Genomic DNA, 144,179 nt, shown 5'->3' on the forward strand with positions numbered 1-144,179 from the left:
TACATATATTAAGTTCTTTCATCTCCCATTGTGTATTATTGCAATGGACCCAGCCACTCTCAGGAAGGTCTATGGGGTAACGGCCTTTGATATTGTTTGTCAATGCTGATAAGTGATTATCTAAATATTTTCATTACTTGTAGTCCCCATCACCATATTTTTACAAGGAGGCACAGCTTCCATGGATATAGAGGACAGAGTTAAAAAGAATCATCAAATCATCTTAGAGAAAAGTTCACTCCAACTCTGATTCCAACAGAATCCTTGTGATACATGCAAATGCTTTAAGTCAGGCCATGGAATCTATGCTATTGTAATGACAGACTGAAAATTTTGCACCAATTTGTATTTCTTTCCTTCTTGCCAATTAAATCCTATAAAGCAAAACTCTGACTTATGAGTGTGGAATTTCTTTTTTTTTTTTTTTTTTTTTTTTTTTTTTTTGAGGCGGAGTCTCGCTCTGTCGCCCGGACTGGAGTGCAGTGGCCAGATCTCAGCTCACTGCAAGCTCCGCCTCCTGGGTTTCCGCCATTCTCCTGCCTCAGCCTCCCAAGTAGCTGGGACTACAGGCGCCCGCCACCTCGCCCGGCTAGTTTTTGTATTTTTAGTAGAGACGGGGTTTCACCGGGTCAGCCAGGATGGTCTCGATCTCCTGACCTCGTGATCCGCCCGTCTCGGCCTCCCAAAGTGCTGGGATTACAGGCTTGAGCCACCGCGCCCGGCCGAGTGTGGAATTTCTAATGCTAAAACTCATACACGTATATGTATCTGGTACCAATATATCTATATAGATATTTGTATTCACTTCTAAAAAGTCGACTTTACATTATGGTGCACAAAGAGAACTTGTTTTGCTATTAGTTACACCAGCACAAGGCTAAGATGAGAAAAATTAGTATCAACAACTTTTGCAGAAACTAGAACTCACTTTATGTTTTCAAATATAAGAATAATATAGGTACATTATAAAATATAGAAAATATGGAAAAGTAGAAAGAAGAAAAAAGTGTATTTATCCACTCATGAACAGCAACTGATGTCATTATGATTCATTTCCTTCTATGTTTTTCCTCCCTGCACCTTTGACCTGGTTGTGATCATTTTGCAATCTGCTAATTTCATTTGCTATTTTATCATGATACTCTCTCCATTTTACCAAGGTGCTTCAAAACATAATTACATAGTTTATTGTGTTAATATAACATAGTTGAATTTACCATTTGTCTTCCTTTGAGCATTTAGCCTGTTTCAAACTTTTTATTGCTATAAGTAAAACTATGACGAATATCTTTATTCATAAGGCTTCTATTTTTTCTGATTATTTTCCTATGCTGGATACCATGAAAAATTCTTGCAGGTCAAAGAGAATGATCAACTTAAGAGTGTACATTGCCAGCTTTCCCCCTAAAGAGTTACATCAAATAACATATTTGCCAACAGCACATCCTTTTTGTTTCTATTATTGATTGAACCCTGACAACCCAACCTTAGCAAGCTCCTGTCTAGAATCCTTATACAGGAAATTGGTTACACTCTCCTCACTGTCCAGGCTCACCTAACAAAGAAACTAGATGGAGGAAAAAAATGGAGGAAAAATAAAGGAGAGAAGAAAAAAGAGGAAGCAAAAGCAGAGAGAAAGGAGTGAGGGAGAAAGGCATGCAGGAAGGCAGGAAGAATGGGCTTTTATAAAGGAAACTGAATCTGCAAGTTTTCCCCATGAAGATAGAGTTTACACAAGGTAGTTCTTCTCAACCTTTTCTGCCAGTTCAGGACCAGGGATTTATCTGTCAAAAAAAGAGGTTTCAAATCCTCTTCTTCCTAAATAGCACTGTGCCCTCCTTAACCTAAGTTTATAAAAACAGAAACACTTAAAATCAGCCCTTTTTCTCCTTTTGCCAGGGTACATGAGTTTTCATTGCGTTATCTCATTTGATTCTCCAGCTATTATGAGGTAGATATGACTACCCCAAATCTACACATGAATAAACAAACTCAGAGAAAGTTAAGTGGGTTCTCCTGTGTCCATTTGTAAATAGTAGGACCAGGTCTCACATCCAGGTTCTGTAACTTTAATTTTACTCTGCTCCAAAAGTTCTATGGCTTCCTGGTTTCTATTCACTTATCTGATTTCTCATGCTGGTATTGCCCTGGCATTCTTGGATTTTTGCCTGAGCTTTGTTTTTCTAGTCTGGGCTTCTTGCCTATTTCCAACTAGTTCACATTGCTACTGCCTACATCTCAACCTGCCAATTTGCCAACTTTGTATTATTGAAGAGTGTGTTCATTTAAGAAAATTCCTTTCAGTATATTTTAGACATTGAAAAAACTTTATTAGAATTTCAAATATTTCCCCCTAAATGTAAGCACTGGCTTCCTGTTCACTTGTAGGTCTCACCTATTCCTCTACCAAGAGTCTCTAGTGTACCTCCACCACCATGTTGGGTACAGAAGAGTGGTTCTTCCTTGATGCCCTGTAAATTCTCCACACTGACCCAGTTGCTATACCATTGTAGAAAAAACTGCTAATTGCTTTCCAGATGTCCTGTTCTTCATGGACACACAGTTAGATTACATTTCCCATATAACTGAGTTCTGGCTGTTGGGATGTGAGTGAAAGTCATAAGTACCACTTCCAGGCCTGGAAAAGTGTTGCATGTGCAATCTATTCTTCATATTTGTTTTCTTTTCACTGGCTTGAAGCAGACCTTTGAAGCCAAATGTTGAAAACGACAGAGCCACAGATGAAACGATATGAATTCCTGCTGAAAAGAGAGCCAGCTGTCAATGAGAAAAACCCATTTTAGACCTTATACGAGTAAGAAATTGCCCTCTTTTTTTGTTTCATTATATACTTGGGGGTTTATATGTTTCACCAATTAGCCTACCCTAGCTAGCATAGCCATTAATATCTCTGTATAAGAATGTTGCAGCCGGGCGCGGTGGCTCAAGCCTGTAATCCCAGCACTTTGGGAGGCCGAGACAGGCGGATCACGAGGTCAGGAGAGCGAGACCATCCTGGCTAACACTGTGAAACCCCGTCTCTACTAAAAAATACAAAAAAAAAAACTAGCTGGGAGAGGTGGCGGGCGCCTGTAGTCCCAGCTACTCGGGAGGCTGAGGCAGGAGAATGGCGTAAACCCGGAAGGCGGAGCTTGCAGTGAGCTGAGATCTGGCCACTGCACTCCAGCCCCGGCGACAGAGCGAGACTCCGTCTCAAAAAAAAAAAAAAAAAAGAATGTTGCTAATTAAAGGGTGCCTCTTTGGTGTTGTGATTTCACTATAAAGCAGAATTAAATACACTCACACATGAGAATTTTCAAAAAAGTTTGCATGTGTAAATGTGCACATTTGTGTGTGTGCATATGTGTGTGTGGTTTTTAAAAATCAATGCCATACAGTTCCTGTAAGCTTTTTATCTATAAAGCGGAGCCCTATATTCCTGCTTTGCCTTTTAAAAATGGCATGTAGTTGCACTGCACTTAATAGAATCTTATCCCAGGGTTGGAGGGGTGTGGAGTCTTGGAAGATTAGAGTCTCATCACCCAATCCACAGAAGCACCCCTAAGGCAATCCCAACCACCTGCAAGAAAACCCACAGAGTCACCCACCAGGTAGGATGGCTAAGGAAGAATGGCCCCACAACCCCTCCCACTGCTGCTCCTCCAGCAGCAAAGTGTCATGAGCCTGACAAAACATTCTTCAGGCTGCTGGAGATGTGATGAAGGATTAATCGAGAGGCTTCTGATGACTTATGAGATGTCTGCAGGACTTAGGAGAGTGTGAGAAACACACAGTGATTTCCAGTGTCTATGTCCAGCAAACTAGAATACTGGGCTGGGGCCGGGGAGGGGTCATTGACAGAAATAAAGAAGTCGGAAGGCAGAGGCATTTGTTCCGAGAGGAAGACAATGTGTTCCACTTTGGTGCTGTTGATCTTGGGGTCAGCAGCCACTCCTGTTTCAGGCAGACAGTACGTGTCCTCTTCTTTTCTCTCCTCTCTTTAGGCCATCCATCCTCTGTTATCTGTCCTTGGCCAAAATCCCTTATCTCTGCTTTTGACAAGTGTTTAGTACATCACTGAGTGATCCTGCACGCATTTCTAAGTATGGATATCTTTTGGCGATGCTTTGCCAGTAACCGAAACTTAAAAAAAAAAAAAAAAAAAAAAAAAAAAAGCAAAGGGAAAGCAGCCAAGTATAATATATCCATATCTTATTTAATCCTATCCTGTTTAAAAAAATTTTTTTATAGATTCAATCAAATATCTGCCTGGTTCTTAGGCTGAAGCATCGTCTATACCATTTGTTCTCTCATGGTTAGGCTGTGATACATTTTCGGATTTATTTGTTTTATGAGTTAGCCTGCCTTATGTAGGACAATCAAGAACATTTCTGCATAGCAACATTGCTATTAAAGAACACCTAACAGGTCTAAGTTGATAATTGAGATATTCACTAAAGTAATCGCATCATCATTTCAGCTGAGTTGTGAGAAGAAAAAAACCCTCCTGACTCTAGATAAGTAAAAAATTTCACTTAAAAAGTAATTTTTGTTTCTTAAGTTATAGCTCTAAATATTCTTGAAACCTCTCAACTCTGAGTTTTTCTCCAGCAGCCTTTGCCTTGATCCACTCCCAGGTTCCTACCCTAAGGAATCATCACCTGAAACAGCTTCAATATCCTGCTATGATCACAGTCCTTATCCTTCCAAAAATCTCACTCCATTGCTCCTGACATATTTTATCTTTGAATTCATGAAAGTTTCCAATGTGCGGTGATCACAGGTCATCCTCCATTCCCCTACACCAGCCTGGGCCACCTCTCTCTCCAAGTTTCTTCTGATACAGCCTAGACTTGATGGCACATTATTTCAGCACATTTCTTCTCAGAATCAATGCCTCTGCTCCAGCCCTGCTAATTGAGGACCCTTTTCAGATCTATGCTCCTATGCCCAGTCTCTATGCTCCTATGGCCAGACTCTTGCAAACTAATGCAGAAAATCATGCTAAAAATATACTGTCTCTCACCTCAGCTGAGCTCCCTGGGCCACTGGGCCACCCTTTGGTTAGCTGTCTTTCCCATTCCCTTCAGTGGCTGTTCCTAACCTCCATCACTCTCCCTAGACACTATACCCCATCCTGAAACTCTTCTGCCTCAGCAGATGATATTTCTCATATTTCATAGGGAAAAAATGGTGTCTTTCCAGAGAGGACTTTCTCACACTCCTTTCCCCACAGAGACAGATGTGTCTATAACTGCGCCATTTTTTCCTTATGTCCTGCAGAAAGAAACTACTACCTAAGACTGGTCCCTCCATCTATTCTTCTCCCAGTTACTCAAGGTCTCTCCATTGTCATTATCTCTTCTCTTGCCTACATCATCAATTTTCTCTCAACTGGATCCTCCCTTCAGCTTCATTTTCAAGTTTCTCCCATAAAAAAGAAGCTACCCTTGATATGTTCTTACTCTTTCCCCTCTCAGTCGCCCATCCTGTAAAAGTTGTTTGTGCTTTCTATCTCCACATTCTGCTGTTAATCCCTCAGTCTTTTGCAATTTGCATCTACTTTAACTATCCTATTGAAATTACTATTGTTAAGATAATTTCAATAATCTCCAAGTTTCTCAATTTAAAGATCAGTTTCTCATTCTCTTCCTTGACCTCCCTGCAGTAGCAGAGGCTCCTGACCACTCTCACCCTCTTCAAATGATATCTCCTGGAGTCTAGAATAATAATCTCCTTTGCTTCTCCTCTTAGCTCTCTGACCAGTCTTTTTGAGCCTGCTTCCTGGACTCTTCTTTCTACCCATGTTAAAAAAAATGTTTTAAAACCAAACAATACCAACAACGAGAAGAATTCTACATTTGGTCCCCTTCTCCTCTCCCTCTTTGCACTCTTAACTGTCACTTGGTCACAGATCTGACTTCCACTGCCAATGCTCCAGCTCAGGGGCTGTGAATATACTGTTGGATGGGGAACTGGTCACCCTTATAGAATAAAATCCTTACTCCTCAATATGATTCCAAGCTCCTTAATGACCTGGCATCTGAGGACCTCTCCACCATCCTCTGACCTCTCCCCTCTTTATGTCACAAGTACCAGGAAAAAGAAAAGATGAACAGAAGTAGCTGCTGTTTACTGAACATTTATCGTGTATAGTACAGATGAGTGGCTAAGAGCTAACTTAGAAGCCAGGAAACCTAAGTTCAGATCCTGGGTCTGGCAGTTTGTAGCTACGGGACCATGAGCTCATTAAAAAGATCCCGTTGTGCTCTGCTTCCTCATTTGCAAAACAGAAATGATAATAGTAGCTACCTCATAGAGCACTATGAATATCTGTAAAATGATTATAATTGTAGCTGGCATGTAGCATGTATATCAAACAAAAGTTAATGGCTATGTCAGGTAATTTGCAAACAATGGTTTATCCCCAGGATTGAGTGACATTATGAGTACCACGTTCCCAAGGTAGATGCCACAAACTCGTTTTGCCTTACCTGTCTTGCAGATAGGCATGTGATAAAGACATAGTGCAAGACTTTGATTCTAAAGAGAGCAAAGTGAAGATGCAGGCATCGTGTAGAATCCATTTTTTGATGAGAATGGAGAGTGGAGATTCTGGTGGTTAATGCCCAGTGTTAGCCATACACAGCATGGCGTCTGTGCCCAGAGGTGGTAATGGTGCTTTTGCTGAAGCAGCCCTGGGGTATAGTCCAGGCATTTTATCTGGCTGGGTACCCTCATAGCCCGACTCCCCAGACTCTGTGATCTCTGTGGATTATCCAGCATATCCTTTAATGACTGACTTTCCTGCTTAAATATGGTGGGACCTAGGTTGGCAACTAATAACCCTGGCTGTTCTCTTATTATTGAGTAGTAAGTTCATCGATATATGTTTATTTTTAAATGGTTTATGTTGTTTCTAAAACAAACAAAGTGCTATAACAGAAAGTTGCCTGTTGGCTCCAATGTTCTCTGCATTACTGGGGGCTGGAGTTCTGCCACCTCTATTGCTCAGATTCCCTTGTCAGGTGTCTGCAGAATAGTCTTGTCAATGGGAGGCAATGGCAGGAGATGTAAGGTGGCATAAAGGGATAAGCCACTTTTACTTTCCTTCTCTGTTTCTGACCTTGTTCTAGGCAGTAACAACAGCAGTAGGTATATGTGAGGTCCAGGCTTCTTGCTCTAGAAGCATGGTTTCAGAGGTGACGGAGGCAGTGCAAACTCTGGCAGCCTTGGATCTGGCTCCAAAAACAGCTGTGGTGGGCGCAGGTAACTATGAGTTTCTTGACTCCTAGCTTTCTGCAAGGTAGCAGCTGCTGTGGTCCCAAATGCCCCGCAGCATGGGTGGATACTCCAGTAACCCTAGTTACAGTGAGTGTGGGCTCTGAGTAACAGCATTCTCCCCTTTACTCTCAGGCTTATGTGGTAGTGACTTCATATTGTCATCAATCCCTGGGTAACTGCACCACCTTCTTTTCTGCATCTCTAGCCTTTCCAACATTTTGTAACCAATTTGCTGTATTAAGTAACTTCTGTTTAAAATACCTAGAGGGACTTCTGTCTCCATGACTGACACAAGAACCAAAGAACATACTTTTTTTTTTCTGAATTCTCAGGAACATTGTTATTTGTGATTATACTTCCTCAAGGGAAAATTGTTTTTAAAGTAATACTTGAATAATCATTCACTGAACTGGAATGCTAGCTCTATACTATGTAAATAATTCATATATGATTTATGAAGCTTAAAAGCTTTGATTTCATCAGATAATGATGGTTGAAGACAGACTGCCTGGGTTCAAAACTTGGCTTTAGCACTTGCTTGTTGTGTGAACTTGACTAAGTCATCAAATTTCTCTCTACATCTTCATCTATAATATGGAGCTAACTTTAATGTCTAGTTGCATAATTGCTCTGACAATGAAATGTGTCAATATATGTAAAGTTCTCAGGAAAGTCCCTGGCATATTGCAATCACTCAGTAAATGTTAGGTGTGCTGTTACTATTGTTATTGCTGTGGTTTAGATATACTGTGTTCCTATCAAAACTCATGTTGAAATTTGATCCCCAAAGTGGCAGTGTCGGGAGGTGGGGCATAGGGGGAGGTTGTTTTAGTCTTGGTTTCATAAATGGCTTGGTGCCATTCTTGCAGCAGTGAGTGAGTTCTTGTTCTGGCAAGACTGGATTAGGTCTCATGGGACTGGATTAGTTCCTATAAGACTAGGCTTTTAGAAAGCCAGGATGCCCCGTGGGTTTTGTCTCCCCAAATGTGTCGGTTTCCCCTGTGACCTTCACCATGTTGCGACGCATGTAGAAAGCCCTCACCAGATGTCAGGGCCATGCTCTTGAACTTCTCAGCCTGCAGAACTGTGAACTAAAGAAATCTTTTTTCTTTATACATTACCCAGTATCAGGTATTCTGCTACAACAAATCAAAATAAACTAAGACTGTTATTATGCTGATTTTTCCTGAAGCAAAAAGAAACAAGTCAAAATCTTTTAAAAATCCAAACAAACAATGTATAAATCATCTTAAATCTAAAGTAAAAATAGTCAAATGATAAGTGGTTGTCAGTGGTTGGGAGAAGGAATCTACAGGCAGAACTCAGAGGATTTTTAGGACAATGCAGGTATTCTGTATGATACACAATGGTGGATCCATGTCACTTAAAGATGAGGAAACTAAGACACAGAGAGTTAAGTAGCTCACCCAAGGTGATAAAGACACACTAGAAAAAGGTGGAGCAGGGACTTGAACCCAGTGTAGTATGATTCCAGGTCCTGCTATCAGCCTTTCCCTATACTCTCATTTATGTCTCTTTCACAAGACAATTTGCTGCTGTCTCTTCTTATACGCCAAATGCAAGAGGTTTCTTTTCCATTTTCCTAATCCTAAGACAAATATTCAAAACTATAACCTGCTTCTCTGTCTCATATTAAGTAATGATAGTTCTGGCATTCTGGACATTGATTTAGATGTCTCCTTTTATCTCTATGTTCTTTGGAAGTGTCTATAATATAATGCTTATACACTCAGACAAATATGAGACATGGTTAGCAAGAGAGAGATCAATTTTCTCCTGGTCTCGATTATATTTTAATAGTGTTAAGAATAACGCAGAGGACAGATGATGAAGCAAGGCAAGGAATTTGGGGAGGAAACTTCTTTGATGATTTTTGGCTGAATCACCAGACAATAACTCAGATCTTGACTATCCTGGCCTAGATTTCTGAATCTTGGAGCAAAAAGAGAAGTAATGGTTAACACTGAGGTGCAACAGTACAGTAGTCCCTTCTTATCTTCAGTTTCATTTTCTGCTCAGTTACCCATGGTCAACCTTGGCCTGAAAATATTAAATGGAAAATTCCAAAAATAAACAATTCATAAGTTTTAAATTGCATCTTATTCTGAGTAGCCTGATGAAATCTTGTGCCATCTTGCTCCATCCTGTGAATCATCCTTTTGTTCAGTGCATTTACATTGTATACACTACCTGTCCATTAGTCACTTAATAGCCACATCAGTTATAAGATCCACTGTTGTGGTACGGTAGTGCTTACATGCTTGTGTTCAAGTTTCCTTTATTTTACTTAATAATGGCACAAACATGCAAGAGTAGTGATGCTGGCATTTTGTAATAATTGTTCTAGTTATTGCTGTTACTCTATTATGGTGCCTAATTAATAAACATTATCATAGGTATGCATATATAGGAAAAAAATATTATATATAGGGTTTGGTACTATCTGAGGTTTCAGGCATCCCCTGGGGGTCTTGGAATGTATTCCCAGTAGATAAGGGGATACTACTGTGTAAAGCATGCAATATACATCTAATCCACGCAGTGTCACAGATTGGTAATGGACAACTGTGTTGAATTATTAAAGTGTTTGAATTAGGTTTTCTTGCATTTCCAATAATAACTGTCCTTGGATAAGATATGCAATGAGTCTGCCTTATAATAATTCCACAATATAGAACAATTAGAAGCACTGTTAGAACAATAAACTAAGTTGTTTACATATTAGATACTATTAGCATAAATTATTACTGAAACAAAAATGCCTGCATAAAGATACTAGAAACATATTAAGATAAGTTGATGAGGTAAACTCTAATTCTATGTTCTTGTTTTCACATTCTTTGGGGTATGAGTGCCTTCCTTTACTAACTTACTTGCAAATAATTTAATTAGACAATTTTAGTTACATTGGGTTCTGTTTTCTTCAAGTTGGGAGTGTAATGGAGGTATGTCCACCTCCACATTCAGGCTTTTTCCTTATGGGAGATCTCTAGGAGAGTAAGTAATGGCCATTTGTCACTCTCACTTATCACTGTTTGTCAGGCTTCAAGTCAGCAGGAAGAGAGGTAAGACAAGTGACAAAACCATCTTTCGAGAACTTCTGAGACTGTTCATTGCTAGTGGCAATGTGTGAAAGAGCTGCCAGTGCCTTGGGGAAAAGCAGGGAGCTTCCCATTTAGAAACAACTAGTGGATCACCCAAAGGCCATTCTCTCTGTGGTTTCCAAGAAGAGCATGGACAAGAAGTAAGGAAATCTGTTTAAATTTGATGTTTGTTCCAAATGTCATTTTTGATTATATAATTTGGAAGGAAGAAATTTCATTGATGGAAGTTAGAACACTTAGAAGACAGGAGAGCATAAAAGAAATGCAAAAATTTACATTACCAAGGTATCTCCAACATTCCAAATTTAAAGTACTTTTCAGTCTTGAAATGAGTGCAGTTCCTATTGACCAAACAAAGAGACAAGACTTGGTTCTGGACCGAATGGTTCTGAACTCTTTTATTTTAATCATACTAAGAAAGATGCACAGTACCTGTTTTAAATATATATATACACACACATATATATAATCTCTAATATTTATTTGTGAATACCATAATATTGGAACAGAAATTTCTCAGAAACCTTATATGGCTTGAAAAACATTTTTAAAAATTAACTTGAATTAACAATATACTTAAAATGAGACTTTCAAAAAGATCTTTCACTTTTAAATCCATTTTTCTTCTCCTTACAAGGTGCCTTAATTATAATTAAAATCTTTTATGGATATTTAATTTAATATCTTTTTCTCCTACAACATTTGCACTGGTCTTTTTTGTATAATAGTGTATAATAATATCACATTATATTAATCTTCAAAGTGATTGCAAAGAACTTCATGATGGAGATTAGCTTGTTCTATGTTGATTTCTATTTGTTGCTGATATCTGACTAAAAGCATCATACTAAAACAAAAGTAGCAAGTTATTCATTATGAATAAAAGATTCACCTTAGACACTGTTTATTGAACATCTCTCCCTTCTGTCTCATCTCTGTATTGAGACATTGGTCCTAACAGTATTGAGTTCTTGAAAATCATTTGTAATCTTTGTAGTTTTATGTTCTTCACCCAACACTGTATTTTACGACTCAATATGATAACTTCTTTTTTTTTTTTTTTTGAGATGGAGTCTCGCTCTGTCGCCCAGGTTGGAGTGCAGTGGCCGGATCTCAGCTCACTGCAAGCTCTGCCTCCCGGGTTCATGCCATTCTCCTGCCTCAGCCTCCCGAGTGGCTGGGACTACAGGCGCCCGCCACCACGCCCAGCTAGTTTTTTGTATTTTTTAGTAGAGACGGGGTTTCACCGGGTCAGCCAGGATGGTCTCGATCTCCTGACCTCGTGATCCGCCCGTCTCGGCCTCCCAAAGTGCTGGGATTACAGGCTTGAGCCACCGCGCCCGGCAATATGATAACTTCTATACTACATTGAGAATGCTGACAATATCAGTCCTACTTGAAAAGTCTCGATAACAGTAATATGTAGTATATATATATGTATATATACTTCTATTTTTCCTGTTCATGCTTATTTTTAGCTAAGCTTTCTAATTACTAAAAATCTAAAGCCAGTTTACCTCTGAAATCAGAGTAACACAGTTATAATTACCCACTGTTCAGATATTGTAATTTTAAAAATCCATAGCCATATTCACAGCTAAAAAATAGTGTCTTAAAAGGCACAGGGCCCATTGCTGTATCTCGCCATGTGTGACATGATCATCTCTGGTGTTCTAACATGACTTATATGGAAATTAGAGGGCAAGATATATTAGAGCAAACAAAAGCAAGAATCCTGCAAGCCAGGAATCTGGGTTCTAATTTTGATTTGTCACTTAATAGCACTATGACTCTTGGAAAATTCTGTTTTTACATCTGTAAAACTGGAATAATACTTCTTATTTCACAAAGTTTTTTGAGGCTTATATGAGTTATGACATTTGTACAACGTCCTGCATGGCTTCAAATAAGTGGTCAATACATGTTAATTTCCTTTCTTCCTTTTGAGCTCCAGTTTCCTCATCTGTATATCTGCTATAATATCTCTACAGCCCAGTAGTTTACTGAAGCTGGCTTGTACCAGCTCATGGGAACCGACTGTTAAATTTTAGGAACTTGGCAAGCCTTTTTCAAAACACAGCCAACAATTAAAATTAAATTATATAAACCTACAATTAAGCAAATTACATTAAAAACGATGGCTACAAATATTCAAAATTCATTACTTCCTAATTATTTTACTACGTATTTCTATTATCTAGACTTGCCAAGTTTATTTACACATATCTGTGTGGTAGAAATACTACAAAAACAATGCCACATTCCGTGAAGTGATGTTGGAAGCCTGAAATGGTGGGAATATTTACACCACAAAGATTGTCAAAAGTTTTAAATCGGAGCTTTTTTTTCCCCTAGAGAACCAGTTACTAAACATTTATATGAGTGTTCCATATACCTAACTGATTTTGAAATGGAAAAGCACTCCATACATATAATTTTAGAAGTTCTTTCCAAGTTTAAAATTCTAATGTTCCTATAATCATGTTGAAATACTGTACAATAAGAGAAATGGATGCTATTAGTGATCATGGAAACAACAGTAGTTAATAGCATGCTGACTGTAGCTTGGGACAGGTGGTCCTGAAGACTAGGTATAAAAAGTGATTGGCCCCTTGGATTTAAGTAAATATTTAAAATGTGACCATAAGCATTTGGCAGCCATGTATTTCAAGAAGCCCTGCACATGGCCCAAACTTCATTTAGTCCCTCATTCTAATTATAATCTGTAATATAGCTCTACTTTTAGAGCGGACATTACAATACTTGCATGTCTATCTTTATGGTGTCATAATGTGCATTTATAAGGTGCCTTACTGATAAATAATTGTATCTGAGCACCCACAGCCTTAAAACCTAATTCCGTAAGACATAAATTCTCAAATGAAGTAAAAGGTTTTTACCCTAAAAATACTTTTTAATTATTTAAGACCATGTTACCCACAAAGAACGGGTTGTTTACTCCAAAGTTCCAAGGGAAAAAAAGAACTAAATGTAGACTATAAAATACATGCTAGTCATTATTTGTAGTATTCCTTCTTGTTAGTGCTGTTAAGAAAGCTCTTAAATCTCATAAACCTCTACTTTGAAGTAGCTGTTTACAACTAAGCCCTTTTTCATCTTGAAGTTAACAAAAGGTTGAATCTGCTAAAAAAGTAATCTCAGCAGGCCGAATTTAAAATAATAAAAAATCATAAATTATGATGTTTAGAGGAAGTACTATAAGTCATTTCAAAAATAGAATCTGGAAAATATGAAGAATAAAAAGCAGGTTAACATTTGATTAATATTTCCAGCAATGATTTTATCTCTCTCATACTAAAATTCATTTTATTTATGCAAGAGAACAGTCTTTATTACAAATTACTATGAGGAAAGCTAACTTGATTATATGATTTGAGAGTATATCATGAGAAAATAATATTTTATTGATAAATTGTATTCCTAAATTTTATATTTTGCTTTTAAATTATTAAATCATTTTTCTATCCACATTTTTTCTTGTATTAGTGCATAGTGTTCTTTTTATCATTATAATTATGAGACTGGGTATGGTCTCTATTACTTACTGATCATGAATAAATTAATACAATTCTTCTGATTAGTTTCTTGCACTCATAAAAATGAAGAATAACAAAACCCAAGAAGCAGTTCTAGAAAGGTTTTTATCAAGCAAAAGTTGATTTCCACAGATGTTCCTATTTAAGATGATATTATATTTCTTTTCATATGAGAAAGTATGGATGGTAAACTTATATTATACAGAGGTTCCAAATGCCATAAAGAGAACGGTCCTTGTTGACACTATTAACGTTTCACTAAAACACAGAACATGGAAACAAATGAGCACTCACAACACTTAACATTGAGATCAGACTGTGGAAATAATCTATTCAAATTGCAAGGAATCATGAGCTGGATTGAGGAAAATTTAAGCAAGCCTCAACTCTCACATGAAATGAACATTTAGAAAATACACGGTTTTAAAAACTCCCTCAACTGCACCCCATTTGTCACTGGCCACAAAGAAAGAGGAGAACCAGACAGTCAGTTCTTTACACACCACCCCAGCCTTCACGCACACACATCCTGTATCCCAATAAAGATAGGAGACAACAAAGAGACCTCCCCTCCACTTGTCCTTGGGAGGAGAGATAATTCTACAGTACCTACATTCCTCCCAACGTCCCCAGTGGAATCAAGTCCCAGTGGTCCATAGTTGGCAATAAGCTCAATCTACTTTGACTTTGTCTTTCTTTCTCTGTCTCACACTCTCTCACTCCAGCTTCTGGGGCTCACGCTGTAAATTAATTACCTGCCTCTAAGTCCTTATTGCAGGCTCTGCATTCAGGGAAACCCAAACTGAGACAAATTCTCTATTACCTCCCTCTTTGGCTTCTTCACACTTGTACTCACCCTTTGCAATTTAGCTCAGTGTCACCCCCTTGAAACAGCTTTACCTGACTGCCCTGACTCAGATACCTCTTTCATTAAAACATTATCATTATTGATTAACTAGAGTCTCTCTCACCATTAGATTGTAGTCTCCTGAGTATCAGGACATGTTGGCATTGCATTTTTACACCAGTGCCTGGTACATTGTAGGCTCTGATAAATGTGTGTCAAATAGGTAGCTGAATAAATGGAAGAAAAAAAAAAGAATAAAAGGAGAGGAAAGGAAGAAAAACAAAGATGGCCTTCTCTTGCTAACATAAAATAAATTAGGAATTTGTCCTTGATCATTCCAAATGTAGCTCCCCATAACCAAACTATATTTCCTATTTTCAGCTTATATACTCATCCCATAAAAATAACCCTGGAAAGAGCTTCCATATCTTAATTCCCAAATGAAATCTAAAGGACTTGCTAAGATGACGGTATGTGAGATTATTTCAGCAGCAGGAGGAAAATAAAACTCTTTTTAGCTAAATCCAACACAAAATCATTCAGAAATCCCCTTGATCAATAATTTCAGCAGGAAAAAAGAAGTCACAAGCTTACACTTGAAAAATGATTCATGGTAGCAAACTCTGGAACAGTGGGACAAACCCTAGGCCAAATGCTAAATAAATTTTGTGCTGTGCCAGGTAGGAGATGCTCATTCAGATTTGGGCCCTGCAGCCTGTCCCACAGAGCTGAAGGGGAAAGAGCTCGCTACACAGAGCTGCCATAAATCTTATCGGTGGAGTGGTGGGACTAATGGAACTCACTAGTTAAATGACACTTTCAAAAACCCTTTCAAGGGAAAAAACTTCATCCTTTTCTTTGTGGGAAGAGAAGATAAGGAGTAAATCCAGCCTTGCCTAGAATAATCAGGTGAGCTAACTGAGGTATACAGGAATGACAGCTGACTTTCTGTCTCACTAATGTGCAAACTCTTAAATCAGGAAAAAAGAAGGCATGTGGTACAAATATAACCTTTCTAAATCAGTATTTTATAAACTGCAAATTGTGACCCACTAGTGGGGAATAAAATCAATTTATGAAACTTGACCATTAGTTTTAAAAAGTACGATGCAATGGAACAGAGTTGGAAAATACCAGAAAGTTCACATTTTTGTGGGCATAGGTATATGAATGGTGGGTCACAACACAAAATGTTTTCTTAACTCTAGGTTGTGGTTAAAAGTGTTTGAAAGTCCCTGCTCTTGGCTGGTGCTTCTCTTAAATGTGGTCTAGCGTTTCCCACATCAAAATCATAGTTCAGATAAAAATGTAGCTTCTTGGCCAGGTGTGGTGGCTCACACCTGTAATCCCAGCACTTTGGGAGGCCAAGTTGGGTGGATCACCTCAGGAGTCAGTTGTTGGCCAGCATGGCCAACATGGTGAAATCCCATCTCTACTAAAAATACAAAAACATTAGCCGGGTGTGGTGGTATACACCTGTAATCTCAGGTACCTGGGAGGCTGAGGCAGGAGAATTGCTTGAACCTGGGAGATGGAGGTTGCAGTGAGCCGAGATCACGCCACTGCACTCCAGCCTGGGCAACAGAGTGAGACTCCGTCTCAAAAAATAAAAACAAAACAAAACAAAACAAAATAAAAATGTGGCTTTGTGGCACTACCCCTAGAGATTCTGACTGAATAGGTCTAGGGACAGGGCCCAGGAATATGCATTTCAGAACTGCAGATGATCCTGCTGTAAACTAAATTTGAGACACAGATAATAGCATCTCTAGAGTTGAAATGAATAGATATAAAGAATTATCTGTCATTTCACTGTCTGGCATTGCAGAAGGCTTCTCCATGATTAGCATTTCAGGGAAGACCTTAATTCTGGATAAAAAGTAGTGTAGCATAGTGGTTAAGAGGGTTTCTGTGAAGTGAGATAGATCCAAGTTGGAATCTCAGTTTGCCGTTTATTAGCTATGACATCTCAGAAAATCTCAATTACTTTGTATAAGTGGAATCAATAACTGTACCTACTACATAGAATTAAAAGAATTATATCAGATGAAGCAGCTGGTACATAGTAAGATAGGAAATATTAGCTATTATTATATTTAAGAATCCACCAACATTTTGAGAAAAATTCTATTCAACTTAATTTGACAGATATTGAGTGTGCAAAGAACTATGCTAAGTGCTTATGTAAATGCAAAGACAAAAAACAGCTCCTAATTTCACGGCTTTTACAATGTTATAGTCATAGATTTTTTTTTTTTTTTTTTTTTTTTTTTGAGACAGAGTCTATCTCTGTTGCCCAGGCTGGAGTGCAGTAGTACAATCTCGGCTCATTGCAACCTCTACCTCCCGGGTTCAAGCGATTCTCCTGTCTCAGCCTCCTGGGTAGCTGGGATTACAGGCGCACACCTGGCTAATTTTTGTATTTTTAGTAGAGATGGGGTTTCACCATGTTGTTCAAGCTGGTCTCAAACCCCTGACCTCGTGACTACCTGCCTTGTCCTCCCAACGTGCTGGGATTACAGGAGTGAGCCACCAGGCCTGGCTGGTCATAGATTTTAATAGCAGAAAATCTTACAGACTACTCAATCTGGCTCTCATTTAACAGATGAGGAAACTAACACTTGAGTCTAACTAAGCAAGTTGCCCAGAGTGGTCCAGATAGTTAAGTGGAGGAGTCAGAAATAGAACCTGGGAACCGGAACCCACGCCACCTGGGATCCTTCCACCAGAGTGGATCTCAGTTCCTGGATGAAAGCCCAATCCTGACAGTGGTGTGCTGGTAAATATTAACAACCAGCTCTTTGTTGGGAATATGTGTGTATGTATGTGTATATATATTGTATATAGAATATACTATATTATATATGTTACATATGTAAGTTTATTCTAAACTTTACTAATATAAAGGATATGTAGCACACAGCTTACTAATGATAATAAATATACAATATACTTTATTATAAATTCCAGCTGATTCTCACAGAATGCTTTAGTTGATTTTTGCTGAATTTCTATATCCATAGCCAATCTATGATTGCAATTAACTATAATTTGACAATCAGAGTTGTATCTCAATCCACTAACTCTTTTTTAAAAATTGCGGTAAAATAGGCGTAACAGGCTGCACGCTATGGCTCATGCCTGTAATCCCAACACTTTGGGAGGCCGACATGGGGGGATCATGAGGTCAGGAGATCAAGACCAGCCTGGCCAACATGGTGAAACCCCATCTCTACTAAAAATACAAAAATTAGCGAGGCGCAGTGGCAGGCACCTGTAATCCCAGTTTCTCGGGAGGCTGAGGCAGGAGAATCCCTTGAACCCAGGAGGCAGAGGTTGCAGTGAGCCGAGATCGCACCACTGCACTCCAGCCTGGGTGACAGAGTGACACTCTGACTCACAAAAAAAAAAAAAAAAAAAAACGACATAAAACCTGCCATCTTAACACCTCTTAAATGTATAGTTCAGTAGTAGTATTAAGTGTATTCACACTGCTGTGTACCCAATCTGTAGAATCTTTCATCTTACAAAACTAAACTCTACACCCATTAAATGACAATTTACTCTCTTCTCCCCTCAGCCCCTGGCAATCATCACTTTACTTTCTGTTTCTATGAATCTGACTACTCTAGACACTTCATATAAGTGAAAAAGAGTATTTGTCCTTTTGCGACTGGCTTGTTTCACTTAGCATAATGTCCTCAAGATCATCCAAGTTGTAGCATGTCACAAGACTTCCTTCCTTTTTAAGGCTGGATAATATTCCATGATGTGTAAATACCACATTTGTTTATCCATTCATCTGTCGAAAGATACTTGGCTTGGTTTGCTTCTACCTCTTGGCTATCATGAATAATGCTGGTATGAACATGGGTGCACAAATATCTCCTCAAGACTCTGTTTTCAATCCTTTGGATATTTACCCAAAAGAGGGATTGCTGGATCATACAGTAGTTATATTTTTAAGTTTTTTGAAATTATGGAATTACCACACTGTTTTCCATAGTAGCTACACCATTTCCCATTCCCACCGACAGTGCACAAGAGTTCCAACTTTTCCATGTCCTCATATCCTTGGAAACACCTATTTTCTGCCCGTTTTTTTTGTTTTTGTTTTGAGATAGGGTCTCATTCTGTCACCCAGGCTGGAGTACAGTGGCACAATCATGGCTCACTGCAGCTTCCACCTCCTGGAATCAAGCGATCCTCCTATCTCCCCCCACAACTTCCCCCCTCCCACGAGTAGCTGGGACTACAGGCATGCACCACCATGCCTGGCTAATCTTTTTATTTTGTCTGTTATTAATCTATCTTCCATCCTCATACAGATTATATTCATTAAATTAAAACCCTTTTTTGGTTCAGCATACTTAAGTTCAAACATGATAGTCAATACTGTGAGTGATTACTGAATCAGATAACAGTTTTCCAATATTGAAAAAAAGTATTTCCTCAGTTTTGTGTGCTATTCACAATGTAATAGCTACTAATAAAACATGCTTTTAAGTTTAATTTGCATTTTTAACACTTTACTCATCACTTTTTAAAGTCTAGATGAAGGGTATGGAAATGTTTTCTTTTTTTTTTTTTTTTTTCTTTTTGAGACGGAGTCTCGCTCTGTCGCCCAGGCTGGAGTGCAGTGGCCGGATCTCAGCTCACTGCAAGCTCCACCTCCCGGGTTTACGCCATTCTCCCGCCTCAGCCTCCCGAGTAGCTGGGACTACAGGCGCCCGCCACCTCGCCCGGCTAGTTTTTTGTATTTTTTTTAGTAGAGACGGGGTTTCACCATGTTAGCCAGGATGGTCTCGATCTCCTGACCTCGTGATCCGCCCATCTCGGCCTCCCAAAGTGCTGGGATTACAGGCTTGAGCCACCGCGCCCGGCCGGAAATGTTTTCTATAATGGGTTAAACAGTGAATATTTTAGGCTTTCTGGGTCTAACATCTCTGTCAAAACTACTCTGCCATGGTAGCATAAAACTAGTCACAAACAGTACATAAGTAAATGGACGTGGCTGTGTTCCAGGGAAACTACTTACAACAACAGATAGCAAGCATGCCCTCATTTACTGAATCCTGATTTAGATAATCAACAAAACAATAAATCAAGCTGTGCTGCTTGCCAATTTCCCTCATGTAAATACTCCCACCATTATCAAATGTAAGTTTCAACATGAAGTTACCAAAAGTAGAGTTAGAAAGAACCGCATAGTTGCATGCCATTTTTAGCATTCCTACCATTAATACAAATAGACATAAATAACCTCAATGGCACAGATAATAGTAAAAAAATGTAGTTAAATAATTAGGGAGTGATAAATCTTGAGCATTTATTACTTTGTGAAAAACACAATTTTAGGTTGGGCACCCTGGCTCACACCTGTAATCCCAGTATAATAACTGGCTCTCCCAAGCCCATGTGGATGAGCTCCAGCACCCCAGTGGTTCCATACTCTAGTCTCCTGCCAATCCCCTCAGTGATCTGAGAACCAATCCAACCCTTGCCCCTTGCACCCTTTCACAAACCTTAAGAAAATATTCAACACCAAAAGCAACAGCAGCAAAAGCCACAATTGACAAATGGGATCTAATTAAACTAAAGAGCTTCTGCATAGCAAAAGAAACTACCATCAGAGTGAACAGGCAACCTACAGAATGGGAGAAAATTTTTGCAATCTACTCATCTGACAAAGGGCTAATATCCAGAATCTACAAAGAACTCAAACAAATTTACAAGAAAAAAACAAACAACCCCGTCAAAAAGTGGGCAAAGGATATGAACAGACATTTCTCAAAAGAAGACATTCATACAGCCAACAGACACATGAAAAAATGCTCATCATCACTCGCCATCAGAGAAATGCAAATCAAAACCACAATGAGATACCATCTCACACCAGGTTAGAATGGCAATCATTAAAAAGTCAGGAAACAACAGGTGCTGGAGAGGATGTGGAGAAATAGGAACACTTTTATACTGTTGGTGGGATTGTAAACTAGTTCAACCATTAATGGAAAAGAGTATGGCAATTCCTCAAGGATCTAGAACTAGATGTACCATATGACCCAGCCATCCCATTACTGGGTATATACCCAAAGGATTATAAATCATGCTGCTATAAAGACACATGCACACGTATGTTTATTGTGGCACTATTCACAATAGCAAAGACTTGGAATCAACCCAAATGTCCATCTGTGACAGACTGGATTAAGAAAATGTGGCACATATACACCATGGAATACTATGCAGCCATAAAAAAGGATGAGTTTGCATCCTTTGTAGGGACATGGATGCAGCTGGAAACCATCATTCTTAGCAAACTTATCACAAGAACAGAAAACCAAACACCGCATGTTCTCACTCATAAGTGGGAACTGAACAATGAGATCACTTGGACTCCGGAAGGGTAACATCACACACCGGGGCCTATCATGTGGAGGGGGGAGGGGGGAGGGATTGCATTGGGAGTTATACCTGATATAAATGACGAATTGATGGGTGCTGACGAGTTGATGGGTGCAGCACACCAACATGGCACAAGTATACATATGTAACAAACCTGCATGTTATGCACATGTACCCTAGAACTTAAAGTATAATAATAAAAAAAAAGAAAATATTCTCCTCTGAAAGGCAGAAACCTGCTTTCTGGATATATATCTTACTCTCCCATAACTTAATTTATATAAAAACATCTTCTCTTCCAGTTTTTATTTTACTGTTATTGTAGTCTGGCCCTAAGGTAATTACATTTCTGCACTCTCTTAGAATTTACAGAAGTAAACAATTGTTCCTGTGTTTGTATTGTGAGTCATATTTGGCCAAAAAGAATTTGCATTCCTTTAGAAGCTTCTAAAATTATAGCACTTCCTAGTCTAGGAGCCAGTAACTTTGGGTAGAAAGTAAGATGGGTGTAATATCACGTTATCTGAGCAGAATCAGGGGATATATGTTTTAAGTTAGCCCTAATATACACAGTATATTCTTGGACAACTGCTTTCACTTATGTATATAAATCTCTATTTTTCTCTCCTCTACAAACTAAGGAGGGTAATAATACTTGGTATTCTTAAAGTTTGTGAGGGCTAATATTGCTCAAGTGATTTAAGAACATTGGCTAACGGGGTGTTGGAAATGTAGGTCATCATTTATCATCTGGACATGAATGTGAGGCATTAAAGATTGCAATTCCATGAACCTGACAAAATCACTTTAAGCTTTGAAAAATGTACTTAGATGGTTAAGGCAAATTGAAACTACCAGGTGAAATTAGCGTTTCAATTTTTATCTGCATTTTCTTTAACCATCTTCTCCCTTTCTCCCTATGCCATAAGTAACTGAGAGGTGATAGCTTATTCAGGCATGTTTTTTTTTTTGGTTTCCTCTGGCTCTGGAATAGATACTCTATGGTACCAATGCCACCATTTCAGGTCTTTTCTTTCTGTGCTCTTCCTTTCTAACTCAATCAATGAATCCATATTTATCAGGACGTTGTATTAGATCATCCTTTTTCTGTTTCCAGGTTATTTCCAGGTTCTGGCTCATACCTTGTTATGAGAGCATACTAGCAACACACAGCCTTCTAACATTGATATGTCTCCTTAATCGTAAAACATGGGACAGGACACAGAATATGGGCACAGGAGTTCACTCTGGCAAAGCATAGCTCTTGCATGATAAATCTCATTCTATGTATTCTGTAGAGTCCAGTTTGGTTTATGCTTTAGTCTCATGAGAATCCCAGCTTACCCATGAATCCTTCCAGACATGACCTATCTCTCTGTTATGAAGACACAAAGTGAAATGTTTAATGCACAAAATTTAATGATTCTTTACTCACACTGAATGTTAATGTATATTTACAAAGCTGCACCAAGTTGGGAAATATATTTTGCATTTTTAGTAGAATACCATATTTATACTGTAAAGTTTTTGTTTTATGAGTATTTTATTGAAGAGTAGCTGGGAATGGGTTATCCAATTCAATGTTTTATTTGCCTTTTGTATATGTATATGGGTTTGAAAGAAAAAACGCTTGCTTTTATATCTGCTAAGATTAGTCACAAGTAATTGTGGTTAGGTTTGCTGAAATTCCTCATCCTAATGATGCAAACAAAAATCACAAAGCACAGAGCTTTAGGTTTCAGAGGTGACTCACAAAGTCTAGCAATCCATCTTGGAAGTCTTAGCAGGCCTATTTTTGGGCTGTTCTCCACACATGGCAAGGCTAAAAAATCCCAGGTGTTCTTCCTGAGAGCATAGTGAGAGTGTGAGGATTGCCCTGAGAGGCAAGAAAATGCTCATTAAAGCAGGTTTCCGATGGGAGATGACTCTGACTGGCAGGCCTGCATTCCTCCTTGGGGTGACCCCTTTCCTTGTTAGAGAGGGGGTCTAATGTCCAAATGTATCTGGGTTTAATGAGTAGCAGTTCACTGGGGACCCAGAGAGGGCAAAGTGTTTGCTTGGTGAACCAAGAACAGCATATTGTTTATTTCATGCATACGACACTGTTTAAATAACGTAAAAGTTTTTCTTTTGTGAGATGCTTTCCATGCCTTAGTAAGTCTGAATGGCATATGTGGATATAGGAAACCTGGGGCTATGGTATAAATGGACTAACCAGGTTGGCTGAAATGATTCTGACAAAATCCCTAAATTCTTAAAAATAATTTGATAAGATCAACAGACATTTATGTCCCTATTGCAAATGAAGATGGAATAAAATTAGGAATTCTTTCCATAGGTCTGTAGATGTAGAATGGTTAATCAGGTGAAAAGATATTTAAATAACAGACCAGGGAATCAGGCCACCATATTGATTTTTTAATTGTTTTAATCTGTCAGATACTTATTAACAGCAAGCATATTTTATCTTGCAGGGCATATTTCAACAAAATGGCAAATAATATGTATTTTGGTGAAACCAAAATTGAGTAATTGTATATAACAAAATTGTGAAATAGCGAAGTAGCAATTTATATATGGCTAAGAATAGAATTTTATATGAAATATAGAGTGCAATATCTGTGTGAGAAAATGCATGACAACTACTACAGTGTCAAAGTCCTTGAGAAACACCACATGTGAATCATAAGCTAAGCTAAGCATTTACTTGGAATTAAGTGCCAAGAAAAAATATTATTTCCCTTTAGCATGATATTTTGAAAGACTTCTCCATCACTCAAAAGTAAGGTTTTTTTGTGTGTGTGTCAGTATTCTAGAAATAAATTTGAAAGCAGTTAAGGTATATGGAAAATTTTCTACTATTATTAGCATAAAAAACAACTGCGAAGGAAAACTCAGTGCTTTCCAAATCAATGTGTTTAATGCCCTCTTTATAGAATCAATTATATCAACCACTTCATGATATAATTTGTTTTCTCCCATTCAAATGAAGTTCTAAATCTGTGGAATCTTAACTTAAATACTTAACTCCTGTTATGCTATGTCTTGTGCAACTCTGGCCAATTTCATTAATTTTTCTTTGCTTTGGTTTCCAACTGAAAAATAAGGATCATAATGTAGTTCCACCTCTTCATCATATTCTCTAGGGTTAGGCTAAACTGAGCACAAATAAAATATTTTTATGTAATAAAGGTATTACATAAAATATTAATACTCTTGTAAATTTTTAATTACTACAATTTTAAAAACAACACAATTTTCCAAATAGGTGAGATGTAATAGATTAAGTCATCACTGAGCTTATGAGTTGGGCAGGGGAAGAAACTGACACACAGGTATTTATTGACCACATTCTAATGCCAAGCACTTTATATGCACTATTTCACTCAACTGTCATTACAGTTTGAGGTAAATACTACTATGAAATCTACTTTATAAATGGGAAAATTGGGACTCACATAAGCCATGTACCTTGGCTAAGTTCATGCACACGGGAAGTGAGAAAAACTAAGATTTGAACATAGTCCTGTTTGATTCCATAGTCCAAGGGCTTAGTCATGCTACTCTGTGAATGCCTCCCCAAACTCCAGCCTCCTATTCATACAATCTAACACTTTGAAATACTACATAAAGTGCTATCTCAAAATATAAATGGAATCTACTGTAGTTGACATCAACACACAATTTCTGAAATCTTATTCCATTCAAAACTTGTGGTTGAAATGAATGCACTTCTGTCATCCAAATGAAAATAAATTTAGAAGAATCCCATCATATGAGCTGGTAGGTGAGAGATATGGAAACATATTTCTTGCTTTGTTAGCTTTGTGGGTCTGATTTAAAAAATGCATATTCGTTGGATAATGTTTCAGTTCCCTTTGGATAACATTTCAGTGTCCAAATGTTTCAATTCATGAAAGCTTTAAACAGAACATTTCAGCTAATATTTGTTCATCATGTCAAGAAAAATAAGTAACCATGCATTATTTGGAAGTTTTTTAATCAATAGAATTATATTAGATATTTTTTCACCTCTTTCATGTAAAATATATTATAGTGGTCCAGAAAAATGACAGATGCCTCCAGATTAGGAATAATCTGTGTGAAATAAGTAAAATAAATAAACTACTCACTGACTTCATTAGTACTTAGTACATTTTGAATCTAACTAAATATTTTAATTTTGGCAATTTTCCACAACAGTTTGTTTATTTGTTTGTTTGAGCCAGAGTCTTGCCCTATCATCCAGGCTGGAGTACAATGACGTGAACTCAACCTCCACACCTCTGTTCCTGGGCTCAAGTGATCCTCCCACCTCAGCCTCACGAGTAGCTGGGACTACAGGCATGCACCACCACACTGAGCTAATTTTATTTTATTTTTAAAAATTTTCTGTAGAGACAAGGTCTCACTATATTGCTCAGGTTGGTCTCAAACTCATGGGCTCAAGTGATCCTCTCACCTCAGCATCCCAAAGTGCTGGGATTACAGGCATAAGCCAGTGTACCTGGCTCATAACAGTTATTTTTAAGGGAAATATATAAATTAGATTAATTTTTAGAAAAATTAAAACAAATATACTCTAAATATAGGGAAGAACGATATACAGTGGTCATTTTTAATGTTGATTTTCTTAAAGGAAGAATGTACATTTGTGTTTCCAAAACATGGGTAGAGAAAGAAAATTTTTTAAACTTATAATAAGATAAACTGCTAATGCTTTCAGTTAGGAAAAAACAGCATTTTTCCAAAAGTGTATTATATTTAAATGTTTGAGCCTCCTAGAATAGGGTGGTTTAGTTTTCTGAAACATGTATTTTTTCTTAATGATATATTATAAACAATAATTGTCACAGTGGGTTCAACTCATTTCTGAAAGACCTAGAAGAGTTCAAAATGTAGAATTACATAAACAACAGGGAAGAAACCAAATTATTCAGAAATAACCACCTTATGTAAAAGCTTCATCCAAATGAGGATTTTTGTGTAATGTAAATAAACTTCTTTTTACTAAAAGTAGACAGTTACCATTATTATTAACACTTTATCCCCAGAAGTTACAAATTTCCCAATTCTAAGCAAAAATGCCCAACAATTGTTCTTCCTAGAAAAAAAAAAACTGCTGTATTCAATTTGTATTTATTCTATTATTTTGCAAAATCACTGGAAAATAAAAAACTACATAATATAAAGTTTCACTCTACATAAAACTAGGTTTCAGAAGGAACTATTTTCCAGCCTGCCAACTGTTTTTCCTTCTTTATTATAAGTTAAGAGTAGTGATATATCAAGGGTATTCAGAATGCACAAATGTATTAAGTCTCCTGCTGCCTTGTCTATACGCCTCTTATTCATTTGCAAAAAAAAGATGTACTAAAGTTTGTACTTGGCATCTTCCAACTGAAAAGCTGCTTTAAAAGATACGAAGTTGTTTTCCATTATTCTAATTTCTGCTACTCGGTTCTACCTCAACCTGCAACTGACAACCAAAGAAAATGAAAACATTCACTTTTATTTGCTTTCATCAAAAACATCACCAAAAAATGAATTTGTTAATGTTAAATTAGTTCTATAATCTTCCATTTCGTTTTAAGTGACTCCTGAAAGAGTTATCCAAGATAAAGAGAAATGTTGGCAGAATCTGATGGCACAAGAGGGAACTATTCAGGCAGAAAATCTCACAGCCCCAGCACTTCTTGGTGGTTCAGGAGTAGAAGAGTTAGAGGTGAACACACACACACCCATGCTCACACGCACGCACACACACATTCATGTGCACACGGACACATATACACAGAACATAACATCAAGGAGATTCTCCTCGTGTTTGGAATTGCTTTAACAGACACTATGCCACATCAAAATGTGGCAAAATCAGCTGTGTTCAAGAGAGAAGCAGAGAGGCCATCGCCTTTCCTGGAAAAAGTCCTGTGTTGGAAGCCCATTGCAGCTACATCTGAGGTTCACTTGCCCATTCCTGCCAAAAATGCATGCCTCTTAACCCTTTTGAGTCTATTATTCCTTCTCAAAATGAGGTTAATAATAGTCCCAAGATTTCATTTTGGTTTTAGACAGCATCCACTGGATGGCACCTCTAAATGCTGTATAGTCACCTGGGCAGGAACCAGTAGTATGGGCCATTATTAGAGGTATTCAAAGCTCAGAAAATCAGTAGGCAGAGAAGTCAGTACCATACTCAATACAATCTTGATCCCTTGATCAATACCATAAAGATTGGAAGCTAAATTAATTTAAAATTAAATCTAGGCAAAACCCCATATCTTAATAAAAGAAGTTCATACTTCTAACAAAACATATTCAAATTGCAACATCACTAGTTGCTTGTCTTTTACTCTGGCTTACTTTAGAAGGTTTTGGTGCTGTCATTCTAATGATCACTACTGTTTTAAGCCTCTTAATTAATGTTTTAAGTTTTGTACTTTTATCTTGTGAGCGGTTTTAAAAAACGAAACAATTTTGAACAAATAAAAAAGTGTTACCTGAGCAGTTCTTCAGCTTAGCCAGCTGCACAGGTATAATGGAGCACTTGGCACAGTTCCATTTAGCCTCTGGCATTCTGAGAATATTTGTTATGAAACACAATCAGGACACACATCTTAATGGATGCAGATGACTGAAGTCCTCTGGCTGGAGACCATCCCTTCATATCTGTATAGCTCCGGTAACCAAAAGCTTCCTCAAGACTTCCCAGGATACAAAGCCACAAAGTATAAATGTGAGGGTGAGAGGAGGGTTCTGTGCTAGAGCAGAGGCCAGAATGAAAGCTTAGTACGGTGCTGTTTTGGATAATGCCTGGCGTAAAGTGGACACTCATTAAATGCTCAACCGACGTTAAATCAATTTGCTATGGGGAGAAGAGGAGGAAAAGAGGTAGACAGCAGAGGTTAAAAATGCTGAGAACTAACGTATTATGAAATGTCCTGTTACTTAATGAGCACTCAGCTGTGTCTCTGATACCACATAACCTAGATCATAACACCTCTGGTAAAGCTGTGTGGCTCAACCTGTCTGTTCTTTCATGGAGGTTTATTCTTAATTACTTTTATTTTGTAATTAGGGAGTTTTTCCTACCATAGAAACTGAGATTGACATGCTAATGAGGAGACAATGAAAATCTGATAATTTAAAGTGAAATGAAAATCTCTTTAGGCTAGTAACTGACTTACCAGGGTTTGACACCCTTGTAGCATATGATAAAGGTATAACTTACAGTTAAGATCTGTGGTCTTCACTGCTGACCTCAGACTTGATCTTTAAAGAATTTGAAATATGACAAATGAACCTTGACAGAAATACATTTAATGACTAGTTTGCTGACATCCACAGGTAAGGCAGAGAAAACTGCCAGTTCTCAAAAAAACTAATTTGCATCTGGCTCTCACCCTCAGGAACTGCCTCCAGGGCCCTGTTCACACTCACCCGAAGGAGCCGTGCTGGGGGAGTCCTGCTCCCATGCCTGAGGACCCTGGACCATCTATCTGGAGCCAAGACAGTGAGCCAGAGGAGTCGGCTCCTAACTTGTTAAAATGCAGTTTGTAACCACTGAGATAAATATTTACTTCCTTTAACCTTTACTTATGTTAGATGGTTTTGCTCAGGAGATGAGGAAAAAAGCTGCTTTGTAGAAATATCTGTTAAATTTCTGTTAAATGCCCAAAGTTCAACATTTTGAAAGGAAAAGAAATAAACAAACAAAAACACTCTCTACATAACGAATATCTCATCTGCTATTAGTTACAGGATTCGTTCTACTTAGGTTTCTCCTTTTCCCACTCTTAAGTGTTTATGAAAGGCCAGTAAGTAATTAGTCTGAATGTCTGCAAAAGGGTATCAAACACAAATCTAGTATTTGAAAGACATAAGCTCCTGTGAAATTCCAAACACAGTATTAATTACTTGTTAAGAGCAATTAATGAAAATGACTACATTTAAATACCTTCAAAGACTCGGAAAAGGCTCATTTCAAGTTTCCTTACAAACACAAATCCAAAATATGAACTTTTATTTTATGTTTGATGTCTGCAGTCAACTCTAGATTAAACTTGTTGTGTCAGAGTGACAGAGCTATGGAGTTAGTAAGTGCACAAAAGAAAAATGTTTTGGAAAATGTAACCGAGTTAAAATCTCATACATTATTGCAGTTGTGAATTGTTTAGTATTGAATGACAGCCTTTCCTGATGCCAGCATTTCATAAGCAATTTACGTGCAATTAAATTGATCTATCAGACAGTTTTCCAAACACATTTTCTTTTTTCTCTTCCTCTAAAATCTTGTTATTCAAAGTGTAGTCCCTGGACCAATGGTTTCTGCACTGAGTTTGTTAGAAATGTAGAATCTCAGGCTCCACACCAGATCTTCTCAAACAGACACTACACTTTAACAAACACTCTGAATAATTCCTCCGCACACTACAGTTTGAGAAGCACTGTTCTAAAACACAACTACACATGTTTCTTGTAAAGGAGAGATGGGTTTTTTAATTTTCAGAACTAATAAAGTCAATTTTTTTAATTCGAAAACTTTTCCTATTTAAATCAATGCAAAAAATGAATGTAAAGGACTTTTAACATGGCTCTAAATTTTTCTAGAAATTATCCCATCGTGTTGGAGGTTTGTTATAATAGTCCCAATATGCAACAAACAAGTTAAAAGTTGCAAACAGAAGGATAATAGTTGATGCCAAATATAATAGCAACGACTAGTTTTGTCTGACATAATATTACAAATAGGCCACATTTATTGTTCTGCCCTCGTTTATCAAATATTTTGTGTCTTGTATGCAGTTTTCTCAGAATTTGTGATAATGGAATTATGCTGCAAATCCTCTGACAAAATTATTAAAAGCTTTGTTCAGAACAAGAGTAACCTCTGCTGGATTGTGATTGTCTTTTGAAAATCCAGAACAAAACTGAGACTTTTCTGTTTTTACAGAGAAAGAGCAACTGCTTTGTTTACTTGGAGATAATCTGCCTTCATTTTTTGAACTAAACTAAGACTTCTAATGAATAATATGCTTGTATCCTGAAGAACACATTATCTAAATGATAATGTAACATTTTACTGTCAAATCACGAAATAAGATTTATTTACGCCAATGACATATTTTCTACTTAAATTTAAATATTTTCATGCATCATCTTCAATCTTTTAACAATAAATTAGTTTCAGGAAAAAAAACTTAAAGGGAAATAGGGGTCTGAAGGTAAAAAAAACTATGTAGATTTATTGTTTCCATTTTTCTTTTTTTTTTTTTTTGAGATGGAGTCTCACTCTATTGCCCAGGCTGGAGTGCAGTGGCCGGATCTCAGCTCACTGCAAGCTCCGCCTCCCAGGTTTACGCCATTCTCCTGCCTCAGCCTTCTGAGTAGCTGGGACTACAGGCGCCTGCCACCTCACCTGGCTAGTTTTTTTTTTTTTTTGTATTTTTTAGTAGAGATGGGGTTTCACTGGGTTAGCCAGGATGGTCTCGATCTCCTGACCTCGTGATCCGCCCGTCTCGGCCTCCCAAAGTGCTGGGATTACAGGCTTGAGCCACCACGCCCAGCCTATTGTTTCCATTTTTCAAAAAATTTACCGAATAGTTAACAATGAAGAATGTTTTTTGTAATCTTTAAAAAGGCTTCATTTTTTAAAAAACAACCAAAAATTGCTTTACCACTTGGTAAAAGTACAAAATAACTGCATATTAAAAATAGAATAAGAATCACTAATAGGAGGTCTTCTTGTCTCCATATTGTCCATAAAATAAAATCATTTGATCCTAGAGATGCTTAAAAGAGAGTCAATCAGAGGACAACTACCTTATGCAATCAAAATTGTTAAGCAGTTACCTAAAGTTTAAAGAGCAGTGATATGAAATGCATAATATTCTGTACTTCTAATTTTTACTTTGTAAATTATATGTTCTTGTTGACAAGACAGAAAATTCAACAGGAAAAAAAGTGTAACCACAAGAAAGTATACAGTATATGTAAGAAGAGAAAAGTTTCTTCAAAAAAAGACAGCATAGTTTCGATTCTAGTTCTTTCTACTCAAAAACCTTCCACAGCTTACTGTTTCTGATTGGATAAATTCTAAGCTTTTAAGCATGGCTCCAAAGTTTTTCATGACCTTGTCCCAAATCTTACCAGTTACCTCCTCCTACTTGCCATCCTCTCTTTATTTTAACTAAACCAAACCATTTGCTTCTTCCCTAGTGCAACCTGACTTTTTCCATTACACACTTCTGCTCACGTTGTTTATATGGATTGGAATAGTCTCTCTCCAACACCACCTCAACCTGCCATACTCCCCATTATGACCCCAAACTACCTAGAAAAATCCTACTCTGTCAGTTAGAATGCTTATAAACTTCTTGTAACAGAATACTCAAGTAACTGTGCCTTAAATGATATAAACGTTTATTAACTTACATAGTAATAAGTCTGAGCTAGAAGGAGCCACGTGATTTCCATCATTCTATTTTGCTATCTTTGGCATGTTGACCATTGTCTTCAGGCTTTTTTTCCTTATAGTCGCATGGTAGCTCTCACTGCTCCAGGCATCATATCTTCATTTATCTATATGAAAAGGGAAGGAGAGGCTGGGTGCAGTGGTTCATGCCTGTAATCCTAGCACTTTGGGAGTCCAAGGCGGGTGGATCATCTAAGGCCAGGAGTTCGAGACCAGTATGGCCAACATGGTGAAATCCCGTGTCTACTAAAAATACAAAATTAGCTGGGCATGGTGGTGCATGCCTGTAATCCCAGCTACTCAGGAGGCTGAGGCTGGAAAATGGCTTGAACCTAGGAGGTAGAGCTTGCAGTGAGCTGAGATTGCACCATTGCACTCCAGCCTAGGTGACAAGAGTGAAAATGTCTCAAAAAAAAGTGGGGGAGGGGAGAGAAGTTTTTCTCATACATCTTTTCTATAAGAGAAGGAAAATGTTTTCCAGCATGCCTTCAGTAGATCTTTGTTAGGTGCCAATTGAAAGAAACCATCCATGCCCATTCTCTAGCTTCACAGGAGGCAGGAAATGCAAGCATTTCAGCCTATAAAATGAATAGCCTCTACACTATCCAGGAGGAGGATGGGGGTGGGGTGGGAATAGCTGTTATGCAGGCAATCAATAGTTGCCTCTAGTACTCTAGTCCTCCAAAGCCTAAATCCAATAACATTGACTCCATGGAGTCTTTTCTGAGTCATCCAAATAAAAATAATCTTTCCTTTGGGTTTTCACAACCCTATGTACCTTTCTATTCACATTTTGCTTTGTATTATAGTTACCTGTGTATTTGCCCAATTTCTACTATAAGAATGTACCAATTCCATTCTTGTTCATCTTTTGTTCCCCATATGCCCTGGCACAGTGCTTGACCCTTAGAAAGTCTTGAATAAATATTTCTTGAAACCTCACTAATGTGAACCACAGTGAGATGGTTCATTTTAGCTACAGAAGGAAAAACAAAAACAAAAACCCACATAGCCCAAAAGGAAATGTAGGGCTTTCACCATAATTGCAATTAATAAATATTCTGTTTTTCAATACGCAAACTACACGGTTAAGAGTCAGAAAAAAATATACGGAGAAGTTGAGTTTATCCCCGATCCAGACACACACACACACAGACATAAAAGGCTTCCTGTAAAGACTGGTCCACTTTTTACTGTAGGGCGAAGTGGAGCCTCCCAAGGGCTTATCCTCACAAGATTCTAGACTCAAGCCAATTTAGACCAAAAGGATTAGGGCTGCCTACTAGGCATAGAGGAGCAATAAGGCTAGAAATCTCCCGAGAAATCTGTGGAACAAAGTTGCCGTATCATTTCTTGATTCAAACCTCCTCTCTTAACACGAAAGAAAAAAACATGTACCTCAACTTCTGCCACTCACGGTTGAATTTAATCCAAATTCATGCACTCGGTCTCCCATGGAGATTATGGTACTGCCAGAATCTCCAGAAGCCATTGCCAGTAAGAAAGTCCACTTGAGTCAAGCCTCAGTCTGGCTTGGAACGCTGCTCAACTCAAGGACTGGACAAAACTAGTCCCGTCCAGTCAAGTATCATCGGCTTTCTGCACTCGGTCCTGTTAGCAAAATGCTGGCTGCAAATTGAGTTTCTCAGGCAAAACAAGGACAGTAACAAATTGTCAAATATCCTAAACATCAACATTGCTGGTTGTGTTTAGTTAAATGCCATTTTTTTCCTAACATGAAGTCAAAGAATTGAGTCAGGTTTTCTCAATACCAAAGCAATTACGTCTAATCAAGGGGTAGACGACACACAGAGAAAAATCCAGCTCAGTGGTTCTTTGCTTTTGATTTGTATTGTTACATCTCTTACCAAAGACTAACACTATGGCAACCTGCACATGCAAAACAGTCAAGTGTAGGGAAAAGTCAATCTAAAAATACAGTTTCTATCTTATTCTAAAGGTCAAGTTAATTGAAAAAAAAGTTTTCTTTGGACTGAATGGTAATTTTGGTTTTATGACCAAAGTCACTTAAAATAAGCAGCAGCTGATTTGTATGTGAAGCTGCAGGTTATTTGAAAACTACCTCGATTGCAGTATACATCAGGTCAGTTTACATAAGCAGCAGAGGAGCCCTTAAAGCTGGGCCTTGGTGAGGACACAGGGGTTAGCACTCTGGCAGACACATGAGAAGGGCAGGAATGCTTGATCTCAGCTTTTCTACTGAGAGGACAACTGTCCAGCCAAGATTAAGCTGAAAAGACATGACAAAGTTTTCTTAACTCTAAAAGGAGAACTTCATAATCATCTGATTCACATGATAAATGCAGACCTTAGATCTGATAATTAAGGTCAACACATTCAAAACAAGGCTTGAAATGCCTTACTTATCTACAATGGTCTTATACCAATATTCAAAACTAAGTTTCAGTTTCTGGAAAGCATTTTCGCACAAATGGATGCAGCCAATAGCATAAAAACGGATCATTTAATGTCACAAAGGAAATCTATGACCTCCTCTGGATAGTCAAAGTAAATAGTGTTACTATTCTTTTAAGGGAAGTGCTTCATTTTTGAGCTATGTGTTTTTTTTTTCCATTTTAGATTTGTAAATGGCATTCCTATGGTCCTCTTTTCCATATACAATATCTTAACCAGGATTTAATATTATGTTATTATCATTCTTCGCATATGTTAAATGCCACCAAAATGTAGTGATTGTTTATAGTTTAACATCAAAAAATAAAAAATAAAAACTTTGAAATTGAATTATTTATTTGCATCACTTAGCCCATAATCGCATATACCATACATGCAGAAGAGAAGCAAGTTACATATATACTACCCCTCCTTTTTCTTCTCTCACCCCACATCTGGGCAAACTAGTAAGTCCGCAGTTATTCCCATTCCCTACTTCTTACTCCTTCACAACCCCCTCCTATGTTGGCATGAATGGCAGACAGAGGAGAAGCAGGAGGGAATTCAACCTAGGAACCCTTATCCTGGCCTGACCCTCTACCTACACAAAATCAGAGCCACTCTCCTCTCTTTGCTTAAGTCCTTCTATACTAGCTTGGACGTCTGCCCTGCTCTCTCCAGAAAGTCCCATTATACGGGTAATAAATCCTTTCACACCCTCTTGGTGTGTGTATGTGTATCATTCTCAAACATAAAATTCAAACCACTTGGGGGGTCGCGACGAGATGATGATCCTGCCATCCACAGGGCAACCAAAAAGCAACTGGTAGACTGAAACTGCATTGTCTAGTTGATGACCACCACCCCCTAGGAGTCTTTCTTTTCTTGCTCTTAGCTTGCTCACTGTCTTTGATGACAATTATTCATGTCTTGCCTTTACCACTGACACTATTGCCTTAACTGAATTTCCCACAGTCACAGTGCCCATTGACCTAAAATATCCCATAGTGCGCATGAATTATTTGACCTCACAAGTAATAAATCGAAATAAAATTAAGTTTTTGGCACTTAAAATTGACTTACCAAAATGGGACCCCATGGACCTTCTCTCACAGTTAAATTAGTTAATACAGTCCAATATAGATTAAACCAAGACCATGGACCTTCCCTCACAGCTAAAATAGTTAAAAAGCCCAATATAGATTAAACCGAGGCCTACAGGAATTAAAATCCACCATGTAAGACTTCCAAAAGGAAGGCGCCATCATTTCTGCTATCTTCCCTTTTAATTGCCCAGTTTGGCCAATGCTCAAACTTGATAAAAATGAATGGCATCTAACAGCAGATTATCACAACCTTAATGCCACAGTGCCTCAATTAAGGCTCTCATACCTGACATTATTGAAATTATTGACTCTATCCAATCAGTAGTTGGAAAATGCTTTCCTGTTATACATGTGGCAAATATGTTCTATTAAGTTTCTATTTCAACAGCCTCTCAGTTCCAATTTGCCTTCACCTTCAAAAGGACACAATACAACTTTACTTGACTGTCCATGAGGTATCTCAACAACCCTGCCCTCCCACACAATTTCTGCTGCCATGATCTTCATCACATCCACCTTCCTCCAGGAACACAGATATGATAGTACATTGATGGCATCCTCCTCTTCAAAGATTCAGTTGACATACTCATTCAAAAAATACAAATACTCACAAAAAGAAATGGACATTGCCCAACAAAAAGTACAAGGCCCTGCCATATCACTTAAATTACTGGGAATTATTTTGTCAGTCAAGGACTGCCCCAGCTCTGATACTGTCAGAAAACAATTAGTGGCCCTCTCTTAACACCTGCAATGTTAAGATAAGCCAACAATCTTTTAGGACTTTTTAGGCTTCTGAAGGCAAATATTCCTCACTTACAAATTTTACTTAAGTTCATTTATGCTGCTACTTGCAAATTGGCCCATGATATAGTTTGGCTGTGTCCTCACCCAAATCTCATCTTGAATTGTAGTTCCCGTAATTCCCATGTGTCGTGGGAGGGATCTACTGGGAGATAATCGAATCATGGGGGTGGTTACCCCCATGCAGCTGTTCTCGTGATAGTGAGTGAGTTCTCATGGATCTGATGGTTTTATAAGGGGCTTTTCTCTCTTTTGCTCGGCATTTCTCCTTGCTGACACCATGTTTAGAGGATGTTTTTGCTTCTTCTGCCATGATTGTTAAGTTTCCTGAGGTCTTCCCAGCCATGCTGAACTGTGAGTCAATTAAACTTCTTTCCTTTGTAAATTACTCAGTCTCAGGTATGTCTTTATTAGCAGCATGAGAACAGACTAATACAGTAAATTGGTACCAGATAGTGTAGTGCTACTGTAAAGATACCCACAAATGTGGAAGTGACTTTGGAACTGGGTAACAAGGAGAGGTTGGAACAATTTAGAGGGCTCAGAAGAAGACAGGAAAATGTGTCTCTTCCTAGAGACTTAGAGGGCTCAAAGGACAGGGAGATGTGAGAAAGTTTGGAACTTCCTAGAGACTTGTTGAATGGCTTTGATCAAAATGCTGATAGTGATATGAACAATAAAGTCAAGGCTGAGGTGGTCTCAGATGGAGATGAGATGAAAAACTTGTTGGGAATTGGAGTAAAGGCCACTCTTGCTATGAAAGGCCACTCTTGCTATGCAAAGAGACAGGTGGCATTTTTTCCCCTGCCCTAGAGATCTGTGGGACTTTGAACTTGAGAGAGATGATTTAGAGTATCTGGTAGAAGAAATTTCTAAGCAGCAAAGCATTCAAGAGGAAGCAGAGCATAAAATTTAGAAGAATTTACAGCCTGACAATGAAGTTGAAAAGAAAAACCCATTTTCTGGGAAGAAATTCAAGCCTGCTGCAGAAACTTGCATAAGTAATGAGGAGACAAATGCTATTCACAAAGACAAAGGGGAAAATGTCTCCAGGGGATGTCAGAGAGCGTCTAAAGAGCCCCTCCCATCATAGGCCCAGAGACCTAGGAGGGAAAAATGGTTTCCTGGGCCAGGTCCAAGGCCCCCCTGCTGGGTGTAGCCTCAGACTTGGTGCTCTGTGTCCCCAGGTGCTCCAGCTATGGCTAAAAGGGGCCAAGGTACATTTCAGGTTGTGGCTTTGGAGGTTGCAAGCCCTAAGCCTTGGCAGCTTCCATGTGGTGTTGGTTCTGAGGGTGCACAGAATTGAGGTTTGGGAACCTCCACCTAGATTTCAGAGGATGTAGGGAAATGCCGGGATATAAATGCCTGGATATCTAGGCAGAGGTGTGCTACAGGGGCAGAGCCCTTATGGAGAACCTCTGCTAGGGTAGTGCAGAAAGGAAATGTGGGGATGGAGCCTCCACACAGATTCACCACGAGGCACTGCCCAGTGAAGCTGTGAGAAGAGGGCCACCATCCTTGAAACCCCAGAATGGTAGATCCACCAACAGCTTGCACTGTGTGCCTGGAAAAGCCACAGATACTCAATGCCAGCCAAAAAAGCAGCCAGGAAGGGTGCTATATCCTGCAAAGCCACAGGGGTGGAGCTGCCCAGGACTGTGGGAGCCCACCTCTTGCATCAGCATGACCTGGATATGAGACATGGAGTCAAAGGAGATCATTTTAGAACTCTAAGGTTTAATGACTGCCCTATTGGATTTTGGACTTGCATGGGGCCTGTAGTCCCTTCATTTTGGCCAATTTCTCCCATTTGGAATGGGTGAATTTACCCAGTGCCTGTACCCCAATTGTATCTAGCTTGCTTTTGATTTTATAGGCTCATAGGCAGAAGGGACTTGCCTTAGATAAGACTTTGGACTTGGACTTTTGGGTTGATACTGGAATGAGTTAAGACTCTGGGAACTGTTGGGAAGGCATGGTTGTGTTTTGAAATGTAAGGACATGAGATTTGGGAGTGGCTGGGGCAGAATGATATGGTTTGGCTGTGTCCCCACTCAGATCTCATCGTGAATTGTAGTTCCCTTAATTCCCACATGTTGTGGGAGGGACCTGGTTACCCTAGTGCTACTGTTCTTGCGATAGTGAGTGAGTTCTCATGAGATCTGATGGTTTGGGTTGGTGGGTTGGTTGGTTGGTTGGTTGGTTTTTGAGACAGAGTCTCACTCTGTTGCCCAGGCTAGAGTGCAGTGGCACAGTATCAACCCACTGCAATATCCACCTCCCGGGTTCAAGCAATTCTTCTGCCTTAGCCTCCCAAGTAGCTGGGACTACAGGTACATGCCACCACGCCTGGCTAATTTTTGTATTTTTAGTAGAGATGGAGTTTTACCATATTGGCCACGCTGGGATCTGATGGTTTTATAAGGAGCTTTTCCCCCTTTAGCTCGGCTCCTCCCCTGGCTGCCGCCATGTGAAGAAGGATGTTTTTGCATCCCCTTTCACCATGATTCTAAGTTTCCTGAGGCCTCCACAGTCATGCTGAACTGTGAGTCAATTAAACCTCTTTCCTTTATAAATTACCCAGTCTCGGGTACGTCTTTATTAGCAATATGAGAATGGACTAATACAGCCCACCTTGAATGAGGTCTCCTTTAACTAAACTCTCTAGAATCTGTTCAAATTGCACACAATAGGCACTATCCTTAATATACCCCAGAGATTCCCTCACTGTAGAGGTTTTAGAAACCTCCTCTCATGCCTCCTGGGGTCTCTGGATCACCTGTAAGCTGCCCACAGGGTTTTGATACAGGAAGCTGCCCTCCTCAGTCCCATGCCACACACCATTTGATCATCAACTTCTGGTTGCACAGTGGGCCTTTCTGGAGATAAATTCCCTCATGGCCCCTAAGCCTATGATCCTATGTACCCAGCTGCCTCTTATGCCTTGGATCATTGACACAGCACTCTGCAGACTCAGCCCAGTTAGTTACAGAGGCCTCTAGACAAAAATGGAAATAGTACTTATAGACCAGAAGCAAACCTAGGCCTCCTGGCATATCCAACCTACAGGAAGAAGTGGTTTCTCCTGTCCTCAGCCCCTTGCCAGAGGCAATGGTGCTGTAGGCCACCCTTCTCCCAGGCCCACTGGCCAACTGGAGAGTCTCTTTGGATCAACTGAGTAATCAGAAAAGGTATTTCATATGCAAGGTCACCATAAAATGTGATGATGCCCTCTAGTGAGCTGCTGCTATTCATTCCCTAACCAGGACATCCCTGATCAAGGATGGGACTCAAGAGCCAGCGCAAACGACCAAACTTTACATGGTCATCTTAGCACTATAGGATGCTTAACCAACAATTGGTCCAGTATGTATATTTGTAGATATTATTGGGTCATTACTAATTATCTAGTCAGATAGTCTGATCTGTAGCAGTAACAGCAATTCCTTATCCAAGGTCACCCTACTTTAGGCAAAAAAAAAAAAAACAAAAAACTCTAGGAATTTCTTGCCTCACAGATAGCCAAAATACAAACAAATGTCACACATCAGCCCACACTAAAGCTAAACTAAAAGCCCTCACTAAGACACTTCTTATCCCCTTCAGAGTTTCAGAAATTATTGATGATGACCAAGGCCTGCATTTCACTTCTTAAAATACACACCACAGACTTTTGAAGAAGACATTCGATGGAACTCTCACGTCTCTTACTGACCTCATCCTGCAAGTCTCTTAGAGTACAATAATGGTTTATTTAAACAAGTTCAAAATCAATTAAATCAGCCCTGGCACATTTCAGTCATCAGTCAAACATCAGTGGTGAATTGTAAGAGTCATTTGTGATGTCTGAGTACTCATAGCTTTTAAGGTCCATTCCTCCTCCTCCCACTTTTTGTCCCATAACTGAGCAAGCCTATAATAGGGCCCATGAACTTCATCCCTTGGCATCTGCTGGGATGCGAAGACTAGACACACCTGAAGCCTCACCGTGGCCCCAACCCAGATCACAATGAAAAACAAAACCAAGTCCTGCTCTCCCCAGAAAGTCACATTATGCAAGTAATAAACCTGTGCATACTCTCTTGGTGTACGTGTGGTCTCATCAGTCTTGATATCCAAACCAACTTAGGAAGGCGGTTGATCTCATCTTTGTTGGGTACAGCCACAGCTATGCATATAACTCCTTTGCTCGTAGACTTCCAAGAGCTCCCCCACTGTCCGCTAAATTGTATAGAAACTATTTATCATAGCCGCAGATTTATCTTTCTAGTCTTATGCTCCACTATTCTCCTTCGTAAATATCACACTTCAAATGTTACTGTTCCCAGAGAACACTTGGTCTTCAATTGCCTCCATTCTCTTTGCTTATGCTATTCTCTCTGACCTGAGTTTTCTCTTCTACCCATCATCTCTCTCTTTGCCTCTTCTTCAAAATCATCTTAAAAGCTGACTCTTTCATGAACCCTTTTTGGATTATCCTGACCAGACAAGATCTCTCCTTACTTTGCACCTCATATCACCTTGTTTGAACCTCTGGTGGTGTTTATCATGTTCTATGCTAGAAAAAGCATAGACATTATCATCATTCACATCTCCTCTAGAGCAGGAGTTAAGAGCTTGGATCCTGAAGGCTCCCCCAACACCCTCCCCAGAAAAAAACAACAGTTCAAATCCTGTATCTGATTCTTACTACCAAGTTGTTCTTGGGCAAGTCATCTATCCTCCCTAAGCCTCAATTTCCTCTTCAAATGAGAATAAATCTTACATGTGAAAAGCTGCACTCCATGAAATGTCAGTTATTATCATTACTTGTCCTCACAACTAAATTAGAAGCAAGTTTATCTCAGAAACTCATTTTTAAAAATCCAATGCAAGGCCTGAAAAAATGATTCATGGGAACTTACTAAAATTTTAAAGCAAATTAACAGGAAGATTAGCACAATTAATTCACTGTATGAAATCTCACTTAATTTTAAGTATACCCATACAAGGCATCTAAAAAAAGTAAATAAAAGAGAATTCAGGCAAAAATACAGGTTTGTCTTAACAACTGCTTCCTAACTCGTAACTAGCTAAATTTATTTCCCAGATGTTCATCCATACCCCACATTGTCTTTCCCCACCCTGACTCTCTCTCTCTCTCTCTCTCACACACACGCACACACACACTCACTCACTCATAACTGGGCTATGGACTTAGCTATCTTCTAAATTGTTATTTTAACAAAGAATAGAAATTCACGGATTTAAAACAGTGACAGGTTAGTTGACAGCTTGGTCCATATTTACTTCTGTTCAAAATCCTGTCCACAGACATTTCATTACTATGTAAAGTTTGATGTGAAACTCTTAAAACATACAGTGAGCTATGATCTGTATTTCATCATCTTAATTTAAATAGGCATCAAAAATATTTTTTGAAGTTAGAAAAAAAGAGATTATACCCTCTGATGCAGTAATTCTCCCTCAAGGATCTACCTTAAGGGAAAAATGCAAAAGGTAGAAACACAGGGGGGTACAACGACGCTTATTAGAACAAAGTTAAAACTGTAAGCAATATCCTGTATGTATAAAACATATGATTGTCTACAGTACACCAGAACCAGATGTTAAAATAGTTTTTCATGGTAGTGAAGAATGCTCAAAAAAGTGTAATGAAAAGGTAGGATACATGTGAAATAAAGAGAAGGCCTTTTATCCCGACATTAGCGCTTGTTTTCCTTAGTCATAGTGTTACTCATGGTACTTATGCCTTCCTGTACTTCAAAATATTCTACAAAACATGAGTTAATTTAAAAAATGTTTAAAGTGTTTTATAGCCAGTGTTGAAATGGTCTATAAGAATCACCACAGAATGTGTTCAATTGAAAATTAAAGTCCTCCTTGAATACAATGTAATACTGTATTGCAAAATTGAGAGAAACTGTCACAGAGTTACATGTATTTGTAAACTGACCCACCTAATGTTCCAGTCAGTCCAATTCCCCTGTGTAAGGTCACCTTGAAATGTGGGCCATATGGCTGGGCGCGGTGGCTCAAGCCTGTAATCCCAGCACTTTGGGATGCCGAGACGGGTGGATCACGAGCTCAGGAGATCGAGACCATCCTGGCTAACACGGTGAAACCCCGTCTCTACTAAAAATACAAAAAAAAAAAAAATTAGCCGGGCGAGGTGGCGGTGCTTGTAGTCCCAGCTACTCGGGAGGCTGAGGCAGGAGAATGGCGTGAACCCGGGAGGAGGAGCTTGCAGTGAGCTGAGATCTGGCCACTGCACTCCAGCCTGGGTGACAGAGCAAGACTCCGTCTCAAAAAAAAAAAGAAAAAAAGAAAAAAAGAAATGTGGGCCATGGCTCTCTTCGGAGGAAGAAAGTAAAAAGTAATAGAAACAGAACTGACTGCTGGGCATGGTGGCTCACACCTGTAATCCCAGCACTTTGGGAGGCGAAGGGAGGGGGGGGGCGAATCACTTGAGGTCAGGAGTTCAAGACCAGCCTGGCCAACATGGTGAAATCCCATCTCTACTAAAAATACAAAAATTAGCTGGTGTGGTGGTGTGCGCCTATAATCCCAGGTACTCGGGAGGCTGAGACAGGATAATTACTTGAACCCAGGAGGCAGAGGTTGTAGTGAGCTGAGATCATGCCACCACACTCCAGCCTGGGCAACAGAGCAAGACTCTGTCAAAAAAGAAAAAAAAAAAGAAAAGAACTGTAAGGGAAGGGGTAAAATAATCTATAAACTTCCATTTTGTTTTTGTTATTTTTAAAGCCTATCTCGATAACATCCTCGGTCCTTTAAAATGTATTTTTAATATTTACTTTTCACAAAAAGTATTATAGAGGGTCATATCTTAAGCTTCTGCTTTCTTAGACCAAATGGTTCCTTACATTAACCAAGTTAAATTGTGGACCACAAGTAAGTCCTATCATCATAAAATGTCAGCTAAATATAAACTGTATTTCTGTTTCTATAAACATTTATGTGTAAGTGTATGATATAGTAATCATGATGCTTAATCTTAACCCACACTTTTTTAAAATAATAAAGCAAACCTAATTAATTTCCCATGCAATACCCAAAAGGTACTCATGCTAGATTCCCCAAATTCACATAAATTATAAGCTTTTTGCAATCTGCAGCATAAATACCACGATGTGAGAAAATTGAGATGTAGTGTGTGTCCTGCATATGTAAAGACAGTAAACTGGCACTTCAGCAGTCGAGCTGGCAGTGTTTGGCTGGTCAGTCCCCTGGTCTTCCAGGGTGATAATGGATTTGCATTGATTTAACTTCTCTGTTTGGTCCAGGCCCTTGGAGGATAGCAGCATGCACCTGGAGTGGGTGTGAGCTAGGAGAACAGTGCAGAGAATGCAAAGCTGACTGTCTCACCTGGTGACTGACTGACTTCATGGTCATGAACTTGGTCTCATTTGTTTAGTTTTCTCACCAGCTGAGCTAACTCACATTTAAGGTTGAATTACACAAACCAGCACAGCATTCCAGAGTTTTTATCTTTCTTTTCCAAAGAAATATCACCATTAAATTTCTAAAATATTTCCTATTATATCATAGACTCATAAGATTGTTATGAAAAAATCATTTCAAAAACATTAAATGTTTTCGGGGGTTTAAACATGGTAATTTTTAACAAACTGAAAGTAAAATCTAGAGCAAACTGAAGCATTCACTCAAAGCAAAAACAATAAAACAAATAATTTCACCAAAGCAATTGCCTTTCTTTATTATAGACATGGGGATTTCAAAGGCCTCAAGGTAGGCAGTTAGTAACACCATCATCTGGTAAAAACAGCACCAGAAGAGGAATCTAGAACCCTAGGATTTGGTCCCGGTCGTCACTGTACAACATAGTAAGTCACAATTACCAGTTACTTCATTTGTAGAATGGAAAGCTGAGCTTGACACTTCTAAGAGCCCTTCCAATTTTGAACTACTAAGACTTTGTATTCTTGTCAAAAATGATATAAATCATATATTAAACATTTTTTAAATTCTAGATTTTTTTAACCCATGACAAAGAGCTGCTAAAATGTTCTAAGGTAAAACAAAATAAAATGAACCTGCCTTTCTGAAACAAAAGTCTCTAAGAGTAACAATGGGAAAATAACTGTACAAAACATCTTCAAGAAGATGTTTTTCCTCATCTAAAAGGTGATAGGATCACCTGGACAATGTAGAAAGTATTTTCTTAAACTAACTATTTCTAGTGCAGCACTGCAAGTATTGGTGAAAGATCTTAAAAATACAGTATCGAGGTAATTTTCATATATTATCTAGAAATATAACTTCCTCCCTTTCCTCTCCTTTACTGTTAAAAATCCTTGCACAAGTGTAAAAGTGAAACCAGAATTTCATCTAATAAATGTCTGTCTTCACTTTATGGTGCTGCTCTGAAAGCTGGATGACTGGATTTCCGAGCAGGAGGAAGCACGTGCAAAATTGTTTTTAACCTTGCAAATCTCATGATGTCTCCTTTAGTGTAGTCTTGGGAGAAAAACTAAAATGATATGAAAGAGTCACAATCTAGAGTTGCATAGCCTCTAAGGTTCTCAACAAGGTAAAGCCTGTTTTAGGTCAAAGGAAAAGAATCAAACAGAATTCCTAAGGAAACAATCTCAGTTCATCTGAACCTTCTTTTGTATAGCCACTTTAATGAAAAAGAAGACAAAGATATGTTATTTCTAATTAAATACTGAGATGAGCATAATCCACACTTACTGCCAATAAAGATATTTCTAAAGGATTTATTATTTGTGATTTGCTCATTTATTTCAAACAGCCTTCCTCCCCAGCTCCTACTCTTTTTCCTTTAAAAACTCCTATTCATTTAAAAAATCCTATTCAATGTGCTTCAAAGTCTCCTTATTTTGTTAGAAAAATCTATCAGCTCCTGTACAAATTTGTCTTATAGGTTACCATTGAATCACACCCATAGCAGCCAAACTGCTATTACAAAAACGAATGCTGCAAACAGAATGGATACTATCAAAGGCGGCAGTTATAATTCAGGACCAAATAGCTGTATTATCCTAAAATGTTTGCTACTTTAAATAAAAATTTATGGAATAGTTGAATAGCTTTTTAAATTAAGGGATTTATCAAGTCCTTGAATTTCTAAGTATTTTTTCTAACTTTCTTCAAATGAAACTTGCAAAGGATAAATGAAGGCTGTTTTACGTTGAAAATTTTACATTCAGTAATGAAGAGTATTACCAACTAAAATATTAAAAATGGATACTTGTAGGTTTCTAGAGTCAATACTGCATAATAAGAACAGTATTTAAAACAGACTTGTCTTATTTTTAAATAAAGTGATACTTTTATTTTTCCCATATTCCCTTACACTTATTGAATTTATATAGCCTCTATCTTCCAAGGAACTCAGAATGTTCTGTAGACTTACAGACTTGAGAGTATTAGGGCTGCAAAATATTAATGTTGTCAAATAATAACAATTTTTATCTTCAGAATAAGGTGTTCTTTCTTTTTATTTTTTTTATTTCCATATTTTGGAGAACCAGGAAGGAGTGATGTGATGGAAAACAAAGCAGTGGTAATTGGAAAGTCTATACAAAATAATAAATAGGGGCACGAAAAAGAAGCAATAAATTATAACTTCAAAGAAGCCATCTACCTAACAGGGATAACTTGGCTTCACTTTATCAGATTCATCACTGCTTCAAGGAGTTGATGAGAAAAGCTAGACTAATGAATCTACTCCTTTCCTGGTTCTTAAATAAAGCTCCACTTTAAACTGTTAGATTATCATGTGATGAAGAAACAATTCTTCTAAACAGAGGCTCTAGCAATATTATAATTTGTTTCTACAATATCAGAAGACTTACCAACTGAAGTCCATCAACAGTTTGCTAAGATAGTGGTCACTATTTTTGACAGATTAGTATCTCATTGTTCTTGTTAAATAATGGCAACCAGACAGTAGGAATTTCTGATGAATATTTAAACTGTTTGATGGAATTTTAAGTGCCAAATATTTAGCTTTTTCTGAGGTAATTATAGGATCTGAAATATAACCCTTAAATAATAAATACTGTATTTCATAAAACAAGCCTGATGGAATTTAAGGAATTACAGCTTCATATTCTGACTATATAATCCAACCTATAAAAAGGAAGAGATTTACTTATTTTTAGCCCTACTTTGAAAATTTTTGAATTTAATTCAAAGAAAGAATCAGCAGATTTCTAGAACCTAAAATACTATCTGATCCTATTTTATTTATAAAAATAAGAAAATGTAGATTTTATTTCAAACACAAAGCATTGAAGGACATAACCAGTTCAAAGGAAAAGCAGGCCCTAAGACTTACTGATGCAAGTTTACCTAATACTTTCAGTTAAGCAATAATGGCCACATTTAAATCACTCGTAAAAGAGCTTAAAGATTGATTAATGGAATTTACTTTTCAGCTTAAATGGCAGATAATAAACTGACAAAAAACAAAAGCCTTGTATATTATGGATGGTATCAATTAATGATTGCCTGTATTTACACCTGTGATTTATTCTTCATGAAGGTGTATAAACTTACATCATGAGGAGCTTAGCTAAAATCAAAATATCCTCAAATTCTTAAAACACTGAACTGAAGAACCTATAAATACTTGAGACATTTGTTGACAGATGTAGGCATTTGTCTGTGGTTATTTCCTCAAGTTCATATTCAACCATGTCAACTTTTTCAACATATTAGCTGGGTCTCTGATAAAGACAATTTAAGTTCCACTTTAAATGCTTTTTAAAAAATATCCTCAAGAAAATCTAAGTTTCAACTTACATTATGACATTGAGAAATACTTTTTAAATTTATATTTTATATCTTTTATTTCAGAATAGTCTATCTTTAAGACATTTTATCTTCATATTTATTTGCATATTTGTTTCAAGTTCTGCTCTAAAAATCCACAGAACAATTTGAACAGTTTTATTAAGTAAATATTATTTTTCTAGACCAACAATAACTTCATTAGCCTTGAAAAAGCCCCAAACTGGGAACTGTTTATTGTACAGAATGCTTAGCTTTAACCAATTCATTGTGCTCTTACAAAACTGTTTCATAAATAGCATTAACTTTGGGACCATATAGTCACATGAATACTCAAACTCTCCATTTAAATACTAAAAGGATCCACCATCTCAAAATGATCTCCCAAATCCATTTATATTAGACATTGCTACAGTTTGATTCTCAGCTAAGTAATAACTATCATCGGAACCAAGGCCATTGAATACCCTGCCCTTAATCCTTTTTTCAAAGCAAACTTGCACACACCATAATTCTTTTAAGAATCTTTTATTTTTCTTTTTAACAATTCAGTCTGTTGGATCTCGATGCAGTTTATTTAAAAAAAAAATCAGTACATTTTCATATAAACTGCAACCAAAAAAGTAATTTACTTTGTCAAAGAAGTTACGAAGTTGCAAGTTATTTTTTGTAATATGCAGAAGAGTAAAATGTAAGCATGCTCTTGGATGCAGGTGCTCCTGTGTACTATGGAGTTATTTTGAAGAGCTTGCTAACGTCTGCAGGCAGTTTATGGGATGCAATTATTTTCTCCACAACTTAGGTACATGAGAATAAAACTGATATTTATGAATAAAGTATTTTTCTCGAAAAAGTTGAGGCAGCTTTTGTTGAATGTTATCTGTGTGGATACACTTGCTACACCTTGAACTGTACTGAGAGGGAGACAGACAGCAATAAGTCCATGTTCATGCTGAAACCTGAAAAATCCCTCCACACGTGTTGAAGAGTTCCAGGAAAAAGAAGAGGGTAAAACACTACACACAGTTGTTCATCGTCTTACATTAACAGAACACACCAAGAAACTTTACATAACAAGGAAGCAAAACCCCTTCACTGCTTTTTGTCAAAGTCAGTGGTGTCTATAGCGGAGGATAAAGGTGGAGCAAGCCTAGTAGGGATAAAGCTTAAGTCTACACCTCATGCACAGTTGTCCTTGGTCTGTCCTCTAACATTTCTCAGACATCCGAGTTAGAACTGAGGTTTGTTAACCTGGGGTCCGCATTGATTTCATATCTGTAATGATATCCTTCCATGTGATCCCTGCAGGCATCTCTGATGTTATGCATCCACTTTTTTATCCCCTTGCGGTTCAAATACAAAACCAGGAGGAAAATAGCGCCTATCAGGGCTAAAACAATACCCAGGAAGACATAAGAGGTTTGCAGGGATGGGGGAAGAATCGGGTCACAGTCCAGGTCGGCACTGTTGAGTTCCAAGAGGACCCGATTCCTCATTTTTTCCGGAAAAGCACAGGTGAGCCGGTCTTTGCCCTGCACCACCTCTGTTTGCTTGAGCCAGGTCACCATGTCTGCCATGTGGCAGTCGCAAACCCAGGGATTGCTATCCAGGAAGACCCTAACGTGGGGTAGACCTTGCAACTCAGCCAGGGTGCCATTGTGAAGGACCTTGAGGGCATTGTCCTCCAGGTGGAGGCTTTCTAGATGTGTCAGGTTGCGGAAGGACACGTAGGTCAGGCTTACCAGCGAATTGTTACTTAAGTCCAGGTGCCTGAGGCTGGGCAGTTGGGCCAGCACATCCCGCGGCAGGTAAATGAAGTGGTTGCTGGCCAGCTCCAGGTGGTGGAGCCCCTGCAGCGCACGGCCCGCCACCAGGGCCGCCGCCACCATGCCCTCGAAGCTCCGGTTCTGCCGCTTATCATCAGGGGGCACGATGTGGTTCAGGATCAGTTCCACAAGGGGACTGGGGGCCGAGATGCTGGCATTGCTGCCCGAGAAAGCGAAGGGGCTGAGGTAGGCCAGTGGGTTGTGGCTGAGATCGAGCTGGCGCAGGCTGGGCAGATGCTCGAAGGCGCCCGCTCGCACCTCGTCCAGGCGGCTGCCGCTGAGGTTGAGCGCAGCCAGCTCAGCCAGCGGCGGCCGGCGGGCGAAGGCGCCGGCAGGGAGCACGGCCAGCTGGTTGCCGGTAAGGAAAAGGTTGCGCACGTAGGGGGGCAGGTCCGTGGGCACCTCCGTCAGATTGCGGTTAACGCACTTGACTGTGCGCGCCGCCTCGGAACACTCGCAGAGCGCGGGACACTGGTCGGGCAGCGGGGGCTGGGCGGACGCGGCGGAAGCCAGGTACGGCGCCGAGGAGGAGAAGGAGGATGCCGAGGAGGTGGGAGAAGACGAGGAGACCCAGCCCAGGAGAACCAGCGCCAGTCGCGCCAGCCGCAGCCGCCCGTCCCCGGCGGCGGGGCCCCGGGAGCACCCCCCAGGCATCGCGGCTAGCGTATCCCCGGAGCTGGGCTGGGACGGCGCCCGCTCCGAAGCCTCGGGGGGCTGGGCCCAGAGGGTGCGAGCCGGCGGAAGCGTCTGGAAAAAACTTTCCTCTCGTGGAAGCCAGGGAGTGGCGCCGCAGCCGGAACTTGGCTAACCCCCTCGCCACCGGGCGCTTCCCTCCGGGGCCGATTCCCCCGCCCCTTCCCTCCAGAAAGTACGCACGGCGGGTCGGGACGCTCGGCTCCGCGATCCTGCTCCCGCTCCTCTTCCTGCCGCCGCCCCGGTGGCACCTCCTGGCCTCTTGTTGGCGCCCCTCGCTGGCTCCTCTGAGGGACCTGGGACAAGCAGAAGAGAGGCGTGAGCAGCGGTGGCTGTCGCGGCTTCCGGAGTGCAAAAACCGGCCTTTTCGAGTCTAGTCGTCACCACTCTGTCCCAGAGAGACACCAGTCTCTCCCTCCGAAAGCCCGCCCCGGCCTCGCCTCCACAACCCCTCCGGTCACTCTTACTCGGGAGGGGGACGCGCATCCGACACACAGAGCGCAAAGTCTTCCCTCTCCCCTGGCCCACACTAAATAAACCCAAGCGGCCTCCCGCCCTCCACTTTTCCCGAGGAGACTCGTCTCCCCGCGTCTAACTTCTTGCTTAATCCCCAAATCCTTCCCTACCAAACTTCTCCCTTTCCAGGTTCCTTCCCGCACCGCCTCCGCGGAAGGTCGGCCTCCGGGTGTCTCCGCCCCCGCCCGGACCTCTCTTCCCGGTCCCGGTTAGGATGCGAGGGAAGTTTCAGGTTACAGGACTTTTTGATCTCTTCTTGTACCTTCTGGCATTAGCAGGCAGTGGAGCTACAACTGTCGCCCCCCAGCCCGCGTCCCGCCGGCCCCTGGGATCCCAAAGGGGTTCAACTCATCTCCAAAGAGGTGGGGAGAGTCTGGGAACAAAGCAGCAGTGGGACTCCGGCTAGAGTGGCAACCCGAACCAACGCTACTCTCCACCCGAGTATGGGGAGGGGCCCCAATGACGCCTGCCGGGTCGCTCCCAGGCCGCGGGCTCCCACTGCTCACCTCCGCGCCCGCCGCCTCCAGAACCAACTCAGTTCCACCAGAGTAGCAACGACTTCCCGGCTGCGCGCTGCGGGCGCCGACTCTCCTCGCACCCCAGCCCCTGGCCCAACCTCCCAACCTCCGCAGCTGGGAAAAACCAACCCGGGGGGCGGGGGAGGGCCAGGACTGACGGGGAGACTCCCGCCATGCGGCCAACCTCGGCAGTCGTAGGTAGGGGGATTTAAGAAGAGAGACTAGGGGAGCTGGGCTGCGCGCTTCCTCCTGGTGGAAATTAACGAGGAATGTGCCCAAAAAGGTGAGGGAATCCCGTTCTCTCCCCCCTCCCCGACATCCTTGGGTGGTTCCTCATTTTGCATACTGTATTTACCTTGGACAGGAGCAAAACCGCTGGTGAATCTCGTGGAATTCACCCTGATTCAGGCACCTTTGGCAGTGACGAGATAGATTTAGGCATGACAGAGCAGCGCGAAGCAGCACCAGAAAGAAATGAGCTGAAAATCTACAGCGGCAGCAGCAAAGGCACTGCAGGTTGTATGAAAGCTTCAGAAACTCTCCCCATCAAAGTGGTACCTGAGGCCGTAAACTTCAGATTTAGGTGTAATTAATGCCTTCCCGCCTGTTCCCCCCACCCCGCCCCCTCACTTCTTGGGTAGTGATGGAATTTGTGAAGAGAGCGCGCCAACTTTAAGAGAGAGAGAGAAGGATTAGTGGAGAGGAGATTCATTCCTGATTCATTAGCTTTTCTCTTACCAAAATTAAAAGCAGATGGAAGAGAAAGGCAGCCGAAGGCATCCCAGAAACAAAAGGCAAATAGCAAAGACTTGAGTCACCCGGAAAGCGGACCTGCCCCTCTCCCCAGATGTAGCACCATGTGTCAAGTCACTTCTGCGGGGAAAGCTCCAAGGGTGGGGAGTAGGGGTTGCAGGAGCTGACCTGGGAGGGAAGTTTGGTTTCAAAGTCGATTGTCCCGGGGGGGCATCTGGCAGGTGGTGATGGAGAGGATGGGGTTGGGGAGAGGGACAGATTGAATGACTGGTTACAGTAAGGCTCTGTTATTATACCAGACAGGTTTTGGGTTCTGAAAGCCCTATCGTTGCTCTAACTCCATATCCCTTTGTCCCAATTAAATAATTTCCCCGAAGGGATAAGAAGGTGCTGGTTATTCCAGGCTTCTTCATTTTAGAGAGAAAATGGCAATTAGGGAAAACATGGTTCGGAAATTTAAGACCTGGTAGTATAAAAAAGATCAAATAAGGATGCTGAGGCTTGTGCCTGGGACATGTGCCTTTAGTGTAAGAAAGACCCCAATTCTCGAATGGATGCCTGATTACTTTTATAGAAAGAGTCTGCAAAGCCTACAGCAAAAATGGCTCAGACAAAAGCTGAAAACACTGGAAACTGCAGAGATTTGTGCACAAAAGCTGGTTTCATTAATTTGCATCTTCAGCACGTTTATCTCCATCTCTTTTCTTATTTTTAAAAGTGTTTTGCAACATGAATGTAAAACACTTTGAAAAAGAATCTCTAAAGCTGTAGTCATGTTCTGTATCCGGATTGTGGTGGTGGTTACATAAACCTATACAACGTGTTAAAACTCACAGAACTTTGTAAACCAAAAGAGTCAATTTTACTGTATGATAAGTTTAAAAATAAAATTAATTACTCATTGGAAAAAACCTGTAATAATGCTCTGGCATGATATTAACTCTGGTCCTGATCTGAAGACCAACTGCTTTGTTAGGAGAGTGAGATACACTTTAGGATTTAGAAACATAACATATGTATTTTCATCTGATCCTCAAGACAACTCAGAGGCAAGATAAATATTGTTAGTATTATTGCTTGTTGCTATTATTGTTGTTGTTCTGTTGTACAGATGAAACACCTGGGGCTTTAAGTTAGCTTGACTGAGTGTCTTCCACTTGCCAAGCCCTGTGCTGATCACTTCACAGATATTATCTCATTGACTCTTCACATCAGTACTCAAGTTAGGTCCTCTCACTCCAGTTTTACAGACAAGAAAATTGACGCAAAAATAAATTACATAACTTGTTCAAATGAGTGATGGAGGTGGGAACCAGGCCCAGATTTGCCTGCCTCCCATATAGTACATCCCACATTCTGCCTCTAGGCAAGATTAAGGAGTTTGTGCAAAGTTCTACTCTGTTCCACTTAGGCAGAACGTACACCTCACCTCTTGTTCCCTTTTTACTTCTTCTGCCTCCACCTTCATGCAGCTGGCAATTGCTTATGGCTGCTGAATAGGGACCCAGAATTTTAGGGTCATTTCTAGCCCTGACACTTGCCTGCTGTGTGTCTTCTATAATAGGACCAGTAATGACATTTGAAGATATTTCCATGAAAATTGAGATAAATATGTAATGTACTTAGCAAAATCACCTGTTTTGATTGTTCTTTCCTAAATTACCCCCCTCCTGTTATTTATTGTAATCCACTATATCTCTGTAACTGTGTTAGTAATAGGAATACAAGGATAAATTTTAAATTCTCTTTAAGGTAGAATTGCCAGATTTAACAAATAAAAATACAGGGCACTCAGTTAAACTTTAATTTCAGATAAACAATGAATACTTTTTAAGTATGTCCCATGTAATATTTGGAAACTACACCCAAAATTTTGTTGCTTACAGTTGAAATTCAACTTTAATTGAGTATCCTGTATTTGATCTGGCAATACAGCAGTTGATAATCTGGTAGAAGAAAGAAATAGACACAGAAACAAAAGCTCTCAATGCAGAATTGAGTATGGTTTGGTGTGTGTATCTTTCCAGTCAATGCCCTCTCTCTTTGTAAATATTTCGATTCTGTTTCTGCTATTTTTTATGTGAATGGAATCATAGTATATGAATTATTCACATTTTTTCTTTTTAAAAAGCAACCATCTATCTTTCTGTGTGCATACATATAGGTATGCTTCTCCTTTTTTAAAGACTGAACTATTTCAAACTGTAGATTGTTGTACCACAATTTATTTAACAGCCTTATTGAAAGACATTTAGATCAGTAACTACTTTTTGGAGAAGTTTCCTTCAAGTGAGAAAAGCTTACTAGGATCAGTTCTATTTTGATTGTCTTAAGCATTTAATTATCCCAAATTATCATACTGACTTTACTCCTGACAGCTTGAAAATTTTTTGTGCATGATGCTATTTACATACTCTAAGGCAGGGCAGAGGATTGCAGAGCACATTTTTCCCAATTTATTCTTCTCTTCCACAGTGAAATAAAGGAAGGATCTGAATGTCCCGACAGATAAGAACCAATTTAGTGTATTTCAAGAGGTCACTTTGTAGCCTCCAGGAAATGTTTCTACACTATCATTTATTTAGAAGATTGTTTCTACAGGGACCATTTTTCTTCTAATGACCCGGAGGAAAGTCATTAGTAAATTATTGAAATATTGCTTCTAAATCCTGATTAGGCAAGGAATAAGATAGGTATAAAAAGAATGATGAGTGGTTATGACCACCCTTATGGTAACTAGCAGAGAGAAGCCATGTGGTCCAGCATGGACAAACACCAAGATTATTTAAGACTAGTTCATTTTGATCTCTGTCACAAATTAGCAAAGGAATTGAATACATGTGAACACTGTCAAATCTGAAAAGTAACTAAAACAAAGTCAAGGGTTGGTGAACAACAAGCACATATGTCAAAAAACCATGAACCAACACTTAAAACTGAAACCATCAACTTGAGGGTCAATTTGACCAAAAAAAAAAACACATGTATATATGTATATTCATGAGGAAATAATTTTTTTAAATTGTCAGTGATTAAAAAGAAAGCTTCAAATCACTTTAGAAGGAATGGACTTCTTTTCTGAGATGTATAAACTGAATTAAGTAAAATATAAACTAGAGAATGGGTCAAAAGGAATGTATTTGTCTCATCAGTCAGTACAGTAAGTGCTGCGGCTAGTAAAAGAAAAATATAGCCCTCTATATCTGTGGGTTCCATATCCCTGGATTCAACCAACCACAGATGGAAAATAAAAGAAAAAAAAAATGGGTGATTACCTCTGAACCAAACATGTATAGACTTTTTAAAAAATTATCATTATTTCGTAAGCAATACAGCAGGGCGCGGTGGCTCACGCCTGTAATCCCAGTACTGTCGGAGGCCAAGGTGGGTAAATCACTTGAGATCAGGAGTTTGAGACCAGCCTAGCCAACATGGTGAAACCCTGTCTCTACTGAAAATACAAAAATTAACCGGGTGTGGTGGCACACATCTGTAATCCCAGCTACTGGGGAGTCAGAGGCAAGAGAATCACTTGAACCTGGGAGGCGGAGATTGCAGTGAGCTGAGATCGTGCCACTACACTCCAGACTGGATGACAGAGGAAGACTCCATCTCAAAAACAAAACAACAAAAAAATACAGCATAAAAACTATTTACATAGCATTTACATTGTATTGGGTATTATAAGCAACCTAGATATGATTTAAAGTATATAGGAGGATGTGCATAGGTTATATGCAAATACTATTCCATTTAACTTAAGAAACTTGAATATCCATGGATTTTGGTATCCACAAGGATCCTGGAAGCAACTGCCTGAGGATAACAAGGGATGATTGTATATAGTAATGTCCAGACTCTCCAAATAGTCACTATTACAGGATCACTCGACTGTAATTCAATGAATGCTTTTTTAAGACCCCACTATATACTGTCCACCTATTTGATGCACTTGAAATACAAGGATATATAGGATAAAAATTCCTGCCCTTGGATAACTCGCAGTCTAATGGGAAAGCAAATAGTTACAAAACATATGGTAAGTGCAAATATGGGAAGGGGTGGGGAGACTGTCAGAAGGTTTTACTAGGGTGGAAATGCCTGAGTTGCATTTTGAAGCACAATCGGCCTGTATCTTCAGCTTCTGCCCCATGTATTCGATCAGCTGGGGATTGAAAATATACAGAAAAAACAAACAGGAAAAAATAACGCTACAAGAGTAAAAAATAACACAAATGAAAAATACAGTAAAACAACTATTTACATAGCATTTACATTATATTGGATGTGATAATCTAGAGATGAATTAAAGTCTGTGGGAGGATGCATGCAGGTTATAAACAAATACTATGCCATTTAGCATCTGTGGGGTTTGGTATCCACAGGGCTCTTGAAACCAATCCCCATGCATACTGAAGCAAGACTGTTAGTAAGAACTTGACAAACAAAAGATCGGCAAGTTGGTGAAAAACTTGAGAATTTACTCAGTTCTAGAGACTACACAAAGCAGAGCACAGCACACACTGACACATTGGAGGGAGTGGTACAAGGTGAGATTTGAAATATGGTGGGATCAGATTGCTGACCTCCAGTCTAAAAGGTTGATATTATCCCGGCCTGGCACGCTAGCTCACACCTGTAATCTCAGCACTTTGGGAGGCGGAGGTGGGTGTATCAGCTGAGATCAGGAGTTCGAGACCAGCCTGGCCAACATGGTGAAACCCCATCTCTACTAAAAATACAAAAATTAGCCAGGCATAGTGGTAGGCACCTGTAATCCTAGCTACTTGGGAGGCTGAGACAGGCGAATCACTTGAACCCGGGAGGCGGAGGTTTATGGTGAGCTGAGAACCCGCCATTGCACTCCAGCCTTGGCAACAAGAGCGAAACTCCATCTCAAAATAAATAAATAAATAAATACAAATAAAAGGTTTGTATTATCCTGTAGTAGTGGGGAGCCAATGGAAGTTTTCAGCAGAGGAATGACATGATCACAAGTGCATTTTAGAAACATCACGTTTGCTATCTGTTTAAAAGGTAAATTGTAGACAAAGAAGACAAAACAGAGAGAAAAGTTGGGTGGTTCAAGTGAGGAATGATAAAGAGCCAAACTAAAGTAGAAGGAAAAGATTGGCAAGGCAACAACAGATTATATAGACCAGTAGTTATTATATAGACCATAAGATTACATAGAACAGTGGTTCCCAACAGAGTGACATTGCCCCCAGTGCCGTTAAAATATTTTTTTGAAAAGAAAACATTGGTTTTTAAAAAGTTTGAAAACAACCTATACAAATCTTTAAGATAATCTACAAATCTTAGTGATTTATTCACTTTGAAGGTAACAATACATACATTTATAATTCTAAATATAAGATTACAGATAACTTCTGTATTTTAAATAATGACCAAGAGAAATTTTAATTTATCCCCAGTGTGACTAGATAAAAATCTAAAGTTCTCAGCCTAGAAACAACTTCATTTTACATTTAAGCTCCAAATACTTATAGTATGGTTTTATTATACATTGAATTTTCCAGGAACACTTAACACTGTAAGAAAAGAATATATAGTGTTTTGTTTGGAACTTTACCAAAATTTTATCTCTGGTAACCATGCCACTCATTCTACTCAGATCATCAATATAGTATCCGTTTGCATTTGTAGTTGTTACATTTGCAGTGATTCTTATTTCAAAATGTCTAATATTTTTTTAAAAATTATTTCAACATTCATTTGAATATTGGTCTAACCTCTCTTAAATCCTAGCTTATTTATAAGTAGGCAGAAGAATATCACCACTTCATTGGGTTTCCTATTGGAGTTATGCCCAAGTATTTATGTGTAGTGCTATACATTAAATAATATTCTTCCTTTATTTATTCTTTAATATTCTCATTGATATAGTGTGTACTTTTAAGATTATGTATCAAGATGCATTTTGTAAAATAAAAAAGGCTTTATAAAATATTTGTTTTGAAGAGGAAACATTGGTTTTTTGAAAGTTTGAAAACAACCTGTATAAATTTTTAAGAGAATCTACAAGTCTTGGTGATTTATTCACTATGAAGGTAAGACTACAGACATAATTCTAAGTAGCATAACATCACAGAAAACTTATTTAAAATTTTTTTCTCTTTTGAATTTAATATTTCAGATATATGGTATTTAGTCAGCTTCTATATTTTAAGTAATGACCAAAAGAAATTCTAATAATTCTTAATTAAAGAGTCAAGTTTGGGCCGGGCGCGGTGGCTCAAGCCTGTAATCCAGCACTTTGGAGGCCGAGACGGGCGGATCACGAGGTCAGGAGATCGAGACCATCCTGGCTAATACGGTGAAACCCCGTCTCTACTAAAAATACAAAAACTAGCCGGGCGAGGTGGCGGGCGCCTGTAGTCCCAGCTACTTGGGAGGCTGAGGCAGGAGAATGGCGGAAACCCAGGAGGCGGAGCTTGCAGTGAGCTGAGATCTGGCCACTGCACTCCAGTCCGGGCGACAGAGCGAGACTCCGCCTCAAAAAAAAAAAAAAAAAAAAAAAAAAAAAAAGTCAAGTTTGATTATGATGAAGTGAAAAAATACCTAGAGAAAGAATAGAATAAGACACTTATCTGTTTCAATCTTGTTTGATTGAAATTATTATCTTTTAAAAGGAAGTTATGATAAATATTTAAATTAGCAATGTTACCTAATATCCTTTTTTAATGTACATTATTTCCACTTTGGAGGTGACATGGAAGATGTTTGCAGGGATTCTTGTCAAAATGTTATTGCCCAAGATGGGTTCTCAACCAAGACTGGAATTCAGTCAAGAAATGGGAGCATTTGCAATTGTAGCCACCATCCAAATTCAATTCATTTCAATTAAATTTAACACAGTTCAATAAATGTTTATTAATGTGCTTTTCTGTAGTACTCACTTTGTCTTCCAAACAAGGCTACCTCCAAAGCCATCAATTTCCCTTAAAAAAATTTGCAATACTGGCACATTGACAGGCAATCTATTGCATGTCCATGGCAGAAGTTCAGCAGATAGAGTTAGGCCAAAGTTTGGGTACATGACCCAGGCTTCTCTCTTTTATAAGTCCTACCCAGTGAGTTAAAATACAGAGGTCAATAAGATGGCTCTGAGCACTGTTTGGAATGTTCAAATACAAAATTGAGTATCAAATTTAGTTTATATCCCCATATGAAAGCTAAGGAAGAGAGTACTAGAGATGTTACGTACTTTGAAATAGAAATGTATCATATTACCTTGGAGTGAAAAAAAGGAAGTTAAGGAGCTTAACTAGCGAGATAAAGTCAAGCCAGTGTCAAACCATATGGCCTGAACAGTGTGGGTAGCGATAGGATAAAGGAGGTGGGTGCAGGGCACACACCAAAGGATGCCCATACTGAACTTCAAGAGAAGCCCAGTAGAGAAATGTGTGACATCAGGCGATACTTTAACCCCCAAAATATTGATGTGGGTGACATTTACAAGGGGTGAGATTCAAAATGGCCTCAGCCCAGCCATATCAAATTCCTTAATCCGTTAACATTTAACATAAGGATGTCCAATCTTTTAGCTTCCTGGGCCACACTGGAAGAATATTTATTTGGGGCCACACAAAAAATACACTAACATTAATGATGGCTGATGAGCTAAAAGAAAAAAAAATCACAAAAATATCTCATAATGTTTGAGAAAGTTTATGAATTGTGTTGGGCCACATTCAAAGCCATCCTGCAAAGCCCATGGGTCACAGGCTGCACAAGCTTAGAACAGTTCCAGACAGTAATCCCAGGATTCTCTGAATTGTAGTTATTATTATGCATCAAGTTAGCCCTTAAGACTCACTTGTACAACGGTGTTTTTTAATCCCAATTTTTTTCTTTGTTTTAGTAGTTTTAATGGCTATATTGAAATATAATTTACATACCATGTAATTCATTCATTTAAAGTGTGCAATTCAATGATTTTGTAGTATATTCAGTTACGCAACCACCACCATAATCAATTTTAGAATATTTTTATCTGCCCAAAAAGAAACCCATACCCATTAGCAGACATTCCCCATTTCCAGCACCACCAGTTCCAGCTCTAGGCAATGACGAATCTACTCTCCGTCTCTATAGATTGCCTATTCTTGATAATTCATATAAACACAGTCACACAATGTATGGCCTTTTTTGACTTACTTCTTTCATGTAACATGATGTTTTCAAGATTTATTCATGTTATAGCATGTATTAGTGCTTCATTCCTTTTTGTTGCCAAATCATATATCATTTCATAAATATACCATATTTCTTTATTCATTCATCTTTTGATGAACATTTAGGTTGTTTCTAGTTTTTGGCTAATGTGAATATGCTGTTATGAACATTCATTTACAAGTTTTGTGTGGACGTATGTTTTCTCTTGTATATACATCTAGAAGTGCAGTTGCTGGGTCGTATTGTAGCTTTATGTTTAATATTTTTTCTTTTTTTATTAATATGGTGTATTAGTTGATTTGTAGATTTTAAACCACCTTGCATTCTTGGATGTAAATCCCACCTGGTCATGGTGTATAGCTTTTTTATATATTGCTGGATCTTATTTCCTAGATTTTTTAAAAATAATTTTTACATCTATATTCATAAGAGATATTGGTTTACAGTTTTCTTGTGATACCTTTGTCATCTTTTGGTATCAAGGTAATAATTGATATCACTAAATGAGTTCAAGAATATTCCCATTTCTTTCTTTATTTTTGGAAAAGTTTGAGAATTGGAATTAATTTTTCTTTAAAGGGAAAACTCACTAGTGAAGTAATTTGGTCCTTGGCTTTTCTTTATGGGAAGTTTTATGGTTACTAATTCAGTCTCTTTACTTATTATAGGCCTATTTAGCTTTTCTATTTCTTTTTAAGTCAGTTTCGGTAGCTTTTGTCTTTCTAGGAATTTGTCCATTGCATCTAAATTATCTAACTTGTTGGTACTACTGTCCATAGTATTCTTTTATTATTCTTTGTATTTCTGTAAGGTTAGTGGTAACATCAAATTGGTTAATCTTTTTGAATAACCAAGTTTCAGTTTTGATAATGTTCTCTATTATTTTCTTTTATTTATTTCACTAATTTCTGTTCTAATATTTATTATTTTCTTCCTTTTACTTGCTTTGGGTTTAATTTGCTTTTCTTTTTTTAGTGTTTTATGTTGATGTTTTTTCAGTGTTTGAGATCTTTCTTCTTGTGTTTTAATATAGGAATTATAGCTATAAACTTTCCTGTAAGTACTGCCTTAGCTGCATTCCATAAGTTTTGGTATGCTATGTCTTCATTTTCATTCATCCTAAAATATTTTGTAATTTTGCTTTTGATTTTTTTTTGATGTATTGGTCATTTATAGAACATTGTTTAATTTTCACATATTTGTGAATATCCAATATTCTTTTAGTTATTAAATTCTAATCCTAATTCTATCCATTGTGATCAGAGAAATACCTTCTACAATTTCAATCTCTTTGAATTTATTGAGGCTTGTTTCATAGCCTAGAATATAGTCTATCTTAAAGAGTACCCCGTGTGCTCTAGTGAATGTATATTCTACTGTTGTTAGGTGGATTATTTTATATATGTCTCTAAGGTCTATTTTGTGTATACTCTTCAAATTTTCTATTTCCTTGTTAACATTCTGCTTAGATCTTCTATCCATTGTTGAAAGGGAGATACTGAAATCAACTATTATTGCTGAATTGTCTATTTTTCCCTTGAGTTGTGTTGGTTTTTGCTTTACATATTTTGAAGCTCTGTTGATGGGTACATATATGTTTATAAATGTTATAACATCCTGATATTATTGACCCTTATCATAAAATAACCTCTCTTTCTCTAACAACACCTTTTTCCATTTTAAGGTTGGTTGTGTCTAATATTATAGCAATTCCAGCTTTTCTATGCTTGCTGTTTGCATGATATACCATTTTCAATTATTTTATTTTATTATTTTTTTCTTTTTTTGCAAAACGGGGTCACTCTGTTGTCCAGGCTGGAGTGCAGTGGTGTGATCTCAGCTTACTACAATCTCCGCCTCCCAGGTTCAAGCAATTCTCCTGTCTCAGCCTCCCGAGTAGCTGGAACTACAGGCACATGCCATCACACCTGCCTAGTTTTTGTATTTTCAGTAGAGATGGGGTTTTACCATACTGGTCAGGCTGGTCTCAAACTCCTGACCTCAGATGATCCACCTGTCTCGGCCTCCCAAAGAGGTGGCATTACAGATGTGAGCCACTGTGCCCAGCCAATTCTTTTACTTTATTTACTTTTTTTTGGAGACAGAGTCTTGCTGTTTCGCCCAGGTTGGAGTGCACTCGTGTGATCTCGGCTCACTCACTGCAACCCCTGCCTCCCAGGTTCAAGCAATTCTCCTGCCTCAGCCTCCTGAGTAGCTGGAACTACAGATGCGAGCCACCACGCCCAGCTAATTTTCCTATTTTTAGTAGAGATGGGGTTTCACCATGTTGGCCAGCCCGGTCTCAAACTCCTGACCTCATGATATGCCCACCTTGGCCTTCCAAAGTGTTGGGATTACAGGTGTGAGCCATGCCACCCGGTCTAATTCTTTTACTTTCAAGCCATTTGTATCTTTGAATCTAAAGTGTTTCTCCTGTTGACAGCATGTAGTTACATAATGTTTTCTTATCTAGTATGACAATCCCTGCCTTTTGATTGGATTATCTAATCAATTCACATTTAACACTAGTATCGATATAGTTAATGTTTGCAGTTTTAATTTTTGTTTTCTATTTATTTGGTATCTTTTTTGTTCCTCTATTACCCCATTGTGTTCTTTCGCATTAAGTGAATATTTTTAGAGTAATATTTTAATGACTGTAATTATCTTTTAAACTATTTTTAAAGTTTTTTTCTTAGTGGTTGCTCTAGGGTTTGCCATACATGTCTTATCAGAGTCTATTCCAAATTTATACAAACTTAATTAAAGTGAGGCATAGAAACATTACTCCTATATAGTTCTATTCCCTCTTCCTCCTTTTTGTGCCATTGCTGTTACACATATTACGTCTATAAATGTTACTAACCCAACAATACACTGTTATAACTATTACTTTGTAAATTTTATGTCTATCAAAGAAGCTGAGAAAAGGAAGAACAAGTATACGCAGTCATGTGCCACATAATCACATTCAGTCAATGATGGACCACATGTATAACATATATGATGGCCGTCCCATAAAATTATACTTTAAAAAAAGTATTTTTACTGTACATTTTCTGTGTTTAGCTACACAAATACTTCCCATTGTGTTATGATTGCCTGCAGTATTAAGTAGAGTAACATCCTGTACAAGTCTGTAGTCTAGGAGCAATCGGCTATGCCATATTGCCTAAGTGTGTAGTAGGCTATACCATCTAGGTGTGTGTAAGTATACTCCATGATGTTTGCCTAACAACAAAATTACCTAAAAATGCATTTCTCGGAATATACCCCTGTCATTAAGCACAAATCTGTACACAAAGAGTTTGTTATGTTAACCTTATTATTTACCATTTTCAGTTTTCTGCATATGATCCATCGATTCGAGTCATTATCTGGTGTCATTTCCTTAGCCAATCTCAACCTGCTCCCTCACTCCTTTATGCTGTTATTAGCAAATAAATTACATTTCTAAATGTTCTGGCCCAACAATATATTTATAAACATAGTATCTTATACAACTTCATTTTAAATCTGTTGAGAGATGAAATAAGAAGAAACATGTTTTTATACTTTATAACTAAAATTAATTATGTTATTTTATTAATAAATTAAAACAAATTAACAATTAAATTCAGACTGGGGTACTTTTGAGGCCAGTCTCCCAGATTTTTTCTGAGCTAAAGAGGACTCTTCTTAGCTCTCTCTTTCACTGATTATGTCTGTGAACAGCTGAACTGTGGTTCAGCTTGTTGTTCTTAATAAGGAAGATCTATTGTTTTTGACAGTATCTTTATACTTGAGTTTCTCCACATTCTTTTTCAAATAGTCAGTTCAGGAACAGGTTCAGAGTTCTCTTTTCTTATGGATGTGTCTCTCTCAGAACAAAATTTCTGAGCCACTATTCCTGGTACTGCGGAGGGTGGGGTGCATAGTCTCTGATCTTTCTAGCCTGGCTTTCCTGGTATGAAACTTTTGTGTTATGAGTGTTAGGATGAGGGCAATTCAGACCCCAACATTCTTGACCTGCTGTGCTTGGGGCAGAGCCTCTGTGTGGATGGGGGCTACGTGGAGGAAGAGAGCACTTGACTTTTCTACAACACTCACCAGGAATTTAACCTTTTTATCTTGGAGTTAAGGGGGATAAGAAATGTTGACAGCCTGCCCCTTCTGTTGAGATGTATTACTGATTGGGAGCTCAGGAGGGAATCCATCTTCTTGGCCACACCCACTTGTAGTGGAGCTTCTTTCACTAGTGTCCTTTTAAACATTATGGTTCTGGCTAGGCAGAGACACAGACTGGACCTTCCCTAGGTGGAGATAAATTATCCACCTGGTATAAAGGGCCTAGTTTTGGAATGGTAGTTGTGGAGAGTCTGTTTTCTGAGAAGCCAGTAATAATTAACGATCTTCTTTAATCCCCATTTACGGATGAGGTGAAAGTATCCTAATTCACACAAATAGGAATGACAAAACTGGAGTCAAAGTCAGGTGAGTCTAACCTTGAAGACCTAAATCATATTCTACTATCCACTGAAGGAACAATTTCTTCCTCCATTAAAACTAGAGAATTCCCAAAAATTATAGGGGAAGAGAAATAAATAAGGGGTTAGAAGGAAAGAATAAAAACAATTCAACAGACTTGGTCTGGATTTCCCAGGAACTACCTCATAACTGGTGGACTGTTTTATTCATATGCTTATGACATATGAAGATACTACCAGCATCTGGCCTTATGGTTTCCCTTTTTTTTGAGACAGAGTTTTGCTCTTGTTGCCTAGGCTGGAGTGCAATGGCGCAATCTTGGCTCACTGAAACTTTCTTCTCCCGGGTTCAAAAGATTCTCCTGCCTCAGCCTCCCGAGTAGCTGGAATTACAGGTTCCTGCCACCATGCCCAGCTAATTTTTGTATTTTTACTAGAGACGGGGTTTCACTGCGTTGGCCAGACTGGTCCCCAACTCCTGACCTCAGGTGATCTGCCCGCCTTGGCCTCCCAAAGTGCTGGAATTACAGGCATGGGCCACTGTGCCCAGCCTGGCCTTATGTTTTTGTATTAGCTACATTGCAAGACTCTTAGTGTCTCCTATTTACATTATATTTAACAATCACCTCATCCCATTTACAAATTATTCACAAATCACTCTTTAAAGCTGACATGCTTCTAATGTGGTGAAGCAGTTCTTGACAACCCTAATCTTCACTTCTATTTTCCTAAAGTTTTAATTGGCAGAGCATTTTTAAAATACCTTTTTAACATTTGTTAAGTTAGTTGTATGATTTTTCTTCTCTCATCTATAAATATTATGAATAAAACTAAAATTTCCAATGTTAAATACTATTTGAATTTCTGGGAAAATGCTACTTGTCTTCCTGGGAAAATCTTCCTTTTGCATACTATTGAGTTTCATTTACTAGTATATCTGCAACTAAATGTATGTGTTATTTAGCTATACTTTTTTTGTTTGGTACTGACATTGTCAAATTTTGTGATTAGAGTGTTGGGCAAAGCAATCAGAACACAGCACTAGTGGCATCTGTTGCAGATGTGACATAGGGTTTACTAGAGGTGGAGAGAATTCACAAGTAGAGAAGTAGCAGAATGCACAAAATCTTCTAATTTCTCATCCCATAGTTTTTAGGCCAGAAGGCATGCCCTATGGCCACTTTTGCTATGGGGAAGGGTCCTGTCTCATTAGGTTGAACATATTTATCAGGACAGGAGGGGGTACTATGCAACATTGGAGCTCTCTAATCTGGAAAGTGGCCTTGTTAGAAAGATGGGTGTGGGATTTTCAGAGCTCACAAGCTGTTATGGTCTGTTTTCTCTTCAACTGACTGTGACCTGCTAAACCATCAAATAGAGGAGGAAATTAGCCTCAAAGGCCATCCAAGTTTGTCTCTTCTCACAGGATTTGCTTGTCTTTTACAGTAAATTAGAATGTTTTTCTTCTTTTTCAATGTCATGAACTATCTTAAACAGTATAAAGGTAATAAATCTGTTCTTTGAAGTTTGATATAAGTCATCAATAAAACTGTAAGGGCTTGGCATTATTTTGGGGGTAGCTATTTGAAAGCTTTTTTATATTTTTTCCATTATTTTTCTACCTTTTCTTGTGCTAGTTTTCCTAATTTAAGTATTTCTAGGAACTGTTAATATTTGTGTTTCCAAAGTTATGGCATAGTAGTTTCTTATTATTTGAAATTTTTATTTCATTTCTTTGGTTATATCCCTTTCCTTATTCTTAATGTGTTTTTGCTCTATTATCTTACAAGATGATAGAGCTTTCATTTAAGAAAGATTTGTATACATTTACCAATCATCTTTTGGATTTGTTAATGATGTCATTGTTTAAAATCTTTTAATGTGTGCTTTTTAATTTATTAAATCTCTGATTGTCCTTAGATTTTCTTGTTGTTTACCTAATTTGAGAGTTTGGTGTTTAAATAACTTATTTTCATTATATTATGACAAAACCAGTTAAAAATGAGTTTTGACTAGGTGTGGTGGTTCACACCTGTAATCCCAGCACCATGGGAGGCTGAGGTGGGAGGATTGCGTAAGCCCAGGAGTCTGAGACTAGCCTGGGCAACATGGCAAGACCCTGTTTCTACAAAAAATAAAAAATGTTAGCCAGGGGTAGCACATACCTGTAGTCCCAGCTTCCTAGGAGGCTGAGGTGGGAGGATCATTGAGCCTGGGAGGTTGAGGCTGCAGGGAGCTGTAATCATGCCACTGAACTCCAGCCTGGGCAACAGAGTGAGATGCTGTCTCAAAAAAAGGAGTTTTTTTTCCTAGCAATAATGGATAGCATTTATAAAGTTCTCATAATGAGTCAGAGAGTTTTCAAAACAGACCTATAATGTTTGTACTATTCTATTCCCATTTTCATATAAGGGCACAGAGCACTTAAAATGTCCGCCCAAGCTTCAAAGCAGTATAACCAGGATATAAATCAAACTTTTTGGCTCTAGAACTTGCTCTTAAATGCTACATAATGTTGCTCTGGCTAACTTTCAGAATTCTTCTTCTTCTTTTTTTTTTTTTTTTTTCCAAGACAGAGTATTGCTCTGTTGCCCAGGCTGGAGTGCAGTGGTGCCATCTCAGCTCACTGCAACCTCCACCTCCAGGGTTCAAGTGATTCTCCTGCCTCAGCCTCCCGAGTAGCTGGGATTACAGGTGCGCACCACGATGCCCAGCTAATTTTTTGTATTTTGAGTAGAGATGGGGTTTCGTCATATTGGCCAGGCTGGTCTCGAACTCCTGTCCTCAAGTGATCTGTCCACCTCAGCCTCTGACAGTGCTGGGATTACAGGAGTGAGCCATCGCACTCAGCCCACAATTCTTGAAAGATATTTTTCTCATATTTCCAACTTGTCTACAATTCTAAAATTTCCTATTTTTTATTGAAAATTACATTTTTTATTTCCAAAGGGTAAACCTTTTATTATTAATTCTGACTTTATTTTATTGTGGTAAGAAAATGTGAGCTACTTCATTTCTGCTTTTTGAAATTTATTTAAGTTCAGTATTGCCTAATAGAGAATCATATTTTGAATTTATTTAATGAGCACTAGAAAATGAGAGTATGATGTATACATACATAATGTAATTATAACCTGAATTATATTATGATTATTCATGATCTTATTTATTTTTTATTTGCATAATCTATCAAAGATTCTGTCTATCAAAGAGCATCTAAAAGTCTCTACTATAAATGTTCTCTTCATAATTCTTGTATTTTTTCTTTACATATTTTTGTTATTCATTGCATAAAACTTTATATTTTCTTCATTGTGAATTATACTGTCATTTTCTTGATAAAATTACCCTTTTTGTTTCTTTCCTTTATGTCTGATATTAATAATTTGCTCCCTACATTTTTTTGTTGTTTGCACTATTTGTTGCATTTTTACCAGGGCTTTTAAATCTGTTTTTTAATCTGTCAATCATTTTTATAAACAGTATATAGTTTGTTTTATGACTCAGTCTATGAATCTATTATTGATAGGGAGTTTACACTATTTCACTTAATACCATAACTGATAGGGTTCATTCTGTTTTTGACTCTTTAAAACCCTTTTGGTTTGGTTCTCCTTTTGCGATTTCTTTTTAATTAATTAATTTATTTTTACCCTTTGTTATGCAGTGGCTCTTTTTTTAAATAGTAATTTGGAATATATGCACCCTATGCTAATACCTAATAAACTTTACTCTATCTTTTTGTGCCATGCATTTATCCCCTCACAACTCCAGAGAAAATTCCCATTTGAAAATAATGGTAATAAGTCTGCTTTCTCCCTTTTCTTTCACCAAAAATCATCAAAAAGAACAAGAAAAATAAGAAACCAAAAGTGCAGACTCATTTTTAGTGGAACAATGACAGAGTTAAATCCCCAAATAACACAATAGGGGAAATGGCTCCTACAAGCAGTGGGATTGAGCATGAAAGAAGAAAGAAGACACACTGTAGATGTAGATTTCAAAAAAAGTGTCAGAAAGCACATTTTTTGGAAAGTGAAGCACATACTTTGAGGTGGAAAAGATCAATCTTGTATTTAGCACAGGATGCAAGGGCTACTGGCAGATGCTTCCCTGAGACTGGGTTGGTTCTGTGAATCAGAGGAGTCAAGGCTAAATCAGGACTCTCACAGATCAGTCATACTTGCAAGAAGTAGTCAGTCTTCGTGGCAGAAGAGGGGAAGAGAAGCTTCGCATTGTGAAAACTTCCACACTTGATTATTTCCTTCTGTTGGTGAAGCACAGAGGTTAAAGTGGCTCATACACAACATCCTGGATTCTAAGGAAAATTTTAGTTTCTTGGAACATGGCCAAGATCACCTTCACTTTGTGAACCTTCGACAAATTGCTGTTTAAGGAAAAATCTTACCTGTCTGAAAGATGAGTAACCAAAAGAAAGCAAGCCAAAAATGGGAAAAGCAAATGCCAGACCAAAAAACCACCAAAAAATGTTGCATTAAAGCAGATGAAAATAGTAATCATGTATTCTGACCTAAAATTTTTAAAAGAAAATATTTATAGCAAAAATCTCTATAAAACAAGAAGAAAAAGAAGAGATACTAGAGTTCAACAGGTGCTGAAAAAATACATCCAGATGATAAAAAACGTAAAAAAGAAATGTTATAATTTTGAAATGAAGGCCTTCTTATGACACAAAATCCAGAAGCCATAAAAGAATGATAAATTCGACTCTATTAAAATGAAAAACTATGATGAAAAACTTCCAGGACCAAAGGCATTAAACAAATGAAGAAATATTTGTAACTAATTTAATAAGGTACTAGTTTCCCTAATTTATACAAATCTATTGGGAAAAGGAAAAAAAAACCCACTAAGCTAGACACAGTGGCATGTGTCTGTAGCACCGGATACTCTGGAGGCTGAGGCAGAAGGATCACTTCAGCTCAGGAGTTGTGTGCTATGATCACACCTGTGAATGGCCACTGCACTTCAGCCTGGGCAACATAGTGAGACTCCCATCTCTTTAAAAAGAAAAAAAGGACGAAAAAAAAAGAGGCAAAAAGAAAAAAAAACCCTTCAGTGAAACATAATGAGCAAAAGATCTGAACAGATGGATTCTAAAAAGGAAATGTAAATGGCTTTTAAACATAAAAAGATTGTCAATCTTATTTTTAACAAGAAAAATACAAATCAGAGCCATACAAAGATTACATTTCACATGTAAGACTGGGAAAAAAAATTTTAATGATAACATAGTCCCAACATTGTTGGTGGAAATATAAATCGTTACCATCAATTATGTCTGAACAGTGCTTTGGCAATGCCTATCACAATTACAAAAACCTATATCCTTTAACCAAGAATTTCGCTTCTAAAGATTTATCCTACAGATATACTGGCCTGTGTGGAAGATGACAATGTACTCAGTCATTGCTGCATTGTTTGTAATAGCACAAGACTGAAAACATCCTCTTGGGGGGTAAAGAAATGGTGGTATGTCAGTTCCTGGTAGATTGTATCAATAGCCCCATTTCTTCAGACCTTCCTTTACACAAGTCTTTTGCCATGCCACTTTGCAGGGCCCTTTCACTTTGTTTGGGGTGTCATTCCATGCCCCGTGGCTTTAGTATGTGATTTGCTTTGGTTTATAGCATAATGGCAGATGTTAGGCAAGCGGTATATTAAACAGGATTTACATGATTTACGTTTGCTTGCTCTTGTGCTTAACCTGTTGCCAACAAAATAGTATGTTTAGGCTATTTCACGGGTCTTAGGAGGGAGGTCAGAGCCATTTGGAACAGAACTGTTTTATATCCATACTATGGAATACTACTCATAAAAAAACAAAAAGGAATGAATTATTGATACTTACAATAACATGGATGAATCTCACATTAGTTATGCACAGTGAAAGAAGCCAAATTAAAAGAGCACCAACTTTATGATTCCATTTATATGAAATCTAGAAAATTCAAATTAGTCTGTAGTGACAGAAATTAAATTGTTGCCTGAGGATGCGATGGTTTAAGGGTGGCATGTGAATAGGTGGATTACAAAAGGACATGAGAAAACTTTTGAGAATAATGAATGTGTTAATTTTCTTGATAGTAATGATGGTTTCAAGGGTGTATACATAATTATCCAATGGTGCACTTTAATTATATGCAAAATAACATTAAAAAAGAAACCTAATGTTAGGATTTATAAGGCTGAGTAATAGGTGCACAGGTTTTTATGCTGTTCTGTATTGTTGAGTATGTGTTTGCTGTATTTAATAATAAAATATGTCAATTCAATTAAAAAAGAAATCTAGATTTTCACACTGGAGTTAGTTGATTTAACAAAGTAGTGGGAACAACACATTTCATGAAAATAGAGCCCAGGTCTGTCTTCTTCACCGCTTCCTCAGTTCTCAGAACAGTGCCTAGAAGCACTCATCACATACTCCAAAAATATTTATGTAATAAATAATGAATAAACTCAGTTTATATAGCTATCAGTAATTTTCCTATTTTAAAGAAGCTTCCATTCCTTATGATGAAGTTTGGAAGTTATGGAACAAGTTTTGAATGATAGCACATACTCTGGAGGGTGGTTGTGGAGATTATCAGAAACCTTGAAGTGTCTTTAGTTTTCTTAAGAAGATGCAGGGCTTGTATTCAGGCAGTCTGCAACAACAAAGCTCTATTAGTTGTTTACATGTGGCAGCCTCTGATTATTGAACACTGATCAGTTTTTGTACCATACTGGTTGAAGTGCCCACTTCTTGTCAGATCTGATTAGATAGTCATTATTTTTATATTGCAATTTGGCTGACAAAGAGCTCTGACTTGGATTCAGAGAAGTATCAGCGATGGCATTTTCTTGTTCACTCGCTCTTACATTATCAGCATAATCTTCAATATAAAGTTTCTTTGCTCAAATCTTTTTGAAACATGTATACATTATGTGAGTTTAACCACATAACATAGTACACAAATCCACTTAACCTGACTTCTTGGGTTTCCTCAGTAGTAGACCCTGAATCAAGATCTTGGGTGCAGGTAATTTTTCATTTTCTTTTCTTTTCTTTTCTTATTAAAACTTTTATTTCAGGATTGGGGGTATATTTGAAGGTTTGTTATGTAGGTAAACTCAGGTCATGGGGGTTCGTTGTACAGATTATTTCATCATCCAGGTGAATGTTCATTATAGCACTATTCACAATAACAAACACACGGAATCAACCAAAATGCCCATCAGTGATAGATTGGATAAAGAAAATGTGGTACATGTACAGGTCATTTTATTGGGAAGTGATCCTGGGAAGTGAGATAAAGTGTATGTTAATGAACATGTTGCTTTTGTGGGCCTAATCCCAACAGCAACCCTCTGAGAAGCCATGTGGAGCACCCCTCAAGTCATCCTTTCTTGGATGATGGGGAGGCTGGGACATTTATCCACTTACTTTCCTTCCCCATTGGTTGATGAGTGCCCCTGGTGGCATGAACCCCTCTCACTTCAGGGTTGCATCTGTTTTTGACAGAGCAAACTCCATGATGTTGGAGAGTCAGGAGAAGAAGAGAGAGGCTGGTTTAGAGGTGGAGAGCTTTTAGCAAACTACTTACCACACCTAAGGTGAATTCAGGTGGGCCCCGCAGGTATGGGGTATGGTGTTGACAGGGTCTGCTACACTTGGCAAGGGTTAAGGTTAGAATTAGAGTCAGGATTAGTAAACTCTAATAGGTTGAAGTAAACAAAGAAAAAAGAGCATCAGCATCACCCTCTCCCACTCTTTCTTCAGGATATATTGAGAACCACATTTTGGCAAAGTGTGTATTAACTATTAATAAATTATAATTTATTTCATAGTTTTAGATAAAATATGTAAATTGAAGCTCTAATATTTTCTTTCCACACCTGGAAGGTCATCTTGAATATCTCTTGGGAGCCTGCATCTCTTCTTTATGATCAGTTTCCTAGCACAGCGACTCAAGGGCCTGGTGCGTCAGGCTGCTGAGATATCTATCTGTTCCAACAAAGACTGCCTCAGTGCCATGAAAACACATCACGTGCTGCAAGTCCTGGCAACCTTTATGTCTCCAATGCAAAATTGTGGATTTCTGCCAAGAATTTACCTGCCTATTCTCCAAGGACCAGTGTCAGAATATACTGAAAGTCTCTGGAGGGTGCTAAAACTTGAAGCAGCTCACTTACAGGAAGTACTTCAGTGAGCTGCTGTTAAGAAAATAAAAGAGAAGGAGAAAGAAAGGCAATGACATCTTTCTGCAAGTTGATATATAGAGCAAGTTCAATTATTGCATCTTGGATGTTTGTAATTGTGGTGAAGCCAAAATTTTCTCTAAATACATTTTTGGCATCATCCACAATCCTATATTTTAATTTAGATAAATGAATTTCAGCAATTTGATATTGAAAGAACATTGATTAGGCAACTCCTATATGCTAAGCCACTGTAAAAAAAAAGGTATGGGTTCTTTCAAAATAAGTAAAATTTGGTCTCTTACTTACAATCTAGTAGGAGAAATGCATGCTATATATAAGTAACCATAAAACAAGGTGGTCAGAAGTAAGATCTGTAAGAAAAATACCATGGACTGTGAAAATTCTAAGAAATTATTTCTGCAACAAGTAATTTATTATTTCATATGATACTAGATAAGTTTAGCCCAAATTCCATGCCCTAGCAATTTCCTTAAATCTAGTCTACTTGGGAGCCTACCAAGCTGACATTTAGTAATAAGCAGATTTGAGTTTAGAAAAGACAAAGAGGTCTGAGATAGGCCTTTACCTCAGTGTCAACTATACTGGCCCCTAAAAAGGTCTTTAAGAGACAAAACCAAGTATTTCTTTAATGTCCTATGGCCTAATTTTAAGCCATAAACTTTTTTTTTTTTTTTTTTTGAGATGGGGTCTTGCACTGCCACCCAGACTGAAGTGCAGCGGCATGATCTTGGCTCACTGCAACTTCCACCTCCTGAGTTCAAGCGATTCTCCTGCCTCAGCCTCCTGGGAAGCTGGGACTATAGGTGCACACCACCATGCCTGGCTAATTTTTATAGTTTTAGTAGAGACAAGGTTTCGCTATGTTGGCCGGGCTGTTCTCGAACTCCTGATCGCAGGTGGTCCACCTTCCTTGGCCTACCAAAGTTCTGGGATTACAGGCATGAGCCACTGTGCCTGACCTTAAGCCATAAACTTTTTAAAATACAAAAGCAAACACTGAAACAAAAATTATGAAATATTTGCATTGACAATATATTGCAGTTTTCTTGAGCATGAAAATATCTTCTCAATAAAGACTTAATCATAAAATAGAACCTATGTGTTGCATCTTTTTTTCTTTTTTTTTTCTTTTTTGGACAGAGTCTTGCTCTGTTGTTGCCCACACTGGAATGCAATGGCGCAATCTTGGCTCACTGCAAACTCTGCCTCCCACATTCAAGCAATTCTCATGCCTCAGCCTCCTGAGTAGATGGGATTACTGGTGCGCACCACCACACCCAGCTAAGTTTTGTATTTTTAGAAGAGATGGGGTTTCGCCACATTGGCCAGGCTGGTCTTGAACTCCTGACCTCAGGTGATCCGCCTGCCTCGGCCTTCCAAAGTGCTGGGATTACAGGCATGAGCCACCACCCCCAGCCTACCTCTTTCGTTTCTTAACCAAAAATCAATTTATAATGAGATTACACAAATGGAAACATTTACAACAGAAATTATTATAGAAAATCAAGTTCAGCAAAGCTATTGAGAATTATACTCAATAATGCTTCCTGTTCAAATAACACGGCATTCTGTACTTTTAATACTAGGTGCAACACATAATCTAATAAGTACACCTTTTCATTCTGTCCAAAGACAAAAATATTTTATAATTAATTATGATAAAATCTATTTGTCACATTGACCTACCACTTCATACATTTAGAACATATATTACACAACTCTTAAAAACATATTTCTGTTGCAACCTCCAACTTAGTATTTATATATTTTTCTTTGTGTGAGCTTTGCTAAGCTTTCTTTTAATTTCAGAACTTCTCATAACAGCAAACTGCTGAAGTATTAAGTTAAATTCCATTGCTTGATATCCCAATTTTGAATCTACATCACAAAAAGTGTATTAATATTTTTTACTCTTTTCTCTCGCAGACAGTGTGTGTTGCAGCCTTAAAACTACATATTTTCCTGCTGCTTCAACATCTCCATAAAAGGGCTGTGAGTTTCCAATTTAGGCAACCAGGTGCACCAATGTGATAAGGTCGGTCCCCGCTAGAGGTTCTCCTTCCTACTTCCTTTCCTGACTGTGACCTAGTGACATTCAAACACACCAGTGAAATCCCCTTACTCCTTTTCTTGTGTGTCCCCCGCTGAACCTCAATAAAGGTACTTGCTCACAGGTTCTCTCTCTCTCTCTCTCTCTCTCTGCTTCCCATCTGCTTGGGTGATCCTGATCCCTTCATGCTCATTCCCATGTGATTCCCCTCTCAGCATGCAGTGATCTTGTCTCTCTGGGACCTGTGAGCATCATAAATGTTTTTTTCCTGAGCCTTTCCTGTTTCTTCTCATGGCCACACATGACTTACCATCTCATGAAAGATGCAAAACAGAGTGACTATACTTTTTTTTCCTTTAGGAAGGAGAGCAACAGAAGGATCAGTTTCCACTGAAAGTGCTATGATACAATTTCCAAACTTTAAGTTCAAAAATTATTCTAAAATCCTTGTATTTGTCCATCCTCACATTGCTATAGAAAGCGAAATCATTAGAAAGCACTCCCATGATCCAATCACCTCCCACCCCCTACCTCCAATTCTCAGGATCACAATTAAATATGAGATGTGGATGGGGATGCAGAGCCAAACCATATCATTCCACTCCTGGCCCTACCCAAATCTCATGTCCTTCAAACATTTCAAAACACATTTATGCCTTCTCAACAGTCCCCCAAGTCAACTCACTCTGGCATTAACTTAAAATTCCAAGTTCCAAGTCTCATTTGAGACAGGGCAAGTCCCTTCCACCTATGAGCCCATAAAATAAAAAAACAAGTTTGTTACTTCCAAGATACAGTGGGCATACAGGCATTGGGTAAATGTTGCCATTCCAATACTGAGAAAATGGTCAAAACAAAGACGTTATATGTTCCATGCAAGTCCCAAACCCAGCAGGGCAGTCATTAAACCTTAAAGCTCCAAATTAATCTCCTTTTACTCTGTGTCTCACATCCAGGCCACAGTGACACAAAGGGTGGACTCCGAAGCTCTTGGACATCTCTGGCCCCTGTGGCTCTCCAGGGTATAGTCCCCACAGCTGCTTTTACAGGGTGGCATTGAGTGCCTGTGGTTTTTCGAGGTGCATAGCACAAGCTGTCCATGGATCTATCGTCTGGGGTCTGGAGGATGGTGGCCCTCTTCTTACAGCTTCACTATGCAATACCCCAGTGGGGGCTCTGTGTGGGGGCTCCAAACCCACACTTCCCCTCCACACTGTCTCCACTGTCTCCACTGCCCTTGTGGAGAACTGTCTGTAGAAGTTCTCCACAAGGGCTCCACCCCTGCAACCGAGACATCGAGTCATTTCCATACAGCCTGTGAAATCTAAGCAGAGGCTCCCAAGCCTCAACTCTTGCCCTCTGTGCACCCACAGGCCCAACACCAAGTTGAAGCCACCAAGGCTTAGGGCTTACACCCTCTGAAGCAATGTCCCAAGCTGTACCTTGGCCCCTTTTAGCCACAGCTGGAGCTGGAGCGGCTGTGATGCAGGGCTCCATGTCCCAAGGCCGTACAGAGCAGTGGAGCCCTGGACTTGGCCCATGAAACCGTTTCTCCCTTCTAGGCCTCCAGGCCTGTGATGGGACGGGCTGCCACGAAGGTCTCCAACATGCATTTCTTCCATTGTCTTCATTATTAACATTTGGCTCCTTTTTATGTATGCAATTTTCTTCAGCTAACGTGAATTCCTTCCCTGAAAATGGGTTTTTCTTTTCTACCACATGACCAGGCTGCAAAGTTTTCAAACTTTTATGCTCTGCTTCCCTTTTAAATACAAGTTACAGTTTGAGATTATTTCTTTGTTTATGCCAATGAGTGTAGGATTTTAGAAGCTGCCAGGCACATCTTGAACACTTTGCTGCTTACAAATTTCTTCTGCCAGATACCCTAAATCATCACTCTCATGTTCAAAGTTCCATAGATCTCTAGAACAGGGGCACAATGCTGCCAGTCTCTTTGCTAAAGCATAGCAAGAGTGACCTTTACTTCAGTTCCTAATAAGTTCCTCATCTCCATCTGAGAGCTCATCAGACTGGACTTCACTATCTGTATCACTATCAGCATTTGGTCAAAACCATTCAGCAAGTCTCTAGGAAATTTCAAACTTTCCCTCTTCTTTTTGTCTTCTTCCGAGCCCAGATCTCATGAGAACTCTATCATGAGACGGCACTATAGTGATGGTGCTAAATCATCAGAAACCACCCTCATGACCCAATCACTTCTTACCTCCAACACCTGGGCTCACAATTCAACATGAGATTTGGATGGAGATACAGAGCCAAACCATATCAATCCTATTAGTGAGGAAGACATCAGATCAATTATTTAGATATTTCAAATTACACTAAGATTAAAGTAGATGATGGAGACATTGTAATTAGTTTGTAATTCTTCCAACCATCCCTATAGTTATTCAATCAGTGCTTTTCCTGTCACAGAAGATACAGAGAAGGAATACAGTCTGATATAGAAGTCAGCCATGTAAACAAATAATTACCATATACAAATTAAGTCCAGTAACAGAGGTTTGTACTTCATAACTTGCATGGGTAAAGCAGAAGATGAAGTGGTGTACTCTGAGGTCAATGGTTTCAAGACAGCAATATTGAGCTGAGTATTATAGCATGAATATGAGTTTACCAGGCAGACAAAGAAAAGATGTGCCCAGGAGGCTCTCTGAGGAAAGCGCTGAATGTATTGAACACAGAAAGAAAAAAAGAATATGACATGTATAGGGAACCACTAACTGTTTAGCATTGTGGAAACAATGGATGTAAGGAGTGGTTTGAGGCAAGTGGTGTGAGGGGCTCTGAATGTTAACTAAGGGGTCTGCACCTTATTCTGGAGGTGATGAGATGCCATTAGTGCTTTAAGGAGCAAGTAAATTGCTCAATATTTTGCTTTCAGAAAGATCTCTCCAGTGCCAGTGTGGAGGATGAATTAGAAAAATGAGAGCCTGAAAGTACTGGGTTTTGCACATATACTTCTATTCTCCATGTGGAATGTTTTCTTTTCTTCCGTATCAGCCCATTTCAAGGAAAGCTTGTATTTTTTTTTTTTTTTCAGAGACAGAGTCTTGCTTGGTTGCCCATGCTGGAGTACCATGGCATGATCATAACTCACTGCAGCCTTGAAATTCTGGGCTCAAGTAATCCTCTGGCCTCAGCCTCCTGAGTAGCCAGGACTGCAGGCACGCATCACCATGTCCAGCTAATTGTGACAGATTTTTTTTTATAGATGAGGATCTCACTATGTTGCCCATGCTGGTCTTAAACTCCTGAACCCAAGTGATCATCCCACTTTGACCTCCCAAAAGGCTGGAATTACAGGCATGAGACACTGAGCCCAGCCATATCAAATTCCTTAATCCATTAACATTTAACATAAGGATGTCCAATCATCAAAAGAGTTGACCCTGCAGGTCAATGAAGAAGGTCCTTTTCGGGCAATCTCTAGACCTCTCCAATCCCGGGATTCCTGGCTGAAAGGCTCCTGGCTCAGTCAATAGCAAGAGGAGAAGACGGAGTGAAATGCATGTCATTGGACTTACTTTGCCCCCTCATGGCAAAGGCTGGGCACAGCTCTTTTCTGTGAAAACTTCTCTGTTGAATTTACACTTTCTTCTTGGCCATCCATTGTCAGCAGGAAAAGAATCTAATGGGTCAATTCACACAGAGTTACTGATGACTGAAAATGGTTGCCTTCAGGCTATGTACATTTGAGGGAGAGAATTCACAAAAGCATTGACTCTGAAGATAGGAATTTTAAGTACCTAGGAATGATCTAGGAGAGCTGTATGAAGACTTAGGACTCTTTCTAGCACTTCACCAGTTATATCGTATAAACAACAGCACACTCTTAACTCTGACAATTCTTGACAGGCTAGAGGGCTGAGGATACTAAAAACAATAATCATGTGACCACGGTTCCCAATCCTAAACCCTGCCTAGAAAAGAAAAGCCTTTGTGATCCAGGAAAACAAATTACCTCCTTCCTTTGTGCAGCCCTCATCATGGACTTGCTATGACAATTAAATAGATCTTGTACTAATTCTTTTCAGTCCATTGGTTAAAAATATATTGCCAACAGTTATTCTAATCTGAAAAGAGAAGAAAGAGGAAGAAAGTGGTTCATGGAAACTGTACTCTATAAAAGTAAATGCCAAGGCCATCTTTAGGAAAAAAGAAATTTTGCTGATGAAAACTTTAGTCTAAAACAACAATGAATAAATATTTATTAGGTTGTATCATTTGTAGAAAAGATAGTATACTGTTGTGGGGAAATATAAAGGAAAAGACTAATAAATTACTATGTAGTGAAACATAGTAAACATAAATATGAGAAGCAGGTCTATAACTCAGAACAAGTGTTTGTGGATAGGATGTGGATGAAAGGCATAATAAAGTTATCAAACATTGCTTTACACCAAAGACAATGGCAAATCCCTGTCTTTATGTAGTGAAATTGCTTTCACAAACTTTTTAAAAATTTGATCCTTATAATAACCACCCTAAGATGTTAGGTAATAGAACATTAGAAATTCAACTGCAGCAGAGATCCGGAGAGAACAGAGGCTTGTCTAAAAGGTTACATAGCAGGCAAACAATTTGGGGGAGGGATGGGAGAGGAGTCAAGACAAAATCATCCTATTTAGCATCATTACTGGCTGGCACACAATTTTACTATACCCTCTGTGGAAACTTATGGTTACTCAAGTCACAATAATTCTTCACTTGTTCACATACAAAGCAACTTATTTCAATTTGATTATTCACTAACTCTAGGTATTTAGCTCAAGATAATCTCACTCATGTGAAGTGACGCATGTATGAAGTTGCTCCCTTTCTGCATTGCTTTTAATGACAAAAGTTTAAAAATCACGTAAAATGTTAGACCTAATACCATAAAAACCCTAGAAGAAAACTTAGGTAACACCATTCAGGACATAGGCATGGGCAAGGACTTCATGTCTAAAACACCAAAAGCAACGGCAACAAAAGCCAAAATTGACACATGGGATCTAATTAAACTAAAGAGCTTCTGCATAGCAAAAGAAACTACCATCAGAGTGAACAGGCAACCTACAGAATGGGAGAAAATTTCTGCAATCTACTCATCTGACAAAGGGCTAATATCCAGAATCTACAAAGAGCTCAAACAAATTTACAAGAAAAAAACAAACAATCCCATCAAAAAGTGGGCAAAGGATATGAACAGACATTTCTCAAAAGAAGACATTCATACAGCCAACAGACACATGAAAAAATGCTCGTCATCACTGGCCATCAGAGAAATGCAAATCAAAACCACAATAAGATACCATCTCACACCAGTTAGAATGGCAATCATTAAAAAGTCAGGAAACAACAGGTGCTAGAGAGGATGTGGAGAAATAGGAACACTTTTACACTGTTGGTGGAATTGTAAACTGGTTCAACCATTGTGGAAAACAGTACGGCGATTCCTCAAGGATCTAGAACCAGAAATACCATTTGACCCAGCCATCCCATTACTGGGTATATACCCAAAGGATTATAAATCATGCTGCTATAAAGACACATGCACACATATGTTCATTGTGGCACTATTCACAATAGCAAAGACTTGGAATCAACCCAGATGTCCATCAGTGACAGACTGGATTAAGAAAATGTGGCACATATACACCATGGAATACTATGCAGCCATAAAAAAGGATGAGTTTGTGTCCTTTGTAGGGACATGGATGCAACTGGGAACCATCATTCTCAGCAGACTATCGCAAGAACAGGCAACCAAACACTGCATATTCTCACTCATAGGTGGGAATTGAACAATGAGTTTACCTGGATTTGGGAAGGGGAACATCACACACGGGGCCTATTATGGGGAGGGGGGAGGGGGGAGGGGGGAGGGACGGCATTGGGAGTTATACCTGATGTAAAGGACGAGTGGATGGGTGCTAATGAGTTGATGGGTGCAGCATGCCAACATGGCACAAGTATACATATGTAACAAACCTGCACGTTGTGCACATGTACCCTAGAACTTAAAGTATAATAAAAATAAATAAATAAATAAATAAATAAAAATCACGTGAATGTTCATAATTTATTTATCAAGTAGATAAGTTATGGCCCAACCATACAATAGAATACTATGCAGCTGTCAAATAGACTGAAATACCTCTCTATTAATGTGGAAAGAGCTCTGTATTCACTTCCTAAGGCTGCTGAAACAAAGTATCACATAAGATAACAGAAATTTATTGCATTATAGTTCTGAAGGCCAGAAGTGATACTGGTGATGAAGCCATATGGGTCTGCTGAAACCTCAATTTTTGACTCCAGAAGAAAGAATTTGACTGAGGGGCATAAGGCAGGAGGAGAGACCAAGACACATTTTAGAGCAGGAGTGAAAGTTTATTAAAAAGCTTTAGACCAGGAACAAAAGAAAGGAGAGCACACCTGGAAGATGGGCAAGTGGGGCGACTTGAAGGACAAGTGTGTGGTTTGACCCTTTGACTTGGGGGTTTTATACATTCGCATGCTTCTGGGGTCTTGTGTCCCTTCTCCCCGATTCCTCCTTTGGAGTGGGCTGTCCTCATGCACAGTGGTCTGCTAGCAGTGGGGAGGTGAACATGCTCATTTGAGGCATTCTTCCCTTACTGGTGGAATGTCCCTGGAAGGTCATATACCAGTTAAACTTCACCGTTTTGCCTCTTTTTTGTTGTTGTTGAGATGGAGTCTCGCTATGTCACCCAGGCTGGAGTGCAGTGGCGCAATCTCGGCTCACTGCAAGCTCTGCCTCCCAGGTCCATGCCATTCTCCTGCCTCAGCCTCCCGAGTAGCTGGGACTACAGGCACCCCGCCACCACGCCCGGCTAATTTTTTTTTTCTTTTGTATTTTTAGTAGAGACGGGGTTTCACCGTGTTAGCCAGGATGGTCTCGATCTCCTGACCTCATGATCCACCAACCTCGGCCTCCCAAAGTGCTAGGATTACAGGTGTGAGCCACCGTGCCCCACTGCCATTTTGCCTCTTAATATGCATGCTTGAGCCTGCTTGCCCAACTCCTGATACATACCAGGAAGCTGCTGATCACCAGTTTCAGGTTTTTTCTATGCATGAGGAGACTGTCTTTCCCTGGGACTGGCTGTAAGCTGTTATTATTTCAGAGAGACAGTTAACAACTGCCTGATCATCACCTGATGGTCGTCTGACTTTCATGGTGGTGGGGGGCCCTCTCCTGCCCTTTTCATGCCTGACTAGCTACCTACTGTAACAGAAGTCCCAAATCATGGTGTTGGTAGTACCAGGCTCCCTCTGAAACCTGTAGGTGAGAATCTTTCCTTGCCTCTTCCTAGCTTCTGGTAATTTGCCAGCAAGCCTTGGGGTTCCTTGGCCTGCAGCTGCTTGACTCCAATCTCTGCCTCTGTTGTTACATGGCATTCCTCCTGTATGTCTCTGTCTCTTCTTATAAGGACACTTAGTCACATTGGATTGAAGACCCATCCTACTCCAGTATGACCTCATCTTAACTAATTACATTTGCAGCGAACTTATTTCCAATACGGTCACTTTCTGAGGTATTAGGGGTTAGGACTCGAAGATACTTTTTGGGGGGATACAATTCAATCTATAACAATCTCCAAGATAAATTAGGCAAAACAACAACAACAACATGTAGAGCAGAGTAGATGGCATGATACATTTCTGTAAAAGAAATATATGCACACATATTACACAAATGTTTGTAAACTCATTAGAGTATCTCCAGAACAATTCATAAAATGCCAGTGGCCTTCATGCAGGAAAACTTTGTAGCTGGCAGAAACAGGACAGAAGAATTACACTTCTTAGTTATTGGGTTTTTTTTTTTTTTTTTTGCACTTTTTGAATTCTATGTTAACTATTTTAAAAATTCCCTGAACAACTATTCTTCAGTTACTGTGCATCTATTTAACATCCAATTCCCTCAAATATTCAGAGAAGGTATTGAGATCATTTTTTTCTGAGCTGCTCCGGCAAGATTAATCAGAAAGGGAATTCACTCAGTTTAATGCCAGTCTGAAATATTAAGTAGAGAGAAAAACCAGAATCAAGATGAGATAATGGACTCAGAAACTGTGTGATCAGAATCCAAAGCTAAGCAAACACATATGACAGAAGTTGAGTTCAAATTCTCCAGCAGGATAATTATGGATGTGAGGGCCAAGGTCAGAAATAGCAAGGTAAGTCACACATACAGTGGTGTCTTAGTGGGCAGTATTTTCTAACCCTGCCAGTCCTAAGAATCATTTTTTCCACATACTCTGCTTCCAACAGTCTGAGGCCTTGGCCACAAAATCTGAATGTTTAATACATGCAGAGAGAAAGTTTGGCAAACACTAAGATCAGAGAGAGAAGAGAGGGAGGAGAGAGATTTAATGACTATCTTTGGTGTTATCTCTTTCTCTACCTGATTCTGCCTTAAAATTAACCCTGATCCTAAAGCATAAGCAAACTCTTCAGCTCAGGACTATTTGGGTGACCTAGCTTTTGCCTGACCATCCCATTGTTATCCTTTATTCATCCCTGCTTCTCCCCAATAACTGTAATATTAAAATTTCTCTGACACAAGCTTTTCATTTCCTCCTGTATTATTTACATCCTTGAGGAATATGGTCAAACTGATATTCCTAAGGGTTTCAAGTGAGAGTAAGCATAAGAGATCAGGATCTAGAATGGAATTGATAATGGAAGAACTACAATTACCCTGCAGGATGAAAATTAGGTCTTTCATAGGATGAAAATTAGGTCTGTCAACAGAATTAGAAAACATGCTGTTGATTACAAAAATTTTCAAACTGTATCTTGATGTAATTTGTTTTGTAAGGAGTTGATAGTATGCTGTCTAAATAGGACTGGTAGTACAATAAGTTTGGAAAATACTAATAATTATTATCTCTTTAAAGACTCACTATGAATATTGTAGTTAAGGCTCTAAGAAGCCTTGATGTAAAAAAAACTGTTTGATTCATTGAACTCAGAGTTTACAAAACTCACTTGACTACGTATCTGTTTTTTACACTATACTTATTGAAGTTTTCTTGCAAATCTGCGGTTCCAAGAAGCATAGTGGGTGAAATTGGACTATTTCTGGGCACATTTATATATTTAACAAACATTTATCAAATATTATCTAGAAGAATAAACTAGGCAAAATTTTTTCCACAAAACATAGGAAATTTTTTTACAAACTCTTTTACTAACATGCATTATTTTGTAATTTTGTTTTTAAAAAATATAGACACTTTCTTGAATATTCCTCTTTCTAAAACATGATTAATATGAGAACACAGTAGGTTGTTGACCCAGTAAGTATTGGTTTATTGGCTAAAAAGAAACACCATATTATCAACAGAGTATAAAGACAACCTACAGAATGGGAGAAAATATTGAAAAACTATATGTATCTGACAAAGAACTAATTCTAGAATCTATAAGGAACTGAAACAAATTAGCAAGAAAAAAAATCCCTTTAAAAAGTGGATAAATGACAGGTGTAGACATTTCTCAAAAGAAGATATAGAAATAGCCAAGAAACATGAGCAAATGCTCAACAACACTAATCATTAGGAAAATGCAGATTAAAACCACAATGAGATACCACTTTACCCCAATCAGAACGGCCATTACTAAGAAGACAAAAAACAATAGATATCTGTGTGGTTGCAGTGAAAAGGGAATGCTTTTCTGCTATTGATGGGGATGTAAATTAGTACAACCACTATGGAAAACAGTAGGGAGATTTCTCAAAGAACTAAAAGTAGATCTACCATTCAATCCAGCAATCTCACTATTGGGTATCTACTTAAAGGAAAAGAAGTCATTATATCAAAAAGATGCTTGCAACTCATATGTTTCTTCCAACACAATTCACAATTTCAAAGATAAAAAATCAATCTAAGTGCCCATTGACACACACACACACACACCCCCCATAGAATACTACTCAGCCATAAAAAACAGTGAAATAAAGTCTTTCGCAGCAACTTGGAAGAACTGGAGGCCATTATCCTAAGTGAAGTAACTCAGGAATGTAAAACGAAAAACAGAATGTTTGCACGTGTAAGTGGGAGCTAAGCTATGGTTACACAAATGCATACAGAGTGCTATAATGGACATTGGAGACTCAGAAGAAGGGAGGGTGGGAAAGGAGTCTGGGATGAAAAATTACCTATTGGGTACAATATACACTACTCAGGTGATGACTACACTAAAAGCCCAGACTTCACCACTATATGAATCATCCATGTAACTAAAACCACATGTACCCCTTAAGCTATTGATATTAAAAACAAAAGAACAAAAAGCAGGTTATGAGAATATTGAAGTACTGTATATATTTTTAAAATATGTAGTACAACAAATGCTGAGTTGTAGAATGAATTCATCTAAGTAGCAATAAAATATTGGATTTAATGACAAACATAAAAGTATTCAAAGATACAATGAGACTTCTGATTAAACATGGCAAATTGAACCTGTTTGGTTAGTTCTGTGCTCTCCTAAAATCCCCACTTAAATGGCAGCAAAGGAATGAAACCACTGTGAGAACAAAGAGAACAGGGTGGGCAATAACAGCAGCTAAGAGATAGCCACACATTTTAGATGATGGGAAATAGATGAATGAGTGATAAAAGATAGCTCAGCAGAGATCACTGAAGCCTAACTGCCTGCAGTATCAGATGCCCCAACAGAAGTACACCTATTAAACTGTAAGGGCCATAAAGCTTTGGGACTTGAAGACACTCGTTCGTCGTGAAGAACAAGGATATGGGATACTACTAAAAGGAAGAGAATTAATGAAAAGACTGTAAGCAGCAGTATAGAAATCCCAGATCCCCTCTTCAGCCAACAAAGTCAGGTACCACTCCTCTGGGACTCTGGTAGGAATCAGGATGAAGAGTCAGATTTACCATGAAGCAAATGAAGCATAGGCCCTCCACTTGCATAGGTCCCTTCCAAGTTCCTGTATTTAATTTTGCATTCATAGTTTATTTATTTTTTTTGGTCTGGAAGAGGGCCCCCCAAAGACTATAAGCTTTAGGCCCCACAAAACCTGGATTCACCCTAGACAGAGCAGAGAGCTGGGACTACGGGACACCATATTGAACACAAGGGGATTGAGTGAGTCTGCATGAAAAACAGTTACCCTCTATCCTAATTCTGCTCACAAAACACTAGTAGCAAAATTTAATACCCCTAGGCAAGAAGTAAACTGGAAATAACTGACAAGCTCAAAATCAAAGATACACAGAAATTGATATTTAGGGAAGCCCAGCTGCCTCTTCAAGGGATCCTTAACCTAACTCAACTTTCCTAAAGCAAGTCTCACAGCTGAGAAATCCCATAGCTTAAAAGCCTCCTTTTTATATATAAATAAACTGCCAAGAATTACCAGGTAAGAATCACTTGAGAAAAGCCTCTAACATAATAGACAGGGGGAAAGTCTGGGAACAGTGGCTCATGCCTGTAATCCCAGCACTTTGGGAGGCCAAGGTGAGCAGATTTCTTGAGGTCAGGAGTTCGAGGCCAGCCTGGCCAACATAATGAAACCCCTCCCCTTACCTCACCTACCACTTCCCCCACCACACCTCCATGTCTACTAAAAATACAAAAATTAGCTGGGTGTGGTGGCGGGCACCTGTAATCCCAGCTACTCCGGAGGGTGAGGCAGAAGAATTGCTTGAACCGGGAGGCAGAGGTTGCAGTGAGCCAAGGTCATGCCAATGCATTCCATCCTGGGTGACAGAGTGAGACTCTGTCTCAAAAAATTAAAATAAAATAAAATAGAGGGAAAAACACAGAGGAAAACTTCAAAATGTACAAACCTATAATAAATATCCTCAGAAAGAAAAGAGAAAAACATGCATCCAGTTTAAAATGTTTGTATCTATACTTGTGTATAAATACATAAACATATATATGTGTGTGTATATGAATATGTTATAAATACATATATTCAAAAAATAAAACAAAAATATAGATATTGATTTTATTTATTTATTTATTGAGACAGAGTTTTACTGTGTCTCCCAGGCTGGAGGGCAGCGGTGTGATCTCAGCTCAGTGCAACCTCCACCTCCCAGGTTCAAGTGACTCTTCTCCCTCAGCCTCCCAAGTAGCTGGGATTACTACCGCCATGCCTGGCTAATTTTTATATTTTTAGTAGAGATGGGGTTTTGCTATGTTGACCAGGCTGGTCTTAAACATGGGACCTCAGGTGATCCACCCCCGTCAGCCTCGTTTCCAAACTGCTGGGATTACAGGTGTGGGCCACCATGCCTGGCCTGATACTGATATTTTAAATATGATAGGTTGAAATATGACATTGAGGAAATTCAATTAATAATGATTCCAGAAAAAAAGTATTAAAAAATGAAGGGGATAAAATTATTAAAGAAATAACATGGAAAATTGGGGGTCGGTGGTTTCAAGATGGCCGAATAGGAATAGCTCCAGTCTACAGCTCCCAGTGTGAGCGATGCAGAAGAGGGGTGATTTCTGCATTTCCAACTAAGGTACCAGGATCATCTCACAGGGGCTTGTCAGACAGTGGGGGCAGGACAGTGGGTGCAGTCCACGGAGTGTGAGCCGAACCGAAGCAGGGCGAGGCATCGCCTCACCCGGGAAGTGCAAGGGGTCAGGGAATTCCCATTCCTAGCCAAGGGAAGCAGTGACTCACGGCACCTGGAAAATTGGGTCACTCCCACCCTAATACTGCGCTTTTCCAAGGGTCTTAGCAAACGCACACCAGGAAATTACATCCGGTGCCTGGCTCAGAGGGTCCCACGCCCACGGAGCTTTGTTCATTGCTAGCACAGTAGTCTGAGATAGAACTGCAAGGCAGCAGAGAGGCTGGGGGAGGAGCGCCCGCCATTGCTCAGGTCTGAGTAGGTAAGCAAAGCAACTGGGAAGCTCAACCTGGGTAGAACCCACTACAGTTCAAGGAGGCCTGCCTGCCTCTATAGACTCCATCTCTGGGGGCAGGGCATAGCCCAACAAAAGGCAGCAGAAACCTCTGCAGACTTAAATGTCCCTGTCTGACAGCTTTGAAGAGAATAACGGGTCTCCCAGCATGGAGTTCGAGATCTCAGAACGGACAGACTGCATCCTCAAGTGGGTCCCTGACCCCCCAGTAGCCTAACTGGGAGGAACCCTCCAGTAGGGGCAGACTGACACCTCACACACATTTTTGCCTCTCCATAAAAAAAAAGGCCTTGTGCAAGCTAAATTATTTTGAAATTTTAGAACACTAAGACTACCAGTGGAAAAAATCTAGGTCACATTACAAGGAATGGGAACAAGAATGACATCAGAATTCCAAATACCAATGCTGAAATCCAGAAGGCAACAAAGCAATGTCTCTAATTTCTGAGAAAAAATTATATCCAGCTTAGAATCCTATACCCAGTCTACCCATCAAGGGTAAGAGTAGAATAAAAACATTTTCAGTCACTCAAGGTTGCAGAAATTTACTTCCTGTGCACCTTTTCTCAACAGTCCACTGGGGGGCTAAATCAAGAAACAGGAAGATGTGGGAACTGGTAAAGGAGACGCACCCAGGGGAGAGGCCGAGGGAAATCCTAGGAAGATAATGAAGGGGGCCTTGCACATGACAGTTATGCTGCAGGCTTGGAAAATTACTGAAAAAGGCTGGAGCAGTAGGACAGAGGTCCCTGGGAGGACTGATGAGAGAGGAAGAAGAGGAGGAGAAAAAAAAAAAACAAAATTAACTGTTGTGTTTGACCATATCGAGAGAAGTTTTATAGTTTTGGCAGAATGGTAAGAATGAATTAGTTCTCAGCAAATGAAAAACAAACCAAAGGCAAAGAAAATTACACTCTGAGAGAAAAGAAATAGTTGTACAATAAATGAGAGGTAATTATATTACAATATATGCTTCAGTGTCAAGTAATTATCTAGTCATATCAGTGAAAACATCAAACGTTTTATTACAACTATATTGAGTAGAGGGAGGAAAAAGACCCGTGTCCTTTCCCATTGTCTTTCTTTCTTTTCTTTTTTTCATATTATGGGTCATTTTTCTGGAATTATATTATTCAGTTATTTAGTTATTATGTTTTTACCTTCTTATACCACAATGTAAGTTCACAAGTACTGGGGACTTTGTTTTGTTCACGGGTATAGCCCCAGTCCCTACAACATTTATTGCAGGAAGGAAGAGGCGGAGTGTATAGCTGAGCAAAATCTTTGTCCTTTAGAGTAGAAAATCAATAGGCAATGGCCACTCCTTTAGAGTAGAAATCAATAGGCAATGTCCAATGCTGAGAAATCTAGAAGTAGTGGTATAAACATATCAATTCAAATAATACCATGAGAAAACAGCTAACCAAAATAATTGAAAGAGACGTCCTCTGGGAAGCAGAAATTAAGAATGTGAAGAGATGATTTAAGAGACAGCTGTAAGCCTTGTAATATTTTTTGATTCTTAAATTATTTACATGTAGTACTTTGATGAACAAACTTTGAAAAGGAAACAAATAAATGGATACTATAAAATTATTCATAGCAAAATTGATAACACTTGACATTGAAAACATTTCACAATAGTGTTTCAGAATGACCGACTTCACAATGTGTATAATGAATTGCATGAGGTAAGAGATTAGAAGAAAGAAAACCAGAAAGGAGACTTGGAGCTAATTCAGATGGTAGATGCTGAGGCCCTGAACTGGATGAGTATCCCTGAAATTGGAGAAGTAGTGACATGTTAGAATGTATTTTGGTAGTTAAAAAAGTAACTAAAAAGATATCCAGGAAAGACTGCATATTCCATAACCATCACTAATAGGCATTCTCAAGTAATTTTTCAGGACTTTTGCAATAATGAGTACAATTCTATAATTTAAAACAAACACAAGTTAAAAGAAATCCAAGGTTACTCTTATTTATTACGATATTCCTTTCAAAACACTTTTGTAGTTTTAGTGTCCATAATGAGCAGTCTTGACAGTTTTTTGGTACACAGGGCAACTTTTGAAGCATGAGGTAGAATTACAGTATGATGTCATAGTAGTATCTCCAGTTCTACAGATTCAGAAATCAACATTTTCTGGTTTTATACCATATTCCTGATAAAGACCTCAAGCTATTTCTCAGCTCTTGGAAGTACCGAAACACCTAGCTTTTCTTCCTGTGGCATTTACCTTATTCTGCCTTGAATAATTGTTTTGTTTTGTTTTGTTTTTCTGAGACAGAGTCTCACTCTATTGCTCAGGCTGGAGTGCAGTGAAACAATTTCAGCTCACTGCAACCTCTACCTGCTGGGTTCAAGTGATTCTCATACATCAGCCTCCCAAGTAGCTGGGACCACATGTGCATGACACCAGCCTGGCTAATTTTTGTATTTTTGGTGGAGACGATATTTCCTCATATTTGCCAGGCTGGTTTTGAACCCCTGACCTCAAGTGATCTGCCCACCTTGGCCTCCCAAAGTGCTGGAATTACAAGCATGAGCCAACATGCCCAGCCTGCCTTGTATAATTTTTAATTACTTTCATTCTTATGAATCAATAAGGCAATTTTAATAGGCATGGATACCACAAACATGTGGGTCCTCAATAAAGGTTTGTTGAATTGAATTGACTGTTCATATTTATACATGCTTATAGAAATTTAATTATTCCCTTCTGGAGGAGAGGAGCTCAGTTTCCTCAATGAATAAGGAATTAAGGAAACTGAGCCCCTCTCCTCCAGAAGGGAATAATTCTTCCTTATTTAATTCCTTAGATCAGTTGTTCTCAATCCTGGTTACACATTATTAATAAAATCACTGGAGACTTTTAAAACAAATTCTGATGCACAAGTCAGTAAAATATCTGGGTGTGTGAAGCCTCTATATTTTCTTTCTAAATTCTCCTCTTGAATTTAATGTGTATCAGAGACTGAGAATTACTGGATTAGACCATCTACAGCTTTGGTTCCAAACCTAGTTGGGTATCAGAATCACCTAAGATTTGTATATAAGGAATTGATGGGCTATGAGAGAGCATATATAATCATTTATCTCTTGATATTTCCATCTTCTCTGCAGTATGCCTGTCTCCTTTGACTTGGTTTAATTTCTGCCTAGAATGAAGATTTTGAGGTTGGAACAAGTCAGCACCTATGAGCTGGTTTCAAGACCCTGGGGAAGCAAACTGAATAACATTACTGAAATGCTTTATGTAATGCTGTATTTGCAAAAGATTGTACTGCCCTTTCACTGGAAATAGGTAATATTTTATGTTAAATATTGTGATCATTTCCTCCTAATATCACATTATAATATTCTTCATGCTATTTGCACTGCAAATAAACGTATCAGCTACTAAATAATAATTTTTTATTAATCATCCCACAATGATAAGTTCGTACGAGCCTTTTAATAGTCTGTCAGATAGGTTGGAATATCACCTGCATTTTGCACATGAGCAAACTGAAGTTAAAATTTGTTCAGAGCAGCTACACTAGACCTTCTGTCACCTGGTTGCAACATTAGTGTTTTTCTACTCCAATGTATTCACTGTCTTGTTTGCAAAGAAGTAGAAACTTATTTCTTTTTTTTAAAAAAGTCAGATTTCAAGTTCTAAATATGCAATTTATTTTCTGATGAATATTTCCCTTTAAGAAACAGAACGTTTGGAATAGTGAATATTCTAAGCAATCAGACCTGTGCAATTTGTATAATCATTTTATATGTTAGTCATGTTTGTATTTTTCCACATGAAAACAACTGGTCATGCTTAAAATACATTTCATGTAAAACTGCCAGCAGCACAGCTTTGAAATAGATTTTTATCCTATAGAAATGCAGAAGAGTTTAACAAAAATGAAGAAGAGTCTGTCAAAGGGTTGTTTTTCCATGTTGGCATCTTAGGCACTTAATACCTGGTTCTTGAAAATAATAACAATGGGTGTTAGCATTCATGATACATGCACTTTGCTCATCAGGTGTGCATCAACAAGACACAATCTGACCTTCCTGTGCAGAAAAAAGAAAGATTTTATTTTGGAAAAGCCAGAAGGAGACTGGAGTGGTTATATAGAGGCGTCTAATTGCAGGTATTTAAAACATAAAATAATTGTTTAAAATCTCTTCACAGAGAAAAGTTTGTCTGCTACCAGCTGTATTTTTTCCACGCTCTTTTCTACTTTTGTGGAGATCAACTCCTTTGTTATTCTCCCAAAATGTTTAAATAGACTGGAGCTGTAGTTTGAAACACAATGAGAAATGCTAGAGCTGTATAAAACGTTAAAAATCTACAAGAACATGTCTAATTAATTCTTTGAATGCTATTTCATTTTAGGATGTAAAATGAAGAGGGGAAAAGCTTGAACAGGGAATTAAGACCTTATTTTTAGCCCTGATTCCACCACAAACTTATTATATAACCTTTGGGCAGTTCTCAGAGCCCATATTTCCTCATGTGTGAAATGAAGGCATTAGGCTAGAATGATCTTCCCTCCCTGCCTGAACATTTCATAATGCTACATTTCTACATTTCTCAAGTTTAACCTTCATTCTACACTGAATATATCTAAAATTTTATGTAGATCCTCTCTTGAAAAATTATTTCACTGCTACTAACACTGTTTTTCAAATTGTGGTCTTCAAACTTCCTTTTAACAGAACCACCTGGAATTTATATTAAAAATGCAGATTCTAGGACCTGCTCAAACGTACAGATCCAAAATCTTTAGGAAGAGAGGGAGGATTCAAGAATATATGTATGTATGTGTGTGCGTGTATATATGTATGTATGTGTATGTGTGTATACACACATATGTATATATGGAATATTTCTCAAAATAAGACAAACAAGTAGCCAACAGATATATTTTCAAATGTCCAACATTGCTAATCATCAGAGAAATACAATTTTTAAGAACTATCTCAACTATCTCACAAAGTAAATATGATCTTATTTTTAAATTTTTTAATTTAAATAGTTTGGGGGAACAGGTGGTTTGTGGTTACATGGATTAGTAATGGTGTAATGGTGATTTCTGAGATTGTGTGGCACCTGTCACCTGAGCAGTGTGCACTGTACCCAATTTGTAGTCTTTTATTCTTCATCGGCCTCCCACCTTTCCCCAGAAGTCCCCAGAGTTCATTATATGCTCATGCCTTTGCATCTTCATAGCTTGGCTCCCATTTATAAGTAAAAACATACAAATGTTTAGTTTTCCATTCCTGAGTTACTTCACATAGAGGAATGATTTCCAATTCCATCCAGGTTCCTGTGAATGCCATCATTTTATTCCTTTTTTATGGCTAGTGTAGTACTCCACAGTATGTGTATATATTTATTTTTTTGTTTATCCAGTCATTGGTTGATGAACATTTAGGCTGGTTGCATATTTTTGCAATTGCAAATTGTGCTGCAATAAATATGTGTGTGCAAGTGTCTTTTTCATATAATGACTTATTTTCCTCTGGGTAGAAATCAGTAGTGGGATTGCTAGATCATATGATAGTTCTACTTTTAGTTCTTTAAGGAGTCTCCATATTGTTTTCCATAGTGGTTGTACTAGTTTACATTCCCACCAGCAATGTAAAAGTGTTCCATTTTCACCACATCCATGTCAACATTGATTATTTTTTCGATTTTTAAAATTATGTCCATTCGTACAGGAGTTAAGTGGTATTGCAATAGGTTTGATTTACATTTCCCTGATTATTAGTGATGTTGAGTGTTTTTTAATATGTTTGTTGACCATTTGTGTATCTATTTTTTAGAACTGTCTATTCACGTCCTTAGCCCACTCTTTGATGGGATTATTTGACATTTGTCTTGCTGATTGGTTTCAGCTGCTTGTAGATTCTGATATTAGTCCTTTGTTTGATGCATAGTTTTGGAATATTTTCTCCAATTCTGTGGGTTGTCTGTTTACTCTTCTGATTATTTCTTTTGCTTGCAGAAACTTTTTAGTTTAATTAAGTCTATCTTTGTTTTTGACGCATTTGCTTTTGGGTTCTTGGTCATGAACTCTTTGCCTAAGACAATATCTAGAAGAGTTTTTCCAATGTTACCTTCTAGAATTTGTACAATTTTAGGTCATAGATTTAAGTCTTTGATCCATCTTGAGTTGATTTTTGTATAAGGTGAGAGATGAGGATCCAGTTTCATTCTTCTACATGTTGCTTGTCAATTATCCCAGCACCACTTGTTGAACAGAGTGTCCTTTCTGACTTTATGTTTCTGTTTGCTTTGTTGAAGATCAGTTGGCTGTAGGTATTTGGCTTTATTTCTGGGTTCTCTATTCTGTCACGTTGGTCTATGTGCCTATTTTTACACCAGTACCATGCTGTTTTGGTGACTATAGCCTTGTAGTATAGTTTGAAATTGGGTAATGTGATGCCTCTGCATTTGTTCCTTTTGCTTGATTTTGCTTTGGCAATGTGAGCTCCTTTTTGATTCCGTATGAATTTTAGGAATGTTTGTTGTAGTTCTGTGAAGAATGATGATGGCATTTTGAGGGGAATACTGCTTTTGGCAGTATGGTCATTTTCACACTATTAATTCTACCCATCCATGAGCATGAGATATATTTCCATTTGTTTGTGCCACCAGTGATTTCTTTCAACAGTGTTTTGTAATTTTCCTTGTAGAGGACTTTCTCCTCCTTGGTTAGCTATATTCCTAAGTGTTTTATTTTATTTTATTTTATTTTTTGCAGCTACTGTAAAAAGGGTTGAATTCTGGATTTGATTCTCAGCTTAGTTTTTGTTGTTTTATAGTAGCACTCCTGATTTGTGTACATTGATTCTGTATCCTGAAACTTTACGGAATTCATTTATCAGATCTAAAAGCTTTTTGAATGAATCTTTAGGGTTTTCTAGGTATATGATGATATGATCATATCATCGGCGACAGTTTAACTTTCTCTTTACTGGTCTGGTTGCTTTTTCTCTCTTTTTTATTTATTTGTTTGCTCTGGCTAGGACTTCCAGTACTATGCTGAATAGAAGTGGTGAAAGTGTACATCCTTGTCTTGTTTCAGTTCTCACAGGGAATGCTTTCTACTTTTCCCTGTTCAGTATAATGCTGGCTGTGGGTTTGTCATAGATGGCTTTTAATTTGTTAAGACATGTCTCTTCTGTGCCGATTTTGCTGAGAGTTTTAATCATAAATGGATAGTAGACATTGTCAAATGCTTTTTCTGCTTCTATCGAGATGATCATATGATTTTTGTTTTCAATTCCATGTATGTGGTGTATCACATTTGTTGACTCGCGTTGTGTTAAACCACCCCTGCATCCCTGGTATGAAAGCCACTTGATCATGGTGTATTATCTTCTTGATATGCTGTTGGATTCAGTTAGCTAGTATTTTGTTGAGGATTTAGCATCTATGTTCATCAGGGATATTGGTGGGTAGTTTTCTGTTTTTGTTATGTCCTTTCCTGGTTTTGGTTTAGGGTGATACTGGCTTCATAGCACAAATTAGGGAGTTTCCCTTTTTCTCTATCTTTTCGAATAGTTTAAGTAAGATTGCTACCAATTCTTCTTTGAATGTTTGATAGAATTCAGCTGTGAGGCCAGGCACGGTGACTCACACCTGTAATTCCAGCACTTTGGGAGGTCCAGGAGGGTGGATCACTTGAGGTCAGGAGTTTGAGACCAGCCTACTCAACGTGGTGAAACCTCATCTCTACTAAAAATACAAAAATTAGCCAAGCATGGTGGTGGGTGCCTATAATCCCAGCTACTTGGGAGACTGAGGCAAGAGAATAACTTGAACCCAGGAGGTGGAGGTTGCAGGGAGCTAAGATCACGCCACTGCACTCCAGTCTGGGCAACAGAGCAAGACTCTGTCTGAAAAAATAAACAAATAAATAAAAAAGATTTTAGCTGTGAATCCATCTGGTCCAGGACTTTTTTGTTATTGTTGTTGGCAATTTTAAAATTACTGTTTCAATCTTGCTACTTGTTATTGGTCTGTTCAGAGTTTCTGTTTCTTCCTGTTTTAATCCAGGAGGGTTGTGTATTTCCAGGAATTTATTTATTTCCTTGAGGTTTTCTAGTTTGTGCACATAAAGTTGTTTATAGTAGCCTTGAATGATCTTTTATATGTCTGTGGTATCAACTATAATATCTCTTGTTTCATTTCTAATTGACCTTTTAAAATCTTCTCTCTTCCTTTCCTGGTTAATCTTGCTAAAGGTCTATCAATTTTGTTTATCTTTTCAAAGAATCAGCTTCTTGTTTCATTTATCTTTTGTATTTTTTGTTTTAATTTCAATTACTTTCATTTAATTTCTGCTGTGATCTTTGTTATTTCTTTTCTTCTGCTGTGTCTGGGTTTGGTTTGTTCTTGTTTCTTTAGTTCTTTGAGGTATGACTTTAAAGTGTCTATTTGTGCTCTTTCAGACTTTTTAATATAGGCATTTAATGCTATAAACTTTCCTCTTAGCATCGCTTTTGCTGTACCCCAGAGGTTTTGTTTTTGTTTTTTTTTTTTGCTTGTTTGTTTGTTTTTAAGTCAAATTATATTTTTCTTAAGTAATAGTACATTTCTCTCACTGATGACAAGGATATCATGTGTTACAAATACCATGTTTAATTCCTGATAACATATACGAAGGAAGTATATAGTATATGAATATAGGAAATATGTCTGATTATATTATTAATTTTTGAATTCCTAAATATGTGATAAACATTTTTGAATTAATCCTTGTTATTCCTTCTGTATTATTGAGATGGGGCTATTTTGTTTCTTTTTTTTTTTCTTCTTCCAACTTTTATTTTAGGTTCAGTGAGGTACATATGCAGGTTTGTTACATGGGTAAATTGTGTGTCACTGGGATGTGGTGTACAAATGATTTATTCTCCCAGGTAATGAGCATAGTACCCAATATGTAGCTTTTTGATCCTTACTCTCCTCCCATGCTACCCCCTCAAGTAAGCCCCATTATCTGTTGTTCCCCTCTTTGTGTCCATGTGTATTTCCATGTGTATTCAATGTTTAACTCCCACTTATGAGTAAAAACTTTGATTATCTGTTCCTGTGTTAATTTGCTTAGGATAATGGCCTCCACCTGCATCCATGCTGCTGCAAAGGACACAATTTTATTCTTTTTTATGGCTTCATAGTATCCCGTGGTGTATATGTACCACATTTTCTTTATCTAGTCCACTGTTGATGGATATGTTGATGGATATGTTGATGGATATGTAGATTGATGGATATGTAGATTGATTCCATGTCTTTGCTGTTGTGAAAAGTGCTGCAATAAGCGTACACATGGATGTGTCTTAATGGTAGAATGGTATATGTTCCTGTAATGGGATTGCTGGGCCAAATGTTAGTTCTGTTTTAAGTTCTTTGAGAAGTCTCCAAACTGTTTCTATAGTAGTTGAATTAACTGATATTGCCACAAATAGTGTTTAAGAGATCTATTTTCTCCACAACCTGACCAACATCTGTTATTTATTTTTAACTTTTTAATAATAGTCATTGTGACAGGTGTGAGATTGCATTCAATGGTTTTGATTTGCATTTCTCTAATTAGTAATATTGAGGATTTTTTTCATATACTTATTAGCTGCATGTATATCTTTTTTTCATGTCCTTTACCCATTTTTTAATGGGGTTGTTTTTTGCTTGTTGATTTTTTTAAGTTCCTTATAGATTCTGGATATTAGACCTTTGTCAGATGCATAGATTGTGAATATTTTCTACCATTCTGTAAGTTGTCTGTTTATTGTGTTTATAGTTTCTTTTTCTGTGCAGAAAGTTGTAAGCTTAAATAAGTCTCACTTGTCAATTCTTGTTTTTGTTGCAATTCCTCTTGAAGTCTTTATCATGAAATCTTTGCCCAGACCTATGTCCAGAATGGTGTTTTCTAGTTTTCATTCTAAGATTCTTAAGAGTTTGAGGTTTTACATCTAAATCTTTTTTTTTTAATTATTATTATACTTTAAGTTCTAGGATACATGTGCATAACGTGCAGGTTTGTTACATATGTATACTTGTGCCATGTTGGTGTGTGGCACCCATCAACTCGTCAGCACCCATCAACTCGTCATTTATATCAGGTATAACTCCCAATGCAATCTGTCCCCCCTCCCCCTCCCCATGATAGGCCCCTGTGTGTGATGTTCCCCTTCCCGAGTCCAAGTGATCTCATTGTTCAGTTCCCACTTATGAGTGAGAACATGCGGTGTTTGGTTTTCTGTTCTTGTGATAGTTTGCTAAGAATGATGGTTTCCAGCTGCATCCATGTCCCTACAAAGGATGCAAACTCATCCTTTTTTATGACTGCATAGTATTCCATGGTGTATATGTGCCACATTTTCTTAATCCAGTCTGTCACTGATGGACATTTGGGTTGATTCCAAGTCTTTGCTATTGTGAATAGTGCCGCAATAAACATACGTGTGCATGTGTCTTTATAGCAGCATGATTTATAATCCTTTGAGTATATACCCAGTAATGGGATGGCTGGGTCATATGGTACATCTAGTTCTAGATCCTTGAGGAATTGCCATACTCTTTTCCATTAATGGTTGAACTAGTTTACAATCCCACCAACAGTGTAAAAGTGTTCCTATTTCTCCACATCCTCTCCAGCACCTGTTGTTTCCTGACTTTTTAATGATTGCCATTCTAACTGGTGTGAGATGGTATCTCATTGTGGTTTTGATTTGCATTTCTCTGATGGCGAGTGATGATGAGCATTTTTTCATGTGTCTGTTGGCTGTATGAATGTCTTCTTTTGAGAAATGTCTGTTCATATCCTTTGCCCACTTTTTGATGGGGTTGTTTGTTTTTTTCTTGTAATTTGTTTGAGTTCTTTGTAGGTTCTGGATATCAGCCCTTTGTCAGATGAGTAGATTGCAAAAATTTTCTCCCATTCTGTAGGTTGCCTGTTCACTCTGATGGTAGTTTCTTTTGCTGTGCAGAAGCTCTTTAGTTTAATGAGATCCCATTTGTCAATTTTGGCTTTTGTTGCCGTTGCTTTTGGTGTTTTAGACATGGAGTCCTTGCCCATGCCTACCCCAGAGGTTTTGACAGGTTGTGTCACTATTATCATTCAGTTGAAAGAATTTTTTAATTTTCATTTTGATGTCATTATTGACCCAAAGATCATTCAGGAGCAGATTGTTTAATTTCCATGTATTTGTATAGTTTTCAGGGTTCCTTTTGGAGTTAATTTCCAATTTTATTCTACTGTGGTCTGAGAGGGTACTTGATATAATTTCAATTTTCTTAAATTTTTTGAGACTTTTTTTTGGCCTGTCACATGGTCTATCTTGCAGAACGTTCCATGTGCTGATGAAAACAATGTATATTCTGCAGTCGTTGGGTAGAATGTCCTATAAATATCTGCTAAGTTCAATTCTTGTAGTGGATAGTTTAAATCCATTGTTTCTTTGTTGACTTTCTGTCTTGATGACCTGTCTAGTGTTGTCAGTGGAGTGTTGAAGTCCCTCACTATTATTGTGTTACCATCTATCTCATTTCTTAGGTCTAGCAGTAAGATTTAATAAATTTGGGAGCTCCAGTGTTAGATGCATATGTATTTAGGATTGTAATATTTTCCTGTTGGACTTATCTTTTTAGCATTATATAATGTTCCTTCTTATGTTTTTTAACTGTTGTTTTTTTAATGTCTGTTTTGTCTGATATAAGAATAGCCATTTCTGCTCATTTCTGTTTTTTATTTGCATGGAATATCTTTTTCCACCCCTTTACTTTAAGTTTGTGTGAGTCTTTATGTTTTAGGTGAGTCTCTTAAAGACAGAAAATACTTGGTTGGTGGTTTTTTTAATCCATTATGCTGTTCTGTATCTTTTAAGTGGAGCATTTAGGCCATTGACATTCAACATTAGTATTGAGATGTGAGGTACCATTCAATTCATCATGGTCATTGTTGGCTGAATACCTTGGTTTGTTTTTATCATTGTGCTGTTGTTTTATAGGCTTTGTGTGAGATTTATGTTTAAGGAGGTTTGTTGGATACAAAATTATTGGCTGATAATTACTTTGTTTGAGGAGGCTAAAGATAGGACCCCAGTCCCATCTGGCTTGAAGGGTTTCTGCTGAGAAATCTGCTATTAATCTGATAGGTTTTTCTTTATAGGTTACCTGATATTTTTGCCTCAAAGCTCTTAAGATTCTTTCCTTTGTCTTAACTGGAGACAATCTGATGACTATGTGCCTAAGTGATTATCTTTTTGCAATGAATTTCCCAGATGTTCTTTGAGCTTTTTGTATTTGGATGTCTAGTTCTCTAGCAAGACCAGGGAAGTTTTCCTTGCTTATTCCCTCAAATATGTTTTTCAAACTTTTAGATTTCTCTTTTTTCTCAGGAACATCAATTATTCTTAGATTTGGACATTTAACATAATCCCAAATTTCTTGGAGGCTTTGTTTATTTTTTTTAAATTCTTTTTTTCTTTGTCTTTCTTGGATTGAGTTAATTCAAAAGCCTTGTCTTCAAGCTCAGAAGTTCTTTCTTCTACTTGTTCTAGTCTATTGTTGATAGTTTCCAGTGCATTTTTTATTTCTCTAAGTGTGTCTTTCATTTCCAAAAGTTTTGATTGTTTTTTCTTTATGATGTCTATTTCTCTGGAAAATTTTTCATCGATATTCTATATGTCTTTTAAATTTCTTTAAGTTGGTTTTCACTTTTCTCTGGTATCTCCTTGAGTAACTTAATAATCATCCTTCTGAATTCTTTATCTGGCAATTCAGGGATTTCTTCTTGGTTTGGATCCACTGCAGGGGAGCTAGTGTAATCTTTTGGGGGATGTTATAGAATCTTGTTTTCTTATATTTCCAGAATTACTTTTCTGATTTCTTCTATTTGGGTAGGCTATTTCGGTGGAAAGATCTTGAACTCAAGGACTGCTATTCAAATTCTTTGGTCCCATGGGGTGATCCCTTGGTGTAGTGCTCTCCTCCTTACACTAGGAATGTGGCTTCCTGAGAGCCAAACTGGAGTAATTGTTATTGCTCTTCTGCCACCCAGTGGGGCTATCATGCTCTGGGCTGGTGTTGGGGAATTTTTGCAGAGTCCTGTGATGTGATCCATCTTCAGCCATGGATACCAGCACCTGATCTGGTGGCAGTGACAGTGGAGTGAAGTAGACTCTGTGAGAGTCCTTGGTTGTAGTTTTGTTTAATATGCTGTTTTTCTTGAATACTGGTTATGTTAGCAGTGAAGTTGTCACATGGACAGATTCAGGATCTCTGTTTAGTCAGGATGTTGCAGGCAGTGGAATTAACTGTAGTTTTCTCTTTCCTTGGAGCAGGGTTATTCTGTTATGAGTTGCTGTAATGGCTTGAGTTGGTTGACCTGCATCCAGGAGGTGGCACTTTCAAGACAGCCCCAGCTGTGATAGTAGAAGGGGGACAGAAGCTTGCCCTAAGTTGGCCAGGATAAGCATTCAGGTTTCTCAGGCAATGGGTGGGACCATAAAGCTCCCAACAAGAGTATATGTTTTTTGTGTTTGGCTACCAGAAGAGGTAGAGAAATACCATCAGGTAGGAGCGGGGTTAGGTGGGGTCTGAGCTCAGACTCTCCTTGGTCAGAACTTGCAGCAGCCACTGTGGGGGGCAGTGGGGCATGGTTTTCAAGCCAATGGAGTTCTGTTCAAAAGGGAGTATGGCTGCCTCTGCTGCATCATATAGGTCACCAGGGAAGTTGGGGGAAGCCAACAGTGACAGGCCTCACCCAGCTCCCACACAGCCAGCAAGGCTGGTCTCACTCTTGCCATACTTCCCTAACAGTTTATATTCAGGTAGCCCATGCACAGGACTCGGACCTTGCCCCAGGCAAGAAGCCTCCCAGCTGAGAAAGCTATCATGGCTTTCAGGCATTGCCTCTCCCTGTCTGCACACACTGTTGGCCGTAGCTCCAGTGCTTATATCTGCAGCATTTCCTGTTCATCCCCTGGATTCGGCTCAAGAAAATTTGAGCTTGGTTGAAATTATTACAAAGTTCAGTTGGAAGCTTCTTTCACCCTGTGACCTCTCCTTAGTTCCACTGGCTGCCTTCCTCAAGGAGCCCTGTGAGATAAAGTCGGGGTGGCTTCCCTAGGCTGAAGCTGTGAGGTGAGCATGCCTACAAGGCTCTTCCTATTGCTTCTTCTACTTTAATGTTTTGCTTGACTCCCTAAGTCTATTATATCCTTCTCCTATTATGTGAATTTTCAGGTTCCTCTCTGGAGATGTGTGTTTGGAGGCAGGTTTTTCCCTCTCGTGCTTTGGGAACTCAGTTTTTCAGCTGCCTCACAGAGTTTTCAGTGGTGAGCTGCTTCTTCCACAGTACCTGTAAACTTTTTCAGTCCTCCTGGCACATTCCTTTAGTGGTTTTTAGAGCAAAAGTTCATAGTGTGAGTCTCCACACACTGTTCCGTCCATCCAAGTGGGGGCTGCGTGTTAGTCATGACTCCTATCCACCATTTTCCAGAGAAATGCAAATTAATACCACAATAAGTTATGACCTCACACTTATTAGATTGGCTATTATAAAAAAAATGAAAGATGACAAGTATTGGTGAGGACGTGGAGAAAGGGGAACCCTTGTACATTGTTGTAGTATTCTAAATTAGTACATTTTGGAAAACAGTATGAAGATTCCTTTAAAAACTAAAAATAGTGTTATCACATAACTCAGAAATCCCACTCCTGGGTATATCCAATATGGTATATAGTATATCCATATAGTATATAATATATCCAATGTAGTATATAGTGAATATACTGGTAGCCAAGAAGTGGTTAATGGGGGCCTTGGGCAAGACCCAGTACATTGCTGATTTCAGATAAACCCAGCACAGTCCTAACAGGGGTCGCCACATGGGTGCTTGTGTCACCCTTCCCCCAGCTCCAGGCAACTCAGAGAGTGATTCCATTTGCTTGGAAGAAAGTAAGGGAAGAGAATAAGAGTCTCTTCCTGGTAATCCAGGAAATTCTTCCAGATCTTATTCAAGACCACAAAGGTGATAATTCTACAAGACTGCAAGAGCCATAGCATTACTGGGCTTGGGAAGCATCTAATGCACATATGGCTGCAGTGACCAAAAGCTTAGATTACAATATTCAGATCCCTTCAAATACCTACCAGGCAGGCCCAAGGACAGGTACAAATAAGCCCAGACTACAAAGACTGCAGTAAGTACTTAGCTCTTCAATGCACAGACACTAATGAACATTTACAAGCATTAGGACCATCCACGAAAATATGAACACATCAAACGAACTAAATAAGGCACCATGGATCAATTCTTAAGGCAGAGATGTGTGACCTTTCAGAAAACTGAAAATAACTATTTTGAGGAAACTCAACAAAATTCAAGATAACAGAGAGAATGAATTTAGAATCTTATTTGATAAATTTAACAGATTGAGATAATTAAAAATAATCAAGAAGAATTCTGCCATTGAAAAATGCAGTTGACATACTGACAAATGCATCAGTTTATTAACAACAGAATTGATCAAGCAGAAGAAAGAATTAATGAACTTGAAGACAGGCTGTTTCAAAGTAGACAGAGAAGACAAAAGAAAAAAGAATATAAAAGGATAAAGCATACCTATAAGGTCTAGAAAATAGCCTCAAAAGGACAAATCTAAGAGTTACTGGCCTTAAAGAGGAGAAGAGAGGAAGATTGGGGTAGAAAGTTTATTCAAAGGGGTAATAACAGAGAACTTCCCAGAACTAGCAAAAGATATCAATATTTAAGTACAAGAATATTATAGAACACCAAGCATATTTAACCCAAAGAAGACTATCTCAAGGTATTTATGTAATTAAATTCACATAAAGATAAAGGATCCTAAAAGTAGCAAGAGAAAAGAAACAACAGTATAAAATGGAGGTTCAGTATGTCTGACAGCAGACTTTTCAGTGGAAACATTACAAGCCAGGAGAGAGTGGCATGACAGGAGAGAATGCTGAAGGAAAACCTATTTTCTCCCAGAATGATCTATCCAGCTAAAGTATCCCTCGAATATGAAGAATAAATAGATATTCCCAAACAAAAGCTGAGGGATTTCATCAACACCAGATTTGACCTGCGAGGAATGCTAAAGGGATTCTTCAATCCAAAAGAAGAGGACATTAATAAGCAGTAATAAATCATGTGAAGGTGCAAAACTCACTGGTAGTAGTAAGTACACAGAAAAACGCAGAATAGTATAACACTGTAATTTTGGTGTGTGAACCACTCATATCTTGAGTAAAAAACTAAAAGACGAACCAATCAAGAATAATGACTACAACCACTTTTGGCTCACGCCTGTATTCCCAGCACTTTGGGAGGCCAAGGTAGGTGGATCACCTGAGGTCAGGAGTTCGAGACCTGCCTGGCCAACATGGTGAAACCCTATCTCTACTAAAAATACAAAAATTAGCTGGACATGGTGGCTGGTGCCTATAATCCCAGCTACACTGGAGACTGAAGCAAGAGAATCACTTGAACCCAGGAGACAAGGTTGCAGTGAGTTGAGATTGTGCTACTGCATTCCAGCCTGATTGACAGAGGAAGACTCCATCTCAAAAACAAACAAACAAGCAAACAAAAATTTAAAAAGGGAGAGGGGGCAAAGTTAAAGTGTAGAGTTTTTGTTAGTTTTCTCTTTGCTTATTTGTTTGTTTTTATGCAATGAATATTAAGTTGTCACTATTTAAAATAATGAGTTATAAAACACCATTTGCAAGCCTCATGGCAACTTAAAATCAAAAAACATAGAACAGATATACAAAAAATAAAAAGCAATAAATTAAATAATACCATGAGAGCAAATCACCTTTACTTTTTAGAAGGAGAAAAGAAGAAGACTACAGAACAATCAGAAAATAAATCACATGGTACTTCTAGTTCTAGATCCTTGAGGAATCGCCATACTGTTTTCCATAATGGTTGAACTAGTTTACAATCCCACCATCCCATTACTGGATATATACCCAAAGGATTATAAAGACACATGCACATGTATGTTCATTGCGGCACTATTCACAATAGCAAAGACTTGGAATCAACCCAAATATCCATCAGTGACAGACTGGATTAAGAAAATGTGGCACATATACACCATGGAATACTATGCAGCCATAAAAAAGGATGAGTTTGTGTCCTTTGTAGGGACATGGATGCAGCTGGAAACCATCATTCTCAGCAAACTATCGCAAGAACAGAAAACCAAACACTGCACGTTCTCACTCATAGGTGGGAACTGAACAATGAGATCACTTGGACTCAGGAAGGGGAACATCACACACCAGGGCCTATTATAGGGAGGGGGGAGGGATTGCATTGGGAGTTATACCTGATGTAAAGGACGAGTTGATGGGTGCAGCACACCAACATGGCACAAGCATACATATGTAACAAACCTGCACATTATACACATGTACCCTAGAACTTAAAGTATAATAAAAAAAAAAAGAAAATAAATTACAAAATGGCAGAAGTAAGTCTTTACTTATCAATAGTAACATTGAATATAAATGGACTAAATCTTCCAATCAAAAGGCAGAGAATGACTAAATGGATTAAAAAAGAAGGCCCAATGATTCTTTGCTATGAGAAACATCCTTTACATATAAAGACACACCTAGACTGAAAACTAAGAGATGGAAAAAGATGTTCCATGCAAAAGGAAACCAAAAAAGAGCAGGCATAGCTATACTTTATCAGACAAAATACATTTCAAGACAAAAATCTATTTTAAAAAAGGCAAAGAAGATCATTATATAATGACAAAAGGTCAATTCAGAGAGAGGATATAACAATTTTAAATATATATTCATCCAACAAGGGAGCCCTCAGACATACAAAGCAAATATTATTAGAGCTAAAGAGAGAGATAGACCCTAATACAATAATAGCTGGAGACTTCAACACCCCACTTTCAGCATTGACCAGATTATCCAGACAAAAAATCAACAAAGAACTTTGGACTAAATCTGCACTATAGACCAAATTGATCTAATAGATGTTTAATGAACATTTCATCCAATGGCTGCAGAATACACATTCTTCTCTTTAGCACATGGATCATTCTCAAGGATAGACCATATGTTAGTCCACAAAACAAGTCTTAACATTTTCTTGAAAAAAAGGAACTATATCAAACATCTTCTCTGACCACAATATAATAAAACTAGAAATCAACAATTGGAGGAATTTTGGAAACCATACAAACACATGGAAATTAAACAATATCCTCCCGAATGTCCAGTAGGTCAACGAAGAACTTAAGAAGAAAATTTAAAAATTTATTGAAACAAATTATAAAGTAAACACAACATATCAAAACCTATAGGATACAGCAAAAGCAGTACTATAAGTGCCTACATCAAAAAGGTAGAAAAACTTTAAATAAACAACCTAAGAATACATCTTATAGAACTAGAAAAGTAAGAGCAAGCCAAACCTAAAATTAGCAGGAGGAAAGAAATAATAAAGATCAGAGCAGAAATAAATGAAGTTGAAACAAGGAAAATAATACAAACTATCAAAGAAATGAAAAGTCGGTTTTGTGAAGAGATTTTAAAAATCAGCAAACCCATTATCAGTCTAAGAAAAAAAAAGAAAAGACCCAAATAAATAAAATCAAAGTTGAAAAAGGAGACATTACAACCAATACTATAGAAATTCAAAGGATCATTAGAAGCTATTATGAGCAACTATATACCAATAATTTGGAAAATCTAGAAGAATTGGATAATTTCTTAGACATATACAAGCTACCAAGATTGAATCATGAAGAAATCCAAAACCTGAACTGAAAAATAGCGAGTAACAAGATTGAAGCCATAATAAAAAGTCTCCCAGTGAAAAGTCCAGGACCCAATGGCTTCACTTCTGAATTCTATCAAACATTAAAAGAACTTAAATAATACCAATCCTTTTCAAACTATTCTGAAAAATAAAGGAGGAGGGAATGCTTCAGAAACTCATTCTATGAGGCCAGTATTATCCTGATACAAGAAACAGACAAAGATGCATCAAAAAAGAAACTACAGGCTAATATCCCTGATGAACATTGATGTAAAAATCCTCAACAAAATACTAGCAAATCAAATTCAACAATACATTAAAAGATCATTCACCGTGATGAAATGGGATTTATCCCAGGGATGCAAAAATTGTTCAATATACACAAATTATTCAATGTGATACATCATATCATCAGAATGAAGAACAAAAACCATATAATCATTTCAATTGATGCTAAAAAAGCATTTGATAAAATTCAACATCACTTAATGTTAAAAATCCTCAGAAAACTGGATGCAGAAGGAATATACCTCAATATAATAAAAGCCATATATGACAGACCCACAGCTAGTATAATACTGAATGGGAAAAAGTGAAAGCCTTTTCTCTAAGATCTGGAGCATGACAAGGATGCCAACTTTCATCACTGTTATTCAACATAATACTGGATGTCCTAGCTAGAGCAATTAGACAAGAGAAAGAAATAAAGCACATCTGCATTAGAAAGGAAGAAGTCAAATTATTCTTCTGTGCAAATGATATAGTATTATATTTGGAAAAATCTACAGATGTCACCAAAAAGCTATTAGAATTGATCAACAAATTCAGCATAGTGCCAGGATACAAAGTCAACATGCAAAAATTACTAGCATTTCTATATGCCAACAACAAACAAAGTGAAAAAGAAATCAAGAAAGTAATCCCATTTATAATAACTACAAAGAAAATAAAATACCTAGGAATTAACATAACCAATGAAGTGAAAGAGCTCTACAATAAATAATTGTAAACCACTTCACAAGAAAGTGAAGAGGACATCAGAAAAAATGAAAACATATTCCATGTTCATGGATTGGAAGAGTCAATATTGTTAAAATTTCCACACTACACAAAGCTATCTTTGGATTCAATGCAATCCTTATCAAATACCACTGACATTCTTCACAGAAATAGAAAAAACAATTCTAAAATGTGTATGGAACCACAAAAAAACCAGAATAGCCAATGCTATCCTGAGCAAAAAGAACAAAACTGGAAGAATCACATTACAAAGGATTATTAGAAGCTATTTGAGCAACTATATATTAATAATTTGGAAAATCTAGAAGATAAATTTATTGCCAAGTTTATTTCAGTGAAGTGATTGAAGTATTTTCATACATTTTGCTTATTGCCCAGCAGAGACAGGTGGCAGGGTCAGGCTCAGGGTCTGGCACCCTCACAGCTGGAGACGGAGGCTCGCCTGCCACTGGTGTCTCAGGAGCAGGGGATCTGTGCCTAGAGCTGGGCTGCAGCCCCTGCAGGCAGCTGTTGAACACTGGAGGGCCGCCTGGACCAAACAAGATGGGCTCCTGAGGACATGGGGCAGTGATTTTCTTCTGTGGTGTGTGGCATGTGGTGACAGATGAGGCCCAAGCTGGGAAACCCAGGCCTTCCTGTTCACACTGAGCTGCTTCCTGAGGTAGGTGTTCAAGCGAGGCTGCAGGGGCAGTGGTGGGGCCGAGTGTGACCATTTGCTAAATAAAGTGAGATATGCAACCTCAAAACATGTATATGTATATGTATATCATGTCATGAAAAAAATTCAAATCATACTACAAAGCTACAGTAACCAAAACAGCATGGTACTGGTATAAAAACAGACATGTAGATCAATGGAACAGAATAGAAATCCGAGAAACTTCTTTCCAATAAAGTTCCAAGAACACACATTGGGGAAAGGACAGTCCTTTCAATAAATGGCCTGAAAAAAATGGATATCCATATACTGAAGAATGAAACTACACCCTATCTCTCACAATATACAAAAATCAAATCAAAGTGAATTAAAACTTAAATCTAAGACTTCAAACTATAAAACTACTCAAAGAAAACATCCTCCAGGACATTGGTCACAGCAAATATTTCTTGAATAATACCCCACCTACATAGGCAACCAAGCTAACATGTACACGTGGTATTACATCAGCTTAAAAAGCTTCTGCACAGCAAAAGAAACAATCAACAAAGCGAAAAAGACAACTCACAGAATGGGAGATAATATTTTCAAACTATCCATCTGACAAGGGATTAATAACCAGAATATATAAAGAGCTCAAAAAACTCAATAGAAAAAAAAATCTAATAATCCAATTAAACAAGTGGCAAAATATCTGAATAGACATTTCTCAAAAGAAGATATGCAAATGGAAAACAGATGTATAAAAAGATGCTCAACATCATTAATATTCTGAGAAATGCAAATCAAAACTACAAGAAGATATCATCTCATTCCAGTTAAAAGGGCTTTTATCCAAATACAAGCTATAACAATGCTGGCAAAGATGTGTAGAAAAGGGAACCCTCATACATTGTTGGTGGGAATGTAAATTAGTACAACTGCTATGGAAAACAGTTTGAGGTTCCCCAAAAAAGTAAAAATAAAGTTACCATATGATCCAGCAATTCCACTGCTAGGTATATAACCAAAAGAAAGGAAATCAGTATATAGAAGAGACACCTGCACTCCCGTTTTTATTGCAGCTCTTTTCACAATAGGCAAGATTTGGCAGCAACATAAGTGTTCATCAACAGATGAATGGATAGAGAAAATGTGGTACATATACACAATGGAGTAAAAGCCATAAAAAAGAATGAGATCCAATCATTTGTAACAACATGGATGGAGTTGGAGATCCAATAAAAAATCTCCAATTATTTATGTTAAGTAAAATAAGCTAGGCACAGAAGGACAAATTTCACATGTTCTCATGTCTTGGTGAGAGCTAAAAATTAAAGCAATTAAACTCATGGAGATAGAGAGTAGAACAATGATTACTGAGACTGGAAAGGGTAGTGAAGAGAAAGGCGGCATGGTTAATGGTACAAAAATGAAGTTAGGTAGAATGACTAAGAGCTACTATTTGATAGCACAAGAAGGTGTCTACAGTCATCAGTAATTTATTGCACATTTTAAAATAACAAACGAAGCCAGGAGTGGTGGACCACACCTGTAATGCCAGCACTTTGGGAGGATGAGGCAGGAGGATCACCTGAGGTCAGGAGTTCGAGATCAGTCTGGCCAACATGGTGAAACCCCATCTCTACTACAATTGCAAAAATTAGCCAGGCTTGGTGGCATGCACCTGTAATCCCAGCTACTCAGGAGGCTGAGGCAGGAGAATCACTTGAACTCGGGAGATGGAGATTGCAGTGTGTCAAAATCACGCCACTGCACTCCAGCTTGGGTGACAGAGCGAGACTTTGTCTCAAAATTAATTAATTAATTAACCAAAAGAGTGTAGATTTTTGTAACACACACAAAAAAGGATAAATGCTTGAGGTGATGGATATTCCATATATCCTGATATGATTATTATGCATCGTATCCCTGTGTCAAAATATCTCCATAAATATACACACCTACTATGTACACGCAAAATTAAAAATTAAAAAAAAAAAAGAGCCTGGCTCCTGCCTGCCCGCTTGCTTTCTCTCTCACCATGTGATCTCTGCATACTGCTCTCCTTTGCCTTCCCCCATGAGCAGAAGTAGCTTGAGGCTCTCATCAGGTACAGATACCCAATGTTGTACTTTCTGGCCATGAGAATTGTGAGCCAAATAAACTATTTTTCTTTCTAAATTGCCCAGCCTCAGATGTTTCTTTATGGTAACACAAAACAGACTAAGATAAAGGGTACAAAGTTTTAGTTAGACAGGAGAAATAGGTTCTGGTGATCTAGTGATTATGGTTAATAATATAGTGTATACTTCAAAATAGCTAAAATAATGGATTTTAAATGTTCTCACTACAAATAAATGATAAGTACTTGATAGATATGTTAGTCTGATTTTATCATTTCACAATGTATACATGTTATGGAAAAAATCACATTGTATCCCATAAACATATACAATTATTACTTGTCATTTTAAATATATATATTAAATATATATACTTATATGTCTAATGACATATAATGTTTATATATATGTGGGTGTGTGTGAATATATATATGTCTAATGAGTTCCTTGATGATCCTTATTTCTTCTAAAGTTTGAAAACAACTGAAAACCCAAGAAAGGAAAACCTTAGAAGATAAGAGGGGACAATAATAGAGCGACAGTGGTAATTGCTACCTAGTTTTGGATGAGGAAGAAATAGGTGGAGAGGAAAGCGGGGAGTGATCCAGGTGCAAAGGGTACTCCTGAAGAAGGCATTTCTTTGTTAACATTTCTTGCACTGGGTTCCTTGTTTGCACAGACTGAGATCTGCACTGATTATGATAACTGGTTGTACAAAATTGCCCTGAAATCATAGTATCACCTGATATATTGGGTCTGTAGCCTTTGTTTTCCATGATATTCAAAGCCAGAGATGCTGGTTGTGATTATGTCTAATGAATGAGGAAATGGTCTTCCTGAAAAGGCAGTGAAAAAACTGAAGTAAATGATGATCATTTAAGACAGTCATTTTTTAAACAGTAGAAATAAACTATTTGGTAAATTAAAATATATTCTCTTCATACTTGGGATTTTACTCAAATTTTATTTATCCTGTTTCGGGGGTTGTTTACTAGAATGTTTAGGCTAGATCATTTATGAAAATTTAGGGGAAAACACATGCTTTTTTAAAAAAATACTTTAAGTTCTAGGGTACATGTGCACAAGGTGCAGATTTGTTACATATGTATACATGTGCCATGTTGGTGTGCTGCACCTGTTAACTTGTCATTTACATTAGGTATATCTCCTAATGCTAACCCTCCCCCCACCCCCACCCCATGACAGGCCCTGGTGTGTGATGTTCCCCTTCCTGTGTCCAAGTGTTCTCATTGCTCAATTCCCACCTATGAGTGAGAACATGCAGTGTTTGGTTTTTTGTCCTTGCAATAGTTTGCTGAGAATGATGGTTTCCAGCCTCATCCATGTCCCTACAAAGGATATGAGCTCATCATTTTCTATGGCTGCATAGTATTCCATGGTGTAATTCCATAGTAATTCCAAGTAATACTTGTAATTCCAAGTATTCCATAGTAATCCATAGACTGGATTAAGAAAAGGTGCCACCTTTTCTTAATCCAGTCTATCATTGATGTACATTTGGGTTGGTTCCAAGTCTTTGCTATTGTGAATAGTGCTGCAATAAACATACGTGCGCATGTGTCTTTATAGAAGCATGATTTATAATCCTTTGGGTATATACTCAGTAATGGGATAGCTGGGTCAAATGGTATTTCTAGTTCTAGATGCTTGAGGAATCACCACACTGTCTTCCACAATGGTTCAACTAGGTTACAGTCCCACCAACAGTGTAAAAGCATTCCTATTTCTCCACGTCCTCTCCAGCCCCTGTTGTTTTCTGACTTTTTAATGATCACCATTCTAACTGGTGTGAGATGGTATCTCATTGTGGTTTTGATTTGCATTTCTCTGATGGCCAGTGATGGTGAGCATTTTTTCCATGTGTCTGTTGACTGCATAAATGTCTTCTTTTAAGAAGTGTCTGTTCATATCCTTTGCCCACTTTTTGATGTGATGGTTTGATTTTTTCTTGTAAATTTGTTTGAGTTCTTTGTAGATTCCGGATATTAGCCCTTTGTCAGATGGGTAGATTGTAAAAACGTTCTCCCATTCTGTAGGTTGCCTGTTCACTCTGATGGTAGTTTCTTTTACTGTGCAGAAGCTCTTTAGTTTAATTAGATCCCATTTGTCAATTTTGGCTTTTGTTGCCATTGCTTTTGGTGTTTTAGACATGAAGTCCTTGCCCATGCCTATGTCCTGAATGGTATTGCCTAGGTTTTCTTCTAGGGTTTTTATGGTTTAGGTCTAACATTCAAGTCTCTAATCCATCTTGAATTAATTTTTGTATAAGGTGTAAGGAAGGGATCCAGTTTCAGCTTTCTACTTATGGCTAGCCAGTTTTCCCAGCACCATTTATTAAATAGGGAATCCTTTCCCCATTTCTTGTTTTTGTCAGGTTTGTCAAAGATCAGATGGTTGTAGATGTGTGGTATTATTTCTGAGGGCTCTGTTCTGCTCCATTGGTCTATGTCTCTGTTTTGGTACCAGTACCATGCTGTTTTGGTTACTGTAGCCTTAGAGTATAGTTTGAAGTCAGGTAGTGTGATGCTTCCAGCTTTGTTCCTTTGGCTTAGGATTGTCTTGGCAATGAGGGCTCCTTTTTGGTTCCATATGAACTTTAAAGTAGTTTTTCCAATTCTGTGAAGAAAGTCATTGGTAGCTTGATGTGGATGGCATTAAATCTGTAAATTACCTTGGGCAGTATGGCCATTTTCATGATATTGATTCTCCCTATCCAAGAGCATGGAATATTCTTCCATTTGTGTCCTCTTTTATTTTATTGAGCAGTGGTTTGTATTTCCCCTTGAAGAGGTCCTTCACAACCCTTGTAAGTTGGATTCCTAGGTATTTTATTCTCTTTGAAGCAATTGTGAATGGGCGTTCACTCATTATTTGACTCTCTGTTAGTCTGTTATTGATGTATCAGAATGCTTGTGATTTTTGCACATTGATTTTGTATTCTGAGACTTTGCTGCAGTTGCTTATCAGCTTAAGGAGACTTTGGGCTGAGACAATGGGGTTTTCTAAGTATACAATCATGTCATCTGCAAACAGGGACAATTTGACTTCCTCTTTTCCTAATTGAATACCGTTTATTTCTTTCTCTTGCCTGATTTCCCTGGCCAGAACTTCCAACACTATGTTGAATAGGAGTGGTGAGAGAGGGCATCCCTGTCTTGTGCCAGTTTTCAAAGGGAATGCTTCCAGTTTTTGCCCATTCAGTATGATATTGGCTGTAGGTTTGTCATAAATAGCTCTTATTATTTTGAGATATGTCCCATCAGGGAAAACACATTTTTTTTTTTTTTTTTTCTTGAGACAGAATCTCACTCTGTTGCTCAGGCTAGAGTGCAGTGGTATGATCTCGACTCACTGCAAGCTCTACCTCCCGGGTTCACGCCGTTCTCCTGCCTCAGCCTCCTGAATAGCTGAAACTACAGAAGCCCGCCACCACGCCCGGCTAATTTTTTATATTTGTAGTAGAGACGGGTTTTGCCATGTTAGCCAGAATGGTCGCGATCTCCTGAGCTGGTGATTCGCCTGCCTCGGACTCCCAAAGTGCTGGGATTACAGGCATGAGCCACCGCGCCCGGCCGAAAACACATTCTTTATCAGCATGATTTCCTGTGTGATTTTACACTTCTATTGTGATAATCTCTGTAGATGTTTTGACAATGTTGCCTTTTCAGCACAAACAAACGTGTATACAAGTTAGAAAGAGAAGCAAAAGTCTCATGCAGTATCTCCAACTTCAGACAAGTTTAAGATCAAGCCTCAGGGAATCCAACTTTTCTTTTGACAAGCCAAATGTCCCGTGTGAAAGGACACTGAACTGCTCAAGGAGTTTGGCTAAGTTTAAGTCTCACACATTTCTTGAATGATGAGCTGATCATGTATAGGAGCTGCTCTGGCTTAGAAGAATCTTTCATGAACTGCAGACTTGTGAGTGCATCCTAGCACGGGGTAGCATTGCATAGAAAGGGCCTGCAACCTTCTGACTTTGCATCCATTGAAGTGTGAATTTCTAAAATCTTGGCAAGGAGGTCCCTGTGGTGACCTAGGTCCAAGTTAAGAATTGTCTTGGTGGAAAAGACTCTAGAAGTAAATGGGAAAATGTGAACACAATATTTCTTTCCCCTTCTCCAAGGCTTCCTAAGCAAATGAATAACTTGCTTGGTGAGGCCTTTCCTGTCTACTCAACTTTCTTCTCTATTTTTCGTTATAATATTTATGCTTATTTAGTTTATTATCTATATCCGCTTCTCTAGAACATAAGTTCCATGAAGTCATCGATTTCTTTCACTGCTTAGCCCCATGTCCAGAAGAGTTTCTGGCACTTAGTAGGTGCTCACTAAATACTTGTTTAAAAAAAAAAATGAGTAAACTTAAGTTATTGCTTTCCCATATAATTGATAAAGGAATAATTAGTCTATTTTAAGTAGTTTTAGAATTGTGTCCCCAAAAATGAAAATAAAATACTAAGAGAGATGAAGATGAACCAAGGTGGATTATTTATCTGACTGTTTCTGGCTTTCAGAAAGATTAGGTAACTCAGTCATTGACAGATACTGCTCTGGAATTGGACTACCTTGGTTTGAATCCTGGTCCTGCTACTGACTAGCTGTGAAACCTCTAGCATGTTAACTTCTCTGTACTTCCATTTCTTCTTCTGTGAAATGGGATAATAATAGGAAGGTAGTTCTGTGTATCAACCCTATCTAAAGTGTTTGAAATTCCATCCTGCACATAGTATACAAAAACAATATTATCTGTGTTTGTTTTTCTGTGATTAATAAAACTTATCTCTTCCATCAATGGTGCTTTCAATAAACCATGAACACAGTTACATTTGTGTACTTAAGTCTGCATTTCTTGAAATATGTAGCTTCCTGACCCTTATGAGAATCAGAAATCACAATTTTAGTGCAGAAAAATAAAAAAAGGAATAAAAGTGAGCCTCTCTTTAGACAATGAAATCCAGATCATAACAATAACAACAAAAATAATAACAACAATGTAATATTAACTATGTTTAATATCTTATTTTAAATCTATTTATCCATCTTCCTACCTACCTATCCACCCATCCATGTATGTACATGTTTATCTACCTACCTACCTACCTAACTACCTAAATACCTACCTATCTATCTAATATGGTTTGTATATTTGTCTCCTCAGAAGCTCATGATGAAGCGTGATCTCCAATGTTGGAGGTGGAACCTAGTGGGAGGTGTTGTGGTCATGGCAGCATATTGCTCATAAATGGTTTGGTGCCCTCCCCATGGTAATGAGTGTGTTATTACTATATTCATTCACAGGAGAGCTGATTATTTCGAGACTGACATCTCCTGCCTTTATGTTGCTCCCTTTCTTGCCATGTGACATGCCTGCTCCCCTTTCACCTTCCACTATGAGTAAAAGCTTCCTGAGACCTCACCCAACGCTTAGCAGATGCTGGCACCATGCAGAACCATGAGCCAAATAAATCTCTTAATAAATTACTGAGTCTGACATATTACTTTATAGCAATACAAAACAGGTTAACACATTATCCTACTGTACTTGTATGGCCTTATATTAAGGTATTTATGAATGGATGTTTCTTTTTTAAAAGAATAAAACATCAAGGCTTAGCATGGTGGCTCACACCTATAATCCTAGCCTTTGGGAGCCCGAGGCAAGCAAAAGGCTTGAGCTCAGGAATTTGACACCAGCCTGCTGAACATGACAAAAAGGAGCTGGGCATGATGGTTCGTGCCTGTAGTACTTGGCACTACTACAAGTAGCTACTTGGGAGGCTGAGGTGGGAGGATCACTTGAGCCCAGAAGGTGAAACTTGCAGTGAGCCGAGACCATGCCATTGCACTCCAGCCAGAGCAACAGAGCAAGTCCTTATCTAAAAAAAGGAGAGAGAGAGAGAGAGAGAGAGAGAGAGAGAGAGAGAAAGAATAAAGAGAGAGAGGAAGAAAGAAAGAAGAGAGAAAGAGAAAGAAAGAAAGAAAAAGAAGAAAGAAAGAAAACAAAAGGAAAGAGAAAAGAAAAGAAGAAAGGAAGGAAGGAAAGGAGACCAAACATACATACATATAGCATTAGTTTGTGTCAGGTATTATTCTAAGCACTTATGTATAATTTCTCATTTGCCAGTGTAAACTGTGGGAAAGAGAGTTTCTGGGATGCCAGTTGGTTTGGTCTCCCCTGTGTGAGACACCCATGGGAAGCCATGGGTGGCCTATGAGGGGAAAAGTCTCCTTATTGCCTTCATATCTTTATGCCCAGAGAGCATAACTGCTCAGCGGCATTCCACAGGTTGCTCAGGGAGATAACACTCCCTTGAAGCAGTGGAGTATAATCAAACATATTGGCTCCTCCTGAAACTCGCTCCCACCCGTTTCAGTCCCGATAAGTTAAAGATCTTAAGTAGTTTAGACACATGCCTTTGCTTGAGGAAATTCACAGAAACCGCCACTGCTATACATCTTATCAAATAACTCATGAGTTCTCCTTCACTGATTAATCCTTTTCCTCATCCTTTCCTACCCCTCCCATCTGCCCCAAGAACAAAGAGCTTGTAAACCAATAAATGCGGGTGGAGCCCGAGAGCTCTGGGCCACTAGCAATGCTTCAGTCCCCTGGACCTGCCTTTTAAATGCTTATTCTGTCTCTTTCTAACTCCTTTGTCTCCTCCCCCGGACTCAGGGTACCTGCAGGGTGGTGTGGGGCTGGTTTCCCCAACATAAATGACCATGCATTCTCTTGCTACTTTCAAAATTATTATTATTATTATTATTATTTTTTTTTTTTTGTGACGGAGTCTCGCTCTGTCGCCCAGGCTGGAGTGCAGTGGCCGGATCTCTGCTCACTGCAAGCTCCGCCTCCCGGGTTTAGGCCATTCTCCTGCCTCAGCCTCCCAAGTAGCTGGGACTACAGGCGCCAGCCACCTCACCCGGCTAGTTTTTTGTATTTTTTTTTTTTTTAGTAGAGACGGGGTTTCACCGTGTTAGCCAGGATCGTCTCGATCTCCTGACCTCGTGATCCGCCCGTCTCGGCCTCCCAAAGTGCTGGGATTACAGGCTTGAGCCACTGCGCCCGGCCTCAAAATTATTTTTAAAGATTTTAAATTCGGCCGGGAGTAGTGGCTCACGTCTGTAACCCCAGCACTTTGGGAGGCCAAGGTGGGTGGATCACCTGAGGTTAGGAGTTTGAGACCAGCCTGGCCAACATGGTGAAACTCTGTCTCTACTAAAAAATGCAAAACTTAGCTGGGTATGGTGGTGGGCGCCTGTAATCCCAGCTACTCAGGAGGCTGAAGCAGGAGAATTGCTTGAACCTGGGAGGCAGAGGTTGTGGTGAGCCGAGATCGCATCACTGCACTCCAGCCTGGGCAACAAGAGCGAGACTCCGCCAAAACAAAACAAAACAAAAAAACAAATTTACATTCAGAAACACACTGACAGGGTTTGGCTCTGTGTCCTCACCCAAATCTCATCTCAAATTGTAATCCCCATGTGCAGCCAGACTGGCTGGAAATACTGAAGGGTTTATACTGAAGAACCGTTTTGTGCAAAAATGAAACCAGAAAACAAAGACATCCCCTCAAATTAGTATTCAGCCCTGATATGGTTTGGTTCTGTGTGCCTACCCAAATCTCACCTTGAATGGTAATAATCCCCACATGTCAAGGGTGGGACCAGGTGGAGATAATTGAATCATGGGGGTGGTTTTCCCCATGCAGTTCTCGTGATAGTGAATTCTCATGAGATCCAATGGTTTTATAAAGGGCTTTCCCCCATTTGCTTCTCACTTGTCTCTCCTGCTGCCCTGTCAAGAAGGACGTATTTGCTTCCCCTTTCGCCATGATTGTAAGTTACCTGAGGCTTTCCCAGCCCTGCAGAAGTGTGAGTCAATTAAATCTCTTTCCTTTATAAATTACCCAATCTCAGGTTTTTCTTCATAGCAGTGTGGGAACAGACTAATACAAGCCTTGAGGAAGAATCAACCTTCTATCTTTCCTCTGGCTTTTGGGATCTGTTTGTGTCTCACTTGCTATGGTCTCAGTGTCTGTCCCCTTCAAAATTCATATGCTGAAATCCTAATCCTCAAGGTGACAGTATTAGGAGGTAAGGCCTTTTAGTGATGATTATACTGTAAGGACATATCCCTCACGATTAAGAGTCATGCCCTTCTTAAAGACCATAGAGAGCTAGCTAGCCCCTTCCACCATGTGAGGACACATGGAGAAGGCACCATCTATGAATCAGGAAATAGACCCCTACCAGACACCTAGTCGGCTGATGTTGGGGAATGGAGGCAGGACTTTAGTCATATTGAGGAATATAAAATAAAATAGTCCAAGATGGCGAGAGAGGTTAGAGTTGTCTTAGCTGGAATAGTTGTGTTTCAGTTGGATTGTCTAATTAACACTGATACCCACTGTGATGAACTTTCACAGTTAACTTAGAATGTAAAATAGGGTCATGTGAACCTTACGTGAATCAGTCAGAACAAACAAGAACAATAACATTAAGATTGTATTCATGAGGCCGGGCGCGGTGGCTCAAGCCTGTAATCCCAGCACTTTGGGAGGCCGAGACGGGCGGATCACAAGGTCAGGAGATCGAGACCATCCTGGCTAACACGGTGAAACCCCGTCTCTACTAAAAAAATACAAAAAACTAGCCGGGGGAGGTGGTGGGCGCCTGTAGTCCCAGCTACTCGGGAGGCTGAGGCAGGAGAATGGCCTAAACCCGGGAGGCGGAGCTTGCAGTGAGCAGAGATCCGGCCACTGCAGTCCAGCCCGGGCGACAGAGCGAGACTCCGTCTCAAAAAAAAAAAAAAAAAAAAAGAAAAAAGATTATATTCATGAAAATGTGTCTATTAGTCCATTTCACACTGTTATAAAGACACTACCTGAGACTAGATAATTTATAAAGAAAAGAGGTTTAATTGACTCACAGTTCTGCATGGCTGGGGAGACCTCAGGAAATTTACAATCATGGCAGAAGGCAAAGGAGAAGCAAATACCTTCTTTACAAGGCAGCAGGAGAGAGAGAGAGAAGGGGGAAGCACCATAAACTTACCAAACCACTAGATCTCGTGGGAACTCATGCACTATCATGAGAACAGCAAGGGGGAAACCTGCCTCCATGATCGAATAACCTCTCACCAGGTCTCTCCTTCCACACGTGGGGATTATTACAATTCAAGGTAAGATTTGTGTGGGGACACAGAGCCAAACCATATCAGAGTTGAATACTAATTTGAGAGGATGTCTTTATTTTTTGGTTTGTTTTTTTTTTTTTGCACAAAACGGGTGCTGCAATATAAACCCTTCAGTATTTCCAGCCAGTTTGGTTGCTGCTTGGGGCTCCTTCCCCTTGTTGGGTCTGCAGTTGCCAAGGGAATGATGGAAGAATTTCTCGAAGAAGTTTCTATTTAACTTAACTCCCCAGATGAGTCAGTGACTACCTTAACTCCTGGGAGCAGTTGGAGCAGAGGATATGGCTCTGACCTGCATGTTCTTGATTGAGGTATACTGAGATGTCAAAGACAGAATGTCATGAAGTTTCTAAAGGGAGAATCCTGTCCTCTGTAAAGTTAACTCTGATATAATTTGAGGAATTAAATATAAAATTGTCCTTGGACATACATGTTGGCCAAGTCCTTCTTTTACATTCTTTGTGCCCAGGATAGCCTGTAGAAGAGGTGGTAAAATTACTAACATTCAATTAGATCCTAAAATCCATTAGGGATTGAGCTGAACACTTTACACAAATCACTTAAAAATATAGAAGATGCACAGTATAGCGCCTGGCACAATGACTCACACCTGTAATCCCAGCACGTTGGGTGGCCGGGATGGGCAGATCACCTCAGGCCAGGAATTCGAGACCAACCTGGCCAACATGGCAAAACCCCATCTCTACTAAAAATACAAAAATTAGCCGTGCGTAGTGGCAGGTGCCTGTAATCCCAGCTACTCAGGAGGCTGAGGCTGGAGAATTGCTTGAACCCAGAAGGTGGAGGTTGCAGTGAGCCAAGATCGCTCTATTGCACTCCAGCCTGGGCAACAAGAGTGAAACTCTGTCCCAGAAAAAAGCAAAACAAAACAAAACAAAAAAACAGGCTTCAAGAAGTCATGGGTTTGCTCAAAATCATACAACTTGCACATGGCTGAGCTGATAGTAGAACTCAGTTCAGTCTGATTTCAAGCCTTTGCTCCTAGCAACCATACCACATTGAATGAATATGTCAGGGAGTTTGGAAGGAGCATAGTGAGGTGATATATGGATGGTGAAAGTTGTTTCTAAAATGATAAATTCATATACAACAATTAATTTAGTTAGCCAGGACTCTTGGTTGGAAGTGACAGAATCCTAATTTAAACTAGCTTAGGCCAGAAAGAAAGAAAGTATAAATGTATTGGCTCATTTAAAAAGTCTAAAAGCTGGTAGCATAGAACCAGGTGTTTACATGAAATCATTGCCTACATATATCCATCTGTTAATTATGGTGGGTGTTCGGCATTGGTTTTGTTTTGTAGGCTGGCTGTGTCTACATCATGGAGAAGGTGACTCCTGACAACACTAGGCTTACATAATCTTTGTAGTTCAGGAACTCATATGAGTAGATTACCGTCTCTCCACAATCATCCCTATCAATCCTTGAAAAATTCTGGCACCACCTGGATCACATACCCATCCTTGGACTAATTACTGTTATTTGAAGGGAAATACAATACTCTTATTGGCCAACCTGAATTGTAAGTTCTCCTTTAGCAGAACTGAGGAGACCATGTGATTGACAGCCCTAACTGTTCCCAAAAACACAGTTTCCAAAACAAAAGAAGACTGGGCAGAGCAAAACAAAACACAACAAATAAACAAAAAAGTTAAGAAAATAAAAGGGGGTGCAAAATTACCAACTCACTAACTAAATAAACACACAGGGCTGTCTCTTGGGTGGTTGAATGAAGGATGTGAGCAAGGGACAAGCATTATGAGAAAACATTGCTTGCTACCTAATCAAACAAGAAATACAATATGTTAAAAAATAGCTCCCTTGAGTAGGCCACACTGCTTGAATAAAGATAGATATATTCTTCATTCTTAAACTGTACACCAATACTGCCGGAATAATGATAACTTCTATCCCTGTAGCATTGCTTTTTTTTAGCAAGGAAATCAGGGATCTTTCTAGACATTACCTCACTCATTACTCTGAAAACAGAAATTTGTTTAGTAATAAGAATGATTATATATATATATATATATATATTTTTTTTTTTTTTTTTTTTTTTTTGAGATGTAGTCTCACTCTCACCCAGGCTGGAGTGCAGTGGTGCAATCTTGGCTCACTGCAACCTCCGCCTCCCGGGTTCAAGCTATTCTCCTGCCTCAGACTCCTGAGTAGGTGGGGTTACAGGCACCCGCCACCATGCCTGGCTAACTTTTGTATTTTTTTTTTTTTTTTTTAGTAGAGATGGGGTTTCACCATCTTGGCAAGGCTGGTCTTGAACTCCTGACCTCATGATCCACCCACCCCAGCCTCCCAAAGTGCTGGGATTATAGACATGAGCCACCGGGCCCAGCCGATTATCATTATTTTATATGGGGAAAAAGGAGAGAAAATGTCTTTATCTGAAGTCAATGTCTGGTAGATTGAATTTAGGCATTCTTTAACTTAGAAACTCTCCTGGCAGAATAACATCTGAGTGCCTACCTCTGGATTCTCTTAAACCCAAAATTCTACCAGAGCTGTTTTTTCCAGAAGGTCTATCTTAGCTTTTGTCCTTTGGATTCTTCTCTCCACCCTTTTCCTTCTTGATGGTTCTAGACTGAGAAATTGAGGTTAGTACTATAGGGTAACCAGCCAAGGGAGTCTTTTTATTCTTCTCCATTCTCCTCTCCTTCCTGCAGTTACCTGAGAAATTAAACTTTTCTTTCTTTCCTTTTTTTTTTTTTAATTATTCTTTAAGTTTCAGGGCACATGTGTATAATGTGCAGGTTTGTTACATATGTATACTTGTGCCATGCTGGTGTGCTGCACCCATCAATTCGTCAGCACCCATCAACTTGTCATTTACATCAGGTATAACTTCCAGTGCAATCCCTCCCCCTTTCCCCCTCCCCATGATAGGCCCCTGTGTGTGATGTTCCCCCTTCCCGAGACCAAGTGATCTCATTGCTCAGTTCCCACCTATGAGTGAGAACATGCGGTGTTTGGTTTCCTGTTCTTGTGATAGTTTGCTGAGAATGATGGTTTCCAGCTGCATCCATGTCCCTACAAAGGACACAAACTCATCCTTTTTTATGGCTGTATAGTATTCCACGGTGTATATGTGCCACATTTTCTTAATCCAGTCTGTCACTGATGGACATTTGGGTTGATTCCAAGTCTTTGCTATTGTGAATAGTGCCGCAATAAACATACGTGTGCATGTGTCTTTATAGCAGCATGATTTATAATCCTTTGAGTATATACCCAGTAATGGGATGGCTGGGTCATATGGTATTTCTAGTTCTAGATCCTTGAGGAATCGCCATACTATTTTCCATAATGGTTGAACTAGTTTACAATCCCACCAACAGTGTAAAAGTGTTCCTATTTCTCCACATCCTCTCTAGCACCTGTTGTTTCCTGACTTTTTAATGATTGCCATTCTAACTGGTGTGAGATGGTATATCATTGTGGTTTTGATTTGCATTTCTCTGACGGCCAGTGATGATGAGCATTTTTTCATGTGTCTGTTGGCTGTATGAATGTCTTCTTTTGAGAAATGTCTGTTCATATCCTTTGCCCACTTTTTGTAGGGATTGTTTGTTTTTTTCTTGTAAATTTGTTTGTGTTCTTTGTAGGTGCTGGATATTAGCCCTTTGTCTGATGAGTACATTGCAGAAATTTTCTCCCATTCTGTAGGTTGCCTGTTCACTCTCATGGTAGTTTCCTTGCTGTGCAGAAGCTCTTTAGTTTAATGAGATCCCATTTGTCAATTTTGGCTTTTGTTGCCGTTGCTTTTGGTGTTTTAGACATGAAGTCTTTGCCCATGTCTATGTCCTGAATGGTATTACCTAGGTTTTCTTCTAGGGTTTTATGGTATTAGGTCTAACATTTAAGTCTCTAATCCATCTTGAATTAATTTTCGTATAATTTGATTCTTCTCTCTTTTCTTCTTTGTCTTGCTAGCGGTCTATCAATTTTGTTGATCTTTTCAAAAAACCAACTCCTGGATTCATTGATTTTTTGGAGGGTTTTTTGTGTCTCTATCTCCTTCAGTTCTGCTCTGATCTTAGTTATTTCTTGCCTTCTGCTAGCTTTTGAATGTGTTTGTTCTTGCTTCTCTAGTTCTTTTAATTGTGATGTTAGAGTGTCCACTTTAGATCTTTCTAGCTTTCTCTTGTGGGCATTTAGTGCTATAAATTTCCTTCTACACACTGCTTTAAATATGTCCCAGAGATTCTGGTATGTTGTGTCTTTGTTCTCATTGGTTTCAAATAACTTGTTTATTTCTGCCTTCATTTCGTTATGTACCCAGTAGTCATTGAGGAGCAGGTTATTCAGTTTCCATGTAGTTGAGCGGTTTTGATTGAGTTTCTTAGTCCTGAGTTCTAGTTTGATTGCACTGTGGTCTGAGAGACAGTTTGTTATAATTTCTGTTTTTGTACATTTGCTGAGGAGTGCTTTACTTCCAATTATGTGGTCAATTTTGGAATAAGTGTGATGTGGTGCTGAGAAGAATGTATATTCTGTTGATTTGGGGTGGAGAGTTCTGTAGATGTCTATTAGGTCCGCTTGGTGCAGAGGTGAGTTCAATTCCTGGATATCCTTGTTAACTTTCTGTCTCGTTGATCTGTCTAATGTTGACAGTGGGGTGTTGAAGTCTCCCATTAATACTGTATGGGAGTCTAAGTCTCTTTGTAAGTCTCTAAGGACTTGCTTTATGAATCTGGGTGCTCCTGTATTGGGTGCATATATGTTTAGGATAGTTAGCTCTTCCTGTTGAATTGATCCCTTTACCATTAGGTAATGGCCTTCTTTGTGTCTTTTGATCTTTGATGGTTTAAAGTCTGTTTTATCAGAGACTAGGATTGCAACCCCTGCTTTTTTTTGTTCTCCATTTGCTTGGTAGATCTTCCTCCATCCCTTTATTTTGAGCCTATGTATGTCTCTGCATGTGAGATGGGTCTCCTGAATACAGCAGACTGATGGGTCCTGACTCTTTATCCAGTTTGCCAGTCTGTGTCTTTTAATTGGACCATTTAGTCCATTTGCATTTAAGGTTAATATTGTTATGTGTGAACTTGGTCCTGCCATTATGATATTAACTGGTTATTTTGCTCGTTAGTTGATGCAGTTTCTTCCTAGCCTCGATGGTCTTTACATTTTGGCATGTTTTTGCAATGGCTGGTAGCGGTTGTTCCTTTCCATGTTTAGTGCTTCCTTCAGGGTCTCTTGTAAGGCAGGCCTGGTGGTGACAAAATCTCTAAGCATTTGCTTATCTGTAAAGGATTTTATTTCTCCTTCACTGATGAAACTTAGTTTGGCTGGATATGAAATTCTGGGTTGAAAATTCTTTTCTTTAAGAACGTTGAATATTGGCCCCCACTCTCTTCTGGCTTGTAGAGTTTCTGCTGAGAGATCTGCTGTTATTCTGATGGGCTTCCCTTTGTGGGTAACCCGACCTTTCTCTCTGGCTGCCCTTAAGATTTTTTCCTTCATCTCAACTTTGGTGAATCTGGCAATTATGTGTCTTGGAGTTGCTCTTCTGGAGGAGTATCTTTGTGGAGTTCTCTGTATTTCCTGAATTTGAATGTTGGCCTGCCCTACTAGGTTTCGGGAAGTTCTCCTGGCTGATATCCTGAAGAGTGTTTTCCAACTTGGTTCCATTTTCTCCCTCACTTTCAGGCACCCCGATCAAACATAGATTTGGTCTTTTTACATAATCCCATACTTCTTGCAGGCTTTGTTCATTTCTTTTTCTTCTTTTTTCTTTAGATTTCTCTTCTCGCTTCATTTCATTCATTTGATCCTCAATCGCTGATACTCTTTCTTCCAGTTGATCGAGTCGGTTACTGAAGCTTGTGGATTTGTCACGTATTTCTCGTGTCATGGTTTTCATCTCTGTCAGTTCGTTTATGGCCTTCTCTGCATTAATTATTCTGGTTATCAATTCTTCCACTTTTTTTTCAAGATTTTTAGTTTCTTTGCACTGGGTACGTAATTCCTCCTTCAGCTCTGAGAAGTTTGATGGTCTGAAGCCTCTTCTCTCATCTCATCAAAGTCATTCTCCGTCCAGCTTTGATCTGTTGCTGGTGATGAGCTGCGTTCCTTTGGAGGGGGAGATGCGCTCTTATTTTTTGAATTTCCAGCTTTTCTGCCCTGCTTTTTCCCCATCTTTGTGGTTTTATCTGCCTCTGGTCTTTAATGATGGTGACGTACTGATGGGGTTTTGGTGTGGATGTCCTTCTTGTTTGTTAGTTTTCCTTCTAATAGTCAGGACCCTCAGCTGTAGGTCTGTTGGAGATTGCTTGAGGTCCACTCCAGACCCTGTTTGCCTGGGTGTCAGCAGCAGAGGCTGCAGAAGATAGAATACTGCTGAACAGCGAGTGTACCTGTCTGATTCTTGCTTTGGAAGCTTTTTCTCAGGGGTGTACTCCACCGTTTGAGGTGTGGGGTGTCGATCTGCCCCTAGTGGAGGATGTCTCCCAGTTAGGCTACTCAGGGGTCAGGGACCCACTTGAGCAGGCAGTCTGTCCGTTCTAAAATCTCAACCTCCATGTTGGGAGATCCACTGCTCTCTTCAAAGCTGTCAGACAGAGTCGTTTGCGTCTGCAGAGGTTTCTGCTGCTTTTTTGTTGTTGTTGTTGTTTAGCTGTGCCCTGTCCCCAGAGGTGGAGTCTACAGAGACTGGCAGGCCTTCTTGAGCTGCTGTGAGCTCCACCCAGTTCGATCTTCCCAGGGCTTTGTTTACCTACTTAAGCCTCAGCAATGGCGAGTGCCCCTCCCCCAGCCTCACTGCTGCCTTGCAGTTAGATTGCAGACTGCTGTGCTAGCAGTGAGGAAGGCTCCGTGGGCGTGGGACCCTGCTGGCCAGGTGTGGGATATAATCTCCTGGTGCGCCCGTTTGCTTACAGCGCAGTATTGGGGTGGGAGTTACCCAATTTTCCAGGTGTTGTGTGTCTCAGTTCCCCTGGCTAGGAAAAGGGATTTTTTTTTTTTTTTTGAGGCAGAGTTTCACTCTTGTTGCCCAGGCTGGTGTGCAATGGTAAGATCTCAGCTCACTGCAGCCTCTGCCTCGCGGGTTCAAACAATTCTGCTGCCTCAGCCTCCCAAGTAGCTGGGATTACAGGTGCCCGCCTCCATGCCTAGCTAATTTTTTCTACTTTTAGTAGAGATGGGATTTCGCCATGTTGGTCAGGCTGGTCTCGAACTCCTGGTCTCAGGTGGTCCGCCCACCTCAGCCTATCAAAGTGTTGGGATTACAGGCGTAAGCCACTGCGCCCAGCCAAAATTAAACTTTTCAATTTTGCTCAACCATCACCTTTTTGTATTCTCCTTTATTATAGAACTCTTCTTATTTTGTTGTCTCATTTGTTTATATGTGCATCTTTCCCCATTTTTTCTCAGCCTTTTATCATTGACAAGGTGATGAAGCTTATGTTTATTCATACTTGGGTCCATTGTTTTTACACTGCCTAACAGATCATAGATATTCAATGAATGTTAGCTGAATGAATGAGAACTTGACCGTTAATTGTAAAATAGTGATTCCCTAGTTTGTTGATAGGCAAAGAGAATAGAATTCAGGGAAAATTTTATACAACCCAAAGAACTGTGGATATGCTAAACTTAAATAGCAAAGTATATAATTGCATACTAAATTGAGTCTCATACTAGATTTTATTATTTAAAAAGTAATAACAGTATCAGAAGTTTAAAGAAGCAGTAAAATGTGTACCTTAAGATGAACTTTAGAGTCCAAAAGACCCAAGTTCTATTACTGGCTGTTCTGATGATTATTACTGCATAATTAATTGCCCCAATAATTAGTGATATGAAACAACAAGGGTAGGGCATGGTGGCTCATGCCTGCAATCCAAGCACTTTGGGAGGCCGAGGCGAGAGGACCACTTGAGTCTAGGAGCTCAAGACAAGCCTGGGGAACATAGCAAAACCCCATCTCTACCGAAAATTAAAAAATTAGCCAGGCCTGGTGGTGTGCACCTGTAATTCCAGCTACTTGGGAGGCTGAGGCATGAGAATCCATTGAACCCAGGAGGCAGAGATCACGCCACTGCAATCCAGCCTGGGCAACAGCAAGATACCATCTCAAAAACAGCAACAACAACAAAACAACAAGGTTTTCTCACATGGAGTGTCTCATGCAGTTTCAGTCAGATATGGAGCTGCAGGCATCTGAAGACTCAATTGTGCTGGATGTTTAAATGACTCACTCACATGGCTCATAGTTGATAGTGGACTGTAAACCAAAGTACCTACATGTGGCCTCTCTAGCATGAAGGTTTCAGGATGATCAGATTTCTCACATGCCAGTTGGTTTCTACTAGAAAAGCATCACAAAAGAGCCAGTTGAAAGCTTTTTTTTTCTAACCTAGCCTCAGAAGTCATACAGTGTCATTTCCATTGGATTCTATTGGTTACAAGTCAGTCCCTAAGGCCAGCCCACATTTAAGGGAAAGGGACATAGACTGTCAATGGGAGAAATGTGAAAGTGTTTGTGGACATGTTTTTTTTGTTTTTTGTTTTTTGTTTTTTGTTTTTTTTTTGAGACAGAGTCTCGCTCTGTCGCCCAGGCTGGAGTGCAGGGGCGAGATCTTCACTCACTGCAAGCTCCGCCTCCCGGGTCCACGCCATTCTCCTGCTCAGCCTCCCGAGTGTCTGGGACCACAGGCGCCCGCCACCATGCCCGACTAATTTTTTTTTTTTTTTTTTTAGTAGAGACGGGGTTTCACCATTTTAGCCAGGATGATCTCAATCTCCTGACCTTGTGATCTGCCCGCCTCGGCCTCCCAAAGTGCTGGGATTACAGGTGTGAGCCACCGCGCCAGGCCTGTGGACATGTTTTAAATTTATCACACTGGCTCTACCATGTAGCATTTGGGTAGCCAGTGGAAAATTAGATAGAGTTTTTCTATCTATAAAATGTGATCCTTGTGAAGATCAAATGAAATGATGTATGTAAAGCATTTAGCTCACAATAAGCTCTCAAATGTTGATATGGTTTGGCTGTGCCCCCACTCAAATCTCAACTTGAATTGTATCTCCCAGAATTCCCACGTGTTGTGGGAGGGACCCAGAGGGAGGTGACTGAATCATAGGGATCTGTCTTTCCCATACTATTCGCGTAATAATGAATAAGTCTCAAGAGATCTAATGGGTTCACCAGGGGTTTCCGCTTTTGCTTCTTCCTCATTTTCTCTTGCTGCCACCAGGTAAGAAGTGCCTTTCACCTCCCTCCATGATTCTGAGGCCTCCCTAGCCATGTGGAACTGTAGTTCAATTAAACCTCTTTTTCTTTCCTGTCTTAGGTATGTCAATATCAGCAGCTTGGAAACAGACTAACACAAATGGTCTTTTTTTTTTTCTTTCTTTCTTTTTTTTTTTTTTAAGACGCGGTTTCCCTCTGTCACCCGGGCTGGAGTGCAGTGCCTCCATCTCTGCTCCCTGCAACCTCCACCTCTCGGGTTCAAGCAATTCTCCTGCCTCAGCCTCCTGAGTAGCTGGGATTACTACTACGTGGGTGGCGCATGCCACTATGTCTGGCTAATTTTTTTTTGTTTTTAGTAGAGACGGGATTTCAGCAAGTTGGTTAGGCTGGTCTCGAACTCCTGACCTCGTGATCTGCCCACCTTGGCCTTCCAAAGTGCTGGGATTACAGGCATGAGCCACCAACAAAAGGTCTTTTATTATTGGAAGAAAATATGTGGGGAAAACTGTTAAAACCAAGAAAATGACATCCATGAATTACATTACCCTGAATATTAGAGAAACAGCATTCCTCTATTTTTCTATAAGAATTCCCCTTGTGGGACACCAGTGTTCCATGGGAGCATATTTTAAAAACACCACATTCTAACAATATTTGTATACATACAATCATTCTAAGTTCCGATCAGCTGATCAAAATTTGAATTTTTGAAACCCAACTTGTTTATAACTGCAAAATAGTCTCCATATGTATGCATGTATATCTATTTATTAGGCTAATAACATACCACATTGCCATTCTGTCAAAGGGATAAAAGAAAAAAAAGTTTACCAGGAAAAAAAAAAAAATCTGTTAGTCATTGAAAAATATGATTTTGTATTAGGTTAAACATTTCCAGGAGAGAGATTGATAGTTTATCTTCATTTAACACAAAAGCAAGAACTTTGAAGACTGTCAGACCCTATGCTGAAGTATCACATTGATTCAATAGCTAGAATCACAATTAATAAAGAATAGGAAAATCATTAACATGGGTGATGCAATCATCCTGTAATCAGTCTTTTATAAATTCCCTGTGGGTAGGCTGGCCATGGTGGTTCACACCTGTAATCCCAGGACTTTGGGAGGCTGAGGCAGGTGGATCACCCGAGGTCAGGAGGTTGAGACCAGCCTGGCCAACACGGTGAAACACCGTCTCTACTAAAAATACAAAAAATTAGCCAGGTGTGGTGCTGGGCACCTGTAATCCCAGCTACTCAGGAGGCTAAAGCAGGAGAATCGCTTGAACCTGGGAGGTGGAGGTTGCAGTGAGCTGAGATCATGCCATTGCACTTCAGCCTGAGCAACAAGAGCAAAACTTTGTCTCAAAAAAAAAAAAAAAAAAAAAAATTCCCTGTGGGTGATTAATTTCATGTAGTATTATTCACTGCCCTAATTCCCTCCTTGCTCATCTCCTTCCTCAGAACCAAGAAATATTTGAATTCAATACAAGGATTCTTGCTACAGACTTATATTAAAAGGTTTAATTAACAGAAAATCCTGCATAGCATATCTATCAAGTACAGAGATTGTTCTCCATAAAGATCTCAGGGATTCCTGAGCAACCTTGGTCTATAGAGTTCATTCACTTTAATCAGAATCACTGACACATTGTCTTCCTGAGAAGCTGTGAGAGACCTTGGTTTGCATTCCCTTTTTTTTTTTTTTTTTTTTTTTGAGACAGTCTCGCTCTGTCACCCAGGCTGGAGTGCAGTGGCCGGATCTCAGCTCACTGCAAGCTCCGCCTCCCGGGTTTACGCCATTCTCCTGCCTCAGCCTCCCGAGTAGCTGGGACTACAGGCGCCCGCCACCTCGCCCGGCTAGCTTTTTGTATTTTTTTAGTAGAGACGGGGTTTCACCCTGTTAGCCAGGATGGTCTCAATCTCCTGACCTTGTGATCCGCCCGTCTCGGCCTCCCAAAGTGCTGGGATTACAGGCTTGAGCCACCGCGCCCGGCCCACTTTTTTTTTTTTATTATTTTACTTTAAGTTCTGGGATACAAGTGCAGAACATGTAGGTCTGTTACACACACATATATATATGTGTGTGTGTGTGTGTGTACCATGGTTGTTTGCTGCACCTATCAACCCATCATCTAGATTTTAAGCCCCTCATGTATTAGTTATTTGTCCTAATGCTCTCCCTCCCCTCACCCCCCACTCCCTGACTGACCCTAGTGTGTGTTGTTCCCCTCCCTGGGTCCATGTGTTCTCATTGTTCAACTCCGACTTATGAGTGAGAGCATGCGGTATTTGATTTTCTGTTTCTGTGTTAGTTTTCTGAAGATGCTGGTTTCCAGCTTCATCCATGTCCCCGCAAAGGACATGGTCTCATTCCTTTTTATGGCTGCATAATATAGTATTCTACGGTGTGTATGCACCACATTTTCTTTATCCAGTCTATCATTGATGGGCATTTGGTTGGTTCCATGTCTTTGCTATTGTAAATAGTGGTGCAATAAACATACGTGTGCATGTGTCTTTATAGTAGAATGATTTATATTCCTTTGGGTATATACCCAGTAATGGGATTGCTGGGTCAAATGGTATTTCTAGTTCTAGATCCTTGAGGAATCGCCACAGTATCTTCCACAATAGCTGAACTAATTTACATTCTCACGAACAGTGTAAAAGCGTTCCTATTTCTCCACATCCTCTCCAGCACCTCTTGTTTCCTGACTTTTTAATGATCGCCATTATGCGAGATGGTATCTCATTGTGGTTTTGATTTGCATTTCTCTAATGATCAGTGATGTTGAGCTTTTTTTGTATATTTGTTGGCCACATAAATATTGCAGTCACTTTTATATTCAACTTTCTAGGACTTTTTGGAACTCTCCTTCATGTTATGAATTTTGAAAGTAAACAAGACTTTCCCTTTAGCCCTTAGCCTATGGAATCATCTTCTCTACTCTCTAGAAGTCCTTGCTTAATTTCTCTGAGTGTTATCTATTATTCACTTATCACCTTCTGAGAAGCCATTGAACAAGAAAAACCTGGAGAGTCATGAGAACTCTGCTGTTTCTAAGGGGAAGCGAACTTAAACTCTTTGCTAATGATCACCATCTTATTTCTATTATAATTTTGTTGGGCAGAATAATGTTTCCTCTCTACTGTATCTTTCCAGTGGACTTACTAGTACCACCTTTCTCATTCTTCCAATGCTTTTTTACAATATATCCCTGCATGACAGTCTCATTTTGGGAGATGTGTTAAACCATGCACAAATGGGAAGAAAAAACCTAGCCCCATTAGTAAAAACCTGATGTTAGTGAAGAAAGAAAGTTATACAATCCAGTCAATGTTGAATATCAATGGGGCACAAATGAATTGACCAACAACCAATCTCTGTTCTCAGTTTTCCTGGGGAGATTTCTGTCTTTGCTGTTTTCATTGAATCCCCCTTTGTTTTCTTCCCTTTCAAGCAGCCATTTTGCTTCATTGGCCTAATCAGTTCTTAATATCTGTGGGTTCCATATCCCTGAATTCAATCAGCTGGAGACAGAAAACATATAAAAACAATTTAATACATACATAATGAAAATATGGACTGGGTGCGGTGGCTCACACCTATAATCCCAACATTTTGGGAGGCCAAGGTGAGTGGATCACCTGAGGTCAGGAGTTCAAGACCAGCCTGGCCAACATGGTGAAACCCCATCTCTACAAAAATACAAAAATTAGCTGGGTGTGGTGGCAGGTGCCTGTAACCCCAGCTACTCTGGAGGTTGAGGCAGGAGAATCACTTGAACCTGGGAGGCAGAGGTTGAGTGAGCCAAGATTGTGCCTTTGCACTCCAGCCTAGGTGACAGAGCGAGACTCCGTCTCAAAAAAATAAAAATAAATAAATAAATAAATGAATAAATAAAGTAGGCCAGGTGCAGTGGCTCACCCCTGTAATCCCAGCACTTTGGAAGGCCAAGGCAGGCAGATCACAAAGTCAGGAGTTTGAGACCAACCTGACCAACACAGTGAAACTCCATCTCTACTAAAAATACAAAAAAATTAGCCGGGCATGGCGGCGGGCACTGGTAATCCCAGCTACCGTGAGGCTGAAGCAAAGGGAATCTCTTGAACCTGGGAGGCGGAGGTTGCAGTTTGCTGAGATTGCACCACTGCACTCCAGTCCAGGTGACAGTGTGAGACTCCATCTCAAAAAAGTAAATAAAAATAAAATTAAACAAGAATGACAATAAACAATAAAAAATATGAATAACAACCATTTTCATAGGATTTACATTGTATTAGATATTGTAAATAATGAAGAGATAACAAAGCATATGGGAAGATGTACACAGGCAATATGCAAATACTATGCCATTTTCTATAAGAGACTTGAGCATCCTTGGATGTTGGTCTCCAAAAGGGTCCTGGAACCAACTGCCTGTGCATACCAAGGGATAACTGTGTTTTTTGTTGAAAGAGAAGCCATTTAATGATTGTAGGGACAAAAAACCCCTTCCTTCCTGTCCCACCTTCTAACAAGGCACTTGTACAAGAGTACATTTTCTCCATCAGATTTAGTTTTATTATTTGAGAATATTCTTACATATATATGTGTGGTGTGTGGATGCACATGTGTGTGTACACATCTGCATATATAGGTATATGTGGATTATAGGTATAATAGGGGTATTAGTTCAGTATATATAAGTCCTACACCATTTACTACTTTTTGATTTTTAACAATTTACCATGCTGTTCCTTATTTTTTTAAATCTGTAAAACAAGAATAATGATAGTACTTCCCTCAGGATGGGATTGTGAAAATTCAATAAAACTTGTTAGAAAGTGCCTGATACATGGAAATACTCAATGAATCTTAGCTTAGCTATTATCATTGCCTAAAATTTCTTCTTTTACAATTTTACTAGGGCACATACAACACAATCTTAGGTCTCAAAAGATCTCAATTCTAGATGCCAACACTATTTATGCTTACCTGTAATATGCACCCTCCATTCATGTTACAACACCCCGGTGGTTTATTTTTTATTTTATCCCAACCCCATAAGACCATTTATCTTGCTGCCTTCTTTCCATTCCACACCTTCCTTGAGTGTAGGAAATAAAGATCAATATTAGAAAAATATAAAAGAAGGTAAAGGCCTCTATAATTTCTCAAAGTTTGTGTTCAGTATATATTGATCCATGAGCCTAAAATAGATTTGAAAAGGATGAGGGACTTTGCCCCCTTTTCTGTGGTCCCTTGTAAAGTGACTAAGGTCAGGCAGAGAATGTGAGGAAGTAGAGGAGCACTAAAGCTCTTTGATACAGATTAATTTGAAATTGACAGGCAACTACCATAAAAATTCATCTAGTTCTTAGAAAATTGCACTGCCCATTTCCTTACCTGATTGGTACTCTACTTGAATAAGGATAAAACAAACAAGTTAAATAAAAATGATGTATTAACCACACCAGCAGCAAAATAAATCAGAGCAATCAGGAGAAAATGCATAAGGTTAAGACAGTGTTCCAGTTAACATTTGTTCCATTCAATTTGGTTTGGTGTAGCTGGGGTTAGCTATGTCTTTGTATTTTCAGTTCTTTTCAGATGAATTCTTTCTGTTGGAACTCATGTTCTTTCTATCATCTTTTGATTTTTTTCTTCTCCATATTGAAAGACTTCTGGAAAACCGAAAATATAAATGTCGTTTGTAAAAATTGTTCTTGTCTTGGTATTAATGAAAATTAAACAGTTATGCCTGAGATATCAATGTCCAACTAATCTCAATACTAAAAACTCAGTCATTGTGCAGTTTTAATTAAATTGATAGCTATCTTTAGTTAACACGATTTCATTCCAGAAAAGACAAAAATGTCAAAAGTGGATATTAGACATTAAGAGAGCTTTTATTCTTAATATACTTAATACAGTATATATCAGTATGTAATTATCAAATATAGAAGGCTAATAATTTTTAAAAATCTTAGAACATAATGAATTCATTGTCAACGAAAACTCTCATGGAAATTTCTAAAGGCAAAGACTCAAAATATAATTGAATATTCTTTTTGAAATGAACAAAACTTCCATAATTATTCTATAGACTAGCGAGGTAAAATGTTTCCCTTGCCTTTCAAAAGTTTTTCTTACAGAAGTAAAGAACATGTAATCTATGGTTCTGAATCAAAACCTACAGACTTACTTACAGCCTTCCATTGCTTCTCTGGTTAAAACAAAGTCAAAAGTAGGAGCATCGCATGTTGTTTAAAGTCAAATTGTGTGTCCCCGATTTCCTAAATCTATTTCTTGGACGTATAGCCAACAAGCTGCATGGCAAGCACATAGAAGAGACCCATTAAATATTTACATAAATGAATTGTTTTGCTTCAGTTCATTTTCTGGAAAAAAAAAAAAAAAAAGAATGGATTCCTACTCTTTTTTCTTTTAAGATTGAATTTAGTGGGGGTTTGGCCAAGATGGCTGAATGGGAACAGCTCCGGTCTGCAGCTCCCAGTGAGATCGACGCAGAAAGCAGGTGATTTCTGTATTTCCAACTGAGGTACCCAGTTCATCTCATTGGGACTGGTTTGACAGTGGGTGCAGCCAGCCCACGGAGGGCGAGCTGAACTAGGGTGGGGTATCACCTCACCCAGGAAGCACAAGGGGTCAGGGATTTCTTTCCCCTAGCCAAGAGAAGCCATGAGAAACTATACCCAGAGGAATGGTGAACTCTGGCCCAGATACTGCACTTTTCTCAGGGCCTTCACAATCGGCAGACCAGGCAATACCCTCACCCCCCGCGAGGTGGGGACCAATAGCCGCCCCCTCCCCCCCCTCGGCTATTGGGAGCACACCAGTTAGAATGGTGACCATTAAAAAGTCAGGAAACAACAGATGCTGGAGAGGATGTGGAGAAATAGGAACACTTTTACAGTGTTGGTGGGAGTGTAAATTAGTTCAACCATTGTGGAAGACAGTGTGGCAATTCCCCAAGTATCTAGAACTAGAAATACCACTTGACCCAGCAATCCCATTACTGGGTATATACCCAAAGGATTAAAAATTATTCTACTATAAAGACACATGTGCACATATGTTTACTGCAGCACTATTAACAATAGCAAAGACTTGGAACCAACCCAAATGTCCATCACTGATAGACTGGATAAAGAAAATGTGGCACATATACACCATGGAATACTATGCAACCATAAAAAAGGATGAGTTCATGTCCTTTGCAGGGACATGGATGAAGCTTGAAACCATCATTCTCAGCAAACTAACACAAGAACAGAAAACCAAACACCGCATGTTCTCACTCATAAGTGGGAGTTGAACAATGAGACCACATGGACACAGGGAGGGGAACATTGCACACCGGGCCCTGTTTGGGGGTAGGGGCCACAGGAGAGACAGTAGGTGATGTGTTGATGGGTGCAGCCAACCACTATGGCACGTGTATAACTATGTAACAAAATGGCACATTCTGCACATGTGTCCCAGAACTTAAAGTATAATAATATAAAAACAAAAAGATTGAATTTAGATAAAATCTAGTGAAGATGTTTAACAATCACTGATCCAAGGTTTTTAATTTCAAAGTTTTATTTATACATGTGACAAGAGTAATATTTTGTTTGGTCCACAGTAATTCCTCTTTTTAAGTTATGACAAGGCGCCCTTATCAAGAGCAATACCTGGCAAACGCAAATCAGTTTCTTTCAACATGTGGAGAAGATAACTCATCTACCATTAAGACTGAGCCATTCTGCTTAGTGCTACCAGGAAAAAGAAGGATATGATATAAAGGAAGTATTTTCCAGAGAGAAAGAAAACAACGTCTCTCCCCTTCCAGAAAAATATAGCCAGAAGTTGGATGTGCCACTCTTAGGGTGGAGCATTGAGGAAGGATGCTGGTAGAAACAGCTAGAGAGGCAAAATGGACTTTCCAGTTACACTTCAGTGGATACTAGTCTAGAAACCCCTTCTAACTATCCACTAGGTCACAAAGACCAATAGAAAATCATTTATGAATGCTCAGTGCCTGCATTGCTGAGAGAACTTCCCCTACAAATGCTATCTTGAGTAGATAAACAAAGAGGGGACGAACATCCCCAGTACGGAGCTTATATGGTTTGGTTCTGTGTCCCCACAGAAATCCCATCTCAAATTATAATCCCCAAGTGTGGAGGGAGGGACCTGGTGGGAGGCAATTGAATCACGGAGGCAATTTCCCCATTTTGTTCTTCTGATAGTGAAGGAGTTCTCACAAGATCTGATGGTTTAAAAGTGGCAGTTTCCACTGCACTCACGCTCTCTCCTGCCACCTTGTGAAGAAGATACTTGCTTCTCCTTCGCCTTCTGCCATGATTGTGAGTTTCCTGAGGCCTCACCAGCCATGTGGAACTGTGAGTCAATTAAACCTCTTTTGTTTATAAATTGCCCAGTCTCAGGTAGTATCTTCATAGCAGTGTGAAAATGGACTAATACAAGAGATGACCCTAGAATTGATGAAATATTTATCAGAACACAATTGTTTAATCCAGAAGTTACTTTAATTGGCAAGTTAAAGTCTTTGTTGTTCTGTCATTGAAATGTATACACTTAAAGATGGTTAAGGTGTTACATGTATATTAGCAAAATTTAAAAAAATAAGTGTCTCTTGTTTCTTCACTTTCCTCTAACACCACTGCAGGTATAGGAAGTAAAGAAGGTTTTGAAGGTTTTTTTTTTTTTTTTGCACATCTAATATATCTAAATCTAATCTTGAACACCTTCCCACCTACACACACACACACACACACACACACACACGCACACTTTCTGTGAAAATTTATGACTTTCAGCCCTAGGATCCTTTTCAAACTTTCCTTTCTTTTAAGGATTCTCCTTTTCATAAGTGGAATTCCTCCAGGGTTTTGGGTTTTGGATTTCAGATGTGATCTAAGATTGAATTTTGCTTCCCCTAAAGATCACATAATCATATTCAGTCATATCTCACTCATAAATATAAAATTACAAGCCCTGCACATTAACTTGTCCTCCTCCAAATCTCAAAATCTATAGTACTTGAGGAAGTGAGAGCTTTGAGGAAGTCATGTGTTCTTATCATATTCCAAAGGGAATTTTGGGAGTGAGTCATTCCACCACTCTCTTAAAATAATATTAGTAATATCCTCCTCAGTATTTCCTGCCCATCCTCTCTCTATCTGTAATTTGGCTTGGAGCTGCTTTCCCAAACTCCTTAAAACAAGTCAAATGAAATGGAATATGAAACTAGCTTGGTCTGTGCCACTTATGAAGTATGTGACCCGTGACTGTTATTTAAGCTTTCTGACCTTTAGTGTCCTCCTTTATAAAATAAGGATAACTTAAACGTTCAGAGGTTTGTTGTTAGGATTAAATGAAATAATGAATGCAAACTGCTTACTCAATCTAAGTTGCTGTGATGAAAGTCTTCTTAAATTTAGCCCTTTCATTTCTTTCTTTCTTTCTTTTTATTTTTTGTCTTTTGTTTTCTTTGTTTTGTTTTGTTTTGTTTTGTTTTGTTTTTTGTTTTGTTTTGTTGAGACAGGGTTTCACTCCATCCATTCAGGCTGGAGTGCAGTGGCTGATCTCGGCTCACTGCAACTTCCACCTCCCGGGATCAAGAGATTCTCCTATCTCAGCTTCCCCAGTAGCTGGGGCCACAGGTGCATGTGCCACCATGTCTGGCTCATTTTTAGTATTTTTGGTAGAGACAGGATTTCACCATGTTGCCCAAGCTGGTCTCAAATTCCTGAGCTCAAACGATCCACTGGCCTCTGCCTCCCAGAGTGCTGGAATTACAGATTTGAGCCACAGGTGCCTGGCCTCTTGTTTTATTTTTTCCCCAACTCAGTTCAGTGAATCTCCTCTCATTTCTACCTCTGGCTTATGGAACACTTGTGAATAAATTTCCCTGTGCTTTCAACATTTTCTTTTATTCATTTAACAAGCACCTACTATAGACCAGATATAATGCCAGCTTCTGGTGATCCAAAAATGAATAAGGGACAGATGGTTCAAGATGCCCTCAGAGTAGCAGAGAAGACAGATGCTATAGAAGCCCAGAGTGGGAAGCAACTGACTCTGTCCAGAGTGGGAGGAGGGTGAAAGAAGCCTTCTCAAAAGAGAAAACATTTGAGTTGCACAAGAGAGGAAGGAGCAGGCTGCTCGTGGTATGTCTCTTGGGCCTCTTCCTTATGAAGAGGATGCCAAGGTTTTCCATGAACCTTTAGTTTGAAACTCTGCTTTCTTCACATTGCCCTATTTTTCTGAAAACCCTCTACAATAGGATTGAGACACAGAAAGGATACATTTCTTATGGGGAAATAAAGAGACAAAATTTTTGTTGCTTTTTTTTTTTTTCTTTGAGATAGGGCCTCATTCTGTCACCCAGTCTGGAGTGTGGAGTGTAGTGGTGCAATCATGGCTCACTGCAACCTTTCTACTTCTTCTTCATGCATGTATTCTTTCATTCTTGATCCACTCCACAACCATTTATAGGGTACCAGTTTAGTACTAGGCACTGTGCTAGATGCTAGAGATACAGAGATAAAAGAAACTTAGTCTAGTGAGAGACACAAACAAGAAAATCAAATATTACTCTACATTTATGAGAACTCTAACAGAAGAATATTAGAATATTCAGGGGGCTGGGGAGCAATGTTAGGGTGACAACCATCCCAGTTTACCTGGTACTGTCTCCAGTTTAGCACTGAAAATCCCACATCCTGGAAAACTCCTTAGTTCTGCACAAATTGGGACAATTGGTCATCACAGCTCTGGGACACAGAGCAGGCTCTCCTAATGCAGCCTGGCATGGGGGCAAGAGGATAATCATGTTAGAAATGATTCCCAGCATAAATTTAATAAAATACTGATGTATGAAGACATTAGAAACATTCATCAAGTGAATGCATTTAGCACATGTGAACTAGATTACATTGGTTGATGGGGAAAATCCTAGTAATGTGCCCATAGTTCACGTGGAACGTTACTCCTAGAGCTGTATGAAGATTAAGTGATTGAAATATATATGGGTGTCTGTTACCTGAAAAGATATTTCTGACAAAGTCACTGCCTGCAAGGAGCTTATATTTCAATGAAGAATAAAGCTATATATATAAATTATTATAAAGTAAGTTATAGAACAACCTGAAAGCAATTCAGATAAAGGACAGTGGGATTCAGAGGATGTTATTATTCTGGCCTGGGAGCAGGGGTGTCTTAGAGGGTCCAGGGATGACTTCATGGAATAACAGTGTGGGAGAACAAAGGAGAATTACAGGAAGGATGAGAAAGAAGGTGCTCAGGTGGAGAAGGAAGAGCTCCTGCACAGAAGCAAAGCCAAAAAAATACCTGGCACCTCGGGCTCTGGACAGAACTGTTGAAGTTGTGGGATGGAGTGACTCATTCCAAGCTTTCTTGACTTTTTCTCCCTGAAATTTTTTTTTTTTTTTTTTAGACAGAGTCTCGCACTGTCACCCAGGCCAGAGTGCAGTGGTGCAATCTCGGCTCACTGCAACCTCTGCTTCCCAGATTCAGGTGATTCTTCTAATTCAGCCTCCCGAGTAGCTGGGATTACAGGCGCTGGCCTCACATCTGGCTAATTTTTTATATTTTTAGTAGAGACAGAGTTTCACTATGTTGGCCAGTCTGATCTTGAATGCCTGACCTCATGATCCGCCTGCCTCAGCCTCCCAAAGTGCTGAGATTATAGGCGTGAGCCACCTCACCAGACCTCTCCCTCAAAACCCTACTACCACAAAATATTTCCCAGGGATTCTGCAATAATGTGCTCATTTGGAGTTAGTTGGACTGTGGCTATACATTTTTTGTAATTAGAGTCAATATATCAATATTTTGTTTTCCAAAAGCTTTCTTCACAATGCTAACAGTTTAGTTGAGCAGGATGTAGACACTTCGGTGACTACTCCAGTGTGCTTATTCACCACAGAGTTCATTTTTCAAGCTGAAACTGAATGATAATTGATAGTGTTGGGGCTCAGAACACAATACTCCAAAGTATGGTGCTTTGGCATGCTGAGCACATAAAACTAAAGGAGATTGCAAGGCTTCAGAAACAGCCTCAGAAGCAAAGCCTCTCTCTGACTGTCTCCTACCCTACTTTCTCTTGTCCTTTCCTCTCCCCTGAAGCGAGTCATAGAAACCAGAATTATTCTTCTTCAAAGTGAGTCATAAAAACTAGAACCCTTCTCCCTCAAAGCAAGCCATAACACCTGGAAAGGTTACTGTCTCCCTTCTCTGATCTTCCTTGAAGATCCTCATTTCAGAAGGGGTCCTGCCCTGTTGGCAGGGAGGAAATTTTACTACACAGTGAGGCCAAGATGAAGCTGGACAGGCCTTGCTGAGCTTTCCATCTTCGTCTGTTACCATTGGGTTATACCCCTTTGTCCAGTTACCTATATATGTAGCTGTTCATTCTTCATAGAACCTAAGCATAAAAACAGACAGTTTCCCCTATGTCTTTGGGTCTTCATTTCTGAAGGCTCTTGTGTCATGTAAAACTTTGATTTTAAAAATGTGTTATGCTTTTCTCTTGTTAACCTGCCTTTTTGTTAGGAGTATCAAGTGTCGGCTGTGACCTTTATGATGAGCGAGGAAAGTATCACACCTTTCCACTCCTACAATAGCAAAATTCAAATTTCATGATTTCGTTTTTCCATTGCTGGTGCCTCCCAGTCTCTCATTCTGAACTCCCATAAATTCACTCACACTGTTCATCATTGTTTCTCTCTCTGCTCCCCTCCTCCAGCTCTTGGGACCATAACATGCAGTGTTCACGTCTCATTGCTCAGCAAAATTATGAAGTGTGTTGAATGAATTCACATTAATAATCTTTTAGCTAACAACACTTGGAAGAGTCTACAGATCATTTACCAAGGAAACTAAACTATTTCAAATACTTGTGTCAAAATAAATGAACCAAGCCTTCTCTGATGTAGTAGCTTAACATTTTATTGTGGGTGTAAACACAACTCCCTAATCTCCAAAATTCAGCAATCCTTATTGGGTTCTTTCTTCATTAGTGAGAGTAAAAAATGTTCTGCTATAGATTTCCCCATAACTTGTAGTGGTAGAATAAGGCATTTCTTTTCTAAGTAATTCAAACTAATATGAAACTCTTTTCTAATACAAAAATGTCTTTAGAACACCTTGGAATTATTGCAAACGATAAGTAGAATTTATTAACATTATGAATCAAAGAGAAATGTTGTGTGTTTTTATTGTCATTAAAATTTAGAGGTGAATCTTTTCTCCTTTTTTTTTTGGCTTAATAATGACTCTGTTTTTTCTCTCTCCTAGTAGGTTATCTTCAGTTCCAAGGTATTCCCAGCTGCTGAGAGTCACCAATTCTGTCTGAAAAGCAGGGTGACCTTTGCAGACAGGAGCCAATGTTTGTAAGCTAAAATACAGAGGAAGGGAGAAAGTTTACTGAATGACTGTGTGCTGGAAGAGGAAAGCTCATTTAACCAGCCCTCTTCCACTTCACTCATCCCCAACCCCACCCCTACCCACATATTCCAACTCCTGCATCTCTCCATTCCTCCCTAACCTTACGGGACAAGCAGGACCATCAGCTATAGGACTGCCAGCTATAGGGATGTGGTAGTCCACTCGGGCTCTTTGAAGTCTTTAAAATTCTCCCTCAGTGTCTGCTTCTTTCCTGGGGGCAGGAAGCAGCGTATGGCACCTCAGATCCATGGAACACGGCCCACCACTCCTGGGAAGCAGAGTCAAGGAGCAGCTGACCTGACTTGGAAGGCAGGCTAGCTGGGTTACCCCTGTCCACTGCCAGTCACACAGATTAAACATTTTGTCTGGATATGACCAGATGTCCTCAATTCCCCAGGCTTGAACACACTTACCCTTGCTTTTCCAAATTGCTTTGCATGCCTTACCCACCCCCTCATCCCCTCCATTCTTAGCTGAAAAAAAAAAAAAAAAAAAAAAAGATGCTGCAGTTATCATCCATCTTCTGACTTTTTATCATAGCTTTGCATACTCTTTTCAAATATTCTTTCGTTTTCTCCCTCTTCTTTCTAACCTCACAATTTTGCTTTTTGGAGACCAATCAAAGATTTCTATGTGTGACTTCAAAGAAATATTACAAGACAAACCCTCTCTTGGTACAAGAGCTACGGAATTATTTGCATGTATAATCTCTTCTTGTGCCTCCTGCTAGCATGGGCCTTTTTGTCTTCAATCCTCATGGTGTAACAAAAGAATAAATTATGGTACTACTGATAGAACATTAAACTGACAGTCTTCTGAGGCACAGGCAGTTTAATGGAAACCAAAGAAAATTTAAGATGATACATTTTATTGTAAATGTATTTCTTTTTCCTGTCTTCTCTTTCACATATTATCAGTTTTCTTGCCTTCTTGTTATTCAGTTTCCTATCTGTCAAATAGCAAACCCAAAGCTGCCTTTGAGCCAATCTCCTGTCAATGGAACTGTACTTGCTGATAGAGGATTAAGGTATTGGCAAATCTGTTACAAGGTGTTTAGGTTTATAATTAAAGATTTAGTTAAATTAATAAACAGCAGCAATTTCATGAAGACTAAAAGGATTGCCTTACCTGATATTTTGCCTCCTTCCTAACTACTTTGGGAAGATGTGAAAAGTGAAAATGAAGGTGTTTATACAGTGCCATCTAGCGGCAGATACCTAAAAAAGCTCTGCATCATTTAGTGATTGCACTTAACCACATAAAACAAAATCCTGCTACTGGGGTCTGCTTTGGAATCTCTAGGTTTAATTCTAGTTTTGTTTCTTGGGGGGTTTTTTTGTTTCACCTTCTATGGGGATAATTCAATCCTGGGGTCTTTTTGTTTTCGTTGAAAGTTTTAAGCTTGAATCTGCTTTGTGGAGAGCCAAAAACGATGAAAACTCAGTATCCAGAGGAATTGCTGCATTGGTATTTTAACTTTGAACTTTTTCTTGCTATCCCAGTTCTGTCTGTCACACTAAAATAAAACATTGATTCCGCTAGATATAGGAAAATGTTAATAATCTAAGAAAATGGAAATGATCGCGTCAGCTAAACCATAATACTGCTCCCATCTTCCAAGTCTTCTCACTTAAATTTATCTTTCTCAAATTTTAAATATATGGACATGAAAAAACGAAGATGTCTTCAATTATGCATATTAAAAATATACATCTATGAGAACAATAACCATAGTTTTAGAAGTTGGCCCACTGTTAGCAAAGTTCAGAATGAATAAACAACCCCTACATATATGGAAAGAAACAAAAATTTAAAAAACCATCACTAAATCAGAAACTGCTGTCTAACTTAAATGAGTCATGTTTCCCAGAATCAGCTTGTCCTTTTAAAGGCTAATCTCTAACTTGAGACTGGCTTTGCTCTGACTGTGAGATACTTCCAAGATCAGGTCTCCATTCTGATCCTACTCACTGGCTGCTCTATTTCCAAAGCACTTCTGTCTTCCCTGGGGGCTCTCCTCCTGTACAGGCACTGACAAGCTGATCAAACCTGCATGTGTCAATCATTGCCTGCTTCCCAGCTGGTGACAGAGGTAGATTCCTACCAAATTTACTCAGAGGACTTGACTTTCTCAGGACCTCTTCCTGTTGTGCATTGTCATGATCTTGCAGCTAAACTAATAGATGTGAAAGTGAATTGAAATGTAAAACATGCTGGGTAAGTCTAAAGTGCTTTGAATGATAGGAGGTAATTAAATGAATGACTTTCAAACCTCACCTGATGTCTGCTGAGATATCATATATCTGCTGATTCAAGGGTCAAATCTCTTATTTCCCAATACCACCCATCACTTGGAAGTTTCCCTTCAGCACATTGATCTTCTCATGGTTGCCTGATGCTTAGTTATGCAAGGGTTTCTTTTGCCTTGATCTTTTCACCATTAAGATAGGAAAGGCTGGGCATGGTGGCTCACGCCTGTAATCCCAGCACTTTGGGAGGCCGAGGCAGGTAAATCACTTGAGGTCAGGAGTTTGAGGCCAGCCTGGCCAACATGGTGAAACCCCCGTCTCTACTAAAAGTACAAAAAGTTAGCGGGATGTGGTGGTAGGCACCTGT

At 38.9% G+C, this 144,179-nt stretch overlaps 1 protein-coding gene across 1 annotated transcript; it reads right to left on the reverse strand.

The window, feature by feature from the left end:
* Positions 1 to 47,335: 47,335 nt before the first annotated feature.
* TPBG (trophoblast glycoprotein) lies at positions 47,336 to 50,644 on the reverse strand. The gene is made up of 2 exons (XM_033235568.1): positions 50,365 to 50,644; positions 47,336 to 49,638 (listed from the first exon to the last, which is right to left on the reverse strand). Exon 2 carries the CDS (start codon positions 49,301 to 49,303, stop codon positions 48,041 to 48,043), a length of 1,263 nt encoding a protein of 420 aa, XP_033091459.1. The 5' UTR covers positions 49,304 to 49,638; positions 50,365 to 50,644; the 3' UTR covers positions 47,336 to 48,040.
* Between the last annotated feature and the right edge of the window lie 93,535 nt (positions 50,645 to 144,179).

Source organism: Trachypithecus francoisi, unplaced genomic scaffold (assembly GCF_009764315.1).
Source record: "Trachypithecus francoisi isolate TF-2019V2 unplaced genomic scaffold, Tfra_2.0 Lachesis_group15, whole genome shotgun sequence".
Lineage (NCBI taxonomy): Eukaryota > Metazoa > Chordata > Mammalia > Primates > Cercopithecidae > Trachypithecus > Trachypithecus francoisi.

Coding starts and splice junctions, on each gene's coding strand:
- TPBG (XM_033235568.1), bottom strand. CDS start 49,303: ATGCCTGGGGGGTGCTCCCGGGGCCCCGCCGCCGGGGACGGGCGGCTG.